General features: G+C 39.1%; 7 protein-coding genes across 7 annotated transcripts; 4 read left to right on the top strand and 3 right to left on the bottom strand.

The window, feature by feature from the left end:
- Positions 1-4,041: 4,041 nt before the first annotated feature.
- On the bottom strand, positions 4,042-9,463 carry LOC135711822 (uncharacterized). Its single transcript, XM_065234776.1, has 3 exons — positions 7,889-9,463; positions 7,711-7,843; positions 4,042-7,640 (listed from the first exon to the last, which is right to left on the bottom strand). Exons 1-3 carry the CDS (start codon positions 9,461-9,463, stop codon positions 4,042-4,044), a joined length of 5,307 nt encoding a protein of 1,768 aa, XP_065090848.1.
- A 10,416-nt stretch (positions 9,464-19,879) lies between these two features.
- LOC135711859 (G2/mitotic-specific cyclin-A-like) lies at positions 19,880-22,785 on the bottom strand. The gene is made up of 5 exons (XM_065234829.1): positions 22,120-22,785; positions 21,432-22,057; positions 21,167-21,371; positions 20,853-21,100; positions 19,880-20,783 (listed from the first exon to the last, which is right to left on the bottom strand). The coding sequence occupies exons 1-5, from the start codon at positions 22,315-22,317 to the stop codon at positions 20,585-20,587; spliced, it is 1,476 nt and encodes a 491-aa protein (XP_065090901.1). The 5' UTR covers positions 22,318-22,785; the 3' UTR covers positions 19,880-20,584.
- Positions 22,786-25,031: 2,246 nt separating this feature from the next.
- Positions 25,032-25,994, top strand: LOC135711903 (exosome complex component RRP43-like). Its single transcript, XM_065234879.1, has 2 exons — positions 25,032-25,118; positions 25,177-25,994. The coding sequence occupies exons 1-2, from the start codon at positions 25,099-25,101 to the stop codon at positions 25,979-25,981; spliced, it is 825 nt and encodes a 274-aa protein (XP_065090951.1). The 5' UTR covers positions 25,032-25,098; the 3' UTR covers positions 25,982-25,994.
- Positions 25,995-26,697: 703 nt separating this feature from the next.
- On the top strand, positions 26,698-38,991 carry LOC135711869 (N-acetylgalactosaminyltransferase 6-like). Its single transcript, XM_065234843.1, has 3 exons — positions 26,698-26,984; positions 27,130-27,450; positions 36,622-38,991. Exon 3 carries the CDS (start codon positions 36,687-36,689, stop codon positions 38,505-38,507), a length of 1,821 nt encoding a protein of 606 aa, XP_065090915.1. The 5' UTR covers positions 26,698-26,984; positions 27,130-27,450; positions 36,622-36,686; the 3' UTR covers positions 38,508-38,991.
- Positions 38,963-39,936, bottom strand: LOC135711874 (mpv17-like protein 2). Its single transcript, XM_065234853.1, has 2 exons — positions 39,523-39,936; positions 38,963-39,462 (listed from the first exon to the last, which is right to left on the bottom strand). The coding sequence occupies exons 1-2, from the start codon at positions 39,788-39,790 to the stop codon at positions 39,047-39,049; spliced, it is 684 nt and encodes a 227-aa protein (XP_065090925.1). The 5' UTR covers positions 39,791-39,936; the 3' UTR covers positions 38,963-39,046.
- A 10,960-nt stretch (positions 39,937-50,896) lies between these two features.
- LOC135711901 (N-acetylgalactosaminyltransferase 6-like) lies at positions 50,897-67,561 on the top strand. The gene is made up of 5 exons (XM_065234878.1): positions 50,897-51,138; positions 65,444-65,829; positions 65,924-66,282; positions 66,353-67,233; positions 67,298-67,561. Exons 1-5 carry the CDS (start codon positions 51,088-51,090, stop codon positions 67,475-67,477), a joined length of 1,857 nt encoding a protein of 618 aa, XP_065090950.1. The 5' UTR covers positions 50,897-51,087; the 3' UTR covers positions 67,478-67,561.
- A 6,229-nt stretch (positions 67,562-73,790) lies between these two features.
- Naxd (NAD(P)HX dehydratase) lies at positions 73,791-75,203 on the top strand. Its single transcript, XM_065234877.1, has one exon. It carries the CDS (start codon positions 73,890-73,892, stop codon positions 74,772-74,774), a length of 885 nt encoding a protein of 294 aa, XP_065090949.1. The 5' UTR covers positions 73,791-73,889; the 3' UTR covers positions 74,775-75,203.
- The last annotated feature ends 49,460 nt before the right edge of the window (positions 75,204-124,663 follow it).

The raw sequence follows: 124,663 nt of genomic DNA, 5'->3' as shown, positions 1-124,663 counted from the left end.
TCTCACTTGCCCTAAGTACCTCTCATGAAAACTCCATACTCCATACCAAATTAGCGGTAGAGATCTTTCTAATTGGCTCGTCACGAATAAATTCTTCGTATACCAGATTCTTAAACTGCACCACCGACGGTAGAGCCATGCCGATGATTATTAACATCTGACCGATATCGAATTTCGATTATCGTTGATATCGGATTTTTAAATATCGGTTATCGTATCGTTAATTTAGATCCGATTTTTATCGGTAATATCGGACTTGTTGATATCGTCACAGTACAAGCCCACTGTAGTCTGCCGACGGTGCGAATGTAAGTTTTAATTGTTCACGTGTTTCGAATTTATTTAGTACATCATTTTATTAACTTACCAGGCGTCGCGGCCAAAAGCTTCTTTCTTCTCCGGTTAGGGAGAGTCTTTCGTTTACTAGGTCAGACACTGTTTTTTGGTTCTAGGAGCTAATTTTTTTTCCTGTTAAAGAGAGAAGTTTTCACTTCTAGGTCGAAAGTTCTTTCGGATTCAAAAAACAGAAGAATCTGGATTAACCTACGAACTTAGTTTTATTTTCCATTCTATGGAATTTTCATTTTATGGAATTTTCCATGTCCCTCTCAATACTGAACTTTAAGCTCATTTCTGCTAGTTTTAATCGAATTGGATTTCTCAATATGCTCATGAATTTATTGCGTTTTGTAACTCGGATCCGATATGGCTCTACAAATATTAATTCGAACATTTGTAACGTTTAAACATTGAATGATTAACAAAGAGGGAAAACTAATCTTAATCTACATGCGTAGATATGTTGCGTGTGGGCGTGTTTATCCTACTCGAGCGCATATACATCCTAAGTAAATAGTGCAGTTAGCTAGCTGTCGTTGTTTTCCCCTTCTTTTCATTTCTTTTCCTTGGCCTTGGTATCGACATCAGCTAAGACTTATGCAACTATGCGGATTGGCTTATAGACTTGATCCTATATTAATTGCCTCGCGGTAACACCAGGATAGAATCCCAGTTTGTAGGGTAAGGAAGGCGGGCAAGATAGATCATCGACTTGATTTATTTATATTTTTATTTGTCAACACCAACAGGCTCAACGTAGCCCCAATACTGGTTTGAAAAGGCAAACTATCATTGGGGTTTTATTGAACCTGTTGATATTGACTAACTAAAAAAATAATTATGTATTAGCTGACCCCCGAAATTGATGTCCATATACTTTTCAAGGTATTTAAGAATTAAATATTTAAAAAAATATCCCTCATCATTTGAAACGTTGAAGTTTTCTCGCAGTCTTTTCTGTTTTTGGTAACTTTCAAACAACTCTGAGTAGGTTTAAAAAAATTGTTTTCTCGAATTTTAGTTTTTTTTTGTGAAAGCTTCTAAAACCCTGTGCAAAAGTGGTCCCTGTGGTGAGGAGGCATTGAAAAGCGATGCTGAATATGGCTCGCGACTGTAGTGCGTTTTGTAAAATGCGTGTATGTGATAAAGTGAGCGAATAGATGCTTGTAAATAGTCTTTAGTACAGTAGGATTATACATCAAGGAAGGAAAGGAAGAGTCATGGCGGTGGCGGGGTTGGCAAGCAGGATACGGCGGAGCACCGATATTTCGCATCAATCAGTTAGTCAGTGAGTCAATCGATCAGTCATAAGATTGAGGACAAGTTTGTTGATATTAGGAAGCAAGAGTGCGGAGAGAAAAAGTGTAAAACAAAATCATAACATATTTAACTAATTTTGTAACTAAGCGGAGCGAATAAGCACAGACAAAGAACAGCACTGAATCAACAGAACAAAAAGGATATAGTCATTTAGTTGGAAAACTGAAACTGAGGAGAAACGCTGGTAAAGGTTGGTTTGTTAATGGTTTTTAAATTTTCGAAGAAAAAGGCGAAAATCTGTTAAGTATAAGCTAGGCATCCAGAGAGAAGAGAGTGGGAGAATGCGCGAATGAATGTGATGGGAAAGCGAGACTGTTTTAGCTATGGCTTCGCTCATACAAAATAATAAAAAATACTCGTTACTAAGTAATGAGACCATGGCATGGAGTTGCTGAGAAACAAATTGCTGCTTATGGAAATAAGATCTTTAGGAGAACATAAAATGTACCTATTAGTAAACCCTGAACAAAACAATAGCATGCAAATGAGAAACGCTTTCTGAATTCTTCGAACACAGAATGATAACAGGTAATAATCTAAGTTATTGATTTCTTTTCATTGGTGTTTTCATTCGCTGCTAAATACAAAAAGGTTATACAACTACATACAGCAATTGTGGTGTTCAAAGAAACAATAAACAAATGACCAATAGAATGGAGACAGATCTATAGGAAACTAATCGCTCGTTTCGTTTTTTTTTTCGTTCGTAAGTTTGTAGCTGTAAAATCGGTTTGCGAAACAACGAGCCTTCAGTTCATTACCGATGGGAATTGAATTGTTTAATTAGGTTTAAATTAGCGATTTTCTCTCGTTATCTTTCTTTCAACACATCAAACCAACTAAGGTAGACAAAACATAAGGCTGACTCGTAACCAAAATGCAGCGCAGCCAGAGCAGCTTTTTGTTTGTATGTGTATGTTCCCTTAGTTTTTTTTCTGTACATAGCCTTTAACTGGAAGTAACGTTTAGTTTGTAGAAAGTTAGTGAAAGAAAAAAAGTCGATACAACTGAGAGACAGAAACAAAACATTTTTACGCTTGTTTTAGCAGAATTTTTCTTTTCAGTTATATCGAGAGATTGGTAAGTGTTCTGTTATTGTAAATAACTATTTGCAAAATGCAAATCACAAACAAAAACCCGTATCATACAATAACTGAATAAACACAAATCAGCGAGTCGGCAGTGTCCGGCGAGCTAATTTGAATGAAACATACTTTGGTTGTTTTATTTGGTTTGTCTTTTTATTTGCCTAATTTCGCTGTTTCATTTGATGTGTAGCATGTTGTTGTTGATGTTTAGCATTGTTATAAAAATAAACATCAAAAGGCTCTGGATGAACGGAAAGTATCACAAGACCATTATGGACATACGAAAAATAGGTACTTTTAATCGCCAAAAAATGCCGTAGCTCGATATCAGTTGTTGAACCATCAGGAGAAATGCTGCAGCAGTAAGTAGCCAGTAGGTAAACAATGTATGACCGTGGACCATAGGTCTATAGGTTGCGCTTGGTCGAAGTTCTTACTTGTGGCCTTCAGCTCGAAATTCGACTCCCAGCATCATTGACAAATGAAACGACATGTTAGATACTTAAAATACTCCGAAGAATAAGAGAATACAAAATGCAGGGTTTTATTATAAGGGTGCCTTCCATTCATTTTGTATAAAAAGTGTTTTATAAAATTATGGAATAATAAGATATTATAATAATATTTTGTTTGTGAAAGCAACAAGAAAAGATTGTGAAGTTTGTGTTTGACACATAATACCTGCCAATTTTGCTGCATGAGTGTCGCAATAAGCGATTTTGTCATTTATCTCACCCACTCTTCGTGAGGAGGCGATTAGAAAATCTGCCAAAGCTATATATTTGCAAGTGAAACATAAACATTAAAATCTTTTCTTGTTACTTACACATACAAAATATCATCATAATATCTTATTATTCTATATGTTGGCGCGTTTACCGTGGCCAACTCCGGTGGGTTGAAAGTGGACTGTATTTCGTTCGGATTGAAATATTCAACACACTAATCAAATTATCACCTTAACACTACTTTTATTCTAACTAGTTCACTATTTCTCTACAGATTGCTTTCTTACTTCACTGGATGTAACTTGGATGGTGGTCGGAATAATACTCAAAAAAACGCTGGCTGGCTGTGTCGCTTTTATAGCAGTCGTCCTATCGTATTTTGCTACTTTTGGTCCTATATACTTGCCTGCCGTGCGCTACGGCGAGCAGCAGGCAGCAGCATGTTGAAGAGAAGTATATAGTGCTTCTCCCTTCTCGTTCGGTGTCCTTAAAATTCTACCTGGAGTGCGTTGTTGCCACGATGGGTGGTTTGAATGACGATCGTTTGCGTTGTGTTTTGGAAGCTACTATAGCTTGTTTCGCACGGAACATACTCCGCCCGGTTGACTCGTAGATTCAACATCACTCAGGGTTGGTGGCTCGTTGTCCTCAATCGGCAAAACTGCGATCCGGTTGATCGGTCGTCGGTAGGTAACTCCGTTAGACGACACATCGATGGCTCGGACCAATCCATCTGGCCCTGGGAATACCTGCATGATGCGGCCTAGCTTCCAGTTAAGCGGTGGTTGATTTTTGTCCTCCAGTAGAACTACCATTCCTGGGCGAAGGTTGGATGTCGTCTTGGTATTCTTTGACCTCGGTTGAAGGCTGCACAAATAATCTCTGGACCAAGACTTCCAAAAATCCTCACGCATCTTCTGTAGATGTTGCCATCTTTTCAGACGATTAATTTGGATGTCTTCAAGGGATGGTTCCGGAACGGCTGTAAGTGGTCTACCAATCAAGTAATGAGCTGGCGTAATTACCTCTATGTCGGCTGGCTCGGAAGAAATCGAAAACAGTGGCCTAGAGTTGAGAACTGCTTCGATTTCGGTGAGTATGGTTGTTAGCTCTTCAAATGACAATTTGGAATAGCCAACCACTCTGACCAAATGTCTCTTTGTCGATTTTACAGCGGCCTCCCACAAGCCACCGAACTCGGGTGCGTTCGGCGGTATGAAATGCCGCTCGATCTCTTTTGGCTGACAGAAGGACTGGATACGTCCTGTGAACTGCTGATCCTGGAACTGTTGATATAGCTGGTGCAACTCGTGTTGTGCTCCTCGGAAGTTGGTGGCATTGTCAGAATGCAACTGTTGCACCATTCCTCTTCGGCTGATGAACCGTTGTAGCGCAGCTAAGAAGGCGTCGGATGTGAGATCAGACACGACCTCGAGATGCACTGCTTTTGTTACCATGCAAACAAATACTGCCACGTAAGCCTTGATGAGCCTGGATCGGTAATTTCCCATCTTGATCCAAAATGGGCCGGCGTAGTCGACACCAGTCACTGCAAACGGAGGTGCTGGATTTATCCTCGGTTGAGGAAGATTGCCCATCAGCTGCGTTGACATATTTGGATTTGTGCGGAAACATCTTACACAATTGCGGGTCACTTGCCGGATGGTTGAACGGGCGCTCAGCAACCAATACCTCTGGCGCATAGCAGCAATCAGGCCATTTTGCCCAAGGTGCAAATGCTCGATGTGAATTGTGCGGATTAGCTGCTTCGTAAGTGGATGTCTGTTCGGAAGGATAATCGGATTCTTCGTCTCGGCTCGTAGATTCGAATGTTGCAGGCGACCACCAACTCGAAGCAATCCATCGACGAACACTGGATTCAAGCCTCCTAGCTTGCGGCACGGTTTGTTGGTTTGGACACGACGTATTTCGTCACCTAGCTCTGACTCTTGAACCATCCTCATAATGGTGAAATTCGATCGACGGAGTTCGGAAATAGTAACGTACCGGTTGAAGATACGTTGTGACCTGTTCTTGGTGCGGATGTTGGCGATGAATCGAAGTACCAATGCCATGATGCGTTCGATCTTCCTGAAGTCACTGAAGCGGGAAAACAGTGGAAACTGTTCCACCACAGCCGAAGTGACAATTTCGGTGCTTGTCATTTCGGGAAGCTGTTGGTCGGGGATATCGACTAACTCCTCTTCGTCGTACTCGAGTTTCGTGAGGAAACTTGGTCCGGTCCACCAAAGATTGTTTCTGCGCAAATCGTTTGGTAGCTGACCTCTGGACACGATGTCTGCTGGATTATCACCAGATCGGATGTAGCACCAGCGATATCCTGCAGTGGAGGTATTGATTTCATGAATTCGGTTTCGGACAAAAATCTTGAGGCGATCGGCTGATCGTTTCATCCACGCCAGAACGATTTGACTGTCCGACCAGAGGACCACGTCACGGAATTCCATTTGCATGGCTGGGATAATCCTCTGAATGAGTCGAGTTAGTAGCAATGCGGCACACAATTCCTTTCGAGGCGTTGAAAGGTCATGTAGCGGAGCAACCTTGGACTTGCTACTCAGCAACTTCATCTTGGCGGAACCGTTGGAGAACAGGCTTCGAACATAAACACATGCACCATACGCCAATGATGATGCGTCGGCAAAACCGTGGATTTCGTAGGACACGGCGTCGTGGAACGTAACTCTTCTTGGTATGGCGATTTTGTCGAGTGCTGGCAAGGTATTTGCAAATTCAACCCATCGCTCCTGTATCGAGTCGTTGACGGGCACATCCCAGCCAATCTTGTGCTTCCACAGCTGTTGCACTAGTAGCTTGGCGACGACAATCACTGGTGACACAAGTCCTAACGGGTCAAAGAGCTTGGCCACCTCGGAGTAGATGATACGCTTCGTTGATCGTTGATTCAAATCACATTGTGGCGGCCTTGCGATGAGGAAATGATCGGCTTTTGGATCCCAAAGCAAGCCTAGCACTTTGATGACTCCATTTGGTCCGTATTCTCCCAATGGAACGGGCTGTTCCAGTCGATCGTTTGGAATGTGGTCCAAAAACTCTTTTGAGTTGGAACACCACTTGTGCAGCGAAAACCCTCCTCTCTTCAGTAAGCCTTCCAGCTGCCTTGCTGCTTCTAGGGCCTCCGGAAGTGAATTTGCACCGGAAAGTGCATCGTCGACGTAAAAATCCTCCTTGGCGATTTGCGCACCGATCGGAAAATCGGTTGATTCATCATCGGCGAGCTGCTGCAAGCACCTGGTAGCTTGGAACGGAGCCGATGCTGTTCCATATGTAACCGTCGTGAGCTCCAAGACTCGGAGTGGCTCTGACGGCTGCTCACACCAAAAAACACGGAGATAGTGTGTGTCCCTTGGATGCATCTTGATTTGTCGATACATCTTCGGCACGTCGGCTGTGAATGCAACTGGGTACTTGCAGAACCTGAGTATGACGTCATAGAGTTCTTTCTGTACCACTGCACCCACTTGTAGAACCTCATTGAGTGAACGGTTGTTCACTGTTGGTTTGGCGCTGGCATCAAATACCACCCTGCACTTGGTGGTCGAACTTGATGGGCGAAGTACCGCATGGTGCGGCAGGTAGTAGTTTTGCTGGTGCGGTGGATCGTCTTCTTCTCGTACTTCGTGGCAGTGTCCCAGCTCTTCATACTCACGCATGAACTGAACATACTCCTCTTTCAAATCGGGGTTCCGCTGCAGCCTCCTCTGCAGCATCTGGAATCGCTTCAAAGCAACCGCTCGGCAGTCACTAAGGTCGTGCACGTTATCCTTGAACGGTAGCCTCACTTGGTATCGTCCATTTTCATCACGCTGGTGGGTGGCGACGAAATGGGCTTCACACTCCTGTTCTTCCTTCGTCAGAGGACTCGAATCTGGCACCTCTTCGAGCCTCCAAAATCGTTGAATGGATTCCTCGATGTCATCCAACGATACGATGAGCGAATGTTGTGGTTGATTGGCGTGGATCGTGTTAGTGAATACACCGCCTAAAACCCATCCAAGGCAGGTTTCACGGAGATCGGGAAGGCTGTCGTCGAGTTTGATATGTCCTGGTCGCATCAACTTGAAGAATAACTCTGCACCAAGAAGCATATCGATCTTGTCCGGTTTGTAGAATTCCGGATCGGCTAGTTGGACGCCGAAGGGAATGTTCCAAGATGACACGTCGATTCTTGTTGGCGGGATGACACCTGTCACATTGGGCGTAACCAAAACACTCCACGTGTGCTTGGAAGTCGGTGAGTCGAGATCGGATGTTGACCATCACCTTGTCGTGGGCTACAGTCCTGACGTCGTTGATGCCACAGATTGGAACGTTGACACGATGCTTCTGAATTCTTAAAAGATTTGCAAAATTGTTTGTTACGAAATTTACCTGAGAGCCGCTATCTAGCAGTACTCGGCATGAATGCAGTTGATTGTTTTCGTCCAGCACGTTGACAACCGCTGTCAGCAGGAACACAGTTTTCGTGGAATCGGCGTAGTTACACGAGCAGGATGTGCTCGGTATATCTCTTCCGGATGGCGGGTTTGCTACCGTGCTGTTCGGTTGAACTGTGCGGGACTCTTCTTTCGAAACGGACACGTTGGCTTTCGGTTCTCGGTTTACCTCGTCGTTGTGGAGTTGTGTATGATGCCGTTTCTGACACTTTTGGCAGCACCTCGGTGATGAACACTCCTTGGAGCTGTGCCCCTTGCGCAGACAGTTGAAACACACACCAGTTGTGCGTACCTTCTCCATACGTTTGTCAAAGGACATGTTACCAAGCGCATTGCATTGGTAGTTGCGATGTGCACCTTGGCAGAAATCACAAACCTCCTTGCTGATTGGTGTGGTTGCGGCGGCATGGACCTTCGGGTTGCTTGCTTTCGGTTGGAATGCTTGTACCTTCGGGGTCGATTTGGAAGCGGGCTGCGCATTAACCTTCTGGAAAGCTGTTTCGCAGTTCTCCAACATTTCACATCTCGATTGCAGGAACGTAATGGTTTGCGCATACTTGGGTAGCACGCCCTTCTTCTGTGTGCCTTCCCATGCCATCCTGGTCGTGTTGTCCATGGCGGTCGTCAGCATATGAACCAGAAACAAATCGGAAATACCGAGGAATTCCTGTTCAAGATACTTCAGGCTCTCGACGTGGCGGGTGCACTCATCGAGCAGACGTCGCACCTCCTTGTGGGATCCGGATGACATTCCTTGCAAGTTGAACAGACCACGAACGTGCGTCTCGACTATGATCCTTTTGTTTTCATAGCGATCGGTGAGAATGGTCCACGCTTGCTGGTAATTACCTTCGCTGATTACTTTGGCATCCAGAGCACCTGTTGCTGCACCAACCAGAGCCTTGTCCAGATGATACAGCTTGATCGCGTTCGAGTCTCCTGAGTTGGCCATCAAGTCTTGGAATATGGCCTTGAACTTCGGCCAGTTGGCATAATCACCATCGAAGGTTGGAATTGGAGCCTTCAACGGTTGCTGTTGGACGATGATTTGTTGTTGCGGGGCTTGAGAACGAACACTGGCATTTTCGTGTGCCATGATTAGCTCATCGATGGTCGTGCGGACGAAGTTGTATCGGTCTTCAAATGCGACATAAACTTCCTCCTGCTGTTGAAAACTTTCTTGGGGAATGATAGCAACCAGTTTGCTATGCACTGCGCTGTATTCGTTGTAGGCCACATCGATATTCTTCATGTACGTCCTGAGTTGTGAGAGGCTCACCAAGTTTCGAGCGGCAACAAGCGCCCTTTGCACACGCACTACTTTCATGGTGACCTGGTCTCGCTGGCGGGAAAGCGACGTTATTTCCTTCACGGTTTCGGAATCAGCACTGATTTCCCATTCTGCAAATCCTTCGAATATTGCTGACTCGTCGTGCTGCTTCTCCTTGCCTGTGCCCTCAACTGCTTCCTTAGCAGCAGGCTTACCTTTCGGGGTTCGATCCACTGGCATAATGAACTCGTTGTCACGTCGTACGTTACACACAGCACGAGCACGTATGGTTTCGGAATAGCGGTTCTGTAGAAAAATCCTTCGGCGGGCGGGTTGAAACTTGCGAATCGGATTCGCAAGCGGCGGTGATCAATAATTGATTCCTCTCCTGGCGGTACACGTTGTGGTTGGCACACCACGGAAGCGTGTCGGAATACACTCGGTCGAGTGGCGATGGTGTTGAATCCTTTCCTACGGGCGGCGCTGGATCCGGCTCGAAGGACCACTATGTTGGCGCGTTTACCGTGGCCAACTCCGGTGGGTTGAAAGTGGACTGTATTTCGTTCGGATTGAAAGATTCAACACACTAATCAAATTATCACCTTAACACTACTTTTATTCTAACTAGTTCACTATTTCTCTACAGATTGCTTTCTTACTTCACTGGATGTAACTTGGATGGTGGTCGGAATAATACTCAAAAAAACGCTGGCTGGCTGTGTCGCTTTTATAGCAGTCGTCCTATCGTATTTTGCTACTTTTGGTCCTATATACTTGCCTGCCGTGCGCTACGGCGAGCAGCAGGCAGCAGCATGTTGAAGAGAAGTATATAGTGCTTCTCCCTTCTCGTTCGGTGTCCTTAAAATTCTACCTGGAGTGCGTTGTTGCCACGATGGGTGGTTTGAATGACGATCGTTTGCGTTGTGTTTTGGAAGCTACTATAGCTTGTTTCGCACGGAACACTATAATTTAATAAAACATTTTTTAGCCAAAATGAATGGAAGGCAACCTGGTTTTATACATCGAATATCTTGCATCCCGTGCCACTAAGTAACATTTAACATGACGTTTCGTTTCGATTCGATGTACGTGCAAAGTAATAATTGAGTGCATCGTTATTTTTCCTTTTTTCACAATATACCGTTGATATACCAGCAAAGATAGAGAAATCAGCAGAGTTCAGATATTATTTTTGATTCCGAAAACTAAAGTTTGAACACGAAAAAATCCGGACACGTTGGGGTTTAAAAATGCGTTTTATTTTTATAACTATTATACATTAGTAGGTATTACGCTTATTGTAAGACCATTGTTTCAGTCTTCCTTCTTATCATAGGCCATTGCTCGAACTTTTCTTCGTACACGACCCATCATCTTTTGCACGAGCCCTGTTCCCACTTGTTTGGCTGCCAAATTCCATTTCAGCTTGAAATACTTCAGGTCAATTACAGTTCCACCCTTTTTATTCTGTATGTGCTTCACAATTGACCAGTATTCCTCGATTGGCCTTAGTTCTGGAGTAATGGCCGGATTCATCTCCTTGGGAACCACTGTGATGCCATTTTCGCTGTACCTACCACTGTTTGATGAAATTTGAGCAGTGGCAGCTTGCCAAGTCCGGCCAGAATAGGCAATCCACTTCATGCTGCTCCAGAAAAGGCAGTAGTCTCTTCTGTAGGCACTCCTCGTGGTAAATTCGTTAGATCATGGTCCCAGAAGTAACGAAAGTTTCGCTTTTCAGCCCACAACTGCAGATTGCTTGCCAGACAAGGAACTTTTTGGGGAATTTCGACTTCGTTTTGATTTTACATTCTTCCGGTCAACCGATGAATTTGATCGAAAACTGGATCGTAACGCAACGGCTTGCTCTTATATAATAAATGTTATTTGTTAACTGCAGCAGGAGCTTGTGTTTTGTGTAGGAATAGGAATTTGAACGGGGTTCTCTTTGTTTATACTCTTTAGTATGACTATCATTGCCCTGAAAAGAACCTTTTGAAATGAATCTTAGTTGGGACATGTTCAGAAATTTAACTAAAGCTCCTCCCCTTTTTAGTTTTTCTTGTTAAACTCCTTCGCTCACAAGTTGGAAAATCTTAGCTTTAGCAGAAATACGCAAAAAACTATTTTCGGCGAATTTTTGATCGTGTTTCACGTCATGGTTCTTCTCTATTCTATTCAGATAAATTAGTACTTTTATTTATTTTCTCTACTGCGCTAAATCAAACTAATAGAAATAAGAAGGTATGTCGGTTACGCCCTCGAATAATTGAAAATTCGATAAATATTTAATCGAATAGTTGGAAAAATCTTTACGATTAATCGCTAATCGAATAATTGGACATTAAGACATCCCTAGAAAAAACTGTAATTTCATGTTTTTTGTGGTCTCTCGAAAATGTCGAACAGCAGAATTGCAACCAGCAAGTGTAACCCAAGAACTAAAAGCGGCGGGACACTAGTTTTCATTGCTATGACAACGACTGAATTAAGGGGTTTAGAAGCAGAGGGGTGAAAGCCTATTCTCTTCATCAATTTCCTCTTTTGATGACCATAGCACACACTTTTCTATGCGCAGGCAATCAGAGAAGGACTTGCCGCATAATTTGAACCCCTGTAAAAGAATTATTTATCGGTATAAGTAAAATAGCAGTTATGTAAAATGGTCGTTATGCCATCTGGGGTACCATAGAGGTAACTCTAAGACCAGAAGGTCCCGAAGAAACGTGCTCAACTTTTTGGCTCAGCTCTGGTACTCTCTTCGGTCCGAGCTTCGGTCTCAAGCTAATTGATGCACCCCTCGAAACATAAGAAAATCCACGAACCCCTCATTTTATCTGTCAAACTTTCATAGCGAATCAAAACAAACATAGCATAGTACTAGACTTTTGACTAGAATGGGATACGTTAATCGTTTGCTTGGGACCAATAGGCTAGTCAAGTAGTGAGCCAATTTAAAATCGTTAGTTTCGTATTGATTGTTGGGGGTACTCCCCTGGCTCTTTATCACTTTACGCAGTTAAACGGGATAAAGAAAGTCCAACGCTTCGCAAAATGACGACTTCCATGGGACCACCCGACCAGCCTTCCTCTGTTTGAACAAAGATAGTTTGTTATCAACTCTAGATAGAGCTGGAATTAGGGCGTAACAGCCTTTGTAAATAATGACTTCTATAGATGATTTCTAGGAACTCAAGGCACGCCCACGCAAACCAACATAACCGTTGAGTAGGAGAACTCTTCCCCTACCCGATGGTGTTGTTTATTTGCGTTGGCAAGCCTTAACTTTCTAGAAATCATCAAAAGAAGTCATTGTCTTCAAAAGCGGTCACGCCCTAATTCCAGCTCTATCTAGAACCAATCAAACTTAATACACTGGCGTCGAGACGTTCACTTCTGGATCGAATGGGCTGTTAAATGTTCCGGGTCGAAAACTCCGTCGCGTATGAGCATGAGCATGATTGACCGCCCCCGGTTGCTACTCTGTTATTGCCAGATTACCTGTAATCACACAGAGAACCAACAGATGGTGCTTGGGACTAGGTATCATATTCAATGTGTAAAACCTGGTGATCTTAAACTTTATAATAGGTAATACCATCGCGACACAGTAGAAAATAGGCGGCAGAAACCTATTTTACAAAATTATCGGATCATTGTAGCAAATGTGTCTTTAACATTTGGATGATTTGATTTCACGATTCATTTATAGTAAAACAACATAGTTGAGACGGCTAAAGAAACTATGATGATTATAATATCCATCAAAAGCTCAAACCACTCTATTTAAAATATCTATAGATTGAAGTTTCTCGTTGTATAAACAATTTATTTTAAACAAATTTCTAGTGGTTTCGGGTAAGGTACGCCGGGGTAAGTTGAAACGGTAAGTTTATTTCTAGATTTTAGTTTGCAGTAGTACACAATGTCTCTCAAAAATAATTACAATGAATATTCACTTCCGCTAGGAGATAAACTTACGGTTTCAACTTCTCAGTGCGTTTCAACTTGCCCCGGTGTACCTTATCCGAAACCACTAGAAATTTGTTTGAAATAAACTGTTTAAACAATGAGAAACCTCAATCTATAGATATTTTAAATAGAATGGTTTGAGCACTTCCCCGCGAGTTTCAACTTGCCCGGTGTACCTTATTTGTTGATGAATATATGAAAAAGTACCAATATTTACCTTTAGACCAGGACAAAAAAATGGCTCTGATTTGCATTAAATTTTGCATATTTTTTTGCTATGGACAATCATTCGCATATTTGCAAAAAATCAGCCATTTTGGATCTTGTATTTTTTTAAATGGCATCTTTTACATTTTTCAATTAATTGTATCACGAAAACGTCACTTCTGATCGAAATTATGTCTGATACTAATTTTAGTATTTCTGGGAAAAATATACACGTTTTTTTTAAATTTTGTGTTGATACTCCAAAAAAGTGTTAAAAACTAAAATACCTCAAAACAATATATCTGTTTTTTTTTTAAATAAAGCTCATGAAAAATACAAACTTTTGGAGTATTTAAAACCATGGACACAAAAATCGTAGAACATCGACTTTTGGTCAGATTTTTAAACACAGATTATTTTGCACAGATAACGATTTAGGATCCGTTTCCCACCCTAGTCTTTTTGCGCAAGCGTTCTCTAATACACAACAATCGTCTATTATCGACGATATGTGCTTGTACCGCAAGCACTCAGTATCAGTCGATGTGAACAAACACAGCTAATTTTTGTTGTGCATCCTTACATGCTGCCGGCCGGCCTCACCTCCGACCACGATTTAGACGATTTAGAATGTCTCAAATATTGTTTCCTGTGTAGAAATTACATAAAATGCGTACTACAAGGGGTAGATCACTCCGCACACCAATCTTGGGTCATCTTTTTTGTCAGTGTGCCGCAAGTGTGCCGACTGGCGTACTTGCAAACAGTTAACAATTTTGACCAAAAGTTATTCTTCAACGATTTTAATCAACTTTAAAGTGTCCATGGTTTTAAATATTTCAAGAGTATGCATTTTGTATGAGATATACTTTGAGATATTTGAATTTTAAACACTTTTTTTTTTAATGTTTACTCAAAATTACAAAAAAATATCCCCAGAACCCAGAAAGACGACTTTATATTTCTCTACAAGTTTGACATAATTTCGAAGTAACGTTTTCGTGCTACAATTCTACAATTTATTAAAATCGACAAAGACGTCATTTTGAAAAATAGCGAAATCCAAAATGACCGTATTTTTGTAAAAACATGAATGATTGCCCACATCACACAGTTTTTTCCGATTCGTCATTTGGCGTGGAACTGCTCTTCATTTAGTTGCATAGTTTAGTTGGACAACTTTGTCCCACGGCGCACCAGTTTGCTCTTTAGTCTCTGAAGAAATGAACTGGGAAGGCTCGTGAGAATGCTTGTTTTCGTAGAAGATAAAACTTTCTCGAACATAGTATGCCATGAACAAATGTATTAAAACAGCGTTGTTTGAAAATTATCCATCGGTCTAATTTAACTGAAAATTCACCAAATGGAACACAGCCTTAGGCCGTTCGCAATGCTGTTGTATTTTATAAGGACTGTTTCAATTTGAAACTAGAACAGAAACGCACCTCTCGCAATGCTGAGTTGCAGTTTCATTATTCGAGCACTATTTTGCACCAGATTTGCAACTGCTCGACTATTCTGTTTTATTTCTGAGCGAGTTTGAAACACGAATGGAACTCTGTTTCAAATTTCTTTGGATGTGTTGAAGATGTTTCGAAGAGCTCCACAAATAAAAAACGGAGAACTTCATAGAGAACAGTAAAGTTTATGGAACTTGATGATTACAAACATGTTTTAGAACTGTGCGTTGCGCTGATCGTGTTGCAGTTTTATTTTTGACAGTTTCAAATTATAGAATTGACGAGTAGTTTAAAACAATTTTGAAACTCAGCATTGCGAACGGCCTTAGGCCGTTCGCAAAGCTGTTGTATTTTATATGGACTGTTGCAATTTTAAATTAGAGCAGAAACGCACCCCTCGTAATACTGAGTTACAATTTCATTATTCGAGCACCAGATTTGCAACTGCTCGACTATCCGGTTTTATTTCTGAGCGGGTTTGAAACATGAATGGAACTCTGTTTCAAATTTCTTTGGATGTTTTTGAGAAGATTCAATAGAAATTTGGTAATTTTACAGAAATTTTGGGTACTTCTGAGAAGTTTGAGAATATTTTATAGAAGTTTGGAGAACTTCATTTAAATAACGAAGAGCTTCACACAAAAATAGAGCACAATAAACTGTATGGAAATTGTATTTTTAAAAAGTTTCAGGGAGTATCATTAAAGTTTAGGCAATTTCAAATAAATGAGAGGTATTTCATAACAGATCGGGAACATCTAGTAGAAGAATTTCATAGAACTTCATGGAAGACCATGGTTCTTCACAGAACTGCATGAAATCGCTTCCGTCTTTGACATCAAGAATATATTCTCTTATATGTTCGCAAGGCTGCTCAGAAATTATTCCAATGATCTGCAGGTGTTCTAAGATCTCCATGAAGTCCTTTAGATAAATTCCAAGACTTCATGTTGATCATGTATTATTCTGAAAATATCCAACTATCCATCAATCTAAATCACATCTCTCAGATATTCTCTCATATGATACCAGGCAGCTAATAAATTATTCCATGTGTTTTAAGATGTCTTCAGGTTGATCAGGTACTATTCTGATGAAGATCACATCTCCCAGATATTCTCTCATCATACCAGGTGATTTAGAAAATATTCCAAAGTCCTTCAGCTGATCAGAGTGTTCTCATGTCTTCAGGTTGATTTAGTATAATTCTGAACATCTTACAACAATTACAATTACAATTACAATGAACAATTTAAAATACGTCTTTCAGATATTCACCCACGATACCAGGTTGCTCTGAAATTGTCTCAAAGACCATCAGGTGATTCACGGTCTCCATAAATAATCATAATTTCTTTGCATGTTTCGTCAGCAGAATCGTCCGAGACCTCTTCATTTGCCCGAATGTCACTAGCCCGACTGTAACATCAACCCGAATGCAACAGAAGCATTAATCGTTTGAAAATAGTCTGATTTTAATCCCAGCATTTGTAACACAAAAACCTCATACAGTTTTTGTAATGTCATCTAAAAACATTAGATTCTGAGTCCTCATCAAACTTTCAAATACTAGAACCCAGATAAAGGGTGATACGGTCAAAATTTGGTCAAGGGAAAACGCGTGTAAATCGGTGAAATCGTTTATTTAAAAAATCAAATTAAATTTCTTTTTCAAGTTCAATTAGTATAAAATTCAGGAAAAATATTCAGTTAGGCTTCCGCTTTTCCAAATCCGAATTGCCGGGCCTTACGCTTGACCCCTGCCATCAGATTTTGTACAGCCACCTTGTCCACCTTCTTCGCCGCAGAAAGCCAGTTTGCCTTGAACTGCTGCTCGCCCTTAGCAGTTTTTTGGTCTTCTTTAGGTTCCGCTTGACAATAGCCCAGTATTTCTCAATTGGGCGGAGCTCTGGCGTGTTGGGAGGGTTCTTGTCCTTGGGAACCACCTGCACGTTGTTGGCGGCGTACCACTCCATGGCCTTTTTGCCGTGCCAAATCCGGCCAAAACAGTACGGAACAACCGTGTTTCTTCAGGAAAGGCAGCAGACGTTTATTCAAACACTCTTTCACGTAAATTTCTTGGTTGACAGTCCCGGAAGCTATGAAAATGCTGCTTTTCAAGCCACAGGTACAGATGGCTTGCCAAACCAGATATTTCTTTGCGAACTTTGACAGTTTCATGTGCTTGAAAACATCTGCTACCTTTCCCCTTCCTTTTGCCGTATAAAACTCCTGTCCCGGAAGCTGCTTGTAGTCGGCTTTGACGTAGGTTTCGTCGTCCATTACCACGCAGTCAAACTTCGTCAGCATCGTCGTGTACAGCCTCCGGGATCGCGCTTTGGCCGTCGTATTTTGTTTATCATCGCGATTTGGAGTCACTACCTTCTTGTAAGTCGATAGTCCGGCTCGTTTTTTGGCTCGATGCACGGTTGTAGACGATACACCCAGCTTATTTGCGGCATCTCGGAGAGAGAGGTTAGGGTTTCGCTTGAAACTACCGGCAACTCTCTTTGTCGTCTCAGCGGCTTCCGGTTTTCGATTTCTCCCCGATCCAGACTTCCTGGCTGTCGACAAACGTTCCCCAAACACTTTAATTACATTTGTAACGGTTGATTTGGCAACTTTTAGCGATTTTGCCAACTTTGCGTGCGAGTAGCTCGGATTTTCGCGATGCGCGAGCAAAATTTTGATACGCTGCTCTTCTTGCTTGGACGGCATTTTGACAACTGAAGAGTGAATTCCAAAATCAAAATAGGAGCAACATTCTACACACACACACCTTCAAAATGAGGGGTGTTCAGGTTTTTTAAATGCAAAATTGAAAGAAATACGTCAAGTTGATATTGACCAAATTTTGACCGTATCACCCTTTATTATCTAAAGTTCTCGCAAGAACGGTCCCTGTTTTAAAGAAAGAAGGGTTTCCAAAATTTATTGAATTATGATTTTCAAGCAATATTGAAGCCTGATTTGCAGAAGTTTATCGAAGTCCAGGATAAAGAACTGCTCATGATTGAAAGAACGATAATCGGCGATTATTATACTCAGGCTAGTCGAATTCGGGCAAGTGTTATTCTGGCTTTTTTATGATCACTTCTATGAAAATCCGCCGATATTAATTATGGACAAATCACCCATGACGCAGCTAATAAATGTTCAACTTACCCGTGCAGCAGCTTGAATCCAAATGACCTTTCACCAACTGTCAGAAAATGTGTATGAAAAGTCATGAGCTACCTAGTTATTATCCATCTCATAACTTCAACACATTTTAAATCATTCGAGGTCCGTCCCCAATTCGGGATGATGTTATAAAACCCATGCGGGCAGTTTAGCATCCAGCAAAAATTTTCGGATTGCTATTTTTTTCAGTACCTATAAAGGGCTTCCAGAGTTTAGCAATCCATTTTGCTGGAACTCGATTCCAATTTTTGATGTTTAGAGTGAGGACATTTTTTTGGAATCTATAAAATGTTAGAGATTGAATGCAGCATAGCCTAAAAGTCTTATTAAGCTAACATTTGTATTATTTCTATATGAACATTATTCAAAAATTCCTATCTGCTTTTATCGACTCTCTTCATCGACTTTCTCTCCCTTAAATAATTCAGCTGCAAAAAAAAATATTTTATTCGACGTTCCGGGCGTTAGATAATAACTTCAATTATCAATCTATAGATTTAGCTAAAAAATTGTAATGTTTTTTTGGTCTGATTTAAAAAAGTTAGTAACGTTCCAGAAGTAGCAAATGTCCCTTTTCGCGAAAATGTTTTCTTACTGTGGCCTGTGGTTTGGTGATGCTTAACAATTTTAGATAACAATAGGTACATAGGAATTTGCGGATATATCAGCTGGAAACAAGCCATGGCCAAAACAGTTCTCAGCCTATGATGAGCGATTCTGTACGAGTAATCTATAGTCTGCTCAGCAAGTAGCGAAAATAAACGTGATCAAAGCTTTTAAGGTTGGTACATATAAGAAGAAAACCCGCAAAAATGTTGTAAATCTACTAAAACTAAACACAAACACAGGCATTGAAAAATGATGACGAAATCTAATAGACTTGCGAGAAAAGAAAGAAGTAGATACCTACACGTATATAAGATAAAATCTTAGAAGATGATTAACAGAAGTTTATACAGAAAGATAAAGAGCTACAGACAACACTGTTTGTCCGTTTTTTGGAATATGAAGGTCGCCAGACAGGTAAATCGCAATGTAAACAATGCATGTAATGCTGAAGTGGTAGAGAGAAACGTTTCAATTGTGGTTTAGGATAGAATATCAAGAAAATAAACATTGTGACTAAGAAATAACGAAACAAACACTTCACTAGTAGACAAAGAGAGATAACAAACTAATACCAAGAGAGTAAGAGACGTAAAGAAAGCGATATTCAAATCTTAAACTATGATAAATTATAAACCTATACCGATAAAAAAGCAACAAGCAAATAAGAGTGGAGAAAAGATAAAACGTAAATACCGAAAGAACTAACTATTCTGCCGATTGATTCTGTATGTATTTCTGTTGAACTTAAAAAAATAAAAATAGGGTTTATATATTGAAATCACTTGAACGGAGGTAGTTTTCTTTCCCACATTGATTGACGAGTGTTTGATTTTCCTAAAAAAAGTGTCTTTTATTGTTTTGCTTGTTCCGGTAGAAAAAGATTCTTAAAAATGCGCATGGCCTTAGAATAATAAATTATCATAGTTTCTCAAAAAATCATACCCTAACTCATATGCCATTGTATTAGTTAGCTTTTTTTCCTCAATCACTTCTAACTCATCTAAGCGTAATTTTATGCTAGTAGGGGTAGGAGGGGCATGAGCATCCTGTACTTTAGTCTTAAATTTCTAATTGTTCAAAACAAATTAATTGATATCATATTGATATTGAACTTGCTACCAATTAATTTGTTTTGAACAATTAGAAATATAATGCTAAAGTAGAGGATGCTCAATAGGCCCACCTGTAGACTATGCCCCTCCTTCCCCTATGTATCGTTTATTCGTCGTATATTTTGAACTTTCGTTGGAAATCGACAAACTAACTCTTATTCAACTAAACAGGTTCGTTGCAGGTGCTGATGCGGTAAGAATCATCCAGTGAGTGTTGACCGGCAATTTCGTCCGGACTGAGAGTAAAATTTGGAAAGTTGCATTTTGACTAATTTATTTACTTTATAAAAATTCCACGAGTAAGGAATAGATTTTTTGTTTTTACTGGTGTGCATTATGCGTTGGAAGTTTCGGTTGCAAAATCGTACTTCTCTCAAAATTTTTGTAATCCTACTTTCGAATAGTTGACTTAAGTAGTAGTGTTAACATTTCAAAAACTACAAATAGAACACGTTATCCATTGTATACACAAATACTAGCTAATTAAATACAATCATCGTTCCTCTGCCATGCTTTCGTATTCCGACGATGACATAGCGCGGTGCGGGAGGATTCTTTATCATAAAAGGTATTGATTACTTCGTCAAACTGGTTGTTGAAGGTGCAAATCGTCATTGTTGAACATGTTTGTCGTGCAGAATGTGGATTTTAAAACAAAATAAAAAAGTTACTCAGGCTAGGACGCAGTCTAAAAGATAATCAGGCAATAAACCTATACAAAACAAAAAAGAAACATGTTGCTGCGGGTTGTGCGGGGAGTGGGGATATTCGGCAAGGACAAGGACGAGGACCAGGAGGCAATTGACATGGGGGTCTCTCTAGACAAACAACAACGATGACATCATTTCCCGCATCGAGTCTTTCTGATTCAGGGCGGAACCAGTCACAGTGGTGGTGGAAATCGTGCTGGCTTCTGCTTCGGCAGCCGCAGACGATATCGCTGCGAACGATTTGCACATGTTGTCGAATGTTTCCTCGGACAGTTCGGTGGCTGGAATCGTTGCCACCTGCATGTATCTGAGAAATAGAGATGAAAATGAACATGTTTTAACCTTTCACAGAAATCATTCATTGGTGGGAACTCACTTGCTTCCCTTGAACTTCTCCTGAATGGCCTGCTGTCCCAGCGATTCCACCTTCTGGTGCACTTTGTTCAAGTCCAGAATGATATCTTTAAGATCCTCTAGCTGGTAGTCGGTGTTCGTCTCCAGCATCCGTGACCAGATGGGCAGATCGAGCGTGTAGCGGGAGAGAGCCAAAGCACCGGCCGAAATCTTCGACGGTAAATACGTAAGGAATGGATCCGCGTCCAGCAGTGACAATTCACAAAGGTACTGAAATTCCAGAAGCTCATCATAATCTGCAATTCCCATTATAATCCACCCATCGAGGATACTTACCATGCACATGTTTTTCACCTTATCCGGCACGTCGTTCATAACGCAGTAGACGGTAGTAAATACCAAAGTGGTTGGTACGGATAGGTCAAATCCGAGCACCTTCAGGATTAGCTGCTCCATACGAAGCACTTGCGTCTTGGTGTAGGTATCGTCAGTGATGTACACAAACTCACCCACGTCTGGCGGGTAGATTTCCTCGTATTTCCTATGATGGCAAAACAAAGTATGATGCAGTGGTCCAGCAGGTAAAAAAAATCATACTTACGCAGCAATGAACATGGCAGCAGTGCCAACCAGTTGCAGCTTTGCGCGAACTACTGACATGAAGCTGAGGAATCGATCAATGTAGGAAATTGCCAGACAGAGAGTTTCGCTTTGCAAGCGATACTCTTCGCAAACCTCCACGAGCCAATCCACCAGAATGGTGCGCATCGAGTGGTTGATATCCGGTTGTTTCTTCATGTAAGCCGGTTTCGGACGGTGACGCTTTTCGGCCTCTTTGAGATATGCCAGGATATCGAGCTGGTATTCTTCTACTTCGAAGAAGCGTTCACGATCGTTCCGGGGTACAAGGGAAGTGTCCTCCACCTGGATGACCGACTTGTCCACGGACATGGGCGAGAAGCTATCACCCACCGACATGGGCGTTAGTAGTTCGGCATTCTTCAGCTCCTGGAGGGGTTCTCGCTTCGCTTCATGCAGAGAATCATCCTTTTTCGGAACAGCCGATTCGTTTTCCTTCGATTCATCATATACTTGGAAAGTTTTGTATGGTTCGCTCGGTTGTTTTGGTACGGCCTTAGCTTGAACGACCGTTACGGTACTTTTTTCGTCTGCTTTGGGTTTGATGACCGCGGTAGGCTTAATCTTCAATTTAGGATCCTTCAAGACCTATCAAAACGATATAATTAGTAATTTCGAAAAATATGCCGAAGCCAACTAAAGTCACTTACCGCTTTTTCTCCAGCAATTTGCACTTCGGATCGTCCGGTATTGGTCAGGGGAATCAAAACGCCCAATGTAGACCGTTGCTGGAACTGCTGCTGCTGTTGTTGCGGTTGCTGTTTACTTCCAACGACAATTGCTGCGCTTTTGGCCGCAAGAACACGGTTCTCTTTCTCCAAATCCTCGTGGATCCTGAATGTCGCCATTCTGTTGACGTATATTGTTTGCGTCACAGTAGTTGATTGTTACAGCGCTATTGTTTTCCGTCTCCTCAGCCTGCTCTTCCAAAAGCGGTGAAGTAGTGAACTTTTGTTATTTTTCGCTGCGCAGCACTTCTTGCTACAGTTGACTTTTTATCCGTTTTGTATCTCACTCTGATTCGGAATCTCCTCACTTCAGTGCTTTGTCTCTCTCCCGCGTTCGCTTCACTTTTGGCTACTTACTTCTTTTTTTTTTTTGCTCCGAGAAGATCCTTTCGATCAAGCCGATGCACAATTCTGTTGCGAAATTCCATCGATGTTAAATCCACATCGCGAATAAGGCTACCGGGCCGAAGGTGAAGGACACTAACGAAACAGGAAATCAATCTAAAATAAACGGATGCGGCCGAAAATCCACGGGCCCCGATTGATGCTTCCTTTTGCTGCAAGAATTTCACTTCAAATGGAGGGATTCCGAATAGAGCCCAACAGCTGCACTGGAAAGCGCCCGCTAAACCGAACGGTAGGTACTAAAACGGCTGGATTTTAGTACAATGGTGATCATTGCACGGCCGATGAGATGAACTCAAAATTGAGTGGGTTTTCATACAAAATCGCAAAAACGTATACACTGATAAAATTTCAAAGATTATTTTTATGTGTCCCACACATCAATTTTTGCAATGTGATCAACATATGATATCTTTGTGTTGAACACATACTTAATATGTGCACACATAAACGCCATGTGTAACCACACATACTATTCATTTGACTCATAAATGTCATGTGTGCTTCTGGGTGGATTCTGTTTATGTGTGGTCACATGAAAATCATGTGTAATTTTACATGGAAATTTGTCAATAAAAATGTGTGGATTTCTATTAGTGTACGTATACATGAAACGAAAATTTATTATTAAATAATAAAATTAATAAGATTAAATTGCTATGCATTCTATTGTTCATAATTAACCCTATTGTAATTGTATTGTACAGTACTTGTTCGCTAACTGTGTGTTATTTAATTGGGCTTTTAACTGGGCGTTCATTTACTGGACTGTAGCCCAGTTAAAAATCAGTCATACGTAAAAAATAGACTACACATTTAGTTTGACATTTCGTTGTCAAAATTGGTGAGGGGTTGATTGATTGATTTATCTTTATTAAGAAGACTTTCAGCCTGAGGCTGGTTTGCCTCCACGCAATTGGTGAGGGGCATTCGAATGGAATATTATAAATAAACTTGAAATTATTTTCATTTCACGCTGAAATCAGGGCTTGAATGCATTTTTAGCGAAAGCGTTAAGCCTTTCTAAACATACGAAATTGAATGCTGTGAAAATAACATGACACACTTTACACTGTTTCAATTCAATGCACATTCAATTCTTTAACGTCGATCAAACAGTTCATCGAAATTTAATTAAAAAATTTGAACAATAAAAAAAAACTATAGAATTTGTTTTAAGGAGATCAAATTTGTTCGATAAAATCGCTCAAGCATCAATAGGTTTTTTCAATGCACCACCAACGTAGGCAGGCACGCTGGCGAGTTCGAGGAGAAACGTCAACCAAACCGTTTGCTAGATTTATTTGCTAGTGTGAGATTTTTTGAGCATCTAGAATTGAGATTAAGATGTGTCGCCCCCCTCGTTGCTTACATCAGAATATGGATGATCTCAACGCAAATTAAAGGATTTTTATCGAATTTCTTGTGAATTTCCATCAATAATTGCTTTGTTTTACGATTTTCCACAGATCTGAATTGATTTGCACCTCATCTTATCACACACAAGAAATCCGGAAGATAATAATCACCATGGCACTATTCTAATTTTTAATTTTTCTTAACAAATCAAGCTGAAAATTGCAATAGGTCCTAAGTAACGTTGATCGATTCTCTTCGTCGACTTTCTCTTTCGTTAATAATTTAAGCACATAACCGATTCTTGTTGTGTTTGTCGTATTAGATGCTAGATAAAATCTTCTATTATCGATCTGTGTGCTGAAAATACCTGAGAATATCTTAAAATGGCTGTGAGGATACTAAGAGAAAGTCGACGAAAAGAATCTGTCAATGTTACTTAGGACCTAATGCAATGTTCAGCTTAAAATATATTCCAGAACACCAGCAGTATCCAAGGTAGGATCTTAGCGAAAACGATACAGAATTAAATTTTCTAACTGTAGATAAAGTTTTGATCACAGATTAATCAACTTGTCATGAAAATAGAAAAAGTGTTCTACTTACTAAGTCTCACGGCAAAAATTGTCTGCACAACACTCTTTTTGATGTTCTCCTATTCTCACCAGCCAGAGGTTGAATCGATCGTTCAGTTTCTATTAAAAAGGCGTATTGAAGGCGTGCCCATACATGTTGTGTTAGTTTTCCACCCACTGATGCAAAAATAACAATGAATAAAGCCAACATATAGAGCAACCTGAAAACTAATAGACGAATAAACTCACGCCTGAGATTTGAGTTTTTGAATTTTTCAGAACACTGTTCATGTGTTTCATTTATGAGTTCGTTTCAGTGGCCGTGCACTTTGTGAGCAAATCCACTTTTGGCAAAATTGAGTCGAATTCAATTCACTTTTGAGTTGGTTTCATCATCCGTGCAGGAGTCCGATGCCGATAATTTTGAATTTTTAGTACACAATCTTTGACAATCGCAACATAACCTGAAAGTTTGTAATCAAAATATAAACAAAAGCAGGACGTCTCACATGTTGTTTTATTGCTCAACTAATTTCATTTAGTTTTTTACGTTCCCAAATTCTAAATGGACCTGAAAACGTACAAGTAAGTTCGTTGTAAAGTGTATGGGATGATAGTTTTATAAAAATGGCTCTATTGACAGGAAAATTCATCCGGTAAAATATTACAAGGATTACCTCGAGCATAACATCAGACCGGATGGGCGCGAGATTGGTGATCTCCGTCCGCTGGCAATCAACTTTGGTTCAATAAAAACGGCCGATGGATCTGCCATTGTGAAAATTGGAAACACTACGGTAGTGTGTGGAATCAAGGCAGAACTGGCTCCTCCGAAACCGGTCGAACCGGAAACGGGTTATCTGATCCCGAACATCGAAATATCTCCACTGTCTTCACCAAAATATCGCCCCGGTCCACCAAGCGAAGAGGCTCAAGTTTACAGTTGCTCGTTGGCCGATTCTATTCTGAATTCGGGATGCGTTAACCTGAAGGATCTTTGTATTACAAAGGAGCAGCTCGTCTGGGCACTGTATTGCGATTTGATATGTTTGGATCACGACGGGTGCGTGTTTGATGCTTCGGTGATAGCTTTGGTAGCTGCTTTGCATACGCTCCGATTGCCACAGGTCAAACATAATCCGGATACTGACGAACGCGAAGTGTACGAAGACGGTGAACGGATTCCACTCAAGCTTAGCTCGATTCCGGTGACGACGTCGTTTGCGGTGTTCTGTGGGCGGATCATTGCCGACCCAACGGCAGAGGAGGAATCGCTCGCCACATCTACCATAACGATTACGATTTGCGATGCGGCATTGAGCTACATCAACAAAAGTGGCGGCGACCCACTGGAGCAGGAACTGCTGGACAAGTGCATCGAGAATGCAATAAAACGGGAAAAGTCGGTACGGGCTCTGATACGGAAGATGGTGAAGAATAAAGCGTAGGGTGTGCAATTCAGCTTGGAATGGTAATTTTAAATAGAATGCAAAGAAAATATCCTTACGAGAAGAGTATTGTTTATGAGTTAATTATTGCTTAAGGTTCCGGTATTTCGCGCACCGTTGTAATGTTTGTTTTCATTAGTCGCCGTTCATGTTGCGTGTTTTGTATGCGTTACTCGGCGTTATGCTACTGTGTTATTAATAAAATTTAACACACCCACACATCTGAGTTACAATACTGCGCCTCTTGCAAAACGAACGGTACATGTCGTATCTATACGAATAGGCGAACAGGTTAATCTGCGTTAGTAGTGGTGAGCTTGGTGATTGCCATGGATCCAGTGTGTCGAACAGATTCTTGTTTATATTTACGTTTCAGCCAGACGGTGTGTTGTTTCGTTAGTGCGATAGTCTATTACAGATTCATCCTACGATAGGCAGTGTGATTTTTAATTGATAACGAGATTAAAAGTTAGCTAGAGTTAGCTGGTATAATATTCATATGATAATTATAAATATGCACTGTTTTAAGGCCCAGGTTTCAAAAGTTCTACCGAATAGGAGCCGGTATCGTGCGTGGAAGTGAGATAGCATTCCTTCAGTGGTGGTATTCATCTTTTGAGCGCGTATTAGTGAGGATGCTGTCAGTGCGGCGTTAATATCGTTGAATGAAAGGAAGTCCCATCATCATAACTGAGTGCGGGATAGGTGGTGAAGCAAGTTAAAACCCCATAGCAGATAGTGGTGTGAGCGAAGTGTCTGTGCAGTAATCTTTTGCCCAGGTTGACAGTCAGAATTTGATGACACTGCAAACCAAATCAACTAGGCAAGCACTAAGCCAGCTGTAGCTTCTGCTGGAGATTGCGAAAGATCGTCTGTAAGTGGGACGTAGACATTCTAAGCTGTGGATCTAGCCAAGTCCCACAGTTCACATGTTGCAGCTGCGATATTTAGCTCGAGAGTTTGGGCGTTTTGTTTTGGTCAAATTTCAATTGCCCTAAATTAGGTAAGTACCTAGCATATATTATCCATTTGATCAACGCAGACGGTTTATCTCGTTGTGCGGGACGCACTTTGCTTCCATCGTACGGACTGGCGATAAAGCATAAATTAATGGGCAAATTGCTGAATTTTTATCACTGCATTTATAGAGCGTGAACCGTGTGCGATAGACCTGGTGGTTGCCTGCTACGACAGGGACAGTGTGTTTCTTGTTTTTGTTTTTGCAATCCACAAGAGGTCGACTAACGGCAAAAGCACCATTGAAGTGAAAGTATAATAAGACGAGTGCAGAGCATAGCAGTCCGTAGCACAACCACCAGCACCCGGGAACGAAGGCTTCGTAAGAACACCAAGAACGAAGGACATGTTTTCGTCATCACATCAGTATTAAGATCTTTCAACAAGCTAGCTTCTGTAACAGTGTGCCAGCTCATTTTGGGCCCCGTTGGAATTAAGCAAGAAACACATAGGTAAATATGAATGATGCAGTGCCATACAAGTGGAGTATTCCTATCACAATGATAATCTTTTTAGAAGGTGTGATGTGTTTTGTTTGTTTTGAAATATTTCCAATGAAAGAACGATTGTTAGCTTGTTCGAGCTAACCACGAGGTATAACGATAGATAAAGTTTTGTTGTTTCAGCAGAAGCGTTAAGGTCGTGCGTCATGGATTTTTCAAATTGTCCGTTTTAGACCATTTTCATTTGTGAATACAATAGCATGGATTGAAATATTCATGGAGATCTCAGACATTGTCTGCATTTCTACAGCAAAAAGTCGATTCAAGTTTCTCTCAAGTAACATTCACAAAAATCTTAGCGATTTGAAATCTGAAATATAGGATTTCAAATTACCGTGATATGATCTAAAACAGTGGGGTTAAGACCGCTTCAAGCTAAAATCAGTTAGCAAAAATGAATTAGCAGTGTTTTATGTTTCTTTAAGCGTCATTTAATTGTCTACTTAAACATTTTGCATAAACAATTTGATTCGCAATATTTTTATGGCAAAATGTATACACAATCGTATGACACTTACAGAAAATGCAGATGTATGTAAGTCCTAGATTTTGTAACGTGCTCATAGTCGTAGATTTTTTTTGCTTTGCCAAAGATTTCGTTATTATTTTTAATTTCTAGAATCTTGGAAATTTAATAATCCGAAAACTTATCTTTTTTTTTAATTTTTGAAAATCTTGAAAATTTGTCAGATTTGTTTTCCTTGATAAGTATAAGAATTATGTGTTTGCGATTTTCGGATTATTGCTCAGCAGTCTTGAAGTTCAATTCTCTCGGTTGGACGCTTCGGTCCAGGGGCGACGTCGAAGCAAACGAATTGAAGTTTGTTTGGTACATTATAAGACTGTTGAGCCTCAATCTTGAAATCACAAATCTTAATCGAATACTTTAGAAATTTTTCAATGTTTGAAATATTACAGAACTTTCCATGTTCTGGACCTCAAAATACCGTCAGGGTGCGATTTCAGCAAAGCACAAATTTTGACTTAAAAGTGTTCCATAATTTTTAATAATTGCAAACCGTCAGATAGTCAGATCACAGACAAACAGACATAACTCTCGCAAGTTGTTCATCGTACAAGCATTTAACGGTCAATTCAAAAGTATCATAGTTGGTAGTACCGCCACCTGTGGCGCGCATAGTCAATTCCCTTGCGTTTGACGTTTACACACTACCGCCATCTGTTCAGCGTACTACCCACCACAGTGTACTCAACAGATGGCGGTAATGTTTTAGCGACGATGTTTTACATAGAGAAATATTCAATGTGTTATGTCTGTTTGTCTGTGGTCAGATCATGTCCAAAGCTTGATAGTTATTCGGGAAGCATAGTAATAATATTACATAGGGTTTGAGGTTTTTGTGTATTGTTTATAAGCTACTAGCTGAGTGCCCGACCTTGCTCGGCATTCAATATAAGCTTAAGTGTATGCGCCGATAAAAAAAATGCATGCTATATTGTCCGTAGCCCCCCCCCCCCTCCTCTTATCTAAGGGACTACCCCCTATGAACATCTCCTTATACCTCCACATGCCAAATTTGGTTCCATTTGCTTGATTAGTTCTCGAGTTATGCAGAAATTTCTGTTTCATTTGTGTAGGAACCCCCAGTTACAGAGAGGGAGGGGTATCGAACCATCATAAGAACCTTTCCCGGCCCAAAAAGCCCTGCATATCAATTTTCACGCCGATCGGTTCAGTAGTTTCCGATTCTATAAGGGTCAGACAGACAGACAGAAAATTCATTTTTATATATATAGATTTAAAACATTGAAGACGTGTTGCCAAAATCGGACCCTACTGTACCATATTTTTTAAATCATCTCAAACTACGAGATTCTAAAAAAAAATCATGTTCGTCCAGTTCGTCATGCTTGTGTACAATTTTTTACCACCCGAAATTTGATGTAATGACCAAAAAACACGATTTAAATTTAATCTCAACATTCTTTTACCATTGTATAGATGGTTTACAAAAAAGCAAGGTTGCACCAAAGGTACGGAATTAAGAATCATGCAAAAACATTTGATCGCGCACGGGTGGGATCTCTACGTTGTGTTGTGATACGGATAAGTACGGAGACGAATTAGAAAATAAAACACACCGATGTGCTTAGCAGTCCTGCCATGTCGGAGGCATATGAACTACTGATATAATTATTGTTTATTTGTATTTGTTTCTATAGCAGGTACAGTGGGTAGGGTAGTTGAACATGTAGATGACGTTGCACAAACAACATTCATAGTAGGTTACGAGCTTATAGAATTCTAAAAGTGAGTCGCAATGAGAGAAACATTGAAATGAAGAAATGGTTAGTAGGCCATTTTTGCCAAATTGGAGAAAATAGTGTTACACTTGTGATACCCCTGTTTAGATCCCCACTGCAAAAATTATTGAAAAATTAATTTATAGGGGCATATAATTTGAAATACTTTTTGTCTAATGTGCTATGTAAATGAGAAATTGTCTAATGTGCAAGATGAAATTCAATTGAAATGGTCTTGCAGCCAGCCTAATAGTTACAGACGTGATCTTAGTAATCATTAGGTTCAGTGTTCCTGTTTTTTTTCAAACTATTTTTTAAATACTGTCAACCATAGCATCACAATATAAGCAACAATCAATACGAAACTAACGATTTAAAATTGGCTCACCACTTTAGTAGCCTATTGGTCCCAAGCAAACGATTAACGTACCCTATTCTAGTTGAAATTCTATTACTACACTATGTTTGTTTTGATTCGCTATGAAAGTTTGACAGATAACATCAGGGGTGTGTGGATTCATGCAGAACATGCAGGGGTGAGTGAAATAGCTTGGGACTGCTTGGGACCGTTGTTCTGGTACTGAGTGAGCCAAAAATAATAATGATTTTCTTCGGGACCCAGTGGTCTTAGAGTTACCTCTATGATATAAGCTTCAATCGACAAAATCGATGCTTTGAAGAGACTGCTAGCTTTCTTTTTCTGTTGAAGTCGAACAGCTTCGTAGCATTCTAGAACTTCAGTCGGCGTCTGCCAACAAATGTTCAATCACTTGTCTCTCTTTCTTTCGTCGCTTCATTGGTCTTCCTTTCAGGCTTCGGTGAAGCAGACGAGTGAAAGAGCGCTTGAATTTGATAGTTTCGTCTTTCATGAAACACATCAACAGTATATTCGTATCCTGATGAATGTGGGCGTCTTAGTGGAATACCTGTATAATGAGAGAGAGAAGGATTAGTATTTTCCATTTAATCCCACTACTTTATTTGCTTATCCTTGACAGATACGCGTATTTCGTCTACAATGTGCAGACTTCTTCAGTGTCTTGTACTAATACTCGACTGTATACTGTATTAGTACAAGACACTGAAGAAGTCTGCACATTGTAGACGAAATACGCGTATCTGTCAAGGATAAGCAAATAAAGTAGTGGAATTAAATGGAAAATACTAATCCTTCTCTCTCTCATTATAGTATATTCGTATATTCATAGTCTGGCGGATAGCATTTCGATCTATCAAAAAGCGGAACCAATTCAATATATTTTAGACCAACAATTGAAAAGGTACTATCAAGTTTTATAAACAAAACGTAGATAATTCTTTCCTCGCAAATCGAACGCAAATTACCGGCATCATCGGATAGGGGAAACTTTCTCCAACCCATAGATGGTGTCAGTTAGCGTAGGCGAGCCTTGAGTCACGAGAAAAGGGTTTCCGAAGTTTTGTTCGTAATAGCTGATGTGCTCTTTTCTGTTGTTGGCCGTGATTTGGTCGATTGGTTCCGCTATTTGACAGCTCATTGGTTCCCGAGATTCTATCTGCCATACTATGAATATAGCGACTATAATCAACAGAGGTTTCATGACGAGTATGACCGAAAAGGAAAATATATATTTTAAGCATTTCTCATGTGAAAACACTTGTAGATTGCATATGTTTTATTTATCTTCCATCCACATATTTAAATATAAAAAAAGTAACGAAAACGGGACATAACGTATATCAAACAAATTAATTGAAAGAGCGGTGATAGCAACAATCAATACGAAACTAACGATTTTAAATTGGCTCACTACTTGACTAGCCTATTGGTCCCAAGCAAACGATCAACGTATCCCGTTCTAGTCGAAATTCTAGTACTACGCAATGTTTGTTTTTATTCGCTATGAAAGTTTGACAGATAAAATGAGGGGTTATTGGTCATTTCTTATGTTTCGAGGGGTGAATCGATTAGCTTGGGACCGAAGAGAGTACCAGAGCTGAGCCAAAAAGTTGAGCACGTTATTTCGGGACCTTCTAGTCTTAGAGTTACCTCTATGGTGATAGAGCGTTGATGAAAAGGACTGAAAGCCATAATGGAGTTTCGTTTCATAACTCGATAATCGCCGTTACTTTCATTGAGAGCGATGAGCAAAGCAACGACGAGAAAATCCATAGCCAGCCTTTCGTTCTAAGTTTCTTTTCATTTTCGTTTCGTGCCGATAGTCTAGCTAGGCGTTATAGAAATGATTCGTTGAACACGATGTAACGAAAATGTAGAGCCCTGCCGCTAACACAGATTTTTTTTATATGGAAACAAACTTGTTCAACTATGGGTTGATAATTTGTAACCGTGATTGTCCGCTACAGCTCCCAGGGACCACAGTGTGTTCTGCCTTTTAGGATTAGTCATTTAGTGGACAAATTTCCGAGACGATAAACGAAAATGTATGTAGGGTACTTACCTTACCAATCAGGCTAAGGCCTTGTTGTCCTCTGCTGTCCGAAGAAGTCGTCTCCACTCTACTCGATCCATGGCCACACTTCGCCAGCCTCGTAGTCTGCGAAGGGTCCGCAGGTCGCTTTCTACTTGGTCGATCCAACTTGCCCGCTGCGTGCCTCTTCTTCTTGTTCCTGTTGGGTTACTTTCTAGAACCATTTTCACTGGGTCGTCGTGCGGCATTCTTACGACGTGCCCAGCCCACCGTAGTTGCCTAATTTTTGCAGTGTGGACGATGGATGGTTCTCCCAGCAGCTGGTGCAATTCGTGGTTCATTCACTTCCTCCATGTTCCGTCATCCATCTGCACTCCACCGTAGATGGTACGCAACACCTTCCGTTCGAAAACACCACGAGCATAGTCCAGGTCTCGTGGCCGTAGAGAACCACCGGTTTAATCAGCGTCTTGTAGACAGTCAACTTCGTGCGGCGGCGAATTTTATTCGACCGGGACGTCGTCCGGAGTCCAAAGTAGGCACGATTCCTTGTCATAATGCGTCTTTGAATTTTTCTTCTGATATCATTTTCGGCGGTCACCAGTGAGTCCAAATATACACGAACTCATCGACCACCTCGATTTCGTCACCGTCAATCTGAACTCGGGGTGGGAGGCTAACATTGTCTTCCCTAGAACTTCTTCCTTTCATGTATTTTGTCTTTGATGCATTGATAGCAAGTTCAATCCGCCTAGCTTCAGCCTTCTGATCTACTTTTCCGCCATCGTCTCAAAGTTCCGTGCCATGATGTCAATGTCATCGGCGAAGCCAAGAAGCTGGATGGACTTCCTGAAGATCGTGCCACTCGTGTCTATCCCAGCTCTTCTGATCACACCTTCTAACGCGATGTTGAATAGCAGACACGAAAGTCCATCACCTTGCCGTAACCCCCTTCGGGATTCAAACGGACTCGAGAGTGTCTCCGAAACTCGAACAACGGACATCACTCGATCCATCGTCGCCTTGACCCAATCGCGTCAGTTTATCCGGAAATCCGTACTCGTGCATAATCTGCCATAGCTGATCTCGATCGATTGTGTCGTATGCGGATTTGAAATCGATGAACAAATGATGTGTGGGCACGTTGCATTCGCGGCATTTCTGCAGAACCTGCCGAATCGCGAAAATTTGGTCCGTGGTAGCGCGGGCACCCATGAATCCCGCGTGGTATTGCCCCACGAACTCTCTTGCAAATAGGTGACAGGCGGCGGCATAGAATTTGGGAGAGAGCCTTGTAGGCGGCGCTCAACAGTGTGATCGCGCGGTAGTTGCAGCAATCCAACTTGTCGCCTTTTTTGTAGATTGGGCATACGACACCTTCCATCCACTCCTCCGGTAATATCTCCTCCACCCAAATCTTGGCAATTACCCAGTGCAGCGCTCTAGCCAGAGTTTCACCACCGTATTTTAATAGCTCACTTGGTAGGGGCTGTTCATAAACTACGTAGACAGTTTAAGGGGGGGGGGGTGGTGTTGACAATTATCCACGGCCCATACAAATTTTAAAATTTTTGTATGGAAAATTGTCTACGCAGGGGGAGGGGGGGGTCAAGAATCCCAAAAATTTGTCTACGTAGTTTATGAACAGCCCCGTAGTTGATCTACACCAGTTGCTTTGTTGTTCTTCAGTATGTACGGTAAATGTACTTATTTTCGACCTATCACTAATTTTTGACCTTTTGCCCAAAACATGGTCAAACATAAATCTTTGTCATGCAACACATACTCCATTTGTCAATTTTTAATGCATCTTATGTCTTGAAATAATATGTATTAGTTTGTCAGAAATTATATCATTCTGTATTTTGCACTAGATTTCAACTATAAATAGGAAGGATGTTATAACTTTTTTCTAGGCAACAAAGTCTATTTAAAGTTAACATGTATTAGGTCAGGGCGTCACAATATCAGCTTCAATCGACCAAATCGATGCGACGAAGAGACTGCTGGCTTTCTTTTTCTGTTAAAGTCGAACAGCTTCGCAGCATTCTAGAACCTCAGTCGGCGTGCACAAACAAATATTCAATCGCTTGTCTCTCTTTCTCCCGTCGCTCCATTGGTCTTCCTTTCAAGCTTCGTCGAAATGGATGAGCGAAAGAGCGCTCGACTTTGATAGTTTTCTCTTTCATGAAACACATCAACAGAGGTTTCATGACGTATATGACGGAAAATGAAATAACACATTTAAAGCATTTCTCACGTCAAAACACTTGAAGATTACACGTCATATTTCTAATTTATCTTCCATCCATATATTTATCTAAAAAAAATGATCGAAAACGGGACATAACGCATTTTAAACAAATTGAAAGAGCGGCGATAGAGTGTTCGTGAAAGGGGATTGAAAGCCATAATGAAGTTCGTTTAACTAGAAAATCGACGTTATTTACATTGAAAGCGATGAGCAAAGCAACGACGAGAAGTTCCACAGTCAGCCTTTCCTTCCAAGCGTCCTTCTTTTTTATTTTCGTTTCTTGCTGATAGTCTAGCTAGGCGTTATAGAAATGAAGCGTCGAACACGTATGTATGAGAGAAACAAAACACGAGTTCATTTTAGAGCTTCGAAATTGTAGAGCCCTGATGTTGATTGATTCAAATATGAGTAAAAATAGTGACACATACCTAGCTCTAGTTAGATTGTTATCCTAAATTAGGATAACAATCTAACTAGAGCTAGGTATGTGTCACTATTTTTACTCATATTTGAATCAATCAACATTGCCTTAATCAATTTTATCATTTGTCGTATATTTTGGTTTTATTTAGAAATTTTAATCCTATTGAGTTAGGGTAACAATTAACTTCAGTTTAATTACCTATTTTTGGATTATCGAGCAGAAAATATCAAATATATCGAAATATATCGTTAACGATTCAATTAAACGTTTGGTACAATACTTCAGTTCAAAAGCTACAACACAAAGGCTTCAAGAGCGCAATGTATGAATATATACCCCTTGTTCTCAAACACAAAAGAAGCGAATTAATGTTTTCAGTCTTTCAGTGTTTTGCTTTTGACGTTTCTATGTGTGTATACGCAATTGAAACCCGTAAGCCGAATTTGGAATCTAGAAGCAGTGTTGCATTTAAAAAAATTTGTGACACTTTATCAAATCCAACGATATGAAAAGATAAATAAATTTTCTATTTTGTGTAAAAATCCATTCGAAAAAAAAACAGTCAAAGTGCGGGGTTGAGCTTAGTAGGCCATACATTATATCTAAACCCTACTAGATGACCGAATGAGAACTTGAAAGTAACCTGATTTTCGCAGAATAACTGGAACAGGCGCATGGGTTTTGTAGAACATAAGAAAAGATTTTCAAAAAGGAGCTGGCAAAATCGGGTCATTTTCTTCGTATCGCGTTAGGATGCATGCACTCGACTCACACGATGTGACCGATGTGACACCCGTTGTGAAATTATGAACCCACTGGTGATTGCAAACTTTGAGAAGCTTCTTGAGCTAAACCCTCAAACTCGTTTTATGACATTGTACTACGTGTACATAACACAGGATGTCAGCCCTTCACAGCATAATCCTCATCGTGTATGCTTCTCCGACTTCGGCAATTCAGTTAGTTTTGATTTATCCATGACGCGGGAGATTCGTGGGATCCCAGAACATCATCGTTCCATGATTGTTCCGTCAATTTACGCTGCAAAGTTTGGCCAAGTTGATTCCGCAAGATCGTTCTTCACAGATGGATCACTAATAGAGTCGTCCGCTGGTTTTGGTATTTTTAACGAATTTCATAGCGCCTCTCGAATGCTTCAAGCTCCTTGTTCCGTATATGTTGCTGAGCTGGCGGCAATATACTATACGCTAGAAACGATCGCCTCACTTCCACCAGATCACTATTTTATTTTTACGGATAGTCTCAGTTCTGTCGAGGCTATTCGCTCCATGAGGCCGGTAAAGCACTCCTCGTATTTTCTCATGAAAATACGAGAGCTTTTAAGTGCTTTATCTTTAAGATCTTTTGTCATCACCTTTGCATGGGTCCCATCTCATTGCTCGATTCCGAAAAAAAAAAAAAAAAATCGGGTCATTACTGTAGTTCACCGAAGTTACAAAACAGAGGCAACGCTTGACCACGCTTTGATGGTGCCTTCACATTGGACGCTGATGCTTCGATCGATGGTGGCGTCAATTTCGTCTCAGTTGTAACTAGGTACCTATCCTTGGGAATAACCGTGATATTGCTTGCGTAGTCCAGTCGAAGAAAAGTCTGATATCGTTCTTTTGTTGTAGTAAGTTATTATGGTATTTTGTTTGCGTAACTTGAACTGTATTTGGAAACATGCATATTACGGCTGAGTTCTAAAGATGCTCAACATAAGCCTCTAACCAAATGCTTTCGTTCGTTTCCTTCCATTTCAGCATTCCGCCTATACCGGAGCTTCCCACATCCAAGCCATACACAGATCGTTGCCAGTAGATAAGAGATGCGCCGCAACCTAAGAGTATTACTAAAGTACGCCATCGGCGGTGGCTTTGTCCTTCTATTTCTAACGCTGCTGGTCCGCTCGTTCAACGTGATGGACAAGCAGAACTCGATCGAACACGGCGGAGCAGAACCGCAAACCCAACACAAAAAGCAAGGATCGTTCTTCAACGGTCCACCGAAGAATGCCAATTCGAGGAAGATTGATTGGCACGACTATCGGCTGCAGGGAGCCGAAGAGAAGCGAACCGGAATCGGGGAGCACGGAATCGCCGGTCATTTGGAGAAGAAAGACGAAGAAATGAAGGATAAACTGTTCAAGAAGAACGGCTTCAACGCTGTACTCAGCGATTTGATCTCGTTGAATCGATCTCTGCCGGACATTCGGCACAAGGGATGCAAGAAGAAGAAGTATCTGAGTGAGTTGCCCACGGTTAGCGTGGTAGTTCCTTTCTATAATGAGCATTGGAGTACACTGCTGCGAACCGCATCCAGCGTACTGCTGAGATCACCCCCGGAATTGATAACAGAGATCATTTTGGTGGATGATTGTAGTACAAAAGAGTTCTTGAAGGACCAACTCGATCGATACGTGGAAGAAAACATGCCCAAAGTGAAGGTAATCCATTTGCCGGAGCGATCTGGATTGATCACGGCCCGATTGGCAGGGGCTAAGGTTGCTACGGCGGATGTGCTAATTTTCCTGGATTCACACACGGAAGCAAATGTGAATTGGTTGCCACCATTGCTGGACCCCATTGCTGAGGATTATCGGACGTGTGTGTGTCCGTTTATCGATGTCATCGATTGGGATACGTTCGAGTACCGAGCGCAGGACGAGGGAGCTCGTGGTGCATTCGATTGGAAGTTTTTCTACAAAAGATTACCGCTGCTGCCGAAGGATTTGGAAAATCCAACGGAACCATTCGAGAGCCCTGTAATGGCGGGTGGTTTGTTTGCCATTAGTTCCAAATTTTTCTGGGAACTTGGCGGTTATGACGAAGGCCTGGACATCTGGGGTGGTGAGCAGTACGAGTTGAGCTTCAAGATATGGCAATGTGGTGGTCGGATGTATGATGCTCCGTGTTCCCGGGTGGGTCACATTTATCGTGGTTACGCTCCGTTCGGAAATCCTAGAAAGAAGGACTTCCTGTCGCGAAACTATAAGCGAGTAGCGGAAGTTTGGATGGATGAGTACAAGGAGTATCTGTACGTGAGAGACCGCAAAAAGTACGATAATACGGACGCAGGGGACCTCTCGAAGCAGCTGGCCATTCGGGAAAAACTGCAGTGCAAGCCATTTAAATGGTTCATGGAGAAAGTGGCCTTTGATTTGATCGAGAAGTATCCTCCGATAGAACCGCCAGACTTTGCCAATGGCGCCATTCAGTCTGTATCGAATCCGGCTTTGTGTATCGATACGCTGAATCATGGTGAGAAACAGACTGTGGGTTTGTTTTCCTGTGCTGCCGATAAGGTTCAACCGCAAGCAAATCAATACTTCCAGCTGTCTTGGCACCGAGATTTGCGAATCAAATTTGGAGAAATGTGCTGGGATGTTTCCGAAAGCGTTCCGAATGCGAAGATTTTACTGTACCACTGCCATGGAGGGCAAGGTAATCAGCTGTGGCGGTACGACGTGGATAGTCAGATGATGAAGCAAGGCAAGAATAATCGCTGTTTGGATATGGATGGAAGTCGGCGAGAAGTTTTCGTGAATTCTTGTAGTGACGATAATCCAAACCAAAAGTGGAAATGGGGATTTGTGAATATGACGGCCATTGGAAACTGGAAGACGTACGGTGCAAAACTAATCGACTGAGAAAAATGCGTGAGCTTTCAAAGAGGAAACATCACAGGATTTTTTAGGTACATGAGGTACCGGCTCAAATATGATTTATGTGATAAAGACTATTCGAAACGATGCATTGTAACACTGATGTTGTCTGTTGTACTGATTTTGGATTGTAGAAGGCAGCTGTCCGCATAGTAACAAGATGTTCTGAAGTACAAGTTTTCAAATTCCATTAATTTACTTGCCATGTAAGTCATTCTTAAGGTTCCCTGCAAGTTTCCGCATAATGATAATCATATCTTTACATATCTAGTCTGTAAGATTTTTTTTACGCATAAGTCGTAGGTTGCGGAACGAAGCAAACAAATTAAACTTCTAGGAAATCACTGTCCTTAAACGTAACGCCAGACATTCCCACGATAAGTCAAACTAATATGTAACAATACAAGGAGATTTCGGAAACGCCAATACAATAAAAGGGAAGCAATAAATGAAATATTTTCAAACCCAACTTTGAGCTGAGTATTTCAACAAAAAAGAAAATTTATACCCATTCTAAAACTGAATCACTTTGCAACACTATCACTTTCCCCGAATTTGATCCGAAGGTCGTCGTTATGCTTGATGTAACATAGAAATATGTTGTAGAGCATCGTAATGCCATTAATGTACAGGACTCGATACTTGGGACTCAACCAATAGAAGTTGATAAACTGCGTTGGTGGCCACACCATCCAATCTGCAACGTAGATAGTTGGGAATTTATCCGTCAACTCTTCTGTGCACTTTTGCACGCTATTTCCCTCCAGCAACCCTGCACTATACAGGTAAGAAACAATAAATATTGGAGACATAACAAACTGATCGAGACCAATTTTTGCGAATACTGTTTTGATTGCAGTCCCTGGAAGGGAACGATCCATCCACAGGTACAAATAGTGATGTAATGGTCCTTGCGAGAGGCCAACAAGGGTCATGCAGCCTGCAACGAATTTGAATTACAGCTTCTTTCCATAGAATACAATCGCACACTTGTACCTACCTATTCGATACCAATCAAGTTCTCGCTGCAGACTTCCTTCGCGCCTTATCTCAATTTCCTGGGCAACAACATCGCCCAGCATCATCAACACCCCGGAACTGATAGTGTTGGTGACTAGTAGATACCGCCCAAATAAAAGTTTCCATATTCGTTTGGCCGGGCTATGGGGTTTCTTCGGAGATTCTGCTGGCGTTAGTGAATATCCTCGATTCGAGACTAACCGACCAGGATTGAATCGCTGAACTAAAACCCTGATAAATCTTTGCATTTTTAATTTTCACTGGGATGATGGAGTTGGAATAGAATAGTGGAAATCGCCGCGCTCTGGTTATTGTTGAACACTTTAATGATTGAACGACCCAACGCGTCCACGACACTCCATCGTGATTGAACGAGCGACCGATCGGGAGAGATCCTTATTGATGAATGAATAAACACACCGGTGCAATAGTTTGCAATGACGGTCGACCGTTACGTCAGATGGCTGGGCCCGGAGCAGACAGAACCTGTTCTAGTAGTAGTAGTAGTACTGTTTGTTTACGTTACGGCTGTCTACTCTTGATTATCTTGTCAACATCAGCTGTTTATGATTAATGTGCACCGGCGGTGCGAAAAGGAAGGGGTTAGAAGAAAAAAAACATCGCAACGTGAGTGATTTTCCGCCCGCTACATATTGCAGATTACGCACCTCATTAGACTCCTGCGCTAAAAACAAAAAAGAGTACTCTATACTGTAATTGGTGAGTACCCATTAATGAGTATAAAAGTACCCATTTCTAGATACTATATGAAGATGTATTATTTGATTGGGTGACTTAGAATTTCAAATAATGGGTACTTTGGTACATTAACGAGAGCCCGAGAATCGTTATCCGCATAAAAAAAAGAAGTGCATAATAACAAACCTTATGCGATATATCCATAAAGGTAACCATATCAGATATAGCTCAAGTACTAGATTATTAGTTATGCATGTCGGTTGATTATTATCGTTTTAATAGATAGATTTTATTTGAAAAATTATTAGTCAATGTTTTCTATTTTTTGAATATGTGTCATGAAGAATTCGTATTTCAATTAATCATTAAATTTTATCGCTAAAAATGCGTACTTTTTACTCAACGGGGGAGTTTGTTAAAGGGGATGATCAACCCGATTCGTACCTTTCTCAAAATTGTCCTTTGCTCGCTTTCTACTTTCTATGTACAATTTTCACAATGCCGTACTCTAACGGAACTATATCAACTATATCAAGAGCAAATTTTCATTACGTCGAATGTAACAAAGGTAAACAAAGTCGAGCTATCAGTGTCAATCGATGCTCCTGCAATTACACTATATACTGTCCGAATATAGGATCACATCCCATTTTTAAATTTATTTACCAGTCGAATTGCTTTTTGACGTAATCACCTTCCGATCAAAATAGTTTTCGATGTTACTTAAGTCATCCGATTTCTATGGAGATGCCGTTTGCCTTAAGTAATAGCACCATAGAGGTAACTCTAAGACTAGAAGCTCCCGAAATAACGTGCTCAACTTTTTGGCTCAGCTCTGGTACTATCTTCGGTCCCAAGCTAATCGATTCACCCCTCGAAACATAGGAAAAACCAATAACCCCTCATTTTATCTGTCAAGCTTTCATAGCGAATCAAAACAAACATTGCGTAGTACTAGATACGTTAATCGTTTGCTTGGGACCAATAGGCTAGTCAAGTAGTGAGCCAATTTCAAATCGATAGTTTCGTATTGATTGTTGATAGCACTGAGAAACCCGTGAAAAGTGTACTTTCGTCGTTTCGCTTTCTCATTATTAAAGTGAATAAATCGAACTGTTTGTTGCTAAGATGATTTCGGTGGTCCTAAAATGATGAATGGGCTGCACGTAAGGAGACGTAATTGATAATTCTCCCGAATATCCTGGTAAATACACTTTGACTTAAGTAACAATAGGGGCCACCAAACGACGTGCAATAACTTTTGACTCAAAAACCAGTATTTCTTAGCATGAAAGCTAGCGATTTGCCTTTGTATGATTAAAACTCGGCTGAATATGTTAAACATTGCTATCACTATGAGATTATATGTGTTTAATTGGAAATAGGAATAACTTTTCGGTCATCAAAACAAAACTTTATTTTTCTCGGATCGGTGCGAATGTTACTTACGACATAATGAAAATTTGCTCTTGATATACTTTCACCTCCTCATCTATAGTATACGCCTTTTTAATAGAAACTAAACGATCGATTCAACCTATGGTGATGAATAGGAAAACGTCAAAAAGACTGTTGTGAGCAGAAATTTCTACCGTGGGACAGGAAACGGAACACTTTTTTACTTTTCCTGATAAATTAATTTATCAGAGATGCTCCCAAACTTGATCTACAGTTGAAAAATTCAATTCTGTAACGTTTTGGCAAAGATCCTGCTGGCGTTCAGGAATATTTTTATTGAGAAAAATGGAAAATTAGAAAAGTGCCTTAGTGGTTATGATCTTCCTGATTTATTGTGCGTGAATAGTTCAGGTACAAATCAGTTCAGATCTGTGGAAAATCGTACAAAGAGACAATTACCGATGGAAATTGGCAAGATATTGAATGAAAAAATAGTTATTCTGATGTAAACAAACAGTTTGGTTGACGTTTCTTCTCGAACTCGCGTGGCGCACTCTACGTTGGTGGTGCATTAAAAAGGCCTATCAAATGTCCCCTTTAAGTCTGATATTTGACGTTAAGCATCTCCAACTAATGTGCAATTTTTTTACTTGTGGATTACCGTTCGAGTTACCGTTCGTTTACGGTTTCCAATTATTAGGGAGCTAAGAAATATAATATTCCATTACTGTTTTGTATCAAAGATCTACAGATTTAGATTTATGTATTTTAGCTTTTCGGGCAAACTTAGTTTCTTGTGAAGGTTTTATACGTTTACATAGCCTTTATATGACTGGTTTTGGTTGTAAAGCAGTTTACTCAACATAATTCTATTAATTTGTATTACTTGGGAAAAGCTCTTATTTACTCTAAACAATTATAAATTTAGCAGAATGTGACAAAAGCTACGAAAATATCTGGGAACAAACATGTTATTTCTTTATGATATTCACACCATCATGGGGCATTTTAAGATTTGTAGTGGTCAAACTTTTCAAAAACTGCCATTAGGTTTGCGAACTTTTGGCCAATTTCTGTATCGAACAGTCTACCGAAAAAAAAAAATCGTTTTAATTACGAATGAACTGAAAATTCATCACAGCTTTTTTGCAGAAAGTCTCGCACCTTGAATTACAAGTCCAGTGCAGTTTGATAGTTTTGAGATATTTTAGCTTTTGCTCCACCTTACTCTACTTTTTTTCAGAATGAAGCATCTTGATTCCATATACACGAAACGAAAATCAATTATTTTATTCATGTGTTTCACTTATACATTTTTGCCAAAATATCAGCCTTATACATTCCATAAGACAAACCACATAGGTCCTATAAGAATACATAAAAGGTATGTGTGACCGCTTATACATTTCATTTGACACATGATCTTCATTAACTTTTTGCAAGGCGTCTGCTTATTAGTTGACTTATACATTTTATGAATAATCAACAATAGAAATTTGCCAAAAGGTATAAGGAGATTTCTATCCGTGTAGGTATACATGTAATGCTCATGATTTTTTTTTGCGTTTACCATCAACTTTCTACACAAAATGATGAATTCTAATCCCTATAGAGTAAAAGTTTAGCAAAATTTCATTTGGCACAACGAGGTATTTTTTGGCCATAGTTGAAAGATACAGCAATACAAGTTCAATGTTACGTGAAAGTATTTAATAATCCATTAATTTGCATTGAATTTTTCATGCATCTGTGTTCACATATAACAGTGAAAAGTTCAATTGAAATTAATTGAATTTTCAACAAACAACGATACAAAGTTTAGAGTTGTAATTAATTGAATTACTATTCGTAACATAAAATTTTATATTAAAAAGCCTGCGACCTGTTTGTTGTATCTGTGTACGTACAACTTCTCATATGTACTTGTATGCTAACCATGGTAGAAACAATGCAGTTATATACAAGACTGTTTTCAAACGATGAGGCTTAACTTAAAAATCCCCCTCCTATCGAAAAATCGTCTATAATTTCTCGCATCTTAATGATTCTGATTGCATCGCGCTCCATTCTCCTGCATGAAATTTGTAAAATATACCACTGGGGAGTTGGGTTCAGAAAAATCAAAAGTTTTCTTTAAAGTTTGCTACACCCATGATGTGTTTGTCAAATTTAAATCATGTAGTATAATTAAACTCGTTTGTATGTCCCAAAAGAGAAGGTAGTTAAACAAAATCAAAAAAAAAAACGCTGAATTATAAGATATGTGGTAAGTGGGATCATATGGTTTGATTACTTACCATGACTTGGATTTACAATGTTATGACTCTGTAATTAAGTTAGACATTAAAGAAAGTTGACAAACCTGTTAAAATTACAGGAGATAAAATTTAATTCTCCCATCAGGGTCAAGACCCTATTACATGCTATTACTCTTACATTGGAATTCTGTGACGAAAAACGCATAAGTTTTTTTTTTGAACCAGTAACCATAAATATTGCCGTGATGAGCATTCCTCGCTAAAAAGATTAAGCATATAATCATTCCTATACAAAAGTAGGAGATAGTATACATCTAAAGGTGCGACACATTTTATTAAGGGGAAGTTCACCGCTCCAAAAAAATAATTGATTTTTCTAAAAAATATTGGAAAAAGATTTAAAAAATCTTAAAACATCGCATTTTTTTCTAATTTTTCAAAGAAAATTTACGTACAAAAACATTTTTATGAGTCATCGTGGCATAAAGCTGGACTCATAAAACCACAAAACATCGACTTTTTCGGTTTTGCTGACGGTCCAGCACTCTAAAAGTTACTGAAAATTACATGAGCTTGAGTTGATATAGAGTAATTCCATAGAGGTAACTCTAAGACAATTTGGTCCCGAAGAAACGTGCTCAACTTTTTGGCTCAACTCTGGTACTATCTTCGGTCCCAAGCTTGTCGAATCACCCCTCGAAACATAGGAAAAACCAATAACCCCTCATTTTATCTGTCAAACTTTCATAGCGAATCAAAACAAACATTGCGTAGTACTAGAATTTCGACTAGAATAGGGTACGTTAATCGTTTGCTTGGGACCAATAGGCTACTAAAGTGGTGAGCCAATTTAAAATCGTTAGTTTCGTATTGATTGTTGGTAATTCTCTGTCGAATGAGCAAACGACTTGGCACGAGCCCCTTAAATTTTGATGAAACTTTTAAAATGTCATCAGTATGGGAGATTAGGATTTTTCCACAGATCACGAGACCATTCTGACTCAAGACTAATTTTGAAAAGGGCGTATGTGTTTTCATATATGAATTTTTCAAAAAAATCTAACTCTAAAACCGTTTATTGTATCAAAGTTGTAGAGAATTTACTAGAATTTAAAGGAAAAAAAAATATACACCTTAAAAAATTTGTTACATTTTCGAAAAAAATAAATAAAAATAAAAAATATAACATGTGAATTTATCTTCATTCCAACACACGATATTTTTTTATTTTTCTTCTGCGATGACCCTTTGTCATAAGACAATTTATAAAGGTTAATCTAATATGGAACAATTTTATATAAAACAGTTCCTGGAAGAAAAACTATTCATGAGTTTTTCAAATTTTATGAATAAGAATTAATAAGAATATTACAATAATTGAATATGATTTCGATTACCAACATTCCAAACGTAGTCGATTTGATATATATTGAAATATTGCAAAATAATGTTTAGAAAATTGGTATTTTCTCAAAACTAAGCCCTTTTCAATTCAAAATAAATTACATTTAATTTTAACCTAGATGCTCCAGTAACTTAACCCCCTTTATTGTTATGATATATATCGAAGTGTTTTTACATTGTCCCTGTATGACAGTATAATAATTGACATCTTAAAACTAAAAACTGAAACTAAACCTTATCTAAGAATAAAGGGAATTAATCGTTGCAATTGAGGATTGCAACGATTTTTTCCCTTAAATTATTAATTATTTTGTTGGACATTTGTTCTAAAGTATTGAAATTCAAAATTCTATGTACCTCGGTGGTACTGTAGCAGGAAGGCAGCTTCAAAATCATCTTCAGAATTTTGTTCTGAATCCTTTGAAGTGGTTTTTTTCCTAGCAGTGCAACAACTAGACCATGGCACAGCATAAAGCATGGCCGGTCTAAAAACTTGTTTGAATATTAGAAGTTTATTCTTCAGGAAAAGTTTGGATTTCTTGTTTATAAGAGGATACAAACATTTTATATATTTGTTACATTTGGTTTGAATGCCCTCAATGTGATCTTTAAAAGTTAAAAATTTAAAGCTCTATTTAATCCAAGATATTTCATTTGACTTGACCAAGAAATTGGAACTCCGTTCATAGCAACTATGTGACTAGTGACTAAATACTACTAGTTTTCAAAAAGGATGCTCTAGGCCCTAGAGTCTAGGCTTATGTGGAAATATTTTAAGTTTTGTTTTGGAAGCGTTGGGAGATATCTTTCTTTTTTGTAAATAAGAAGAGAAAATATCTAAACTTTTCTGTAGTCTGCTACAAATTACACGAAGACTTCTTCCTTTAGCCGAATTAGATTTGTGGCAACCCTGAAGAAAATCAGGGAGGTCCGAAGTGAAAATGTTATACAATATAGGCCCAAGAATGCTACCCTGAGGAACTCCTGCTCTAACCGGTATTCGTTCGGATTTCGAATTTTGATAATTTACCTGCAGGGTTCTGTCATTTAAATAATTTTGAATTCATTTCATAACATAGAGTGAAAAATTATTTTTTTTCAATTTGGCAATGAAACCATCATATTGTCGAATGCTTTTTTATGTCTAGAAGAGCAACTCCAGTTGAGCAGCCTTCAGATTTGTTTGAACGAATTAAATTGGTAACTCTTAAGAGTTGATGAGTAGTTGAATGCCCATGGCGAAATCCAAACTACTCATCTACAAAAATTGAGTTCGTATTGATGTGAAGCATCATTTTATTTTAAATTATCTTTTCAAAAAGTTTACTTATTGAAGAAAGCAAATTTATTGGACGGTAACTAGAAGCTTCAGCTGGATTTTTATCCGGCTTCTAAATTGGAACAACTTTTGCAACAACCCCCCTCCGCCCTATAATGACAACCTGAGAAAAAGATATGGCATTTGAGAAAAACTTCGCTCATGACTGATGATTTTCATCTAAGTCTAAAACTGGCTACTTTCCTAGGGGTTTCCGGAAAGTTACTGGATCCTGCCATTGTACTGGGTTTTGAATTTAAATGTGATTTAATGGTATATGACCATATTCAGAAACAGGCCACTTTTCCGAGGGGACCGCAACATAGCAAGGTGTTTATGTTAGGGTTGTCCTCCAAATCGGAGAACAAAGAGGCGCCTAAACCCCGTATGGTCGTTGTACCCCTTCCTCCCCTACTTCGCTAACATATGAAACAACATTTTGTTCAATATTGAAAGTACCGTCTTCTGATAAGGAAAATACAAATGCCTGTTGCGTTATCATAAAATGCAACCATCACTCTCTTCTCTGCTTCAGAGACCTAATTTAAAACTTATCGAGTTACTGAAAAAAATTAACGTATTTTTTGGCAGTTGTTCTATCCCACAAAAGGCATGGCGTCTTTGTGAACTATACTAGGGTGCTTTTCCACAATATATAACGGCTTGTTTAGGACCCCACATTTGAAATTTCATAATTTATTACATTCCAGGAAAAATACTTGAAGCAACATTGAACCATAACAGAAACAATGAAATACTTGAACATTTTTAGATAAAGTATAATAGTCAAAAATGTATGACATACTTAAATTTTGCGTAGTTCTGCGTCATATTGTGGTCGTTTCTAAGACACAACCCTTTAATTTTTTTTATTCAAATTTTTGGAACTCGGGTCTTATTTTGAATCATTATTTTCAAAACATTTGTTCCTCAGGGTAGAGAATCACTTTTTAATTCATTTTTGAAAATCCCATCTGATAAATTTCATGGCCGGATCGCGTGTTCTTTGATATTTCCTCCTACGGACATTTTTCACAAGGATAAAGAGCTGAAGATCGTCGTCTATTATAATTGAATCGAATTCAACCTCGCATTTTGGTACTGAGGCAGCTCTTGCTCCAACTATAGAAGTAGTCAGAGATTCAAGAGCATAATTAACATCGTATTTAGTTTGCAAAGGAATATTTGGATCAAAGTTATATTTCATAAATGTCCGATATTGCTCCCAATTAGCTCTATAGTAATTGAAAGTAGAGCTGTTATTTCTTGGCATATTTAAAAAGTTACTGGAAGGTGATCAAAACCGAAGTCAGCATGCACAGCTAAAAAAAAGTAGTGTAAATTTCCGTTACTATGATGCACATAAATGGAGCGTCATATATCATACAAGTTTAGATTATAGATCGTGTAAATTTATGAGACATATCATGGAATATTCCATATATTTTATGCAACTGTCCACTTCTGTTTGCAACATTTCTTGCAAGCTGCTAGTTTACGTGAGAAGGAAATTTACATGTATGAATGTTTGCATGCATGGATGTTTACATCGCTAGTAAAAATCAGAATTTTTTGGTGTGTGGGTAACTAATTAGTGAATAGTGTGCAGAATGCAGAACAATCATCAAACAAAATATTTCTATTGAAATTGCTTTGAGCATTATTCCGTGAGCGTTGCTTTGCATTAAAATCACCAATAATAAAGAATTTAGACCTATGACGGGTAAGTTTCTGAAGGTGGTCACCCTTAAGAAAATTCTTTTGCTGGTCTACGTATTGAAATGGCAAAAAGGCAGCTATAAATGTAAGTTGTCTATATTTTGTTTCGACAGGAGCTCCAAAAGTTTAAAAACTTTGTTTTCAAATGATGAAATAATTTTATTAACAATTATGGTAACGCCACAACTGGCGGTCATTTCAATAAATGAAATAATTTACGTCCCTTTTACCCTTATGGTCAGGTTTAAGGAACGTTTCAGTAAAACGGGCAATGTACACGTTATGAACTCTCAAAAAGTTAAATAACTTTTTTTTATCTTGTTCGTTTATTTGTAAGGCTCAATCGCGTTGGCTTTACGGAGCCGATAATTCATTGTTCTTTGTTTGTAGCAAAATTCACAAAATTAGAATTCTATGTCTAGTAGGAGTTGGGCCGAATACTTCAGGCTTACCTGAGGTTAGAGGGGTACATTGTCGAAAGGTAGGAAAAGGGAAGAAGCTTGGAGGTAGGGTTTCGTTGTCTCATCAGAGTGATGTACCCAGTATGCACCGTAGTGTGGTTCTAAATTCGTCAGGAGTTCGACCGGCTATGGTGACCAGTGGGCGACGATGAGACTCGTCGAGACGGGAGACAAAACAAATAAAAACTATTAAAGAGATACATGTTAAATAGCGCGTCTTATGATCTTTAATAGATCCAGCACAGACAAACAGACATAGCACTCATAAGTTGTTCATCGAACAAGCATGTAACGGTCAATTTGTAAGTATCCCAGTTGGTAGTACTGCCACATGTGGTGCGCATAATAAATTCCCTTGCGTTTGACGTTTACACACTACCGCCATCTGTTCAGCGTACTACCCTCCACAGTGTACTCAACAGATGGCAGTAATGTTTTAGCGACGATATTTTATAATGCGAAATATTCAATGTGTTATGTCTGTTTGTCTGTGGATCCAGCATTCCAATTCAAAATATTTAATGATTTCAAATCCATTACAAGTGGCGCCGGTGGTGTAGTGGTAAGCGTGATTACCTCTCACCCCAGCAGGCCTGGGTTCAGTAGTAAGCCGTTGATCCCCGGTTCATGAGTTGATGGGTCTGAATAGGTTCAAACATGGAGTTAGTTTTTAGCACACCAGCAATTATGTCGATTAATGATTTCTGTTAAAAAACCGTTTTAGGAGCAGTAATGCTACCTAAATCAAAATCAATAACATTTCCGTTAGAATTATGATGGCAAGATTTTTTATCTCGATTTCTACCAGCTGCAATAGAAGCATAGGTAGCTCTATTTACTTGCTGAACATTGTAATCAGCAGGTTTAGATGAAGAATTTGAAGCAGAGAAGCTATGAATGTACACACACAGGGTATGAATGTTTAATTTGTTGCCCAGATTGGCTTATTTTGCTGGATCTCAGTGAAAAACATGCCGATACGCAGCTAAAATACATTAATTTTGCCGAGATCTTTAGATGCTGAGCTGGCCATTAGATTTACTATCCTTTTACCGACATTTATGTCGAAAAATACGTTTTAAGTTTATGGTTCATGTAAATTTAACAATGCACGTAAATTTGTCTAAGAAGATTTAAATACAATTTTCCAAGTGTGCGGATAATTTTTGAGATAAAGAGAAAAAAGGGTTTAGCTACCATACCAGAGTGCATTATGTAGTACTACTTAGCATTTATTCCTTAGCTTAAAGCATCCGAAATCTAAAAGATATACTGCTAAAAAAAAAAGATTGCCGCCAGACGCTCTGCTTATAACATTTAAACTAAATGTTTCGCTTTCTGTCATTTACCACATTTATAACTATCTGCAAACTACCCATTCCCCCCTCCCAGTGGACAACATTTCAGAAGCACAAACAAAATAAACAGCCTTTCACAGAACCTGTGCTCCCAAGGAAATTGCACACACGTACCCACGATACCTATATTATTTGAAGGCCTTGATACGGTGCAATTTTACTTTGCAATCTCTTTCTTCCTACGTTTCTTCCCGCTTTCAGGCTTTGCTATGGCTTTTCCAACAGGAGTTTGGGTCCTTTATGTCTCAACGGTAGTGTGTTTTTTTGGGTGGATCGTATAACAGCACTGTTGATAACTGGTTTCCTCTGCCTCTATTCTTCGAGATGTCTAACGATACTCATTACTGAATGCGTTGTTTTTACCAACGGAGAAAAGTGTTACTCAACGACGATGACATTCACCCAAAAAAAAAACACACTCCGCTAGTCACCGTTTTTGGACAGTTCCAAAACATGTGAACTTCATATACATTTAGTTTTGGCTATATCAACGTTGCCCACGGCGACGTTATAGTTTGGTAGTGGAAACCATGCGAGGGTGGGAGTCGTCCTCAAATGATGCTCCATTAATTGATGCGAAAAAATTGGATTCAACAGCTTTACTTAAGTGTGACAAAATGGAAGTGAGAAATTCGTTTCGTCATCAACGGTCGGCAACCATAGCCGTGGGTTGCTTCTAGACCCAGCACTCGACAGAATTCGGATACCGCTGGGCAGTCTTTATCAAACGGTCGACTGATTCGCACGGGCATTCATATCACTGCGGGAGGAAACGTGCGCGTCGAGTTGTGTGATTTTTGAGTTTTCAGAACGATGTTGTTATCAAACGAAGAATAGTGTGCACTTGTGCAAGATATTTACTGAACGAGTTATCAATGCATTTCGAGAGTTGCTATACTGCGTGGGACGTGTCATTTCATTTACGAAAGGATGAGGGTTGCACGGCTGGTTAGACAAATTAAACATTCCGCTTATCGTAAGGTAGGGTGTTTCGATTCGTTATCAACGTGTTCTGTGTAGTGTTTCACGGTTTATGATCGCAACGTCGAAGTGAAGTGTGATAATAGCCACGTACCTACTTGCATTAAGCATGAGCTAGAAAACAATTAAGTCAATTTTGAATCGATTGTGTCTCGAAAAACAAATACAAAACTGTCCACGCTATCGGTTTTATGAAACCAGTTTCGCATCGCGTCCAAATTTTCATGCGAAAATAAACTGTCGCTTGTGGAGCAGCGCATTGCATTTGGCGCTATAAGACGCTTACGCGTCTACATAACGCGGTCGCTGATATTAGCCATCCCGAACCAGCCCATGTGTGAATTTTGTTGTGTCTTTCGGTTGTTGGGTGATACCTTTTGGTGGTCATCTTCGCCGAATTCTTAATTAATTCCAGACTCGGAATTTAATGATCATCTACGAGCGTTGATGTTTTATGGCACCTTACTTCTTGGTAGGCCGGTGGTGAACGCCGGTTGCTGCCTCTGTGATATGATTGAAGCATGGGGTGAATCGAGATGTGTACCAAAATGTACCGACACAACTCCAGGGGCATTGAACTGCTAGTGAGGAAGGGTCATGTGGTGCTTTATCGATTTGTCATTAATTGTATTTAATACTGGTAATGATCGGAACTTTTGTATTACTATATGGAATCAGATTACTTAGGGTGATTCGTGAAATCATAAGCATTCTCAATGCACTTTCAGTAACATTCTATTATGTTTTTCTTATAAAACTGTGGCTCTGATACGAAAAAAAAAAACATACATCGCTGAATTTTGGATATGTTGTGTAAAAAAATCTAAATTTGGTTCCGAGACCATGAAAATCATGAAAATCGATTAAAATCAATGTTTTTCAATGAAAACCCTTGATTAAGGTCCATATTCATATTTTTCCTAAAAACTAGATTTAATAGTCTATCATTTGACCTTCTGATCCAAATACTAAGTCCAGTGTAATTGTAAATGTTCAGTGCATAGGCTGTGCCTTCCGCTAAGAAGGCTTATCTAGGGACCAACCCCCTAGTCTATACACCTACTGTCCTTCCCGTTGCACTCGTCAGCTCGTGCGATACTCTAGACACACATGGGTGGTCGTATCCGGGTCCTCCCCTGGGTAGGCTCGTGTCCGTCCAGGTTCTGGTCCATTAACTTATCTATATGCATGGTAATTATATTTTTAAAGCTCACCTTTTGATTATAATGTCGAAAATGCTGAAACTAAATAAAGGTTAGCGATCCATATAAGGTGTGTGCTGCGACGGAGAAGTAATTGAAGGAAATGAGGTTCTGATGTGAAGTATAGGTAATTCTAAAATAGGTAAATCAATTAATCATTAGCTGCTAACAGTTACTAATAAATGGGTACGATAAATCACTCATCAATGAGTATTGCCACTCCCACTGAAAAATGGGCAAAACCTTAATCATAAATGGATATTCGATTCCTACCGTGTATTTAAAGTAAAGTTAGGATCTTATCAAGCAAGCACACACCTTTTACGATTCTTATCCTACTTACGGTTTCCAGCACATACGACTTTTCCTAGATACAAGCTTCGTCCAGTATACATTGGCTGTCTCCAACCGGCATGATCCTTTCTGTCTGCTTCCTCTTGCCGGTGCAAGTTTAATTCTTCTTTTCTTGTTCGAATTTTCCTTTTCTCCTATTGATCTTCTGGTCGTGTTCCCATTTGTTCTCAGGCAGTTAATATTAGTACATGATAGGAAGAAAGAAAGAAATAGAACAAGTTAAGTGTGAGCCGCATGCATTCCCTAATAAAAAATAACCATAAACGAACGATAACCCAAATCATTGAACTATTCCATAAATGGTTTGGATGATACCCAGAACACGTCGTTAAGCAAATTAACCATACAATTTTTATTAGGGTTGGTTACTTATTTGGGTCATGGTGTTGTCTTCCCTATTTATTTGCCTCTATTCGCTCTCATATCGCAACGTTTAACTCTGGATCAACAATAGAAAAGGGCCCATCAGCATTTGTAAACAAACCGCTCCAAAGCCCCCACTCACAAAGCGAAGGCCACCCAGGCAAACCAACACCATCATCGGATAGGGAAAACTTCCACCTACACGAAGACGGTGTTGGCCCGCGCGAGCAGCCCCCGATCTGTGAGGAACGGGCTCTGGACGGTCTGCCCACAAAAACCGATGGGCCCCCTTCCATTGTTGATCCAGAACTCACCCCCTTCCCTCACACTATTATGGTCGGAAAAGAGAACCCATATTTAGGAATCTATCGCGAACTGCGATGCAGAAGATATTAATAGCAAACTAATCTGGAACTGGTCTAAGACATATGACCCAGTGAGTATTGACACCTCACACTGTTGTGAATGAGCACGGACGCGAGATTTACTAGAGTATTAAATGCAAAACGCAAATTCAAAATAAAACTTGACAAGTCATCGTCAATCCCCTTATTCTTGGGCAGGGTCTGACGATGTGAATCTGATTTTGATCAGTGAACGGGCCCCATATGGTACATTTTCTCACTATGAACATGTCATTTCCAGCCTATCTGAACTATTTAATAAATGGAAACCATAACATGGGCTACGCTTCCCCTAAGCGGGCCCTCCGCATCCTATCTCTGTCTTATCTCAAATGCCAATGGTTTGAATGTATCAATATATACATTGGAAATGACGTTCAATCAAATAAACCCATACCCCACTCACTTGGCCAGGCTTCAGAATCGTCCAGTGGGCAGTGCGCTCTACACTCCAAGTTCCTTCAAATTCACCCCAAATTTGATATTTTACCCCTTTGAGTGTTGATTAATCACAATGAAACATTGTGACAGAGCACGGACTTGAGGTTACTAGAGTATTAAATAATCTAGGTCCTATTTAGGATTATATCTGAAAAATCCAAATTTGGCCAACGCCCACCATAAGGAACAAAATTACCAAATTCTAAGTCAACTCTAACTTTTTTTTATGGAATTGCTGTAATATGTATATAATTACTTGTTTGGGAGGCGGGGTAAGACTGAAACCCAATGGATTGTTATTGTTGTATCGTTAAAAGCTATAGCATCGAACAAGCTAACAATTAGTAACTGTGGAAGTGCATTTAGTTGTATGCAGTTGAGAGCACGCAATAAGCTAACATGTGATAAGCAATAAGTTTGAAATGCGAAGAAGAAAAAGAAGGATAAACAGAAAAACAAAAAGACATGTACAATCATACTCTACGCCCAGGGATGCCGAGAAAGTTTGCAGCCCAAAAAATTCATTTCGCATCATTATTGAGGTTCAAAGGAACCAATCGTTATGACCATTTTTAAAAGTGACAGTTATTCCGAATCACCCAGTAAATAGTTGATAACTTTTTGCACAGAGCTCGAATCGATTTGTGGTTTTCGGTAAAGCTGTTCTGCATAGTTTGCCTAAATATAAGCCTCAGGAATGGCCAATATTGCACCCTCTCCGAATTGTATGAAACTTTTCGTAATTTTTTGTTACGATTCACATTTTTGATAAAATTTGGCCGTTTTAAATCTTATGAACTTTTCAAAATGGCATCCTTGAGATTTTTCAAATAAATGTAACATGGTTGAAATGACGTCTGGGACAAAGTTGTAGAGCAAAATAATGCCAAAAAATGTTTTTAATATATCGCAAAAAAAAAAAAAAAAAAAATTGGAGCACAAATGTGTCAAAATGTCAATTTTTTATATATAAAACTGAAGTTTTTTGGAATGTTCAAAACTATGGACACTTGTAAACTAACAAAATCGTAAAACAAAAACCTTTGGTCAAATTTTTAATATTTTTATTAGTGCACTTTTTGGTGTATTTTTTTACATTAAATTTCAATTAAACAAAGTAACATGAAAAAAAGTGTTAACAGAAAGTTTAAAAAATTAACTAAAAGTTCTTGTTCAACGATTTTTCTCAATTTGTATGTGTCCATAATTTTAAACATTATAAAAGTTACCATGTTTCATTTTTTTATAAATTTTAAAATTCGGGCAAGGACATTTTGAGCTATTTAGGTATTTAAGATTGTTTTTTTGAATTTTTACTTGAAACAATTCTTGTATATTTTTTCTTTGTTTTTCTCTACAACTTTGTCTCAGACGTCATTTCGATCAGAAGTGTCGTTTCTGTGCTACAATTTAAGGAAAAATTTAAAGCAAGCATTTTAAAAATTTACATGATCCAATGTGGCTAAATTTTAGTAAAAATGTGAATTATCGCCCATACAAAACAATTATGCAAAGTTTAATGCAAATTGGTGAAGGTCGAGTCTGATCGATTCGTCATTTGGCGTGGAACTGCTCTTTTGTGACAATTTTTGTGTCTTTACTAACGTCAAAATTCTCCGGTATCCAAATCGCAACCAAATTCATGCATATTTGGCACCTGTCTAGGTCAATACAAATTGGGAGCTATGCCCGAGGGGGGCGTCACATCTATATCGCAATTTAAGATACTCGAAAAAGCTCACACTAGCGAATCAATCTACGAAAAATCATCTTTTCATCATGAAGAATCGTCCTCAATCTCCTTTCTAATTACAGCAAAACAAAATCTTTCATGCATCGTAGATAGAGTCACCTCCCCCCTCGGTTATACCGAGAGTCGAAGAGACTTTTGGCACTAGTAAAGTGAGAAAAGTCGCGTCGTTGTGACGTGACTCTCCATTCGATTTACACAGAGAGTCACGTCACCACGACTCTCGGTTTAATCACCATTGAATGAGTGGAGAACATGAGGTTGTGAAACTTGACCCACCTTAATGACTATATTTAAATATTTGTATTTGGGACTATATTTAAATATTTGTATTAAGACATTGATTTGAGTTTTATTTTTAACACGTTTGGCAACCTCTAGTTGAAGCTCAGTAGACCAATAGGGAAATTTGACTATGGTTCTCCAGTAACTAGTAGACAGTGTTTGGGAGCTTTTAGACCTCCTTCTGCTAGTTGAAACTAGAACAATTTTCTATCTATATGAGTCTGTCATCGTTTTATGGACATTCACCATAGCGCTGGTTGATCCCTTTTCATGGTACGTTAGTGGTATAAGACCGACCACTTCGAACTCTGGTCCTAAGCTCTCCTTGTTGACGGTTATGAGACTCGAATTTGAGATTGGAAACAAAAAAGGGTTCGAACTAGTGTTCGGATGCATGATCAAATATCAGTATCATCGCTTGTTTTTGTCACTAAGAAGACCTATTTTGATTGGAGAGAATTCGGAGAGGTTCTAGAATGTTTCAAATGATACGGAACATCACAATTGAAAGAGAATTTTTGTGAGCTTGATAACACGTGAAACATCAAAATAAACAACAAAAACATATATTGCACATAACGGCGGCCTGTATTTGTTAATTTTTTTTACGGAATTTATTGCTTGTGAGCTATTATTATCATGTAAAAGTAACGTTACTATAAGAAAAACACATGTCTGTTCGATGTACTTATAGTTTTTTCCTTGATTTGTTTTCCGTCGATCTTGTTTTCCGTGCTGATTACCAATGCTACCGACGCCAGGGAGGCAGCTCCCACACCTGGACCCTACCTATCGACCCATCAACTCATGAACCGGGGACCAACGGCTTTACTTCTCTGGCGTGATCAGAGATTTAATGCCTCAGAAAATCTCGGCGGTGCCGACTGGGATTGAACCCAGGCCTGGTGGCGGGAGAGGTAATCACGCTTACCACAACACCACCGACCCTGCTTATACTTACTGTGAAATATATACAATTTTCATTAAATTCTGAGGTATTACAGAAGCTGCTACAATTTGACATGTGCCGGGGTAAGACGGCCACCTTTGGTTGCTTGAAACTGGATGCGTAAATAACAATATGTCGTTTCTGAAATATACCAAGCTTTTTTTTCGAAAACATTTGTAGATCTGTCATCAGTATGGATTCGTTATATGGAGGCCCCAGGGGATCCGTCAGAAAATCCGGAACATCCGTAAAAGTAAATCAAGGTTCAGGACTTCTAAGAAGCTTATGTAACCGACATTATAAGTAAGAAGATCAAGGCATTCCAAATGGCGATGGTGTACAAGTAAATTAAGAATTTCCTCACTACGCGGCGCTAGTGTACATGAGAACTTTCTGTATCTATAAGCTATATATTGAAATCTTCGCCATCTACGAAGTCAGGACATCTACGCGAAGTTCACACATATTTGAAGAGATTGATCGAGGTGATTTCCCGAAGACGGAAACATTCTAAATAGTAAAGATATCGAGATGTATTGTATACGGGAAATTGACTTGCACATTAGCGCCGCATAGTGAGAAAATGATGTATTACTGTTATCTATCCAATGTATTTTGCCGAAGACAGTAACCTTTTATATGGCTAGGATCATGATATATTCTATGTGGCCGTCTTACGCCTGGGGGTGGCCAACCTTACCCCGCATTATATTATCCTTTCATTATTTAGTCTGTTTTTGATTGGTGATAAAACATCATCAAATGAAAAGGAAATTTATTTAATTAGGGAAAGTACTCTAAAGATCAATAATCACTAACTTTATCGCAGAAATTTTATACAGTGTTTGTTAAATTTTACTTTAAGCTTAGGGTGGCCGTTTTACCCCGTCGTCCCCTATGTATGATTTAACTGTATCGAAAACGAATACCTCATTGCCTTTCCATAGTTATGAGGCAGTACGACATGAACTAAGCAAAGGACACGGACATATCACAAGAGCTCAATGTGCTGGTCGCAGTGATTATGACCCGAACAAAAAAAAACCCGAATTTATCCACCTATGGTGTGATCAGACCCTTCTTACTTATTCAAGTTTATTTATTTTATTGTCATTATCAGTGACCAAGCCCCCCACCCCCGTGTCATCCAGTGACGCTACGCCACTGCCTGGGGGTACCCGGAATATATCCGGGTGTAGTCTATTTGGTGAGGCTACCAGTCACCTTATCATCGTATTTTAATGTGATTTAATGGGTTTTAATTCAATTCATATTCAAGCAACTTCCCCGGGGTACCCGGAACATGTCCAAGTGTGTCCAATGTGGTCTGGAACACTTAACACGACTTGCATTGATCTTATTTTTGAATTCTGTTGTAATTTGATGTGTCGCATGATGGTTTTAATACGTTTTCCGTTAAATCCAGCTTGAAGGCCCATATTCACCGGATCTTATTCCGGCCATATCTCCGGAACCGGTTCACCGATTCCAAAACCGTTCTATAGCGTTTAATGGGACCCCAAGACCTATCATTTGGTGCCGAGTTTGTCCAAATCGGTTGAGCGGTTGCTGAGAAACGTGAGCGCATTCATTTCGTTACATACACACACACACATACACACATGTGATGTGATGTGAATAGAACCCACCATCAGTGCAAGGATTACCTATGACTGCAGATACTTCACTGGTTGTAAAGTTCTGCCTGATGGTTTGTTGCAGCAGGGTGAATCAACTTCATTGAAGACCTTTGGAAGACAAACGACAAGATGTACGTCTATCAACACGTGACAAGGGACTGGCAAATCCACGAACCCTTGTCCAGTCTACAAATCCATTGAAACCCTTAGGCTGCCCCCCCAAACCCAGCATATAATAATGTTTGATTAATGAAACGTATTCAAAAAAGGGATATTTAGAGAGAACAATCTTCAACTGGAACGTACTCACCAAATCAATATATCCGGGAGCGCATTCTCGATGCTTAATTTTCTCTAGTCATTTTTAAACAATTCCTCCTCCTCCAGCCACAATAACTAAATATCACTTTTCTTCTTCATGTCACTCTGTGCACAAAAGCTGAGTGGTGCGAAGTGAAATTTTCTTCATGTTGGTAGTGCTGAAATAAACGTTTCATCACCGTCGGTTGGTAGAGAGAAGTGTCAAACGGCTTTTTGTGCAGAGCCGATTCGTGACTTTGTGATTGTTTGTTGACATTGTTCATAGCTGGAGTTTTTACGGAGTGGAATAAAATTCAGAATGAAGTGTTTTGCTCACTTTTGCTATTATAAAGATGGACACGACGAAAAGCGAAGCCTATTCAGGTTTCCCAAGGATTCAGCAGTACGAAAAGAGTGGCTCAGTTTCTGTGAGGTGGATCTCAATTTTCAAATCAAACCCAGTGACCGGTTGTGCAGTATTCATTTTGATAAAAATTGTGTAAAACATCTGAATTCAGTTGCTTATCGTGATAAAAATGCAATCCCTACACTGCGAACATATGATGATGGTCCATTTATCAGTGAAACAATTGACGAAAGCAATTCACTGAATCAACTTTTATTTCGATTGAAATGTACAGGTACTTTGTGGCCCTGAGTAACACTGTAGATATAAATTTTGATACAATCAAAAATCAAAACATCAGTTTATATAAGCACTTGCTCAGCCTCCTAGTGAATATCCCATACACAGGAGAAAATTGTCATAATTTACAAGGAAAAATTTTGAAACGATTTGTAATGTATAGAATCAAGTGTGCTCACGTAAAAAGAACAAAAAAAACGAAGATTCAATAGTGGAACAATGTATAATGTTTGATTTTTAAGATGTTTAAATAAATATCCACAGAAAAGTCTGTATAATGCATCCTCATTTAATCTCATCCCTGTTTTGTTTCTGTCTGCAAAATATACTTTCAGGGAAGTCAAGAAAGAATAAAACCCTGACACATCCTCTACCTGACTTGCAATCAAACATAGTAATTTTTATTTGTATAAATTGTTGCAAATCAGATGCAAATTTAATGTGGCCGACGATATCTATGGAAGTGCTGTCGAAATTCCCTGGGACCTCCAATGGCAACGATTTGACTTCCCTCCAAATCGTGTGAAACTCGAACATGAAAACTCTATAGAACCCCCGTAGAACCTCGCTGGCAGCAACTAAAATATCCACTGAAACCTCTTCTGTCGCGGGAAAAATCTGTTGAAATTTCCTGGAACTTTTGTACTATCATCACAAATCTCCTTAGAACGTTCTCCGAAGTCACAGTCGTTCCTGAGCGAAAAAAAATCGGAGGGGTCTTTTTCAGCGCAGGAGTCTACTTTGGTCCAAAATACGCAATAATACTGTTATTTTTAATTGTTTGAGTCGTTTCGAATCACGTTTTTAAAAAGATCAAAAACATTACTGAAAAATATTTATCTTTTATTTTGGACGATAACAATACTTCTATCTATTTCAACGAACCACAATGATAAAAAAGTGGTTCGATTTGACAGCTCGAAAGTGGTTCGATTTTGAGGTCCGTCTTCGCACTACTCAGCACAAAAGCAATGCACACCGCAAAAACCTAATAATAGATCAGCGTGGTCGAGTCACACCGTCAACAAAGGGAGCGAGAGCACATCAGGCACCAAAGCAACAGGGGAAAAACATCAGCACAAATCATTCTAAATAGAATTTTCGCGTCCGGGACATAAAACTATTCAAATGCGAGCACCGAAAAACTACACGGCAGCACAAAGATAGCCCAAGCTCTGATACACACACACATACACACATACACACTTACACACACAGACATGTTCCGATCTCGTCGAGCTGAGTCGAATGGTATATGACCAGGCATACCAAAAGTACCGCCTCATGACAGTATTCCAACGGCTGTCGCTTTCTTTTCCCTACGACAGCCTTGAGATTGAACTATAAGCGACAGCCCACAGTGAGGCTGTTATACGACATGCAACGTTGCCGTCTTGTGCAGTACACGACAGCTCGTTCTTAGTCATGTATTTTGTTCGTTCGGCTATGACAGCCTCGGATGGTCATTCGTAACGTTCCTCGTACATACAACAAGCAGTCCGTCGAACTGCCGATTCGTTGCTGCTGTCTTTGAAATTTTGTTTGTATGTCGTAAGACTGCTACTACACTACCAGTGTGGCGCCGGAGCTCGTTCGGTTGCTATCACGTTCGTGCTGCCCATTGCAAAATTTTCATCCGATATTTTTTTTAAAAACGCGCGGTCTCCGGCGAAAAATATAAGCCTACCCGACACCAACCTGACTTCTACCAAACCCCAACCCGATGTTGGCCCGACATTGACCCGACATAAAAACAAAATTGACCCGACATCGACCCGACATTTGGCCGACGTCGACCATAAATTGACCTTACATTGATCCGACATCGGGCCGACATATCTGTTCGGGATCATTCTTCTGGGTTTCTTCCACACTCCACTGCCGTATATCAATTGTATATAATGTCTCGTGACAGCCTTTTCGTGACAGCCACTTGGGTAAGCTGAGGGATGTCGTCGATTTGTGAAGGCTGTTATGACGACAGAAACATTGAGAACCTGGTCATAAAGAATTGTATAAATACAGCCCATTTGGTTCACTACGTTCCAAGCACGATGATTTTAGCAAAGCGGGTATAGATACGACTGTTCTAATACAGCTTTCATTCGTTCGTGCGTGCGCTGTTGCCAATACACTTCGAATTCAGATCTGAACGTACGGTAGCAAGCGGCAGTAAAGCACACAAAGCAACTGTCAATTCAGGTATAAACCAACTGTCGCGAGGAGGCTGTACTATTTGGAAGCCTGTATATGACACTCGGCCCTCCGGGCCTCGGATCGATAGTCGGTTTTTCAAGTGATATTATACCCTCCTTTGTAAGAAGGGTACAAAAAGGAAAAACGAACATTAAATTGAATTCAATCTGTACCAGTGGCGCAGCCAGGTTTTTTGTATGTTGTAAAAATGATGCGATGAATCAAACATCTAATTTTTATTGAAATACAAATGACATACTGGGAAACAACTTCTGCTAATTCCATCAAAAATCATTTTTTTCAATTCTTGGAAAGTTAGTTAGATTTCCTGGAAAACAGCTAAAAATACATTTTCACTAGATATATATCCCACCTACCAGAAAATCATTCCTGAGAAATTTACTCTGTGTAAATTAACAGTGGAAGCTTATATGAAAATTATTTGTAGAGATTTGAAAGAAATTTAAAAAAGTCGGACAAAACTTCCGGAGATCGTTGGCAGAATTAGTTGGGAAATAAACATTCAGAAACAGTCGGAAGACATTTTAGAGAAAAGTCTGGAAAAAGGAAGAAGCAAGTTTAGAGGCAAAGACATCCGGCGCAAGTCAGCATGACGTCTTGGGTAAGTAGAAAGGAGCGCTCCGGAGAAATCCTATGTAAGCAAGTCTGAAAAAAAAACTCCCAGATGGTGTCGGAAGAAACTTCAAAAGGAAGCTGGAGTAATCATCCAGGAGAAGTTCCAGGAATTTTCTGGTGGGTTTCGAGAAGAAACTTCAATTCTAATTAAACTGGAACTGGAAGAATGTCCCGGGAGTAGTCGGAAGACACATTCAGGTGAAGTCAGAAAAATCGTGTAAATTTATGCTAAATCTAGCGTTAATAACACGCTATGTATCGCTGAAATTTACACGAATTTTTCAAACGGTGTGGGGTGCAATTGATCAACCCGTAAAATAGTTCTCCAGTGCCTTTATAACTTTATGAATTTTGGTTCCCTGAATCAGAAACAGACGTTAGAATCCTGGTGCGAAGTGTATTTTAAGCAAATAGATGGAAACTTTTCGAAAATCCTCTATTTTTTTGGCATTGGAAGCTGTATTTTCGCAATATTTTAAATACTTCGAATTCAGTGACACCTAGTTAAGTCACATAACCATTAAGAAGCTAATGACAACCGTTGTTGGATCCATACAATCTTTTTTTAAATAATGGGTATTAAATATACTATCCTGCTGAGAAAAAAAAACTCATCAAAACAATGATTAAAGAATGCTTTGATGAACTAGGGGAAATGGATGTAATGTCGGCCTAAATGCCCCTTATTTGGGCCCATACATAAATACAGTAATTGAATAAATTTTCAATAGTGACCCAAATTTTCCATTAGAACCGTCCTAATGACGCGTTCATCTTAATAAAATTTATAAATAGCAAATTTTTAGCGATGGGTCCAATCTTAGATCCATAGGCCAACATTAGAGCCATTTCCCCTGCTATCAAGATTTTTCTTGATATCTATTACCAACAATTTTCTACGGAACAGCCGAAAACCAAGGAGTTTTGAACAATTTCACCCCGGTGATCTATTTGCTCCCAGATTACGGTAGCTATAGATGAAACTTGTGGAACAAATTATAAAAAACGGAGATAATTGGCATTCAAAAATCTTCTCGATATGAAAGAAAATACTTTTCTTTGCCTTGTAAGACCACTACAGCAACTTTTCACCGGGGGATACCTACTGAACAAACAAATTGATTATTGATATTTTCAATACAAAAGAAGTAAAACGTGGCCTATATCGTTCATATTAACTCACATTTGAAAAAGTGTAATAGTTGATTCACATTTTTTATATAAGGATAATTCTATATTTGCATCGTGAAGGGGGGGGGGAGGGTTGAACCCTACCCCCACTCCTTCCGCCAGTGACCTATATAGTTGCCACATTACTCATTAGTGTATTTCAAACACAAGCTAAAACCTTCAACCATAGTCGGCATGACCCTAGTTAATAGCTTTATATACGTATGTTTGGGGTCCATTTAACGCTTCCAGCCATGTACACACGAGTTTTATGTGAGGTCACTTGTAATGAGTTTCTCTAATGAATATATACCTGATGCCACTTAAAAAGACACCTTCGGTGGGCTTCCCGGAGTTGTGGATCGCTCTTCATTCACAGTAGGTAGGATGGCATGCTCGTCAGTTTGGTGGTGAAAGAGTTGACGCAGATAGAATGGGCTAAGCATAAAGAATAATAAACGAAAATCCAGCAAAAAAAAAAACATTGGCGATCGTTGTGCCACACAGGAAGAATGAATGATGTGATCGTAAAACGATAGGTAGCAATTATTATCCACGATCTTCTCTGGCGCTCAAATTGACAGAGAGATTGGTACGGATACGGAGAGGAGTTTGTGGAGGAGGAGGAGGAGGAGGAGTGTATTTAAACGCAAAAGAGACAAAGCGCCAAGGTCAAGGTTGCTACCGGCTGATGAGGGAAGTGTGGACAGCTCAGTGCCGCCGCGCCGCTAGAATGATGTTAGCCGCGGCTACGGTGTGCTATCTGGTATTTTGTTGATTTGTGAGGATGAATCAGGTGGCTGATGGCTGGGCGCACGCGATCAGTTCGAGAAGGCACATATGTAGGTTCTGAAAATGTGTGCCTGTTACGATGATGTCATGAGAATGCAGTTTTTGTGAAGATACAGCACAGCTCTTTGTAGATGCCTATCTTGAATAATTAATGATCGATTCGTAGTTTGCTTTATTCGGTACCCGAGTAGACGAGAATATTTGATTTATATGAGAGGTAATATCACATTTTGCAATTACATCTCATCAAGCTATTGGTATGTAATTTAAATGAATCAATTCAATGACATATTAATTGCTTATTCTGCTGTCAGACTAAAATTAACTTTTGAATTAATGTTACCAAAATATCATAACAATAGCAAATTATGCTTTTATAGCAGAATAAACTATTAACTTGTTATAGTGCACAACTTACAAATAACATAATAAGATATTGAAAGTAAAATTTAATATTATTTTATTCTGGTTTTGCTATTCCCGTCTACCCGGGTATCCGTCGTAGGCTTACACTATCGATGGAGACCTTACTCACCTATTACATGAGCATGCTGGAAAATTGTCGGTTGGGTAATTAGTCAAGATAGGGAGAGCATGGATTACTCTGCTTTACGACATTTTGTGTTGTGTCTGTTAATTTCAAACCAGATTTGAAATCTTATCAGTCTGGATTTTGTAGAGTCTGAAATGAAATTGTCGCTTAAGGTATATTTTCCCATGAACGCTTTGAAGTTCTCCTGCTAGTCCAGATCATAACCAAATTCGTGAAAGAAATACACATTTTTTCCGAATAAAGTTAATCGATATTATCGGGTTTCATTATAAAATATACCTTTTTCAAATGTTAATTATTCAGCACACTCTAATTTTCAAGTCAGCATTTGTCAGGAAAACTTGAGCGAGGCCGTTTTTCATCCTAATTGAATTTTGAAGATTTGTAATAATTTTAGTTCAAAATAGCCTAGAGTGGCTGAATTGGAATTCCACTCCATACTCTCTAGGGCAACCATTCGATGTTAAGATATATTTTTGGAGATTTTACTTTCTAGCCATGATGAGGAACATATGTTCCAACCAACTGCTTTTGATACGGTTCCCCTTCTCAACATTTTAGGCTATTTCAACTCACCTATGTTCTTATGCGAATTCTTTCGTTTATTGCTACCATGCATTGCAGATTCGCCAAGCCACGATCGGCGAATGGATTCTGAAGCTACTGTTCGTGTTCTCGTGTATGATCATCACGGTGGTACTCATAATTCACAAGTACCAAAGTGTTTCCAACTTCAAGAATGCCCTCTACTATCGTTACGTCAGCGACGAGCCGTTCTTCAACGGTAGCCCTAGGAACGTCGACCGATTGCGGGTCGACTGGCATGACTATGCATATATCGAGTACGAAGCGGGTCGGGAAGGCCCGGGGGAGCACGGGAAGCCTCTCAAACTGTTAAAACCCGAAGACATCAAGTTGAATGAGAAATTGTTCAAGGAAAATGGCTATTCCGCGGTGATTAGCGATATGATTGAGCTGAATCGCTCGGTGCCAGACATCAGACATAAACAGTGAGTACCTATTTATCTCTATATTGGCTTGTGCTGAGAAAGGTGCAATGCGAAATAAATCATGCTTTTAGTCTCAACACTATCTAGTTTACAGGTGTCGCAAAAAACACTACCTCCAAGAACTACCAACGGTCAGTGTTATTGTTATTTTCTACAATGAACATTGGAGCACGTTGCTGCGTACTGTTTACAGTGTGCTTAATCGCTCACCACCACATTTGCTGAAGGAAATTGTTATGGTCAACGATCACAGTACCAAGGAGTTTTTGTGGGAACCCTTACAAGAATTCGTTCGAACAGAGCTTGCGCCAAAGGTGAAACTTATCAACCTACCAGAGCGGTCTGGGTTAATTGCTGCTCGATTAGCCGGTGCCAAAGTTGCCCGTGGAGATGTACTAATCGTACTCGATTCACATACAGAAGTCAATGTGAACTGGCTTCCACCTTTGATCGGTAAGCTTTCGGAGTCACGTTCTACTGATTGCGTATACATTTACCTAATTTCCCTCTCGCCCATTTCTAGAACCCATCGCCGAGAACTATCGCACGTGCGTTTGCCCATTCATCGATGTTATTGCTCACGACACGTTCCAGTATCGCGGTCAGGATGAAGGTAAACGTGGTGCGTTCGACTGGAAATTCTACTACAAACGATTGCCTCTGCGGCCAGAAGATAAAATTGACCCAACGGAGCCCTTCGAGAGTCCCATCATGGCCGGAGGCCTCTTTGCTATAAGTGCCAAGTTTTTCTGGGAGCTCGGCGGGTACGACGAAGGGCTAGACATTTGGGGTGGAGAGCAGTATGAATTAAGTTTCAAAATCTGGCAGTGTGGAGGAAGAATGGTTGACGCACCTTGTTCCCGCGTGGGTCACGTGTACCGAGGGTATGCACCGTTTCCGAATCCCAGGGGAACCAATTTCGTTACCAAAAATTTCAAACGGGTAGCCGAGGTGTGGATGGACGAATACAAACAGTTTCTGTACGAGCGAAATTCTCTGTTTGATAAAACCGATGCGGGGGATTTGACGAAGCAGAAGGCTCTGAGAGAGAAGCTACAATGTAAACCCTTCAAATGGTTCTTAGAGGAAGTTGCTCCGGATTTACTGAAGCGATACCCCTTACGGGATCCACTGCCATTTGCATCCGGAAGAGTGCAGAGTTTGGCGAATCCTAAATTATGTCTGGACTCTCTTAACCACGGAGAAAAAAAACCAATTGGAGTGTTTGGCTGTGCGGCGAATAAAACCCATCCTCAGAACAATCAGTTCTTTTCGTTGTCCTATTACCGAGATATCCGGGTTGCCAGCGTGGAAAAGTGCCTGGATGCCTCAAGCGATGATTCGGAGGTAGTACTATTCAACTGCCATGAATCACAGGGAAACCAACTGTGGAAGTATGATTTCGTAAGTGAATTTGAGTTGATAATCTGAAGAATTGAAATTTTCAATTGTTGTCTTTGATCCGCAGGAAAATAATTTGATTTTGCATGGAAAGCCCGGCAGAAATCAGTGCCTTGATCTCGTGGGGAAGAAAGTGGTAGTATCCAAGTGTGATCATAGGAAAAAGACACAACGGTGGGAGTGGGGGTTCGTGAACCTGACCAATATGGAAAATTGGGATAGTTATGGAGCAAAGTTGTTGCCATAATCGTGGGTTGTTTGATTTTTTTTTTGTTGTAAAGAATTCTTTGCAGAGACTGTTAATTGTAAATAAAATTGTATGATCCTCATCAACTATTTGTATGTAATTTATTTGCGATGCCGCTATGTGATACACAGAAGAATAATCTGAGAGATTGAAATATGATGACCATAATAATAATCGTAAATTTCACGTACGTAGTCACAAAAAAACACTTTGAATGTAACAACTCAAGGCGGGAGTAACCAACAATAATGGTACAGCACGCAACAACCACCCTACCACTTTCTATGTGAGATGACTACGTTGGTCATGACGAGAGGAGCAACACAATAGTTGGGTAAAGAATAATTGCATTATAACACACCATAGACTGGAAATGCTTTCGAAAACGTGGGACTTTAGGTAGTGATGAATCGTCACTAGAACTATTCCACAGCCGCAGACAGTAAGTTTTTATGAGCAAATCAAATGCACACTCTTTTGCCGGTAGATTTGAAGAGAAATTCCTCGTCCATTACTGTCGCATTAATGGCCCTTCGCTCAATTTTAACTTATCTTATATTTCTTGATTAAAGAGACTTCAATTTTCATACTGCAGTACTCTAGCGGTACTATCAACCTACCCTCTTCAGACCTCTCTAGGTAATAAATTATCACACTTAAGCTCAGAGTAAACGGAAACTTCAATTAAAAATCTCCATCATCATAATCATAATCATCATCATTCAGGTTAAGTGTCCTTTGGTGAATACCGATGTCGTCTCCATTCCACTCGATCCATGGCTGCACGTTGCCAGCCTCATAGTCTGCGAAGGCTCTGCTGGTCGCCTTGCACCTCATCGAACCACCTTGCCCTCTGCGCACCTCGTCGTCTCGTTCCAGTCAGTGCTAAGATTTGTCATTGTCATTGAAAGACTTCACGCGATATTGACAAGATTATTTTTGATATCGTCGTATTTCTCAAAAAAGCCTTCGTCAAAATCTCATTCATTTTTTCGTCAAAGATAATGATAGCGTTAGCGTTGTTATGATATACTTCGTAGATTGGATATTAGCAACACTCACGTCTCTTCTGAAATTCTCAGTTAGACTACTTTCAGGAATAATGCTGGGGAGTAAACGTTGGTTATAATCTAAACAAGAGTAACAGAAGCATGACTGTCGCTATTCCCGGCCACGCCCGCCTTTACCATAACTAGGGATAGGGAAGGAAATGTTGATGTAGTACTTACTTAGCGAGAGGCCACCGACTTACCCAACAAACAATTTTAGCTGCAGCTTAGCTTATACAGACAAAAATTAGCTGCATAAGGCAAATTTTGGCTGTATAAGCTAATCTGCAGCTAAAATTGTTTGTTGGGTAGTGACACCCTCATAAGTGCTACGGAGTTGGAGGGTTGGATAGGGTATTCGGTTAGGATTCACCTCAAGTTGGCGATGCAACCAAAAGTATGTATTGTTTATTTGTTGTTTACTTAATCTCTCGATAGCCGAACATATTCATTTTGTTTAGCGATCATGAATTTTAAGAGTCATGACGGAGAGCTTGGCATTAAACCCATGATTTTCTGCTCAGTAAGCAAAAACGATCCCTCCAGGGTCATCGAGCATCTCATAACCATAACACTTCGCGACAAAACACGTCTATGTTTTCGCTTGATATGCAAATAGTTTCCGAGGTTGACCTCAAGTTGGTGATGCAACGAAAAGTATATATTGTTTATTTGTTGTTCATTTAATCTCTCGATAGCCGACTATCGAAAGAAAATATTAATTTTGTTTAGTGATCATGAATTTTAAGAGTCATGACGGAGAGCTTGGGATTAAATCCGTGATTTTCTGCTCAGTGAGCAAAATCGATCCCTCCAGGGTCATCGAGCATCTCATAATCCACAGCGCTTTGCGTCAAAGTACGAATATATGGATGAACTATCTATAATTGAATAACTATTATTTACGATAATTACATGAAATATACAAATATACACAAATATATTTCACGCAACCAGGAATCTCAAAACCATTAGACGCTATAATGATATTCTGCACATGCTAGACACAACAAGAGGCCAAAAAGCAAGCGTCCGACACACAAAACCTGCCAAATCTACTTGCAGTCACAATCAACGATTCTACGAATCGAGAGCGCTCACAAATCATAAAACCGCTGACTGCGACACTCTGAAAGTGAAATTGACAGGCTCTATGCGTCAAACACCCACCCTCCAATCTCCTCCCACATCCAACAACACAAATCTCCATTACAACATCTATCGAATTCAAAACTCCGAAAATCACTCATCTATAGCAAGTGAGTGGAAGCAACCTGTGAGGTGCACAATTGACTGAATGGATTACCATTCAGTCACAGTGCAATATCCATTGATGAACCCCTCGACGAGCTGTCAACTGGATGAACAGGATGAATCTTTTCATCCTCTTTAATCTGACCACCCAACGACGCTTCAATCAGCAAGCATCTCGTTGGTCCTCTTTCGTCGCAGTGCAGTTGAATAGGTAGGTTGTGCCTGCTCTCCAAAAGGGTTGGGTGATTCCGGTGGGATACGGTCTAAACCTCACACAACCCTGCATGCAACCATTCTTCATGATACACTTTTTCTACCTATTTTTCTATTAGGCCTGTGGACATGCGTTAGCTTCGAAACTTCTAACCAAACTGGGAAAATTTTCAGATCACAAATAAAAAAAAACTTAAAAAAAGCTTTCAAAGGTAATTACAAGTAAAATAAATATTGATTATCTTACGCAAAAAGGAGCAAGTAATATTAAATCTCTTGTATCGTATGCTAATGCTAATTGACTGTAACAAAAATAATATGCTTAAATAAAATAAAATATTAATAAAATTATATGAAAAATTTACTAGAAGATCATTACTTTATTGGTGAGAGGTTTCTAATAAGTCCTCCCAGTTCCTCTGTGTACAGAACAAATCTGATACTGTAATCAGAATTGCTCAGTCTGCATGAAGCAGCCGATTTCATCAAGGAAGTTCTACAACCAAGAATTAATCGTTTGAGGCATACTGAAGCATTAAGAAGGTGATATATGTCACTATAGGAAATCATCATCGTTGTAAATATAAAGAAATTAAACATAACCCTTTGCTTCAGTACCGTCAACCTCCATGTCTATGGGGAGGGATTTTTTCGTCAAAGATAATGATTAACCAAAAAGTGCATTCTGTGCCACATTATTGTTATCCAGTTAGTTAAGGACGTAGATGCTTAAGCACTTTTAAGGCTCCATGGAATTGTTTTGCTTAATTAATTTAATTTGCTTAATTTATTGAACTGACATCTTCGTCAATGACAGGATTGTCACTCACAGTTGACATGGAAGATGACTACTTTAATTTAGCTCGAATGAGCGACGAAAACTGTTTTGTCAATATGCCGTGTATGGTCGAGATTTTGCAGCACTGGTTCCAGTCAGATTGTTACCGAGAACGATTTTCACTGGGTTGTTGTCCGACATTCTTACGACATGCCCAGCCCACCGTAGAGGCCAAATTTTTGCAGTTTAGACGATGGGTGGTTCTCCCAGCTGCTGGTGCAATTTGTGGTTCATTCGTCTCCTTCACGTTCCGTTTTCTATCTGCACTCCACCGTAGATCAAAATTATCAATCAAACTAGTTGAATATACTTGTTATTTCCATTAAACACTACGTTATCACTCTATCAAATATCAAAAAGTTTTGGGCGACTCGTTGTCCACTGTTCTCGGCTCCTGATATATTTTTTGGGAATTTTGGGTGGAGATGAACTTGAAGTCTGTGGATCTGCTGGATATTATCAGGAACGATCCACCAACAGCAGCGGCTGAATCGAAAAAGTTATAGCAGAATGATAGAAAAGCTGCGTACCTACTGGTTTCGTTCATTCACTATTATTTGATGGTTCTCGCTCGGGATAGAGATTTGGAGAAAAAGTATGCGTACACGACAAAATTTACAGCAAGTTAAACATCAAATTACAAACAATACAAATTAATCATCTTGAATTTATAATCTTCATTCATTAACGCAATGTACAATGGCAAGCACATAGAATTTATTTATACTGACTTCAGAGAAGCATACTATTAGTACTCTTTAAATTGTATAAAATAGGAAAGGAGTATAGACGTTCGAATTGGCTCCAATCCTACTTAACGCAACGTACACACATAGTTTGTTTTAAAAATAAACTTGCAAACCCCATTTTGGTCACCTTTGGTGCCCCAGGGTTCTTATTTAGGCCCAATTATTTTTATTTTGTACGTCAAAGACATTTCCTACACACTAAAAAAAAATAATAATTAAAAATACTCATACATATATAAAGACGACATTAAGCTCTTCATGAAAATGAATAATTCTAGCTACGAAGGATAGTTCCAGAATAAATTCAATTTATTTTACCATTGGTTTTGTAAAGTCTCCAAACTCACTTTTGTAGAACATTATAATACCATCATGCTGGGCTTCATTAAGAAGATAAGCTATAATTTTCAAGAACCATACACTCTTCAATTATTATACATTACATTCGTAAGACCTATTCTGGAATACTGTAACCTAGTACGGAATGCCCTTTTCAAATTGAATTAGACCGCATTTCCTCTTCCATCATATGAAGCATGCTCATCAACTTACAACCACTCAAAGAACGCCGTGAATTTGCAATACTTTTCTTCATCCATGACATTATTTAACATCGCATAGAATCATCAGAATTACTCTCACAATTAAATTTGTCCACACTCTCAGAAAAACCATCACACTAAGATTTTTTTACAGGAGTCAGTATTTTTTTTACTGGGTTTTTGAATTACTGAAAAAGTCGGTAAAAATTCAAATGACCGTTATACGTAAGGAATCAATGAAATCGACCAATTTTATTTTCTACCATTAAATGAGGTAACAGAACTAAGTATGTACAAGTTCAGAACAAATATTCGCATTAATAAATTTTCCACAGATTTTTAAACTTTTACCGAACAGTTCCGCAATTCAAAAACTCGGTAAAACCGTACTGACTCGATTAGTGTGACACAGAACAAATTAGGTAAAAAATGACCCCATCAATCTAATGAAGCGACAGTATACTCTAAACTGCGAAATCATTAAAACCAACTAAAACATAATAGAATAATGCATAGCATGTAAGTTAAACATTGTAACCATTGTGTATGCAGTCTGGAGAGGAAGAAGCTAGCAAAGTTGAAGATGGAGCCAAGGTAGAAGAAAATGATATCGTGTCTCAGATTTTTATAGCTCTTCTGGAGTCGTTTGATCCCTTTGTTACTGCACTGGAGAATCCCTGTGAAGAAAACCTGAATTGATTGTGTAAAAAAAAACTACAGATTTTTCTGGGTCAAAATAAAAGCATGAGAAGTTCACCGGAAACTGCAACCGTGGCGATGTAAACAGTGGAAAGATGAAGTTTGAAGCTAATGCTGCTTGTGGAGGAAAGGCGGTGACCTATAGGCTAGTCACAGTGGTTTGATGTCCTGAACAGAGGAAAAATAAAAAGTTTGATTACTAAGCTATTTTTAAAATCCGTAGTTGTAAAGGAAAGTCTTAAGGCAGTTATATTTCCACATCAGGCTCCTTGTGAATCACTTTATAATTTCAATAGGTTATATATTGTGATTTATGTGAATGATCGAAGCTGAAAAAAATGCAGCCCTGTTTTGTGAATGATCAAATCTGAAGGTTCTAACCCATCTTGGCTTCGAACAAAGTTAAAAAAAAATCCCGCCCTATTAATAGATTCAATAGAATATTGGATTTGCCCTTAAGACGACTCAATTCGGCGTTCAATTAACAATAAACCTGATCGATGTTGGATTTGCTCTATTCGGGGTGAGTTGAATCAACTCACTTGAAACGTGTTTACTTACGTACTTTACTCCTTAACCGACGTTAATTTCTCGATATTATAGGGTTGTTTTTGTTGTATCTAAATGTTACTTATGCTTACATAGTTTAAAGTGCTCTAAATACTAGCTAATAGCTGCCAGAATGTATCCGGCATCAAACAATCTTATCAATGTTCAAAGTTTTTTTTTTCTATCAAAAAACATCAACTGTGCTTCTTTTTATTACCGACACTGTTCAGCTTGCGATGTTTTTAAAACGTAACGCCTGTTTTCCACCCTTCACAATCTTTCGTCGAACACCCACCCAGGGGCAACCAACGTTTCTTTTCGTTCTGATGTCATTATTTGCTGCATGTTATCTTATCACGAGTTACGGTTTATGTTTTCATTATGTTGCTGTCGTTTGTGTCAAAGCGGTCGAATTTACTGCACCTTCATAGTTTTTCGGTGCGTCAAAGTTTGGCTGAACAAAACATTTCGTTATTGTTACCAGCTGGTGGAAATCATTACCTCTCGCGGCTCGCTACGATGTCGGAAAACAAGTCTCCCCTGCTCGAGCGTGCCCGGAACATAGTGCCTCATTTGGAAACGACCCGTCACAAGGGTCAGGCTGGACGGATCGGAGTAGTGGGTGGATCATTAGAATATACCGGAGCGCCGTACTTCACGGCTATTAGTGCACTGAAAGTGGGTGCGGATCTGGTGCACGTGTTTTGTCCTCAAGCAGCTGCACAGGTCATCAAGTCCTACAGTCCCGAGTTGATTGTTCATCCTTTGTTGGACTCGAATAATGCCATTATACAGATTGAGCCGTGGCTGGAACGATTGCATGTGCTGGTTATCGGCCCGGGATTGGGTCGAGATCGACAAATACTACAAACCGTGTCTGAACTGATCAAAATCTGCCGACAGCTGCAGAAACCGTTAGTTATCGATGCTGATGGATTGTTTCTGATTACTCAAGATATCAGTCTGGTGAAAGATTACTACGGAGTAATTCTCACTCCAAATGCCATCGAATTCTGTCGCCTGTTTGGGGACGACCGGGATCGTATCATGCATACGCTGGACAAACTCGGACGTGGCGTGACAGTGATTGAGAAGGGCCTAAACGATCGTATATACGACTCATTAACACTGGAAAAGTACGAATGTCCTCGGGGAGGATCCGGACGGCGATGTGGCGGTCAAGGTGATCTTCTAGCTGGTTCGTTAGCTACATTCTACTTTTGGGCACTGCAATCGAAGCAGGAAATAAGTCCTGCCGTGGTGGCGTGCTTCGCTGCCAGTTATTTAACGAAAAATTGCAACTCTTATGGATACAAGGTTAAAGGCCGCAGCATGACCTGCACTGATATGATCGAGCAAATCCACAATGTGTTCGAGGATATATTTGAACATAAGAAAGAATAGGAACTAACTGGTGATGGTCAATTGCACTGGGTAGTTATGCTTTAATGCAGCTTCATTCGACAAATTATCAATGGATTCATCTCTATGTTTTTTCGATTTGATGTTTTTTGGAATTACTGGGGAAGGATAGCGCCGGGCAAAAGTTGCAGATCAGCAAAATGTCGTTTAATTTGTTCATTTTATTCATACATAGTAGAAATATTCCTCAGTGGTACAAATTACTCAATGAAACTTTAGGTGTCTGTAGGAAAATAGACTTTATAACTTGTATCGTGCTGGTACGGGAAACTCTTTTTTGCTAGTCTCTTTTATTTCTATTAGCGCAGGTTGTATGGATGTGTGATACGCAGGAATGAAACACTCAATGAATGTATTGGCGGGGTAAGGTAGGGAGCTAATTGATTCACACGTATGCATGGTTTTGGATCTTGTATTAATCAACTTTGAATAAATACTAAATAAATACCAAATACATGCTTTTAATTTATTCTACCGATTTTTCCAGAATTTGTTTGTCACTAGCGACGTTGCGAGTTAGTACCGAAATCGACCCTTGGAATAGTCCAAATAATTTGGACTTACTCGCATTTACTCAGGATGTTTTTAGCTGTCAACCTGCTTCGAGCTAGTTTTAGCTGGTTGAAGATGCTCTGAAAGAATTTCGCGGGCTCTGTCTACTTACTTGGATTCGCTTGTATTTGGCTGAATGGACACCAGTACAAACTATAGATAGGCAGTCTAGATGTAAAAACCACGAATTTGGTAAACGAAAATTGTTTGCCACTGTTGTTGACTGTTTATATCAAGCTGATAACCATTTTTGTGAATGACAGCACAAATGTAAACCGGGCATGAACAAAGCTACTAACAATATTACTCAGCATTCAAATATCTCTTCGCAAGCATTAGTTTTGACTTAAAGTGTGGTTCAGTTAGAATCCGGAAGAAAGAATTTCGCTCTATCTCTGGATTGCACAGTGGTAGGTCTCCATAAAAATGTCGTCCAAATCTCTAAAAATGTGTTTTCGGCCTAAAACAGATCATATCTTTTCTTCTTAATATTATTCGTTCATGAAAAGTTGAATATGTACAAGCGTTCTTTAACTTGGCGTTAGTTCAAAAGCAGTTGAACGTCAAAAATATTTATATTTAGTTTGACATTTCGTTGTCATAATTGATGAGGGGCATTCGAATGGAATGTAGAGTGTAAATATAAATAAATTTGAAATTATTTTCATTTCACCCGGAAATCAAGACTTGAAAGCAATCAAGAGCGAAAGCGTAAAGCTACAAACGAAGTGACATACGACTAACTGGCGATGAAATCAATTAAAATAATGTGGTTCGCTGTAATAGAATTTTCTTAGAAGCTTGTGCCATCAGCCACCAGATGGGCTCGTATTTGAACAAAGTTGATTTTGTGTGCAATTATCTTTGACAGTGTGCAAAGTGTGTATCATTTTGTAATTTTTTTATGCTTTTCAGCTTTGATTAGAGTGAAACAAGTAGAACCAAACATTCTAGTACATTTGGTGAAAATTCTAGTACAATCCAGTAGTAGTGTTGCCATGTGGTGCACTGAAAAATTGAAATAGCAGGTTCCTCACCAATGTTTTTGAGCCGCTCCGTCAGTCACTTCGTTTGTGGTTAAGCCTATCTAAATTCGCGAGTTTGAATGCTGTGAAAATAACAATAACAAACTTTCGAAAAATCGATATCAAAAGTCCTGCATCTTGCAGAAAAATTATATCCTCCCAAAACCAAATATAGTTCAATCCTTTATTTTAAAGCATTTATACTAGCAAATAAAAAAAATGTGATCATTTTAAATAGTACCAACTCAAACACGTTTCACAATGTTGTTAATACTCACGGAAGATGATTTTTTGACGTAGGACTACGTCTTTGATTTCTATATGGGGGTACACTTTGTGAAAACCGAAAATGGAACATGTAACAAATTAAGAAAGATTTTGAACGTTATTAACTCAGCTGCCCCTGGTACAATTTCAATAATTTTATCACCAATCGATCAGAAATATGGCTACGCATCGATAACATTGCTTCCAAATGTTGATTTTTGACAAGAAACTATTGAAAAACTGGTAAATGTCCAGCATTGTTCAAAAGCGTCGAATTAACTAACAAATCCACCAATTACCTACATGCATATGCTGCTTCCCTAGCACAGACGTCAGAGAGTAGTAAGTAGACGAAACAAGTCGAAGTGGCATTCGCCTCCGATCCTCGGGCGCGTGCGAATAGGGAGGATGGAATTGCGTAATATTTTGCAGACTCATCGCCATATTCAGAACCAAACGCAAAGTTCTTCAAGATAACCACCATCCGTCGTCTGGCTCGCCGTGGCGGTGTCAAACGTATCTCCGGTCTGATCTACGAGGTGTGCTGAAGGTGTTCCTGGAAAATGAGGTCCGTGGTGCTGTCACCTACACTAAACACGCCATCAAGCTTACACCAGTAAAGAGTTGGAATAGAATTTATCTGTGCTTGTTTGTCCATATTCATACACAAGCCCCCAACGACCACACAAAATGCTCTCCAGGGTTGTAATCTTGTAACCAAACTTGAAATCAGGGGTACAACAGATTTTGATTGATTCTCTTAATCAACTTTCTCTTTGAAAAAGATTACTACAAATTTGGTACGCCTACAATTAAAAAACGGAAAGAGTTGAGATAATAGATAGCTGATCAATTAAAAGCACTAAATGCTCTTCACATTTATTCCGTCTACTAGCGGTCCTACGTCAAGCTTCCGTTCGTGCCCCTAGACACAGACCCTTCTACTTTTTAACTATATTTTAGCATCTCTTTTTAATCAACTTTCACACTTTTGAAAAATCACCTAGAATTTAATATTGAACATCGTAATATTTCTTCAAAACATGGCCAACATAGGAGCATGACCAAACTAGTTGCTACTGTGAATTGTTTTGAGGTAAATAAGTAAACTATCGAAGTCCGTTATTTCGCGCAAAAAAATCCCATTATAATGTGTAATGTGGATATTTTATTTAATAGGAGATATATTACGATATTTACAAGTTTAAAAGTGTAACTCCAGTTTTTATGATACTTGAGTAATATGTCCGTATAAGAAAAATAGATAGCAATAGCATTTTATTCAGTTACTGAGTTAGGTTGAAAGGCCGTGTAACATACTCTGAAGGTTTGTGTCTTCAATGCAAACCTCTTCGACATAGTATGAAAGGTAGTATGAATACGCACGTTTCGCATATTCAAAATAACCACGTGCCTTGTTGTTCATTGATTGAAATGAATAATATTTTAGCTGCAATCGTCATATTTGATATTGGAAAGGTAGATAAAATTACAACCACAGATAAACATGTTGAAGTGTGGCAATGGGAATTGATAAACTTTTCAAATAGAAAAAACTCCTAGGATCGAATGGGAAATTGAACCCCCGTGTCTGTCAGTCAACAGACGCGACTAATGAGAGGCCCCAAATTTTCAATAAAAATGGCCTGCTTAGCATTTCCCATGCATTCGTTGTAGGGTTAAGATCTAATCTCCGTCACACTAAGCACAACCCACACTTTACCTCTAGTTCTTTTTTTTTTTACAAATTTGATAATTATTTTTCATTATATTTTGTAATGTAACGGATCACTGCCAACAAAGAAAGCCAATTGTTTTCCCTTCGCCGCTGGCAATGTTTTTTGATTGATGATCAGACATTACGCAGAATTTGTGAACTCTGTCCTGCGGGACGGGTCCGGGGGATTATAACTTCAGTTCTGTGTGGCTCAAATTTCGCACGTTCCAGGGAAAAGAAAAATAACCATGGCAAAATGGTGCTACCGGGAAGAATTAGCAATCCCCGAGCGCACCGGGAGGGCTTGTGCCAAAAAAGTAAAAGAAAGTCAAACAACACGTGACCTTTTTCCGCTACGGTTAGCTAGTTACAGGTATGTCCCAGAAGGATCGCTCACACCACCAGCAGAGCTCGTTCGCGAAATTGAAATATGATAAGCTTTCATTAATGCTATCATTCATTCTTTTTCAATTTTCGATGGAAGCGAGTAGGGCGGGCAAAAGTGTCAGTAGCAGTAGCTGAACGAGAGGTGGCGCTCTAAGAGGATTCCGTCTTGCGATCGGGGACAAAATGTGTCACTTTAATAGATTTTTTTTTTGCGAATATGATATATGATACTGTTATATTTCTTTCAGTCATATCATTTTTCGTGAATCTGGAGATGAAATTACCTCGAGCGTATTACGCTCTAAGCACCTGAAGCGAATGAGAAAATAATTTTCCATCGAATGGAGGGAGATGAGGACGAAATGAAGAGAAGTGATTTTTATTTTGCATCATTGTATGGTGAGTAACGATGAGAGATGTGATCTAAATGACATAACGGGCTTACGAGGTAATATCAGTCTTATATCGCCAGCCATTGGCATGTGGTAGCGCAATGAGAGCAAAGAATGGTATAGCAATCAATCACACCAGCATCGGCATGCCAAGTGCGTCAATCAGCTCTCAGTGAACCGATCTGGCGGGGCTGTCAGTCAAACCATAAATCGGAATGAGGTCTATTATTCACTTACAATGCACATTCAGGACGATTCAATTGGCATGAAGTGAGATTCCAAGAACTCTATCAAACGATTATACGTCACGTGAGTTTCATTCGGCACAACCGCACGTGATGGCATACAAACGGTTGAAATCTCCCTGTGACAGTCGTAAGTTTTGTGAACAGACAGGGTTGCTGGAAGGAAAGTTCAATGTGTTCAATCTGCATGTGATCACATTTGCATAAGTTAGATTGCTATCCTCTTGTGTGATGAGAATGCATGTGGCTTTATTCACAGGAAGACTAGCATGTTGGCTGACACGGTTGAATGACAAATTACGTGACAAGAAAGTTAGGAGGATGTGCTTTCTACTTGATGTGACAATGACTTATAGAAGCAGGTGACAGTGATTGCAGGGGCCTCACAGCCTAGTCAGTAAAGGCGTGGTATTACCAAGCCCGAGGCGGCGGGTTCGATCGGGTTGAAAATTTTCTCGACTTCCCTGGGCATAGAGTATTATCATAGAGGTAACTCTAAGACTAGTAGGTCCCGAAATAACGTGCTCAACTTTTTGGCTCAGCTCTGGTACTCTCTTCGGTCCCAAGCTAATCGATTCACCCCTCGAAACATAGGAAAATCCACTAACCCAAACAAACTTTCTATCAAACTTTCATAGCGAATCAAAACAAACATTGTGTAGTAGTAGAATGTCGACAAGAATGGGGTACGTTAATCGTTTGCTTGGGACCAATAGGCTAGTCAAGTAGTGAGCCAATTTAAAATCGTTAGTTTCGTATTGATTGTTGGTATTATTGTGCTTGCCATACAATATAAAGCTCTCAATTAATAACTGTGGAAGTACATTTAGAACACTAAGTTGAGAGCACGCAATAAGCTTGCAATGCAAAAAAAGAAGAGAAGATGTGATTCTATTTTGGTGTAGGTACTTACCTTCCCAGTCAATCATTTTTCGCTGGAAGGTTAAGTGGATTCCATGTGATCCAGATGTTGAGCGAAATTTCCAGAAATGTTAAACCTTTTGTGTTTTAATAAAAGTTTTGATTTACCTATGTCTAAATCTAATTTAGGACCTTGATCTTAAGGCGATACGATCCAGAAGCCCGGGCTCTGATGCCACTTCGCATTTTCCAGGGGACAAGTATCTGCTATCGGCAAACATACAATAATAAAACTGCTTCCCCATATTTGCTGCGACTTTGTGAAAATCGAAAATGAAACATGTAACGAAATTATGAAAGATTTTAAACGTTAATAACTCAGCTGCCTCTGGACTAATTTCAATGATTTTATCTCCAATCGATCAGAAATATTTCTTTGCATCGTTTTCAACTGTTGATTTTCTGCAAGAAGCTATTTAAAAAGTGGTAAATGTAAAGCATTGTCCAAAAGCATCCAAATAACTAACAAATTCACCAATTACGTACATGCAAATGCTGCTTCCCCAACACAGTCATCAAAGAATCGTTTCTAGACGAAACATGTCGATGTAGAATTGCTGGAATTGCTGCTTCCCCAACACTGTCATCAGATAGTCGTTAGTAGACGAAAGAGATCGAAGTTTCATTCGCCTCCGATCTTCGGGCGTGTGCGAATAAGGAGGATGCAATTGCGTAACATTTTGGACACTCATCGCCATATTCAGAACCACACGCCCCCAACGACCACACAAAATGTTGTCCAGAGTTGTAATCTTGTAACCAAACTTGGAAGCAGAGGTGCAAGTGATTTTGATCGATTCTCTTCATGGACCCTTTTGTTTCGACGGCAAACACATTCATTGATACGTTTGTTGTTCTGGAGCAAAGAAGAGCATAGCAGAAATAGTGCGAAATAGGTAAGTGAAGCCATGGTCATCAAAAGAGAAAATCGATGAAGAGAATTGATTTTCACCCCCTGCTTGTAAGCCTCCTAATTCAGTCGTCGTCATAGCAATGAAAACTAGCAAGCGGTGCGATGGTTCTTGGGTTACACTTGCTGGTTGCAATTCTGCTGTTCGACATTTTCGAAAGACAAAGAACATTACAAAATTACACTTTTTTTTTCTAGGGATGGCTAAAACTTAAATTATTCGATTAACGACTAATCGTAAATTTTTTTCAAATTATTCGAGCCGACATCTCTTCTTATTTCTACTCGTTTGATTTAGCGCAGCAGAGAAAATAATTAAAAGTATTAATTTAACTGAACAGGCATAGACAAGAAGCATGACGTGAAACAGGATCATAAATTCGCCGAAAACAGTGTTAAGCGTCTTTCTGCTAAAGGCTAAGATATACTAACTTGTTGAGAGAAGGAGTTTAACAAGAAAAACTTAAAAAGGGAGGAGCTTTAGCTGGGTGGACACTGATATTCTCCGGCCTTCCAACCTGTCGCAGACACCAGTTCAACCCCTGTTCAGCTGCAGGCGGGCCGAGACTTTTGCAAGTGCCCAATCATTGAACCGAAGAATATGGGAATGTCCGGTCCGATTTGCTGATTCAGCTGCCTACACGTCATCATCGTCTTCCAAAGGCTTTGCCTGTACTATTTTCCAAAAGAGTTAAATTACTGAACATGTCCGAAATTTGTGTGTGTTTTTTTGTGTGCTTAAGTCGTCCTGAACTATTCTCTTCAAGTTGCAGTATAAAATTCTTAACCAGGAAGCTGTTTAAAATCAGCCTTCACAAAGAAAGATTTCAATTTAACGAATGTACGTGCATAATTTTAAAATGCTAGCTCTCTTGTAGCCATCTTAAAAACTGAATGCAAAATTCTAAAAACCAAAAATAGCAAGAGATTTTGCAAGAGACACCTTCGAAAGTCAACGTTTGTTATTTTTTAAACTGCGCGCTGAAATATGCAGCAAAATATTTCAGCTTTGTGCGTGACTTTCTTGTTGTCTGCGCTACAAATTTGCTTACGTTCTTTGAATCAGTGAACTGGTGAACTATTTTCCTTAAGTTTTGAATAAAATTTATTGAATATGAAGTGCATTGCCAAGTTTTGCCCTAACCGTGGTCGTAGAAGTTCAACTTAGTGTAAAAATGTGAGTTTTTCAGGTTTCCGAAAACACTGAACTTCACAAAAAATGGCTGGTGTTTTGCGGACTACCGTCTGGTTTCCCCCCTCTATGTGTTTGAGGAGTGAATGTTACGCAATGGTGGTATCTAGTTAAAATGTGATGCTTCTTCCAGTACCACTTCTAGCAAATGCAATTGTTTTTTGCTAAAGAAGGTGGGAATCTTATAATTATGTGATTTCACGTCGCAATGCTTCTGACTAACAATATCAAAAACTCTGTTAATATACGCATTTTACTGCTATAATATTATTTATAAACTTTTTGTTTTTTTTTTTCACTCCGCTTACAATACTTTTCAACTGAAAAATTCTGGCAAACGATAAACATGTTCGTTTGGCTCACATATTGTTTAAAAATTTTAATCAACTAAATGCTCAACATTGTAAAGTGTGTGTTATCTTAAGTATTTATTGGATGTTTCTCAGATCAAGAATTAAAATCAACCGAAGTTTTTCTGTCGAAAGATGTTTTAATAGCCGTCTCCGTCTTTTGATCCAACCCTAGTACAGCGGTTACGGTTTAGCAACGACCATCGAACCATCACCAAAAGGAGCATCATCTTTTCCAACCTCGTGGCTGTGGTAAGTCCGGAGATGCTTCTGGAAGCTTTTGGCATAGTAAAATGCCTGCGGACAGTGTGGGCAGCGCAGTTTCCGAACACAGTTGTGAACTTTTCCGCGATGGCTATCGCTTTTCATCACAAACACTTTATCGCACTGTTTACATTTGTAAGAGTCCTTGGTCCGGTTCTCGTCGGCATGATGGGCGATGGCATGCTGGAGGAATTCGGCACAGGTTTCTTTCTCGGTATCACAGATGCGACACGTGTGACGGTTGAGTGCCAATTCCGGTCGGTAAATGCCAATCAGCTTTTCGTCCAGGCACTGGAAACAGGCTTTGCTGTACCGCTCGTGATGTTGCATGTGAACGTTACGTTGGAAGAAATGTTTCTCGCATATTTTACAAAAGTATTTGGAACGCACTATTCTAGTCGGAGACGGTGTGGGAAAGGAATGGGAATCACTGTTGGGAGAATTCCGATGAAACAATGTTGGAAGAAACTGCTGTGTAGTGCTGTGAGATGCTTCGCAGGGGAGTTCGTTTTTTTCCCACGAGGAACCGATCCAAAGCGGGTCCGGCCAGCTATCGGTGTCGAATAGAGGGGGCGAGAGGAAATTATGGCCCTGTGAGAATGTGTCATCGTCATCTTTGCCGAAAAGATTATCGATTGTGGGCGTGCTTGGTTCCATGGAACTTTCGATTTCCTCTTTAATATCAATAGGAGACTCCGTATTGGGGGTTGCTTGTGTATGCGAAATTAATTTGATATTTTCTAAAATTTGATTCATCTCAATGCACATTTGTCGAAACTTTATGCACATTTCAAGCATCGTGTAACATTCTGTGCATATTTTATAGTCAATATTGTCTGTAGCAGACAACTGAAATGTAATGGGTAAAATGTTTAACTTAATAATATGTGAATTAATAATAAAAACAACTCACCTCTATTGCAGTCAGTTGTCGTACATTTTGTATGATAAGTTTTGCATCTCTGTGCAGGCCTAGTAGTAGAAAAAGCTGACCTTCACTTTTCAAACAAAATCGACAAATAGTACCCAAATCAATGCACTCCATAGTTGGAATATAAAAAAGGGATTTTATTTTAGCTCTATAGCTTTGAAAATGGGAATAATACTAGGCCAGTACAGAAGCAAATAGTCCACCCGTTCACTTTCAATTTACTTTACATTTGATGACACACCATGTGCACATGGACGGGTCCAATGTCATATAGCACTGGTCTGGCAACGTGAATTTGCTGTCTATTTCATTCCTACGATGTATTCTGGATCAGCGGCTGTGTCATCGGTCACACTGATTCATTTAACAGAAAAGGTATGAAAAAACGACTAACTTCATATTGCCAGACCTGTTCTTCCTAGGTCCGGGTACGAACAAACCTTTGTATACAGAAATGAATAAGCTTGTGAATGGTGGGCCTGTAATTTAAAAATAAATTTTGAGCTATTTCGAATTTTCATTTCGTATTTCGTTTTCCTCGCGTTTTCGTTTGAATATGCTATCCCATCATACAGAGCAGGGAAGGAAATTGACCCGTTTGAATTTGTTTTGCCTAAATTAAAACGTGCTGTGTTTTGGGTTGAATCAATTTCGTTTTGAAATTCTATGCTACCCCGATTGGATTGCGATCATCAAACTGTGAGTTGAACCACTTGGAAAGACACGTTGATACGACTTTTCGAACTACTAATGGCCATAGAAGATGTTATCCGGCGTCATTTAACGGATTGCGTCCTGATCCAAATCTGACGTGGAATGGGCATCCGAGTTGATTGCTTTCATTATTCGTCTGAAGAATGATCGCTTTTCCACACAATACACAACGCAAGCGGTGGCCACAAAGGGCAAGGGCGCCCACTCGAGACCAGCGAAAATAGACCATCAAGCGTCATCTACGAAGAAGACGGGAAAAGAATGGCAGATTATCAGTTATGACATTTATTGACGCGCTTTACCTTGCTTGACGTTTTTTCCTCTGCCAGCAGCAGCAGCAACCTTTGAAGCTATCATGGAAGAACCCTGATCGATCCACCTTCCGGGGATAAGTTCTCTTCGCGTTTGCTATATTTAATAGCATTGATGTGTGTTGTATGTCTTATTCTACTCATAAATCAATTTTAGACACACTTTCCTGAGGTTGTAAACTACAAACCCGGGTGTCAGGTGTGAGAAAATGATAAAAAAAAAACAGATCTCTCGAATAATTAAAACCGTAAACATATCTTGTAGGGTAGGTATTCCAGTACTAGTGGTGTACCTATAATTGCGGTATGGGGTTTAGCCCTGAACAATGGTGGAAAACCAGATAAATCTATTTTTCATAGGTAACTCTCTGAAAATAATGCATGCAATTGAAACTTGAAATTAGCCCATAAATCACGGAAAACAATTATTGTGCATTTTGCACCTTAGTAGACTCCTGAGCTGAAATTATTTCCTCAGTTACGATCCCTCACCTTACCCACAGCATGCTTTGATCGTTTTTCTTGATTTGTTTTGATTATTTTCCACTTACGCGCTTGTCAGATTGTATTCAATTGTTCTGTTCCACTGTTTTCCTATCGGCTTCTTTCCGGAATAAATAGTCTGGGAAAAAGTTTATTGTACACGGTAAGAAAAAAGTACCCAACGGAAAGTTCACTTTTACCTACTTTTGACTAGTTTGCCTCCTTTTCTCCTTCTAATGTTGTCTAAAACGGAGGAGCAAAACCACCCAACAGGGGTAGTAAAGTGTGGGAACCCAACGTTGAGTATAATCATATTTACCTACTTTTGGGTACAACTAACTTACTTTTGGTTAAAAAGCCAATGGAAAATTCCATACGAATTGCTCACAAGTAAATGAAATTTACTTTGACCCGCTTTACCTACTTTTGGGTTCCTGCACTATAGTGCCGAGATGAGTGAAAAGAACTTAATTTTGGGTACTTTTTTCTAACCGTGTACCAGTGTATATTCATCGGTAGGTAGGGTAAACGCTCCTATAGTTGCGGTACGTTAGAAGCGTTCGGTTCCTATAGTTGTGTATGGAGACTCCGTACACAACTATAGGAACCTAACGCTTCTATCGTACCGCAACTATAGGAGCGTTTCCCCGAGGTATTTTTAAATATCAGTTGTGGTTGTTACGTGGAAATCCATTTGGAAATGGTTGACTTATGCTTCCGATAGATGATTGCAAGCTTAGCTTTGGATAGACCAAGGAAAAAGTATCCGTAAAGCGCATGATATGGTGTATTCACCGATGTCCGTTTCTGCGAAACTTGCATCAAGATATCAGACATGGTGGTACAGATAATTCTGGAGTCAAAATGTTTTAATAATTACCTGCGTAATGAGGTGATATTGTTGTGTTTTATTGCAATTTGACAGATCATTTACTGAAATGATGATTGAGGAAAAATACCTGTCAATTACGATCCTCACAGTAGTCTAAAAATTCATGGCATGAGCAATAATTTTCCTTAAGATTTTTATTCTTTTGCACCTATACACAGCAAAAAAATAATTTTGATATCACGTCAAAGTGGATGCACTACAATCATGTCGAAAATATGGTGTAATATTACTTGCTAAAAAGGACAAAATTATCATTAATACAATGCATGAACTGACATTACGCTGCTTTTACTGCATTTGTTTATTTATGTGGTCATAAAAATTACATGAAATTTTCGACATGATTGTAGTGCATCCACTTTGATGTGATATCAAAATTATTTTTTTGCTGTGTAGTTGCGGTAGTGTTCCTATAATAGTAGAATCCATAATAAACCTATGCGTTCCACTAGCAACTATAGGGTGTACCCAACCTCGTACCCAACTACCTGGAAAACAACTACTTTATTTTTTAATAAATAAATTGTCTTAGTACCTCCACTACTGGCCCGATCACCCTTTGCGGGAACCGAAGCTCGTCTACACAAACCAACGGCACTATCGGCAGAGGGAGATTTTTCCTTAGCTGGTGGTGTTTTTGGTTTGCATACACAGCAAAAAAATAATTTTGATATCACATCAAAGTGGATGCACTACAATCATGTCGAAAATTTCATGTAATTTTTATGACCACATAAATAAACAAATGCAGTAAAAGCAGAGTAATGTCAGTTCATGCATTGTATTAATGATAATTTTGTCCTTTTTAGCAAGTAATATTACACCATATTTTCGACATGATTGTAGTGCATCCACTTTGACGTGATATCAAAATTATTTTTTTGCTGTGTAGGCGAGCTTCTATTCGTACGTTTTGTTTACAAAAGCTCTTAGGTCATTTTCAAGTGTTGGTCGTGATCTCTTAAATTGATTCATACATAGCATATAAAGTCATATTAACAACAATTTTCCAGAAAGTTTTAAGTCTTCCTAGTTTATGAACAGCCATTTATACTACTACAGTAATGCCCCGATTTTGTCAGCACCACCACTCATCAGACTTTTATCTGAGTGAACGGAATTTTGATCCACCTGACGAAATTACTATCAATTCAAGCTGGAGAAAACACCAACATCGTTTTGGACACGTAAGGTCACAAAGAAGAAGGTCTGAGCTCAGGGATTCAATCGTTATAATTTTGTCGTTCAACTGTCTTGAAGAAGGACCCAATCATACAGAAACATTGTACAACTATAAAATATCGATAAATACCAACATCGGCTACGAATTAATAATATTAATAATTCTCAGTGAATCCATACCATTATTATTTAATTTTACATTACAGTCACATTAACACTCTTGAGTCATTCGTAACTTGTCCTGGGATGAAATTTGAACTCATGACTTTGACGTGAGAGGTATGGATTTTAACCAAGGTTGCAAATACTCATTTCTGCTAAAACAATGTTTTTTTGAAGTAATGAAGTAATGAAATTGGGTTGTTAGCGGAATGCTAAATAAAACAGCAAACAGCAAAGTGGAATTAAATGGAAGATAATGTTTTTTTTTCAAATTATGAAATAATTAGATGCTATGATCATATTTTGAATTGGTAAGATACAAGAAAAGGTTGCAAAGAATGTGTGTGACATATTAAACCTGTTTATTTCACTTCATGAGAGTCACAATCAGCGATTTTTCACACACTCACTCACTCACTCAGCGATCAGCAAATCGCTGATTGTGACTCATAGAAAGCAAAATTTACAGGTTTCAAACGCATACTTTGTAATCTCTTATTGTAGTTACAAGTAAAACATGTCATCGTACCATCTTTTGGTTTTATTATTCTGAAAAACATTGTGTTAGCTGAAATGAGTATTTGCAACCTTGATTTTAACCACAGCACCGCAGCTGTCCCCTGATCAATTCCATTAACTGTTTTGTTTCAATTGAATATTTGTATACTCGGAATTGAAAAAGCCATCAAGTTATAGAACAACTCCCATAGAAACACTGCACTGATGCAGCGAAGGGAGGATTTTAGGGTTAAAACCCTCCAGAGTCATAAGGCAAATACAAAATATGAGTCGACTTTTACACTTTTCCACGATTTTTGTTATGGACTTTTCATTCATTATGTATGAAATTTGTTCAAGATCCCAATAAAATTTTTCTGAAGTAGTATAGTAAAGTTTTTTATTTCCAATCGTGAAAATTTTGGAATGCCGATTTTTTGTATTTATTAATTGTATTAATTGACGCTGAAATAAAAGAATAATGAAGTTCACTAATCAATTTGTTCATACACTGGGCGCGTAAGTTTATTCATTTGAGGTGGCATGAAGCTTGATCCGTTGCATTGAGTATAATATCCCAGTAGGAAAAGAAAAACACTCAACGGTTGGAATGAGCTAGACAGATGTGGGATGCTTGGGGAGGAAAAGAGATAGTATGTCTGATCGCATCGGAAGGTAATCGGAGATCGCCTTTTGATAAGATCGTTTTTTTTTTCGGTTTCCGGAACGAAGGCCAATAATTTGATTGATCTTAGGAATACCAAGTTTTTTCTCGTCCACTTTAATCCTACCCGTGGAAGATGCAGGACTGTGAAGTTTTTTGTAAATAGTGTCGCGGTGTGTTTTGTAGAGGTATTCAAAATGTAAGAAATGTTGTTAAATTCAGTGTAATTAATTGTTCGTTAATTTCTTTTTGGTTAGGTTTAGCGACTATTGAATTAGTTTAGTAGGCTAGTGCGGTACTGTCGTGGTACAAGTTTCAACAAAAAGGTAAATTATTTGCAGTTATATTCAGTTTGCAACAATGCGCAGACCCAGTTGAATAGCCGTTTGACACACCGCCCCCCCCCCCCTTTATCGCCCCTATCCTGACCCCACGCGTTGGCATAAAAGGACCTAACTTCGGCCGGAGTTATAAGGGAGCTGTGCCGTCAATATCGCGCTCCAGAAGATCGATTTTAACACCCACCGGGAAATCACCACGCCAACTACGTTGGTGAAATAGTCAATCAAGGCTCGCACCCAATTTGGTGAATCGATTGTATTCCGTGCAGTGAGCGTCGCAGGGGTGACGCGACGATGGTGAGGAGCAGTCGGTAAAGCAGAAGCCCTGAGTAGAACCGTACAATGTCCGCATGCATGCATTAAATCTGGATGAAGCGCAATTTTATAAATTGCCAATTAGTAAATCTGCACATTTAGGTAGACAATTAGAGAGAGTAAATAGGAGAATGAGGATACCCGAATTAAAATGATGCGTTTAATAAATTTTTCGTTCAATTTGTTTTTCTTAATAAATGTTTTAAATTCTGTTAAATAATTGTGTTGATTGTTAGGTTAGAATTTCCCGTTCTAGGCCAATGCATAGGAAATCATCTGAAAGGACCATCGCAAAAGCATTTATTTTACAAGATTGTTCTAAATCTCGATTTCGAGTTAGTGGATATTGAGGTGTGGAGAAATGACTGTACAATGATCCATTTTCGGACTCCGGCATCTTTTTCATATGGTCAGGATCAGTATATTCGAATAAAACATTTCTGTAGACCCTGTGGGCTTATTAAGAACTATTTTTACCGTCATTACAGTCTTATTCTGCTTAACAACTTTGTCAGAAATGAAAACATTCTACATATAAGATTGAGGACATTCTACATTTAAGATTGAGATATAAATCCATATTTATACAGCATACAACCTCTGCCTAAACAACTTTGCCAAAAATAGAAGTTTTTTGTATGGTTGAGATCAATATTTTTGCTCTCTTAAATTTCCTAGTGAGGAAATTGTGAACTATTTTCCATGTCATCATACAAGTCTTACACAACTGAACAAGTATGTTGAAAGCGGTAATTATCTATTTTGTGAGAATACAATATCATATAACACCATATTTTTGCTTACTAGCATCAAATAGTAGTTCAGAGAATTTAGCATCTTTGCTGCATGCTGAGCTAATTTTGAACGACAATATCTGCCATTGAAAGGCTTCATTCAACTGAAGAACTTTGCCGAAGACAGAAGCTTTCTGTACACACTTAGATTTTTCGCCGAGATGAGCACCACCGAGCAGCTCGGCATTTTATTTTGCTGGATCTCAGTGAAAAACTTGCCGAGATTCAGCTAACAAACGGGAATTTTGCCGAGATCTCAGCTAACAAACATATTTTTTGCTGAATTTCCAGCAAAAAAATGCCGAGCTGCTCGGTGGTGCCCATCTCGGCAAAAAAAATCTTAGTGTGTAGGATCACGAACAGAAGAAATGAGACAAAACAATATTTGGCTCACTAACGCCTTCTAGTGTATATTTTTTTTTAATTGTTAACTAAATTACCCGCCACCCATTTTTAACTAAATTACCGCAACGGGAATTTTCTTTAAGGTCAGGCTCATTCTTCAGCTGCTGAGATTATCATTAGGCAGAACAATATTTTGCTCACTAGTGAACATAGCTATCTGGAACGTCTACTCGCCTGAAGTGCATCCAATTGGATGTAATATTAAAATTTATTTTTTTGCTGTGTATGGATGAAACAAAAAAAAAAAAAAAACAGTTGGCCTATTTTCTCGGAAAATTTAAGTTGATTTTTTTGGATTAACCCGGACATCATGTACTTTGAAAATTCATAACTCATGAAGCACATAGTTGAACAAATTTCATATAATAAAATATAATTTGAAAATAATCCACACAGCAAATTTTAAAAGACAATTGACACCGTTGTACAGACTGAATATTTAACACTAGACAATGGACAACACCCAACACACAGTAGACCAGTAGGGAAATTTCCGGGTTGCGAAAAGTTCCACCGGCTGGAGCGGGAATCGAACCCTCACTTCGTGGCACTCACAATACGCCTGAACGACGGGTGACGCCGCTAACCGCACGACCACGAAGCCCACCTCCATATTTTTACTTGTCTAATTGATGTGTGTTTCACATTGAAGATTCGTCACACATACCAAAACGGCCAGGCCTACTGTGCAGCATTTAAGGGGCAAGATGATTCAGAAACCATCGGGCCTTTTAAAATCGAAGATTGAAACACGATGCTTCAGAATCCAATAAATGGATGAAACGTGGACATCTCGTATTGTACGTTTCGTTTTTGGTAATTATATGATTGGTTGGTCTTTGGATGTATCTTAGCTAGAAAGGTTAAGTGATGCTCCATTTTCCTCTGATGGTTGGGACACGAGCACTAACTTTTGTCCTAGCCTTTTATGGCTTATGGCTATAGCGCCATTACTAACTTTCTGAAAAGTTAAGATGAAAAGGAAAAGGAGAAGGACAAAGGGAAAAGGATTATATGTACTCTATGATGATAAACAATATTTTTGATTTGAAATATCTATATATATAAAAATGAATTTCTGTCTGTCTGTCTGTCTGTCTGTCTGTCTGTCTGTCTGTCTGTCTGTCTGTCTGTCTGTCTGTCTGTCTGTCTGTCTGTCTGTCTGTCTGTCTGTCTGTCTGTCTGTCTGTCTGTCTGTCTGTCTGTCTGTCTGTCTGTCTGTCTGTCTGTCTGTCTGTCTGTCTGTCTGTCTGTCTGTCTGTCTGTCTGTCTGTCTGTCTGTCTGTCTGTCTGTCTGTCTGTCTGTCTGTCTGTCTGTCTGTCTGTCTGTCTGTCTGTCTGTCTGTCTGTCTGTCTGTCTGTCTGTCTGTCTGTCTGTCTGTCTGTCTGTCTGTCTGTCTGTCTGTCTGTCTGTCTGTCTGTCTGTCTGTCTGTCTGTCTGTCTGTCTGTCTGTCTGTCTGTCTGTCTGTCTGTCTGTCTGTCTGTCTGTCTGTCTGTCTGTCTGTCTGTCTGTCTGTCTGTCTGTCTGTCTGTCTGTCTGTCTGTCTGTCTGTCTGTCTGTCTGTCTGTCTGTCTGTCTGTCTGTCTGTCTGTCTGTCTGTCTGTCTGTCTGTCTGTCTGTCTGTCTGTCTGTCTGTCTGTCTGTCTGTCTGTCTGTCTGTCTGTCTGTCTGTCTGTCTGTCTGTCTGTCTGTCTGTCTGTCTGTCTGTCTGTCTGTCTGTCTGTCTGTCTGTCTGTCTGTCTGTCTGTCTGTCTGTCTGTCTGTCTGTCTGTCTGTCTGTCTGTCTGTCTGTCTGTCTGTCTGTCTGTCTGTCTGTCTGTCTGTCTGTCTGTCTGTCTGTCTGTCTGTCTGTCTGTCTGTCTGTCTGTCTGTCTGTCTGTCTGTCTGTCTGTCTGTCTGTCTGTCTGTCTGTCTGTCTGTCTGTCTGTCTGTCTGTCTGTCTGTCTGTCTGTCTGTCTGTCTGTCTGTCTGTCTGTCTGTCTGTCTGTCTGTCTGTCTGTCTGTCTGTCTGTCTGTCTGTCTGTCTGTCTGTCTGTCTGTCTGTCTGTCTGTCTGTCTGTCTGTCTGTCTGTCTGTCTGTCTGTCTGTCTGTCTGTCTGTCTGTCTGTCTGTCTGTCTGTCTGTCTGTCTGTCTGTCTGTCTGTCTGTCTGTCTGTCTGTCTGTCTGTCTGTCTGTCTGTCTGTCTGTCTGTCTGTCTGTCTGTCTGTCTGTCTGTCTGTCTGTCTGTCTGTCTGTCTGTCTGTCTGTCTGTCTGCCTCTCTGTCTGTCTGTCTGTCTGTCTGTCTGTCTGTCTGTCTGTCTGTCTGCCTCTCTGTCTGTCTGTCTGTCTGTCTGTCTGACATTTATAGACTCGGAAACTACTGAACCGATTGGCGTGAAAATTTGTATACAGGGGTTTTTGGGGCCGTGGAAGGTTCTTATTATGGTTCGAGACCCCTCCCCTTTCTGTAAGGGGGGGGGCTCCCATACAAATGAAACAGAAATTTCTGCATAACTCGAGAACTAATCAAGCAAATGGAACCAAATTAGGCATGTGGGAGCGAGTGTGGGGGTATAAGGAGATAATCATAGGGGGTAGCCCCTTAGATAATAGGGGGGGGGGCTACGTACAATATAGCATGCTTTTTTTAAATCGGCGCATAAACTCAAGCTAATATTGAATCCCGAGCAAGACCGGGCACACTCAGCTAGTACAATATAAAAATTCATAGTTGAGGGGGTCACTACCCGAGTCTTGTCACTATTAACAAGGCGCAAAAAGCAACAATGACCAACATGTGATTACTGAAAAATCCCGTTCGCCTAGTTTGAAGTTGTTAGGACTAGGATTCGGTGGTACATTTCATACCAGTAACGCACTAGGAAAAGGTGATCTACCAGCGTTACTGGTTTGAAAAGATAAAAATGGACAAAATGGAACGTACTCACCATGTTTAGCCAATTGAACCTAAAGGCAGTTTGAAATGTGTTGTTGTAGAACTCCAAATTGTAGACGGTCCGCTTGACGTCGACCAACATGAACTAGTCCGGATTGTGGCAGAGCTTGTACAGAATGTCGTCGCTTGATTTGAGATAAAAGATATTCGCATGTGGACGATTTTTGATGTACATTGGCAAGCCTTTTCATGGCTGCTACTCAACGATGAGACAAATGATGGGACATAGAGGGCCCCATGTTTGCTCTAAATACTTGGCTTCAGAACAGCTTGTCAGCGGCAAATAACAGGGACGTAGAACTTGATAGATTGAGATGTAGTTTTCGCAGGACTTTTTTTTTATCTTAGTGAACTCGTTGAGGTACTAGAAATCGTATCCTGGGCCGGGTTTTGACCAGATCAGTAGCTGATTATAGAAAACTTGGTTTTTTGTTTCTTCCGTATGATCATAAACTCTAGCTGTGGGTGAAATTTCATAGCACTCTGAGGAGTTTCGGCCCAAACCTGTTCGAAAGTAAAAAAAAAACCCTATCCGTCTTTATTTACTCACTAGAGCCATCATGGGAGACAATTAAGCTGCTAGTTATAGCTTTTTTTTTCACACATATAGCAACCCCCTCCGTGGAAGTCGAGCAGTTTTTCTAGTAAAGGAAAAATCGTTAGTTCATTAAATTCTCATCAACTAAGCATTTATCCGCACACCGGGTACTACCAGCAGATACGCAACTTTTTTTTTTTTGATTTTGCCAGTGGGCAGTTCCACGCCAACTGACAAATCGGTTTTATTTTTCCAACTCCGAATTCCATGAAACTTCGTATAATTGTTCACTAGGGGCAATGAACCAAGCTTGTGCCAGAATTGGGCCTTTTCGACTCACGCCTAATTGTTGAAAATGGCGTATTTGATCTTTTTCAGTAAATCATGGCTTGAACTAATAAAAATGAAAATGACTTTTTTTTATAACAAAAATGTATATAAAAAAACGGTTAAAAATTAAAAGTACATTTTAAAGATTTTTAAATTTATGTGCTTATCAAAGTGCTAACTTTTCTGAAATGGTTACAATGAACAACTATTAGTTCAATTTTTAATTTTTTGAGTCCATTTCATAAAAGTTAGCATTTAAAATTCATAAAAATGTACTCTATTTAATTAAAGTATTAACAGCTTTTTTTTACGATTTTATAACTTTTCATTCAATTTGTATTTTTTTCTGAAAAGGTGGTCTAGTTTTCTACAATTTTTTAAGACGTCGTTTAAATTAAATAGATGAGCTGTGTTCGTACTATGATTTATTGAAAAATATCGAATATGCCATTTGGAAAAAAATGGCGTGAGTTAAAATGGTTGAATTCCGGCCCAAACTTGGTCTATTGTCCTATTGTGAACAATTATACGACGATTTATGGAATTCTGATATAAATTTTAAAATTTTAATTTTTTTGCTATTTTACATAAACTATTCCTGCAGTACATAAATTATTGGAACAAGTGCTGTAGTTTTTGAGCAATCGATCAAAAACGTAAAGTTCCCATGCATTCTCAGATTCATAACTACCCAGCCCATACATCTGTTCTATTTTCAGGACGCTGGATGGGCGGATATGAGTTAAGATCGGAAATTTGTTTTTCAAGTAATATTATAGCTTTTCGGTACACCTAGGTGTATGAGAAAGGCAAAAAGTGAGACGAACGACACTTGGCAGGATGGATTACCTTCGTTAGACTAGAACTGGTATGCTATCCGAAATCCGTTTCGAAACCAAGCACACGTAGAGCAGTAACCTTGGTTGGATTCCTTCCTGACACGTATATCCATCGCAGTCAAGCGAGTAGAGGTTCCGTCATTGAGCCACGATTCACGACGCGTGGTATCGATGGCATTCTGGAAGGATGATAAATTCTCATCTGGCAGAGATAGCAGTCGACCGTATTCCGATGTGAGTTTCAACATGTTTGAGAGACCATGCGTCTCCATGTGCCGGACACATCCATATGGCAGAAAAGCTACTTTGTCCCCAGTCTTTTCCAGCTTTTCCAAATCCACTTCAGTTTACGGTTCGAATGCCACGACGAGTTTTACTCCGATTCATCATCCCTTCCATTCGGGAAGCTCCGTGCAATCACCGTGCAATCAGAAACGTATCAGAGAACGGGTGAGCATATGTGCCGCACCGCTTTATGGGTAATCACTTGAAGCGGCAGAAAATGATCTTGGCAGGACGTTAAATCCTGGTACGGGCTATTGATGGCGATTTACTTCGCTGTTCTATATCGAATAGGTATTTTTGCAACGTGTGAAGAATGGGGAAAGAGCATCTTGGCGGAAGCAACAAGAATGGATTTGCTTCTACACCGTGTGAATTGTGGACATGTGAGCTACAAGTTTTGCTAATTTTATGTATTCTTGGAAAAAATAACCTAACATAAAACATTAATTGTTTGACAGTTATTGATTTTGTTAATTCTGTAATGCTACGAATGGATATTTTATCGAAAAGTCGTGACCTTGTCCCGATTAGTGATAGATTTTCTATGGATTGTAGCTCACCATCAGCGACAAAGTGCAAAGCTAGGTTGAAATGAAAGCATTATTATCAAGAAGTGTAAAGTTTTCTGTACCATTCACAGCGTGAGATGTGTCGGTCGTTCCCAGCTACTGCCTAATCGTATTTTCATGTCAACGTCTTACAAGACAGCCGCATTGGGAGTGTAAGTACGGTTTCGGTAGTGGCGTGTTGTCGTAGAGTAAGTCAAGCACTTTTGCTGCATGAAGAAAGATAGAGTCACAATTTAGTTGAACATTGATTTTTTTGCGGAATGACAAACAAGATTAACGCATTCCAAGAAGACAGCGGACGTCTCTTGTAATTCTCATAAGTGGTATCATTTAAACTGTCTGTTGATAGTCAGAAATGATTATAAATGTCCAACCAGAATGTTTAGACATGGGTCATAATCGTTAGACGGCTCTTAGCATAAAGATTAGATTTCATTACCATATTCGGCGATGTGGCAGCAGATGATCCAGCATGGTTGAATTTTGTTGTGGCTATAATGCTAGCATTCCGTTCAGAATGTGGTTTAATATAAATGGATACGCTTATGCCATTCTGATGATACAGCAAATTCGTTTGATTGTAGGGTTTTATGATATTTATCAGAATTATTCGATTTTTTTTGCGCGTTACTTTAACCACTATTGTGGTTATTCATCCCATGAAGGAATAATGCGAATTTCAATTTCAACGCCTATGCTACAAAAGATGTAATAATTTGATTTTGGTAAAAAGCTTTACTAGCTTAATTATTCTCTTCTCTTTCATCGGGACACAAGATGTCTTCAATTATTGCTAATGAGGCCGCGAACCTTGTATACTCTGAAATCAAGAAGTATGGATAACATCAGTTTCTAATTTACTGCATGCTTAACAACGGTTACTCTCTTGGTTGGTGCGTTAGTGACTGCTGAAATGTCGTCTGAGTGCTCTTCTTTGGGTCGCACAGATGATGATTATATAGACCATATAAGGGACCATCTATAAATGACGTGGCATATTTTTTACAATTTTTATAATCGCCCCCGCTCCCAAATTTTACAGTATTCATCAGTAATATCTATCATCACTATCATATTAATCACTATCCTTAACAAATTGATGCAAAGTTAATAATACCCACCTCTCACCCCAGCAGGCCTGGGTTCAATCCCAGTCGGCGCCGCTGGGATGTTCTGAGGCATAACATCTCTGATCACGCCTTCCTTCGGAAGGGAAGTTGGTCCCCGGTTCATGAGGTTTTGACCACCACTCTGTCAACAGCGGATGGATTTTAATTCTAAACAAACCAGTCGATTACAAATTTTGCTACGAATCTGCTTAATTGAACACTTTATTAATTTCCAGTTGCTCACTATTGAAAATTACACAAATGTTCAACTGCTGCAATGGTGATCAAAATTATTACCGATTTCCTGCAAAAACCGCTTTCCCTAACACAGATTTCAAAATCGAATTTCATCCGGTCTCACTGAACGGTGCTAATTCAATCACCGTGTGTGGTGGTGTCCGGTCGGTCGTCATCAGCATAAGCAGCAGTGCTTTCGGCGCGTGGCGTTTAACATTGTTATCCAGTACACAACGAAAGGCAAGCAGCGAGCTTCAGCCCACATGAGCGTCCATTCACCGTTATTGATCGGAATTAATCTTCGTGAGTCGCTATGGGCCATCTATGTCAAGTGCGTCAGCCTCGTTCCAAACAACATACAGCTTGCCAGCCTCATCCGTGTTGAACACCCTAATAGCTCACCATTACTCAACCATAACGACAAAACGGTCCTTTTCAGGGCCACCATAAATTTGTTAAAGAGTATTTTCTGTACATTTGTCAAGGTCATCAATCGGAAATTAGTTTGAATATGTTTAAATCTACCAAGTATTTTTAAGGCAACATTGGGGGTGCAATTTCAAAAATCAAAGTCGATCGCGACATGAAATTTATCTGATTTTGATTTTAATACGCCAATCGATAGCAATTGTTTCTACGAATCTGAAGACTTCATTAGTTTTCAAAATATCACCATTGAAAATTGCACGAATGAGCAACTGTTGCTATGATAATTAAAATTATTACCAATTACCTGCGAAAAGCGCTTTCCCTAACAGAGATTTCAAAATTGAATTCCATCCGGTCTCACCGAACGGTGTTTATTCAATCACCGCGTGTGGTGGGTGGTAGTGTTCTCCAGTACACAACGCAAGCAGCTAGCTAACAAGACTGCCCTCATGAGCCCTCGATTGGAAGAAGGAGGAAGAAGCCGTACCGCTACTGATCGTATTCAGTAGCTCTTCGTGAGTCACTGTGGGCCATCTATGCCAAGTGCGTCACTCTCGTTCCAAACAACATACAGCTCGCCAGCCTCATCCGTGTTGAAAACCCTAATAGCTCAGCATTACTCAACCAACACGATAAATCGGTTCTTTTCAGGACCACCAACGTTCGCTCGCCTTGCTGCCAGTCACATCACCTCCAAAGCTCTTTGATAATGTACCCAGCAACCAAACGTTTGTGGTTAACGGCGTAACAGTATTGAAGTTTTACATAAAAATTCTCGCAAATTATTATTTATTGAATAAAAAATCCGTGCGTTTTGTGCACGAAAATGCTGTAGTGCGATGTCTGCGGTACATAATTCGTGCCTGGTGGCCTCACAACTGGATTTCGAATTCTGAGCCCCAACGTCGATGTCAGAGAACAGAAATTCGAGATATTCGGCCACACGATGGGGTGGAAACGATAACTGCAAGCATGCGCTGGATTTTTGAAGCTAATGCTAATTCTTCGATGCAATCGGTGTAAACATTTACACTATTTGACAAATCTCAGGTAATCATGGCAGCAGTAGGTCTCTTTTCTGCATTCAATTTGTTTTCAATAATCAAACGTCATGATTACCTGGATTTTGTCAAATATGGTAAATATTTACATTGCTTGCACCAACGAATAATTAATAATGCAAGTTATTGCGCATTTTACACCAAAGTTGACTGCTGCGCTAAAAATAATTCCTCAAATTATTTTTTCACCCAAGCCAATAAAAATAAAAGTTTACCAATTTGAATTTAATACAGCACCACATTTTACAGTAAAAAATCATATCGACTAGCGATGTTAAATTTTTTTTAGTCTGACCGTAAAAAATCTGAAAGATTATTTTTAGCACGGGAGTCTACATTGGTGCAAAATGCGCAATATGACGTGATTAATTGCAAATGCTGTGTCTTATTGAAACGTTCATTCTAAAATGTCTTTGTTCGTATTTTATCCCTAGTTAACCGTAGCTTGTTATCACTTGTCGCCTCTTTTTTTCTATTAGGATACTGCTCTTCATCAAGACCGTATTTCCCTAGCATAATAGACCCATTTTCATGTATACCCGTCAGACGGGGGGAAATTGTTTTCCCGAAACCCATGTCAATGCGTCCGGAAGCAGTAGCAGCAGTCGACCGTCGACCTTCATTTGTCCCCGTTCAAGCTGCTTTTTGTAGGTATACATGCATAACACTCATGCGGCCTCGTCTAGCCTACGTGGTCAGTTATTTGACACTTTTGAGATAGCCTTCGAATAGTTTAGCCAGGAGAGGTGCTTCTTACCATGCTCAAGAAGACAGTTCGATTTTTGGTCTGTTAGAACTAGACCTTTTCGGGACGTAAATAATCGCATTGTGCTTGCCACATAGTTTTCAATGTAGGCTTAGAATTTTCTCCTGAATGTCTTATGAACTGCTAAAAAAATACTGAATCGAGAGCAAACATAAGTTCCAATTGGAATGTTAAGAGCCGAGAAGAAGTACAAAACAAGAATAAGGAGTAGTGCTTGGCACCCAGATCCGATGGTACTACTGGTGGTGGTGGAAGCTTAGTTAGTTAGCTCCCATGTCCGTTTCGGAACCCAAGAAGGAACGCTGAAAACGAAATAAAACATTAGCAATCAAACTGAATTACGCCAAGGGATCGATTCGGGTATGCAGAGAAAAATCCTCGTTTGCTTCACCGCCAAGGGTTGGATTTGCTTATTTCAATTTTTCTTTGAAGGAAAACATTCCACTTTGCATCCACGATGAGTTTTCATTTTTTTTCCACTGGTCGGGACCGGCTGTCCAGATTAAAGTGGGAAATTCCAGTTGCGCTGCGGAAGCAAGAGTGTAGGAGAATATCTTTTTCAATCATGCTAAGTAATCATGGGAATATGACTTTCCTTAGAATTTAAATGGTTTCTGTAGAGCTTGTACCACGCCAATCTTCGTGCTGTAGTTTTAGTGATGGAAAAATTCAACTGTATCCAGTTCTTTAAAGCCACCTGTCACTCAAACTGTTCTCATCATTCTTTGACCGGAAGCCCCTTTTTTGGGACAAGACCTTTCCACCTATGAATTTTCATGAGAAGGAGAAGTTCAAGGGTTGCTTTACATATCATCTGGTAGCAACAAAAAATATCCCTTATAAGTATCCCAAATTAGTCATGCGGACAAATTGAGCCGAATTTTCGATAGAGAGCTGATGTGAGGCAGGAGAAGTAAGAAGGGCTGTGTAGGAGGAAAAGTTGATTCGGGAGTGTCAAATCGCATGTAATTTGTAGATTTTTTGTCCCATTAGGAGGGGAATTGTCATGTCCAAATGGGAGCAATTCAACAACCGGTGTGAAATATGTTATGGTGTGATTACATCATGGCATTTCCGTCGTTTGTTTGATGGTCTGTTGGAAATTGGGTCGAATTGCTTTTACGTGAGGTATAGCTGCTTTTTTTTCGTAAGTCACACTGGGGGGAAGTGGGATCGAAAAAATCGACAGTTAACATTTGAGCTCACATTTATCAAATTTAAATCCAAGCAAAAAAAAATGAAAAAAATGAAAGTAAAGGACTGTGTACTAAAATTTGTTGAAGCAATTATTTTTCAAAGTGTCGTTCACGCTATCAACAGTTGTTTACTTCTTTTGGTACGCTTTGTTCATTGCCTGCATCTCGGTCAGTGCCTTTGTCGACGTTGTTGACAGCAAACATTTTACAATGCGGAAAAAAGTGTACCGTCGCAGCGGGACACTTTCAAGCTGGATGAATAAAAAAAGTAGATTAAAGGATATATGGAATGTATATTCTTAACTTGTTGTTAGGACTGCAGTCCACTCGAACGTTTAAAATCCTCAGCCAATATCACTAAGCACTTCCCAGAATTAAACAGGAAAGTTTACCGACGAGTTTCATAAAAATTGTACCTTCCCACCTTTGTATTTAACCCAAAATCGTTGTTGAAACTTTAAATTGTAAAAAAATCCGCAAACTCATTTCGAGAGTCGAAAAGCATTCATAGTACCATATAGTACAGGATAATTCATATGAAAATGGTATTTAATAATATTATGGCTAGGTAAAGAAAAGAGAGGTGATGTTTCTCAATATTAAATCTCCATCATACCAAAAATAGTTCACTGTTGAAAAGTTACCTGTCCCAAGTACCCCGTCTGTTTACATTTCTGACTGCGGTTTACATGAGCATGAGCATGAGCATGATTGAACGCCCACGGTTGCTACTCTGTTATTGCCAGAACAACTGTAATTACACAGAGAACCGTAAGACGATGCTTGGGACTAGCAATCATCCTCAATGTGTAAAATCTGGTGATCTTAAACTAGGCAATACCAGCGCCGGCCGCGCCCGAACGCAGGTCAAGAAAGGAATGGGTACGAATGTTTTGACGTGACACTTGCTTTTATGGAAGCCAAGAAATCCTCTGCACTTCCACGAGGGATCACTGGGATGTTGGATAAGAGGGTATGGTTTGCAGCAGGGTTCGTTTTGGTAAACGATAAACTGAATTGACGTCCTAGTGATAGGGAGGGGTTACTGTATAAATAAATAAAAAGGAATGATCCCACTCAAATAACCAAGTGGAGCTGCACCAACAGCAACTGGCCTCCTCGTATACTTTCTTCGACCCATCGCAGGTATCTCTTTCAAACACGGACGCAAACACAATAAGCTCTCCGAATCTGATTAAATAAGTATTTACAAGTATACAAATAAATATATCAACAAGTAATGTAATTTTCTCTCCTGGAAAGGAAAAATAAAATGGTTAGTTGCACTGCCATTTAAACGTTAAACATACATTAGAGAAAATCAAATGATGTTACGTTGCTTTTTTCAGTTGTTTTTTGATCCTGTTTTAAATATTTATCATTGAATATATAATAAGCTAAGTTAAGTTTTCTTCAATAGGGAGACTTTCAGCCTGAGGCTGGTTCGCCTCCGTTGAATATATAATAATAATATAATAGGACCTAGGTTTTATTCAAGCTCAAACTCCACGGTGGTGCCCTTTCAATATAAATAAGCCTCTAAGCCGATGATCATTTAAACCTGGAGACAAAAAAGCTACGAAAAAGCGCTTATGCCTTCATTAAATTCTACTTTCATTTCTGACTGCGGTTTACACACCATAAAGGTATCCCAGGTACAGTGTTGGCAAAATTAGAAATCATTTAATATTTTTCCGCTCTCATGCGCTCGCAATATCACGCATGATATTGGAACAAAATATCATGCTTAATATTGATTTTACAACCTTCTTTGATATTGTGAGACTATTCACAACGTGTAAAAATCAAGCTGAGAGTTGACAAGACACAAAAATGATTCCATTGCACATCGTTTTCTTAGAAAGAGAAAGCATAGTTTGCTATCTCTTTTTAATCTTCAGTGATGGCAAACGTGAAGGGACTGCTGCAAGTCGATATGGAAGTGTCGGTTGCATTCGAGTGTAAAGCAAAAATCATTAAACTCAATCTCACCACAGTTTGGAGGGATTTGCAGTTGGTGAGTTTTGTTAGCTTGATATTCCGAGCTGCGATATCACAGCTTGTAAAATCAACCGCAGTAGTTCGCTTGTTGATTTTGTCTACGAAAATCAAGCGTGATCTTGGGCGTTGATGAGATTTGATTTTTTGATATTTTCCCAACACTGCCCAGGTATGATGTGCACCATTTCCTATTATTAATTACTTTATTGATTTTATACGAAGATGTTCAAGTTCGCTTACATCAGAAAGTGTCCAAGGAAACCTGTCATGGTACCCTTTGCTTTGCCTATCCAAATGGAAGTGCCAACCTCACCATGGGTGAGATTGCCAATTTCTTGAAATCACTGGATTCAAATCCCGTTGTCATGGATGCCTCCTACTGGAGCTCAAATCTGAAATAAGTATATAATAGGTACGGATTTCACTTGCGGGGGCAACGATTTATCACCAGAGTTTCCAGATAATTATTTAACGTTGGTGCTGGGGAAATGTCATCCAGGAGAAATTCCCAGCGGAGTTGGGCCTGAACATGTACAGCAACCTATTTCAGAATGTCAGTTCGGGATTATTTTCACATACAATAAGCCTCGTATGAAAAAACTACCGATATCAAATGGATAATGGTACTGTAAACACGTTTCCAGATCTCGAAACATGGTGTTTATAAATCTGGCACGAATTTAGCAATAGTGGGAAACAGTGGATAATAAATTAGCAAATTGATATTTTTCCACTCTCATACGCTCTCAATATCACGCGTGATATTGGAGCAAAATATAATGCTTGATATTAACTTTACAAGCTCCTTTGATATTGCGAGACTATGGCCCATTCTATATGCGTGAGTTATTGATGTTCCGATAGTGAGGATAGCAATAACAAACCAATATTTTTAGCTGGAGCGAAAGTGAGGACAACAAACTTCGCACTTGAAAATGGGATTACTCAAGTGTGCGTGTTATAAACATCAGAAAGTTCAACGTGTAAAGTTGAAGCTGATCAGCTCATCAAACTCCGGTAAGGCAAAACCACATAGTTCGAAAAAGTTGTGTAAATTTCTGTTCAGTATGATGCACATAAATGGAGCGTCACATATCATATAAGTTTACATTATATATCATGTAAAGTTCTGAGAAATTTCATGCAATGTAGCAAATATTGTATACAAAAGCCCATTGTTGTAAACAACATTGTCTACAAGTTGATCGGTTGCGTAAAATGAACTACAAGTTTACGTTAATGAATGTTTACATCACAATTAAAATTCAGAATTTTTATCTGTGCATTGCGAATTTTTATCTGTGCACAAAATAATGCAATTGGAACGTAAAACATACCCAAGATTCATTATTTTATTTTATTTTATTTTTATTTTTATTTAATACATCCATCTGACAATAAGTCTTAATGAACCAGAAGCCATAACAAATACTAAATATATCTGGAGTTAATAATACGTCTCTGGAATTGAGCAGCAGGTTCCCCAAACTCGAACAACTTTTCAACTGTAGAAAACGTGCGAATCATACTCGTAACAGGTTCATGTTGTCCAAAAGAAGAGCGGTGTGAGTCTTGACGCAATAGGAACGTTGAGCGTAGAAATCTGCTTGGCGCACGAAAGTTCAAGCAAGTGAGTAAGTGGGTAGAGTCAATTTCACCACTTAATAACTTCGCGACGAATGTTGCCTGTTGAATTTGTCGCCGTCGTTGTAACGTGTCCATGCTTAGCAAGCGACATCTCTCAGCATACGGAGGTAAGTTTAGTGGATCTCTCCAAGGAAGTTGTCTTAATGCTCGACGAATGAATGTTTTTTGGATACGTTCTATTCTGATGTTCCAGGAAAGTTGGTAGGGAGTCCAAACAACAGATGCAGTCTCGATAATCGGACGAACGAGTGAACAGTACAGTGCTTTTAAACAGTACGGATCCGAAAAATCTCTTGAGATTCTTGATATAAAACCAAACTGACGATTAGCCTTAGTGATTACCATTGAACGGTGTAAGTCAAACGTAAGTTGTTCTACTCTTTCTAATACAAATCCATCAATTGAGTAATCGAATACGATTGGCGTTCTTGTGCGATTAAATGTCATGACCACACATTTTGATATACTGACGGAAAGCTTGTTTAAGCGGCACCAATCAACAAATTGGTCTAACATTGCTTGGAGCTGACGGCAATCCTCGACGTTCTTGACAACAATGTATAGTTTGAGATCATCGGCGTACAACCACTCGGCAAGAGGAGCGTCACATCGTTGAAGAAGATTGTGAACAGCAATGGTCCTAAATTGCTGCCCTGGGGAACACCGGAGGTTGCAGCAAATGGTGATGAAGTGCACGAACCCAGCTTGACACGAAGTGTTCTGTTGGAAAGATATGATTTCAGCCAATCAACCAAACCATCCGAAATTCCCAGGCGAGACATTTTCCGAAGAAGAATACCATGATCGATGCAATCGAATGCCGCTTTCAGATCGGTATAAACGGTATCTACTTGAGCCCTATTTTCCAAGTGATTTATACATGTTGAGGTGAACTCCAGCAAATTTGATGTAACTGAGCGTCCTGGCATAAATCCGTGTTGCGTTGCTGAAATGTAGCTCTTGACATGAAAGAAGATAGCATCATTCACAATGATCTCGAATAATTTTGAAGCTGCAGATAGACTTGTTATGCCACGATAATTTGTCACGTCACGTTTGTCACCCTTCTTATGGACAGGGAACATAAGGGAATGTCTCCATATTTCGGGGAAAACTCCTTGGTGCAACGAAGCGGTAAAGATGCGAGCTAGGGGATCAGCTAAAACAGCAACACAGCGACAAAAAATGATTGCAGGTACACCATCAGGACCCGGTGAAACAGATTTCTTCAACTTCCTAACAGCTTTAACGACATCCATATTGCTAACCACAAATGTACGCAAATCGATGAGACCCTCAGGAACATTGCAAGCCGCTCTTTCTACTTCATCTGCGTTGGCGGCTGAATCCGAAAAAACAGAACTGAAGTGGCGGGAAAATAGATCACACGATTCGAGCATAGAAGTAGACTCCAAATCGCCAAAAAATACGGATGAAGGAATATTCGACGATTTTCGCTTGGAGTTCACAAACTTCCAGAAGCTCTTGGGATTTCTACGTAAATTGGTCTGGACAGGCAAGACATATGACTTGTATAGGGTTGAATTAAGCTTACGATAGGCGTTGCAAGCGCGATGAAAGTTGCGTTTCGTTTCAGAAGTTCGATGTCGGCGAAGTTTACGCTGCCAGGAATTTTTATCGCGTTTCAAAAGCCGCAGGAGAGGAGAACTCCAAGCAGGAGATATAGGAGGTTTTCGTCTTGGAGTGTTATCGGTGAGCCAATTGCAAATTATGTTGCAAAATTATGCTGCCATATCGTTGACGTCATTTGTTGCCAGAATACTGCTCCAATCACAGCTCATCAGGAATATGTATACAAACAATCTCTTGCATCGAAACAAATGTACGGAGATGAACTAGCCAAAGGCTAAAAATCTCCCTAATAAAGAATTAAAAATAAAACAAAAACGAATCAAATGAAGCACTCAAAACGAGACACAAAACACGCGAGCGTAACCTGCAAAGCTTTCTTTCATGGGAACTGTCCGGAAGGCAGAACGTTAGCAGTCAAAGAACGAAAAAGACACGGTATAAAACTCTTCTGGGAGCGGAGGGAGAGCACCTCAAGAAAAATCAACCGAAGCATAAGCACAACTCTATGGCAACTCAACTACGCGAATCAAACTCACCGAAATTTTTGCAATTATTTACAATAGTCTACATTACATGATTGGCGCGAATCAATGAATCATTTAACCCCAGCGAAAACATGAAAACGGATACTTTACTGCTGTAGTAAAAGCTTAAATTCCCTAGGAAAACACGCAAAATCTGCGGACAGCGAAAGCAAAGTCAACTGCCTACTGCGGATAATTAATTTCAATTTTATGAACGTCCCGTCGATTTGCTCTTACTGTATATGAAAATTAAAAAGATAATGTGATCTTGACATTTTTACCTAGGGGATGAGTGCTTACAAACTGCACGTTGTAGTCAAAATACGTTTCTGTCACAGATACCAAAATTAATTAGGTGGAATTAAATGGAAGATAACATTTTTTGCTCTTTTATTTAGATTGACAATGTTATGACTGCCCTGACTTATTTGTTAGTTTTTCAGTTTTATGTTAAAAATATCATAGTTTTGGGAATTAAATTGTTGAATTCCAAAACTTCTACGTAGTGACTATACGGTAGCCAATCGTTTAATAAACAAATTGATTGGATTAACAACCAATAATCTAAAGGTAACAATCATCTTTCAATTTTGGCGTACATCGACGAAGGCAACAAAACTGTCATCTATGCCACGACGAAAAAGTTAGCCACGCAGTCAGTATAGTCCCCAAACACCATAGGCGCCAGTTCGTGACGGTTTGGTGTCAATTAAAACTTTGGTAATTCAATTTCCTATCTCGTTTCGATATTGGCTCTGGTGGCGGTTATTGTTTCACTTCTTCGACATTTTTGACACCGAACCATATCGAAAGGATCAATTTGCGCGTGATTGGGACCTTTCCTAAAGGATGTCTTTTATTTTCAGTTTGCCGTCATAATAAATGCAACTTAGCGCGGAACAGGATGTTTTAGAGCTTTCCAAATTGAAATCTTAAATTAACTTAACAAATGATTAGTCGAAAAATTTATCACATTTTAGCCTCGCAGCCAAGTCTTCTGAATCAGAATGTAGAAAAATCGACCAACCTTCCCCAGTTTGTCACGTTTCTTCCATACGCATATGCGTTGCATAAAACACATTTAAAAATCCCCCTCTTCCCCTCCGCCTCAATCATACCTAATCGATAGCCCGTTACAGTCGATTACATAGTTTATAAATCTTCAATTGCCTTCGGCAAATTGCTGATGTATTCTTATACAGTATTATGCGATCCTTCACCTAACTCTGTGCACTTTCTACTGCGAACGATGAATAGCATTCACCTGCATTGCTATCGAAAATATTTGGATGCTAAGCGGAAATATTCTCACCAACTCCTCCTCAGCAGTAGCCTACTCTTTTGTTAGTGAAAGCGCCTTCATTTTCCATTCAATTCTCGTTGCTACGTGCAACGAAGCAGCGCTGCTACCCGTAGCACGCGGAATGTATACTCTGACTCTTACCTGCCGTAGTGTAGGAGTGTATAAAACGCCCCTTCAATTACCATAAATCTAACGTTTATTTAAATGGAACAATGATTAGTAATCCAAGTAATTAGTGAGAGCATTCTACTTGCAAGTTTGACAGCTGTCTAGTGTCTAGAATCAATAAAAACAAAATAAATTTATGAAAAGCTTCCTTTCGATGTAATTTTTTGGGTCATTACGATATGCATTCAGGCGATAAAAAAGCTAGTCAGACTGGGTTGTTCTATACTTAAGCAGGAGAAAATAACTTATGAATGCCAAATGCGGGTATGAAAATAGTACCGTAAAACGGGGAAACATTGATAATTTTTAAAAATATGTTCTAAATATTTTTTACAGCAGAATGGGTTTCAAATTTTATGTTTTTAAAACAAGTACAGAGGATCCAAGAGTTAATTCGTTAGTAATAGGGGAAATGACGGCTTCGGCATGACAGACTATTTTCGGCAACCCAAATTGAAACACTATTTTCACTGGATTTTCTTACGAAAACACTTCGCTGAATGCATGCAAACGATTCTTTATGCTTTCAGCTTCAATTTGACTATATTTTTATCACTGAGAAAAAGCAATCTAGCAAGGTTTTCTTGGAATGCAACACACGCACTAAAAATTGTAGCTGATTTCGAATTGCCGATAATAGAACAGCAGATTTACATGAAGTTCAAATGGAACGGTTGCCGAAGAAAAACTGGTTGCCGACAATACTCGCTCTCACTAGAGAAGATTGGAGCTTTGTAAAAGCGTTTCAAAACAGTTCTTGGCAATTCTTTCGACTGAAATTGTTAGAGCAGCTGGCAGCAAAAGATTGTAAACAAACCAATACTGCATATGTGTGCGTTCCTTAGAGAAAAAGGCTATAGAAAGAAGGTTGCTGCTTAGGTTGCCGAGAATACGTAAATTCCCCTATGTTGAACGAAAATTAAAGCATTTGCACTATGTTTTTAGTTTTGTGACCGAACTCCAGTATTTTGATTTGGGGTTACTTTGATAATGCTTGATGAATGTAGAAACAAATGAGTGAAACTCATACAATTTAGTTCTTTAAATATGAAACTTTGAATGAATGTATAATCAGAAAACTTCATAAGCAATAAGAATACAACATCAAAAAGGCGAAAAACACGAAAATGGTTTTTTAATATTTTTGTATAATATGTAACACATACTATATAAAAATTATAAACGATATCAACGGAAATACCCTTAGCTACAATATGGAACTAATGTTTTTTATTTGTAAAAAGCACAGCGAGTAAATTTATTGTTTATATAATACTATCAAAGTTACCCACATTATCAAAGATACCCCGTTTTACGGTACCTCAAAAATATTCTATGAGAATCAAACTAATAAACAATTTATATATTATTATAACTGACGGATAACAAATGATTAATGATGCCAGAATACCATTACTCAAAAGGTCTTCTATCGCCAATCCAATAAGTCTTTTTTTTGGCTAAAAATTTAAAGATCAAGTTTTGTTATTTTGGTATTTATTTGATGTTTTACAAAATAGTTCGATAACTGAATACTTTCAAAGTAAGATTTTTTTTTTATTATAGTCACTTTAACACTTTCGGGTCATTCGTGACTTGTCCGGGGGTGAGATTTGAACTCGTGACTTTGGCGTGAGAGGTATGGATGTTTTACACTACGCCGGGGTCGCCCACAGTAAGATTTTATATCAAAAGCATACCAAAATAAGGTATCAAACCTCAATAAGATATTTATATGTTATTGGTTAGTTATTGATTCTTGCTGGGGTAGTAATGCATAAAGTGAAGTTTTAAAAGCCTTCCTCACTTGAACAAAACACAGGAAATGTTACATTTGCTATAAAATGATTAATTTCTTCCTTCGGTTCACCCACGGTCAATATGCTCCACTTTCAAAGAAATTTTGGGCAATCCATGTATTTGACGGAAACATTCCACTAAAGTTTGACAGCTGCCAAGTGATGCAAATAAATATTGGAAATAAAATTCTGAAAAACATGCTTTTTATATAATTGTTTACGTCATTCTGGTAAGCATATTCAAAAAGTGGAGTCCGAGACATCTCATATAGACGCTCTGTGGCATATCATAACTTTAGAGCATACGGTAATTTTTTTAGAAGCAAATTATATGATATATGGGGCATATTGACTGCCTCCGAAGGACAACGGATGAACGTGATTACTACGTTCATTTTTCCGTAAGGGGCGTATTATACCTGTTTACCCTATACAATATAAAATGTAGTATGCCCCCTCACTCTTCACTGGGAGCGCAGAAAATAGCGTATTACGGTGGATAATAAAATGAGATCATGAATGGTAAAGGGTTTATGCTGAGATTTACTGCTTGGTTGCTGTCTTCTGCACTCCACTGCAGTTCAGCAACCTGACCCGGGTTATAGTGATTATGTAAATGATTATTGCTCTTTTCGAGATGTGGTTCTTCACCAGTTCAAAGGTCACTTCCGATCCGGTTTATTTCCTGGGGTTTGCTACGTTAAATGAGTGGTAAAAGTTTGAGCTCTATAGATGAAAAAATCGTTTTCCATAAGGTTTTATGTAGAATGATAACATTGGAAAATATTATTAAGTTTGAGCAAACTACATATGAGTAACATTTTCATATAGTATATTGATTTGAAGTGCTTTACTTGTAGTCTAAAATTATTACACGTTCCTATTGGGCAGAGTGGTTCAATTAAACCCGATCCAATCGTATCAAAATGATAGGATAAATATTGACAAAACTTTGGAAACCCCAGGGGTTCCGTACGTAAATATCCTTCATCAATGTTTAGAGAAACAGGGAGTAGCACACATAAGCCACGAGTACGATGCTACTTCATCTAGCAAGAGCATCATCAGTTCATTGTTTGTGTAACAAATTTGCACACCTGTTAAGCGCTTCCCGGTTGTTTGGTTTTCAAACAAAGCTAATGAGTTTGTACTCAAACTCATCCATAGAGCAGAGAGTTGTTTGATCTAGCATGCTGTCGATGTGCTTGCCAATACGTTCATTCAAGCCACATTCATTAGGTTGTAAAAGGTAAGCAAACGGATTAAAAATCATTCTTTATTCTACTGATAGAAGCATTTGATACGATAGAGTTTACATATGTACCTTATGCAGAATATTTTATGATAAATTTCATCTTCATTATTCTGTAAGTTTTTGAAAACATCGAGAGTGCTGCCTGGAGCGTGGAAAAACGCATTCTATCGTTCATTAAGGCACACAAAGGATCTGTGAAGATGAGGCTGGGTCATTAGGCTAAAATGCGAAACATTATTTCTTAACACTTGCGATGAACTTTTGCTGGTGTGAAAATAGAACAACCAGAAAAGAATATTATATATTAGACTCAAAGTGCCAATAATTATTCCGCATTCTGTCAGAAGAAGGAAGAAGAATATGATGATGAAAAAACTAGTAGGAGAAATGTATGTAATGTCGGCCTAAGTGTCCCTAATTCGGGCCCATACATAACTTCAGCAATCGACTAAATTTTCAATAGCAGCCAAAAATATCCATTAGTACCGTCCAAACGACGCGTTCATCTAGATAAAATTGATCAATAGCAGATTATTAGCGATGAGCCCATAGGCCAACATTAGAGCCATTTCCCCTATATACATTGTTATCCAAAGTAACCTATCAGTCAGTCAAAAAAAAAATCGTGAGAAAAGCAATAGACAGCTCTTGAAAGAATTGAAAATAATGTGATTGCATATTTTGTTCATGGTGCCAAAAATCCGAAAACAGTAAATATTAGAATCAATGCAATCAATTCGGGTTTTTAGTATGTTATTAAGCAACATTTCAACTTTGTTCGCGTTGGCAGCCTTTTTTTAAAACCACATTTTGACGTAGGACTACGTCTTTGTGGACTATACTAGGGTGCAAAAATAAAAGAATAAAACATAAAAAAATGTGCGATGCAATAGTGTCAGATTTTAATCGCTTATTACTTGGCCATTTATGGATGGATTTAAATTCCTTTCACACTCTTTGATTCAAATTTAATGTACAATTTGTTTGGTATGAAGATTATAGTAGTTTATCATTGGCAAACTATTGAAAATTGAACAAACTGTTTGACCGCAATCAACCAATCACGTGTTTGCTTATAAAAAAGCTTGCACATACGTTTTGCTTCAGTAACGTGAAATGGTCGATCTGAACAGGCAGATTGCTTCCAGAATCTACTCATTCCAAGGTCCTGAAAACGCATCCTAAACCCGTTCCACCTCTCAGAGACGAATATGATGACGATCGGCTCTGCTCACCCCACAGGAGAAAGTAAATGCCATCGGCAAACATGTCGCTTCATCGCATTTGCTTGGATCGACTTTCCAAAGTCCGCTAGAAGATTAGGTTGCGCAATGTGTTAAAAACCTAGGTGCCACCCCTTGTGTCGTGCTTCCGGCGGATATGATTACAGTACAACAGATTTGCTCAGCGCTGAAATGCACCAAGAACATGGCGGCTCGCGGTTTTGACGGCATATTCAACTTAATCTTGAAGAGACTCAGCATGAAAGTCCAGTCTTTTTTGACCGCTATCTTCAACAGATGCTTGGAGCTGCACTTCTTTCCAAGCGTCCAAATTATACCAATCCGCAAACCCGGTATGTATCCAACATTGTATTCAAGCTACAGATTAATAAGCCTCGTTTCAGCGCTGAGTAAATTGTTTGATAAACTCATTCTCAATCGTTTGCTCAAGTTTGTCGAGGGAAACAACATTCTCCTTCAAGAACAGTTTGGGTTCAGGAAGGGGCACTCCACCAATCACCAGCTAGTACGGGTGATGAATAACATCCGAAGTAACAAAGCTTTTCACAGCCATGGCCTTGCTAGACGTCGAAAAGGCGTTTGACAATGTCTGGCATGACGGACTTGTGTACAAGCTTTGTAACTTCAACTTCCCATTACATCTGGTTAAAATTACCCGTAGCTACCTCCAGTAAAGTTCGTTTAGGGTATCGTTGAATGGTTGTCTTTCAGACACGTTTTCCATCCCAGCAGGTGTTCCGTAAGGAAGTTGGGCCCTTTGCTTTACATCATCTACACTTCCGACATTCCTCCCCTCGGAGGCGGTTGCGTGTTTTTCCTGTTCGCAGAAACTAACAAACTTCAATGATGCTTAAACGCCTTTGCTGATTATGAAAACACATGGAAAATTAAAATCAATGCATCTAAAACTCAAACAATTATGTTCCTCCATCGGTAATCGCCCAAACTAAAACCGGCTCCATCTTGTATGTACTGAAATCATGGATGGCACAAGGGTTGAGTGGTCTACCAAAGTAACCTATCTCGGGATGTTCGATGAAAAGCTCCTTTTCCGTTCCCATGTAGAGGAAACCGTAGTCAAGTGTTCTGCCTTGGTTAGGTGTTTGTATCCGCTATTTTGCCGCAGATCCCGCCTCTCAAGGGTGAACAAACTGGCTTCTAGATGGCGTTAATTTGCCATTTGTTTTAAAATTATTTGCTTAACTTAACATCTTGATAAAATAGAAGGTTTTTGTCTTTGGAAAAGCCTTACAAGTGAAATACTTCTATTATATGATGTTAATCACACTATAGTATAGTTTTTTGACGTAGGACTACGTTTGTGATTTCCATAGGGGTACACTTTGTGAAAACTGAAAATGGATCATGTAACGAAATTATGAAAGATTTTGAACGTTAATAACTCAGCTGCCCCTGGACCAATTTCAATAATTTTATCACCAATCGATCAGAAATATTTTTAAAAATCTGTTTGATTTAAAATTTTGTCATTTTTCAAAATGAAACTATTGAAAATTGCACGAATGTGCAACTTCTGCTATCATAACTAAAATTATCACCGATTGCCTGCAAAAAGCGATTTCCCTAACACAGACTTCAAAGTTGAATTCCGTCACCGCGTGGTGAGTGGTGGTGTTCTCCAGTACACAACGAAAGCCTGCCCACAACCACTGATCGGATTCAGTTCTAATCACCGTGTGTGGTGGTGTCCGGTCGTCAACATCAGCAGCAGCAGCAGTGCTTTCAGCGCGTGGCGTTGAACATTGTTCTCCTGTACACAACGAAAGGCTGCCTGCAAGCCGTGAGCTGCAGCCCACATGACCATCCATAAGAGAAGGAATAAGCCGCACCGCTATTGATCGGAATCAGTAGATCTTTGTGAGTCGCTGTGGGCCATCCATGTCAAGCGTGTCACACTAAAGAGTATAAACAGAGAGAACTCGGCTCCTATTTCTACACAAAACACAAGCTCCTGCTGCAGTTAACAAAGAAGATTTATTATATAAGACCACGTAGTCCTACGTCACCATTGCGTACAAACACATAGGGCTGTTCCTAGTAGTTTTTTTTAACTTCTCTTAACTTGCGACTTCGACTAGATAGAAGGTAGCTGTCTTGCACAAAGTTGTTCTGATGAATAAGATCTATTGGATAATGGACTGCTCAGTTCAGAATTCACTCATCAGGTGACCCTATCAACAATTTGACATCTTTAACTTGACAGTACAACTAGATAGAAGTTTGCTGTCTTCAGTTGAGTTGTTCTAAATGACCTATTGTATCACACTCGAAAAAAACACTAACAACTAGTGCCATTTGATGCTTAAGTCGACATCTCGACTAGATAGAAGGTTGCTGTCAACATCACCTATTGTATAGTGGAGAGCTCAGTTTTGAATTCTCACACCAGGTGCCGCGAGTATACGGTTTGACTTATAATTACTTGGTTTAACTTCAAAGCTCAACTAGATAGATGGTTGCTGTTTTTGGAAAAGTTAATCAGATTTAAAAGACCTATTGGATGGTGCACACTTTAGTTCAGATAGTCACCAGGGAAGTAAAGGTGCCTTTGCAATAATGTTTCTTTAAATCGAAATGTTGATAATTTCCTCTTATTATTATTAGTTATAGTTATACAACCCAACTGAAATTTTGGTTTTGTCTTCAACTTCCATTTCATCTGCTGTTTTGAGACTGCCGTCGTTACTTATGAACTGGTGATTACACGAATGTAACGTATTGGCTTGTAACTTTCATGGCATACATCAGCGGAACAAAGCCGGACAAAGACTTATCAAAATGGTACCGTAATGCTTGCAAATTTAAGTACAGTTTATACAGTTACTTTTTTATTTTAGAATAAAATTCATAGAACAATACTTTGGTTCGCGTGTGGAGGGCCTTGGAGGGTTTGTTTGCAAGTGCTTTTGTGCCGTTATCAAGTGTTATGCCTGAATTCTTCTTTACCCAACTATTGCATTGCTCCTCTCAAACGTCAATTGATTGCATGTTTATGCAATTATGTGTTAGTTTTCCATCCGCTGATGCAAAAAATAAAAAGCATTGAATTTTTGAACCAGAAAAATCATCGGGGTGATTTTTGCGCAGTTGAATTTTGCGAGCCAAAATTCATAGGCGAATAAACTCACGCACGAGATTTGAGGTTTCAAATTTTTCCAAACACTGATCTTGATATGTGTTTTTCAGCCTTTTTTCAGCTTTTTACAACTTTTTTCAGCTCTTCAAAGGAGAAACATCTTTAGATTTGTATTGTAATAATTTATTTTTTCAGCATTCGTTCAGGTTAATTCAATAATAGTCTAATGCATCGTACTTTGACGCGAAGCGCTGTGGATTATGAGATGCTCGATGACCCTGGAGGGATCGTTTTTGCTTACTGAGCAGAAAATCATTGGTTCATCCCAAGCTCTCCGTCATGACTCTTAAAATTCTTGATCACTAAACAAAATAAATATGTTCTTTCGATAGCCGGCTATCGAGAGAATAAAAAAAAACAACAAATAAACAATACATACTTTTGGTTGCATCGCCAACTTGAGGTGAATCCTGCACATGAACATACATATTCATGAGTCGCCTTATATGTGGATCCTGAATATTACTACATACTTTGTTATATTGTTTTACAACCTGTATTGTTTCTAGAGCGCGCTAGGCGTTGTTTTATTTAAATGTTGCTTGATAACAATGCATTTAAAAGATGAGTGAAGGAAGGCACCATTTTATTGTTCACTTTATTGTATTTTATTACTCATCGAAATTAAAATTAAGCAGATAAAGCAGAGGAAGCAACAACAATAATTAACATTATATGCTTATAATTATTATACAGGTACCAACGACCAATGATTTATAAATAACAAAACTTGTTTATTTTTTATATTTAGTATTTCACTACATATATTATATAAATTATACATTGCATGATATACTTTTACTATCAGCTTAATATTTCAGTTTACTCAAGCAAGTCATCGAAATTAATATGAAGCTGATGAAGCAGAGAAAATAACAACATTAAATAATATTGTATGTATATAATTATTAAGCAGGTTATTTCTCGTCATGTTAGTTATTTATCACAATTTTTAGCATTATTGTTATTCGAGCAAAATATATTTAATTGCTTAATATATCCTATACATTTCAGTGTTGCATCCACTTACCATTGTGAGCTGAGGAGGTATAGAGCTGCATCGTATTATATGTAAAATACTTCTTCATTGCAGTAGCAACTATATTATCCATATAAATGTATTTCATTATGTAATATTTTAATGTTCTGATATATTTCATTTCTCCATTGCATATATTTTCATTATATAAATAAATACTGGGTTGGGAGGGAGCATCAGGGTATCATTCAAACTGAAACTGGACGATGGTATGATTGACAGCCGGAGTCTAGGAGGGAATAAACACTATCATTTTCTTTATCCTACCGATTCGATTGTGGTGGTGTGAATTCTACTCCAACAGTTTCAGGGCGATTGACGCGCCCTTCTTAACAAACCATCCAGTAGGAAGCTTAATAAGTATTGCGAATTGTGTTATTCGATTTGTTGGAGCGTACCGTTGGAAGGAGATTCTTAAATTCCCGTGGATTTCGCGTAAGTGTCTCTGCTTACGGGTCCGCCCTTCCGTTTTTGGCCCTTCATACAGCGATATTGTGAATTCAGATCGGTAGCTCAAATTGATCTTGCTATTAAGTGGAGCTGCATACAAGACAAGTCTTGAAAGGATGGTGGCTACCTTACATACATACATACATACAATAAAATTCATAGAACAATAATTTTGTAATTATTAAATAAATTATCAAGCAAAAAAGCAGCGAAAGAGATAGATGAGTGGGGGTTAGAGTGATGCAAAATTTGAAATTTTCGCTCCACAATACTTAAACGATTCCATATCGTATCCTGACTAACCTCTCAAAATTTGAACCCATTTGGTGAGAAACTGAGATGGCACAAACCATTTGAAGTTTGTATGGGAATTACTATTGAAAAACCAAGATTTTTGTTCATGTCTATCTAATAATTCACCATATCGGTCTGCTTCAAAAACTTTCAACTGTACTTGTAGAAAATTTTCCCAGCTACAACTTTGCTGAAGACCACTTTTTGATTAAATGCAAGGATCGAAAGTTATCAATGGTTCAATGCGCTGATGTCTTATGATCATACTCAATCAACTGCTCAGCAGGCAACATTGGTGTTTCTGGGACTTTGAATAGGACTCAAAAATCATGGCTACTATGTCACACTACAAAATACAGTGTTGCCTACAGAGCAGCTGCTTAATGATGTCATAAGTTTACCAATCTCTTAAATAATTAATAACTTTTTCCTGTCTCGTTTTACATAGAAATGAACTTCAGCAAAGTTGTAGCTGAGAATATTTTCTATTAGAGTGGCTATCGAACTGTTTTGTAGCTTAATATGGAAAAAAATACTAAAAGGCAATGAACAAAAAGTTGGGATTTCCCATAGTAATTTACATGTAAACTTCAAATAGCTTGTGCGAAGCCTGTTTCTAACCAAATAAGCTGTAACTTTGGGAGGCTAATCAGGACCCGATTTGAAACCATTTAAGCATTGTGGAGCGAAAAAGTCAAATTTTGCATCAGTCTAGTGGGGGTATAGGTTCATTTTAGATTCTTGCCTGACATCAGACGTCAAACGTACCTCAGACTGTCTACTTGAACTCCGAAGGATGGTCCGGTCGAATAAAAATTCGCCGGTAGTCTTCTGCGGTCATGAGTCTTGGAGGACGAATTGCCCTTGGTGTTTTCTAACAGAAGGTGTTGCTTACCATCTACGGTGGAGGAATCACATCCATTGGCGATGATGAAAGTAAATTTTGCTTTCCGGCGACAAACCACGCAGAAAGGTTCAACTACGTGGAAGCGTAATTTGTAGATACAGACGTAATGTAATAAAAAGTAGGTGGGAAATAAATTCAGCACTAAAGTTACTGCTTTGATGAGAGTAAAATTACGTTGGTGATATTTGAGGGGGAAAAATCAAAGTACGGAAGTAAAGCTGAGCTTGGAGAAATTTTCTCGCAAAAAAGGGGACGTAATTTCATTTCAGATTGGTGCATGCTCAGAATAAGTTTATTACAGTAGTCAAAGTGCTGGAGTCTGTCTTGTTTAAGCTTGGTCAGTTTTTACAGTTTCGGTATCATTTCTGGGTAGTAGGTTTATCAGCATGAAAGGATATCAAAAGTTATTTTTTTTACAAGTTATAGAGTGAACGCACAGGGTGATGAAAGACGTTTTCGTTTTTTTTGCCAAATTTTACGCAATAGAATTCTTGGAAAACAATGTTTACGACGATCTCAGCGAATGTGATGGTTTCAACCGAACTGGGTTAGACTATCTAAGGCCCCTCAATGAGAATTCAAAAACAAGCTAAACATTTTAATAACGTAAACATGTAATCGAGGATTAAGATACCTAGGAACATATTATCAACATCGAGGGGTGCCCCTAAAGAACTGTCTAGCTTGTGGTGAAAATCCATCATACGACACATATCATTGGCAGTACTTTTTAGTACCAGAGACCACATAAGCATCACGTACACACTATGAAAAAGCCATGCCATAAAATTTCACTCAATCAATTGTACTTTTTGGAGAGTGACATATGTTTCGGTCCCGGAGCATTTAATTTTGCAATTTTTCAATTATGTTCCATTCTTTATGTCAAATATGATTTTCATAACGGGTAAAATTCGTTATTTCTAAGTATGTAGACATGATAGGGTGCCTACGTTAAGGTGTCATAATGTTATTAAAATTCATAATCCTACACATCTAATATCATAACAAATTAATCAATAAAATATTTGAAACCACATTAGTCACACTCAGATATGTTCTAGATCTAGGTGCTCTTGGGGAAGTTTAATCATATGTCACATCGAATCAATTGATTTAATATTGATTATTCAGTTTCATACTGTCATAATCCCAAAATTGTGACTTCTCTTCCTGACTGAGAATGCGAACATTATTGTCGGACGCTAAATTCGTAAAAAAGGTCAAATATCATCATGGCACAGTGCACAGCAAAACATTAATTTTAATATCACATCAAAGTGAATGCACTTCAATCGTGTCGAAAACATGATGTAATATTAGTTGCCAAAAAGGATAAAATTATCATTAATTTAGTGCATTAGCTGACATTACACTGCTTTTACTGCATTGGTGTATTTTTGTGGCCATAAAATTACATGAGATTTTCAACATGATTGAAGTGCATCCTCTTGGATGTAATATTAAAATTTATTTTTTGCTGTGTGGGACGAAATAAAAAAGTGGGATATGGCTATTTGCGACGAAACCACTGAGTTTTTTTAATGCTTTATTTGAGTAGTGAAAATTTTTGCTTAAGGGAGGTAATACTCTCATAGAAAAAAATAACTTTTTATGTCTTGTTAAAATGATGAACATTTATGGAAACATTGTGGATGAAGTCATTTTAAGAAACTTTGTGGAAGACAAAACATTTCTAGGTTAGGTTTGGTTACTATATTTAAGAGACTTCCAGCCATTTGCTCTCTCAAGTGGACGAAGTTATCGGGAGATAATGGAGTACAAACGGTACCAATGCTACCGACGCCAGGAAGGCAGCTTCCACACCTGGACTCTACCTATCGACCCATCAAGTCTTGAACCGGGGACCAACGGTTTTACTTCGTGGCGTGATCAGAGGTGTTATGCCTTAGAAAATCCCGGCGACACCGACTGAGATTGAACCCAGGCCTGCTGAGGTGAGAGGTAATCACGCTTACCACTACACCACTGGCATTTCTACTTCTATAAAGTTGTAAGTGGTTTGATAATGCTCATTTTTGAAGGAGGAAGTAAATAACTATTTCTTCGTTTTAAGGATTTACGATTGTTTTTATAGTTTTTTAACACTATTTTTATGGGAATGTATCTTGCCGGTTAGCAGGTATTAGTGGATAATTTCAACATCGTTTGGTTCAGCCACTTATACCGCACTGTTACATATTAAATTCATAGTGGGATCCAAGGGGATGCCTAATAAATTTTCAAATAAAGTACCTCAATGTTTTTTTTACGTTTTGCTGTTTTCATGAACATTTTTCCAAGTATGTACATTAGGATTAGGGCTAATTTACAACCTCCTATTCCCCACTGCTTTATCAATGCGTGTTGAGCTCCCCAAAAACTGTGTAATTTTTTAACGAATTTGGTTGTAATCTCGATGCACGGAAGAATATTTAATATTGTATAGGAAAATGTATGGGAAATGGAAACTATTCATTTGATAACCAAAAATCAAAATACTGCTGAAATTTCGCCAAATCTCCGACTTAGATTGAGAATACTATTCAAAACAACTTTGTTGAAGACTGCAAATCACGGATAGAAAGCTCTGTAAATCACTTGTACCTCTTATTGTGCTCCGCAAATAAAAAATCATGTAAGCTCCTGCAGTAATGTCTCGCAATACATTCCATACTGCGTTACTTGTTGTGTCCAATTTACCACAATAAACTTTGATAGACAATTGGAAACTATTGCTGAGGATTTCTTCTGATTGTTTCTACATTGATAGATAAACATACGAAAGAGATTAAATTGAGTACCTATTTGAACATTTCAACTCCATCTTCTTTTATCCAAGCTACGCAACGTAGTAGATTTTGCCGTACGTCGATAAGATTTCCATGCTATTTGCTGTACCATATTCCCCAAACGACGATGCTGATACCGCCAGCAGCAATTTTCTTTCAATATTTGCCATTGCATCGCAACTCAAATACACGCGGGAGCAAACTGCGACGACAAGGATAATGCCATTGTCGTTTCAGCCAAACTATCATCAAATCAACGACGTGTCCCTCTCGTCCCTCCCAACCATATTTTCATAGCATATCATCGTCGGACGACTTTTCCTGTTTCGATAGAATCGACTACCGTGCAAGCACCATATTTCACGCGATCCTAATGATGATGCACTCGTTTATTTTTGATCGCATCTCGATTTTGACAAGTTATTTTGAAAACTTTGTTACACCATCATCCCTAGAGCACTAGAACTAATATTTGCAATAGTAACATTTAGAAAATCATGATTGTAAATAGTCGAACATTATTGAATGCGTCGATTTAGGAACCGCTTCGAATATGGTGCCTCCACGGTACAACGACTTTAGAATGCTTCATGCACGTTTACCTCCACCAAAAGCGGATCTGCTGTGGATCGAAATTGAGCCTGGTTATTGAGTGAGATCCAATTTCTACTTTCCTCCGCAGGCGCTTGGCATTTCTTGCCCTAGGTACTACTACTTGGTGTTTGCCCGGTGGAAAGGAACTATTTAATCCCAATCGACGTTCGCGTCGCTGATGAGAAGCTCCATAGCGAAAGAATGGAACGTAGAACTTTGCGATGGGAAGTTTAAAGGAAGGAATTTGATGCAACGATGGCTAATCGAGATGCAACAGGCAATGAACTGGAAAATAAGCTCAATCTGCAAACACAATTTTGAACAAATTTTCCAGTAGAGTAAATTGAATGGGAACAACATGAATGTTGTGTGATTGCAGAAATATTGATCACCTTGGCTTGAGTCCGTTTCTATCCATCTTGAAGTTGCATTCAGTACTAAAAACCATATACTCATTGAGAATTTGGCATGGTACCGAAAATAAATAGCTTAAAGAGTGCAAATCCTGTGGTTTTATCGAACGTTATACTGAAATCTAGCTGTGAGCATCCTTTCACCCCGGGGCCAGTTTGAAAATTCGAGTGACATTCCTAAAATTCTGGCTGATGCTTCCATCGCCAAACGAGAGCTGTTCGATCCGGAAGCGGGTTCAAGTGTGTCGGAAGATGGTCAGAAAAAGGAAAGCCTTTGGATTTATCTCGCCAATAGTGCCACAGACAATGTTTCTGTATGTAACCTCACAAGTGTGGTCTCTGGAGCAAAAAGGGACTCCGTCGTTTCACTTGCTCTTTGCAGCAGGATGTGAGTGTGTGGGATGAATGGGAATATTATCATTCCTGGTTAGGTTCTTGGACAGTTGAGGGCTCACCATTGTGTGTAATCCCTTTTGGTTAGTAGTGTTGTGGTTGCATGATGGCAAAACTGGGTGAGATATGTGGCTTATCATATGTGAAGGATTGTAATTAAAATGATCTATTTATTGGGATGAGAGTCTCATGGGACTTTCAATGGAAACATTCTGATAACGTAAACATATTTTCTTGTATATAGTAATCGAGGAGTGGGATAGGAAAGTGATCGGGGAACTTTTTAGTAAAGAACAATAACACATCTGTTTCTTGGTGATATGTTAGTGTTGGTGTTACGGTGTCATGTCTGACCAAGACGCTCTACAAGTGGTTCCAGTTGTCGCTATATACGGCTTCATTTCCACCGGAATAACATATATTACTATCCACCATCCTTCAACCGAAGGATCTGGTAGCACACCAGTTTTTCTGTCAGCTCAAAGTTGGATCCAGTTGTAGTTACATGTACGGTTTCATCTCCGCCGGCATTGCCGACTCCGAATAAACCACTCACTGTGACGGGGCAAAGCCGTTCGTAATATTTTTTCCAAGAATTATTTTTAAACATATTTTTATCAGATTTTCAAATAGATTTTAGCCTCAAATGCATAATTTAGGGATAATCCGACAAGAATTGAAAGTTTTGCATATCGCTAAAGATGCAAATTCGTAGAAAAACAGTATGCAGCCTGTAGATTTGAAGAAATTCTTCAAGTCTCCTCATCCATTTATGTATGAATTAGGTAAAGAAGTGTTCATTTGACTAGTACTGTCGCATTAATGGCCCTTTGCTAATTTTCAACTTCTATTCAATTTTCATACTGCCGTACTCTAGCGGAACTATCAACCTTCTCTCTTCAGACCTTTCTCTAGCAAATAAATTATCACACTAAAGCTTCATGTTAGATAGCATTTCCATACAACTTTGAAAATCATAAACTTCACGTATAACACAAAGAACAGTATGAATATTTATGTATGTATATGTTCTCGTTTGATCGTTTGATATTTTGAACACTTTAAATGTTAGCGAAAAATTCTAAATGTTTGATATGTTACTGAAATAGTCCAAGTAATAATTTTCCTCATATGAAAACATGCCCCCATACGATTTTGAAAATTAACCCCCACCCTACACGTCTATACTGATTACGATATTGAGTTATAATGGGAATTTTCAGCGGCTTTAAAGTTATATCGAAACTTCCATGACCTTTTTTTAACTATAAAAAATGATCTTTTTACGTCACCGGTTTGGTCGCCGTCAGGATCGAAATCTAGTAACAGCATGTTGAACAGGAACTTGATCATTATTGTTTAGTGAAATAAGGAGCTTGGTGGCCTTGTGGCGGCTGATTTTGATAACAGAGTAGAAAATCATCGGTTTAATCCCAAGCTCCTTCACATTATAGAGTTATACATTAAATCGGCTTTCTTTCATACTAAGGTATAAAACGTAATGAAAATCGGTTTTAGGGACGGATATGAAAAAGAAGTTATATTCAAGCTTTAGTAAAGACGTGTGGATTGGAAATCTGTATCGGATCCTTCTTAAGAGCAGTTGTAGTCGTCGTCGGTGAGGTTGCTGCCGGATCGAAACCTAGTAACAACAAGTTGAACGGAAACTTTATCGTAATTGCTTTGTGATATAAGGAGATCGATGGCATAGTGGTGACCGATATTTATTACTGAGCAGAAGATCGTGGGTTCAAATCCAGGCTCCTCCATGCTATTGAATCGTTAAGAAATTAATACAGCATATCGTTTATGAATCCTGCTACAATTCCAACCTTTTCATCTAACATCCCAGTGATTTCTCGGGGAAGTGCAGAGGTGTTCTCGGCTTTCATTAAAGCGAGTATTACGTCAACATATTCCCATTCCTTTCTTGACCAGCATTTGGACGTGGCCGGCGCTGGTATTGCCTAGACACTATCCAGTATTCTGATCCCGTTATTTTCATTATGTACACCCACGGGACACTCCACTGCATCATGCTAGAATGGTAAGAAGTTGTTGTGAACCCGTTAAGGGTGCTATTTTG

Source organism: Ochlerotatus camptorhynchus, unplaced genomic scaffold, assembly GCF_037179485.1.
Source record: "Ochlerotatus camptorhynchus isolate MF236.1 unplaced genomic scaffold, CSIRO-AGI_Acam_v1.1 ptg000443l, whole genome shotgun sequence".
NCBI lineage: Eukaryota > Metazoa > Arthropoda > Insecta > Diptera > Culicidae > Ochlerotatus > Ochlerotatus camptorhynchus.
Note: the sequence above shows the minus strand (reverse complement) of the source record. Positions and strands in the feature narration are given on the sequence as shown.

Bases quoted from the DNA above. Each gene is read 5' to 3' on its own strand.
- LOC135711822 (XM_065234776.1), bottom strand. From the start codon at position 9,463: ATGCCAGTGGATCGAACCCCGAAAGGTAAGCCTGCTGCTAAGGAAGCA. The intron at 7,844-7,888 runs GTAAATTTCGTA...TTAAGAATTCAG, and splicing joins TGCTAGATAGCGGCTCTCAG to AAGCATCGTGTCAACGTTCC. The intron at 7,641-7,710 runs GTGACAGGTGTC...GCGTCCAACTAG, and splicing joins GTGTTTTGGTTACGCCCAAT to CCGATCCGGAATTCTACAAA.
- LOC135711859 (XM_065234829.1), bottom strand. From the start codon at position 22,317: ATGGCGACATTCAGGATCCACGAGGATTTGGAGAAAGAGAACCGTGTT. The intron at 21,372-21,431 runs GTAAGTATGATT...TTGCCATCATAG, and splicing joins GCTGCCATGTTCATTGCTGC to GAAATACGAGGAAATCTACC. The intron at 20,784-20,852 runs GTGAGTTCCCAC...TCTATTTCTCAG, and splicing joins GAGAAGTTCAAGGGAAGCAA to ATACATGCAGGTGGCAACGA.
- LOC135711903 (XM_065234879.1), top strand. From the start codon at position 25,099: ATGGACCTGAAAACGTACAA. The intron at 25,119-25,176 runs GTAAGTTCGTTG...CTCTATTGACAG, and splicing joins ATGGACCTGAAAACGTACAA to GAAAATTCATCCGGTAAAAT.
- LOC135711869 (XM_065234843.1), top strand. From the start codon at position 36,687: ATGCGCCGCAACCTAAGAGTATTACTAAAGTACGCCATCGGCGGTGGC.
- LOC135711874 (XM_065234853.1), bottom strand. From the start codon at position 39,790: ATGCAAAGATTTATCAGGGTTTTAGTTCAGCGATTCAATCCTGGTCGG. The intron at 39,463-39,522 runs GTAGGTACAAGT...AATTCGTTGCAG, and splicing joins ACTTGATTGGTATCGAATAG to GCTGCATGACCCTTGTTGGC.
- LOC135711901 (XM_065234878.1), top strand. From the start codon at position 51,088: ATGAGGGTTGCACGGCTGGTTAGACAAATTAAACATTCCGCTTATCGT. The intron at 65,830-65,923 runs GTGAGTACCTAT...TCTAGTTTACAG, and splicing joins CCAGACATCAGACATAAACA to GTGTCGCAAAAAACACTACC. The intron at 67,234-67,297 runs GTAAGTGAATTT...TTTGATCCGCAG, and splicing joins AACTGTGGAAGTATGATTTC to GAAAATAATTTGATTTTGCA.
- Naxd (XM_065234877.1), top strand. From the start codon at position 73,890: ATGTCGGAAAACAAGTCTCCCCTGCTCGAGCGTGCCCGGAACATAGTG.